Raw genomic sequence first — 144,179 nt, forward strand, 5'->3', positions numbered from 1 at the left:
AGTGCTTCTGAATTGGCTTTCTGACATTGAATTGTAATCCAGATTTTGTAACTCTGTGGGAGAGAGGACTGTTTCTGATTCTTTCTTTTGAGGTGAGGTTTTCCTTCTAGTCATTTTGCTCAGTGCAGAGTGGCCAAAAGCAAGTTGTATTGGGAAAAAGAGAAAAAGAGAGGAGAGAAAGAAGGAAAGAAAAGAGAAAGAGAAAAAAAAGGGAAGAAAAAAAAAAACGAAAAAAAAAAAAAAAAAGAAGAAAAAGAGAAAGAAAAAGAAAGGAGAAAAAAAGGGGGGTGGGGGAAGGAAACAAATCAAAAAGCAAAACAAAATAAAAACAAAAACAAAAACAAAAACAAACAAACAAAAAAAGAACCACCGGGGAGTATCTTCTGATTCTGTGTACTTTAAGTCCCTTGGCTTCTCCTGGAAGTTGTCCGTCTAGCTGGTGTTCTGGGGGAGGGGCCTGTTGTGCTGATTTTCAGGTGTTAGCAGTTGGGGGAGCTGCTGTGCCCCCTCCTGGTGCAGGGCTCAGTGGGGGTTGTTTACCCCGTGAGGCCGCAGGAGGAACAGCCCCAGTGGCGGGGCAGCTCTGGAGCCCTGGATTCAGCTCCGGCAGGAACTCCGTCTGCAGGGCCTGGAGGCTCCGGGGCGGGGCCGCTGATCTGCTCAGCTGGGGCAGGAGCGTCCTTGCTGTCCTGGGCCCTCCCGGCCTCTGCCTGTCCCGGGGGAGGCCGGATCCTGGGCTGTGTCCCGGCGCCCTGTGCTCCGGAGCCTGCGCTGTTGGATTCGCGCTCCCGGGCCGCGCAGCCCCCTCCGCGGAGCCGCCGCCCGAGCCCCTCCGAGCTGCTCCTGGAACCGCGCAGCCCCCTCCGCACGGAGCCTCTTCCTCTGCCCGAGCCCCTCCGAGCTGCTCCCGGGCCGCGCAGCCCCCTCCGCGGAGCCGCCGCCCGAGCCCCTTCAGCTGCTCCGGGTCCCGCCGGGTCCCCCGTGCGCGCTGCAGCCCTTAGGGAGCTCGGCGCACTCTCCTGGGCGCGCAGTTGCTGTTACTGTCCCGGGGAGCCCGAGGGCATCCCCTCCCTCCTGGGTCCTGCTCCACCTCCCCGCGAGCCCCTTTCCGCCCGGGAAGGTCGGTGCAGCTCCTGCTCCTCCGGGACGGGGCTCTCCTGTCCTGGGGACACTCGCCCCGGCCTCAGCCCGGCTCCTCGCGGGGCCCCTCCCCCTTGGAGGCCTTTGTTCCTTTATTTCTTTTTCCCCGTCTTCCTACCTTGATAGAAGCGCGAACTCTTCTCACTGTAGCATTCCAGCTGGTCTCTCTTTAAATCTCAGGCCGAATTCATAGATTTTCAGGATAATTTGAAGGTTTTCTAGGTAGTTTGGTGGAGACAGGTGATTTGGAGACCCTACTCTTCCGCCATCTTGCTCCTCCCCCCTAGTCCCTCTTTTGAAACAGAAAAAAGGTAAGTGAGAAGATAAGGTTTGGAATGAAGGTTCAGTGCACCCTCTACTCCTACATATCTTAGCTTACTAGAGTTCTTGTGCTTTACTTAGGAAAACTCTTTTTCCCCATTACCTCAGGAAATCTCTAGATAGCTAAGCAGTCATAAAATGATAATCAAATCATGCTTCCTCTCTCAGGAGTACTTTACCTATTACATACCAATTCTAGAGGCTTGGTCCTTCAAATACTTATAAAACAGTAGTGGAAAAGTAGCTTTTAGAACAGGACTGCATGGAGAATAGTTTTCTTGCAGACATTCTTCTGGCAGTGTCACTCCAATCAATATATAAGGTACTGTTCAGTCATTCTTTCATTCCTTCTGTGTAGAAGTTAGTGATAGTTAGATTCAACTTAAAAGTTAATGAATTAAAATGATGAAAGCCCTAAATGTGAGGCAGAAATCCATCAAAATCCTAGAGGAGAACATAGGCAGCAACCTTTGTGACCTCTGCCACAGAAATTTTTTACTAGACACATCTCCAAAGGTAAGGAAAACAAAGGCAAAAAGGTACTTCATCAAGATAAAAAGCTTTTGCACAGCAAAGGAAACAGTCGACAAAAAACAGGAATGGGAGAAGATACTTGCAAAGACATCAGATAAAGGGGTAGTATTCAAAATCTATAAAGAACTTATCAAACTAAATACCCAAAGAACAAATAATCTAGTCAAGAAGTGGACAGAAGACATGAACAGACATTTCCCCCAAGAAGACATACAAATGGCCAACAGACACATGGAGAAACGCTCCACATCACTCGGCATCAGGGAAATATAAATCAAAACCACCCCAGTTAGAGTGGCTGAACTTAACAAGTGAGGGGACAACAATGTTGGCAAAGATGTGGAGAGAGGGGAACCTTTATACACTGTTGGTGGGAATGCAAGCTGGTGTAGCCACTCTGGAAAACAGTATGGAGGTTCCTCAAAAAGTTGAAAACAGAGCGACCGTATGGCCCAGCAGTTGCACTACTGGGTATTCACCCCAAAGATACAAATGTAGTGATCCAAAGGGGCACCTGCACCCCAATGTTTATGGCAACAATGCCCACATAGCCAAACTACAGAAAGAGCCCAGATGTCCATCAACAGATGAACGGATAAAGAAGATGTGGTATATATTTACAATGGAATACTAGCCAGCGATCAAAAAAGGGATATCTTTCTGTTTGCAATGACGTGGATGGAACTAGAGGATATTAGGGTAAGTGGAATAAGTCAATCAGAGAAAGAAAGTTATCATATGATCTCACTCATATGTGGAATTTAAGAAGCAAAACAATGGGTCACAGGGGAAGAGAGGAAAAGATAAAATAGGGTAAAATCAGAGAGGGAGACAAATCATATGAGACTCTTAATTATAAGAAACAAACTGAGGGTTTGCTGGAGGGAGGGAGGCTAGGAGATGAGGTAACTAGATGATGGACATTAAGGAAGGCATGTGATGTAATGAGCACTGGATGTTACATAAGACTGATGAATCACTGACCTCAACCTCTGAAACCAATAGTACATTATATTTTAATTAATTGAATTTAAAGAATAGAAAAAAAGGAATATAACTACTACCATTGCTATTGACTCCCCTAAAGAAGCAAGAAATAAATTTTTAGTGCAGCTCTATTTCTTGTATTTTTTTTAAAGTAAGCTTTATGCTCAGTATTGGGCTTGAACTCAGGGACACTGAGATAAAGAGTCAATGATCTACCCACTGAGCCAGTGAGGTGCCCGTTTCTTATTATTCTTAATATAACCTACTTTGCCTATATTTTCTTTCCTTTTTTAAAGATTATTTATTTATCTATTCAAAGAAAGAGAGAGAGAGAGCGAGAGACAGAGAGAGAAGCAGGCTTCATGTAGGGAGCCCGATGCAGGACTGGATTCTGGGTCCAGGATCACACCCCAGGCTGAATCATACCCCAGGCTGCAGGCGGCACTAAACCACAGGGCCACCGGGGCTGCCCGACAATATTTTCTAAAATTCTCTTTATATCTAAATTTATGATGTGTGGTATTAGTTAGGAAAGTTTCATTCATAAGTTTTCATCATTCAGAGGATGTTTGATACTGAACTTTACTAGATCCATATTAATAAAATACATATGGTACCTTCCCAAAAGGAAAACAAAATCTTGGACCTATCCTGTATTATTACTTTTTTAATTCAAGTATTTTGTGTAGAGTCAGTCACATTTGTAATTTAAAAAATAATGAAATTCATCTGTTAGAAGATGGTGTTAGGTGCATCAGAACTAGAGTTTCTAATATTTATAAATAAAAAAATAATTAATTTAAAAACTACTGCCTTATATGCCAAAACAAACGCACAAAAGCAAAGATAAAAATTTCGTTCAGAGTTTAGAAATCTAAGATCCAAAACAATATAAAAGCGGGGATCCCTGGGTGGCTCAGAGGTTTAGTGCCTGCCTTCAGCCCGGGCGTGATCCTGGAGACCTGGGATCAAGTCCCACTTCAGACTCCCTGCATGGAGCCTGCTTCTCCCTCTGCCTGTGTCTCTACTTCTCTTTTTATATCTCTCATGAATAAATAAATAAAATCTTTTTTAAAAAATATAAAAGTAAAAAACAAAACAAAAACCTTCATTCCTTCAAAAATTGTGACTCGGTATGTTAACTTCAGTTATTTTCCAGAGTATATACATCCCTTAAAATTGGCCTTAGAATCTATTCCATTATGTTTTTGTTACATTGCCTCAAGTTTCTGTCTTCTTACAAGCCTAACTTCTTCCCAGAAATATTTCTTCTTTCTCCAAAATTCTTTAGAATCACATGTTCAAAGTCTCCACTGCTGTAACCATTCTTTTAAACTTATATTTTTGTTATTGCATGTTTGTTTTAAACGTAAAACATAGCTCCCAAGAATAATCAAACAGAGCATTTGGGGGCTTCAAATCTCTTTGTCAAGGTTCAGAAACTTAAGTTTTATTGAATCTATGGAGGCTGTCCATCATATTAGTCCTCAGCAATATCTATAGCAGGCTGATTTCCCCAAGCATATGTAGTTCAGCTTAGAGATTAAGGAGTGAAGGGGCTATTTCTATCCATCTGCTATATAAAATTTAAAAATAAATTAAACTTTATGACTCAAGTTATTTGAAAATAAGTAAAATCATAAATAATTCTTGCAATAAAATAAACCAAATTCCTATGACATAGAAAAACAACTGTAAAAACATCACCTCTCAAACATAGGACGTGAACCAAAAACTGTTATTCCAAGCAAATCAATAGATTTTAGTGTTTTAATTATTAATAAAATGCTATGGGTTTAAATATCACATGAAGTTAGAAAAAGAAAAGAAACCCATAGAAAATAATAAAATTCAGAGAAGGAATTTATAAATAATTAACAGAAATAAAGTTGAATTTATAACTATAATGAAGAGGTTTGAAAAAATCAGCAATAAAAGTTAAATTTAGTTGCTAATCAAATAGAAATTTAACAAATATAGGGAGAATTTAAAATAACATAATACAGAACTCTATTCTAATGTATTTTAACAAAATAGGTGTTTTAAAAAAAATCTTTGGCTCAGGAAGTGAGCAACCTACACAGAAATAAAAACCACAAAAGGACTTTAAAACAAAAAACAAAATGCCATCTCAATGAGTGCCTCTGAAGCCATGACTAGGCCTAGATTATTTAACATGAAGATGTTTTCTTTCTATGACAAACTGTTGATTCCCATATTATTATTTTTTTTATACTTGATTCCCATATTATAAAATAGATTTTGAGCTGAGAAAATCATGCATGGACAACAAATTTCTTTTTTAGAGCTTTCATCACACTAATCCAAGAAAGCATGCATACTAAACAGAAAAGCATAAAATATCTTCCTTTACTAGTAGAAGAAAAGTCCTAAATAATATCCTGGTATATTTAATATGCAGTATTTCAAAACTAAAATATATTGATATTAAGTATTCTTTATTCTAAAAAGAATTTTATTTTGCTATTTTAAAATATATTAATTTAACATAGCAATGAATTACACATAAAAATGGTATTCTCCTTTACACATGGGGAACGATATGGGATGCATTTATATGCATATACTTATTTAAATATGATAAACAAATCTATTCCAATTCAATAGTCTAAATACATATACAAGTAATTGCCATGAATCATTGCCACTAAAATAATGAAGACAATTAGAAATGTCTTCACTGACCTACATTACTAGCAATTTTATGAAAATTCTAGATGAGATTTATAAAAGCTTCTGAAAACAAATAGAAAAATAGAAAACAATTTCAACCCCCTGAAAAGTGGGGAAAAAAAAAACATTAACAGAATATCCACAGACTTTGTCAGTTAGTAGGACCTTAAAGTATCTCAGCATCACTAAAAATCTTTAAATGCAAACTAAAGTAATAATATCCCATATGAACTATTTTGTTAAAAATTTCAAATCCAACAGTAAACTTCTGATATGACAAGAGGTGCAATGGATACTGTAAAATTCTAATGGAAATGTAATGCACAAATATCATCCCTAGGGAGGTGCATTATGGTCATAATTCAACTTGGATGACACATACAACTCTTGGAAGACCTTAGAGAGTAACTGATTCAATGCTGTAGCATTTTAGAGGGAAGCATATTTTAACAAAATTTAACCTACTATCTTAAAGTTAATATTGACCCATATCCTAGAGTTATCACCTTTGTCTTGTGAAATAATCCAATGGAACAAAAACTGGAGATTTATTTATGAACTAAAATTATTTACATTCCATTTCTGTATTTTTCTTTTTTTTTCTGTATTTTTCAATATAATATCTACATATTCTGAATCACCAATATAAATTCACTCTCTACTTCTCTATTTCCATTTTGCTGTAATATCTAACAATGTAGTGCTTTCTATTTTAAACTTCCCTTAAGTAATACAGTAATGGGAAATATTAAAAATGCTGAATCATGAAATTGAAGTTGTATTAACTTAATTATATTAAATAAATTAATCTCATATTTGAATATAATTACACTATTAATTTTCCCGAGTTCTTTCATTTTAATATTACAGACTTCTGTTTCAGATATTATACAGTTTGAATATTGTTATTATATGTTTGTGTAATTAGTTATGTCATGTACTATAGGAACCATTGATTGTATTCTTTACATATTTCTATTTGTACTATTTTAATATAAATGCTCAAAATGGTTAATTTCTATCTTATATCAAGAAGTTATATGAAAATAACTCATACTCAATAGGTATTACAACTCCAACTAGATCATGGTTTATTTTTTACACTTAAGTAATTACTTCCTCTTAATATTATCTAAAAATATAAAATATACATTAACATTCATATCATTAAAATCTTTTTTTATACTAAATGTTTAATAAGGTTAAAAGAAATTTAACAATTGACCAATGCCTATATAAAACTGAGTATATCATGTAAGCATTTTATAGCATTGTTCATTAAATTAATGCCAAATGAACTTTAAACAATTATAATTCAATGAAATATATATATATATATATATATATATATATATATATATATATACACACACAAAGGTTCTTTTTTGAAAGATTTATTTATTTATTCATTCATGAGAGACACAGAGACATAGGCAGAAGGAGGAGCAGTCTCCTCGCAGGGAACCTAATGTGGTACTAAATCCCGGATCCTAGGATCACACCTTGAGCTGAAGGCAGACACTCAACCACTGAGCCACTCAGGCATCCCAAAAACAAAGGTTCTTTTTGTATGGCCTGATGATTGGATTTTTTTTTTTAAATTGGTTTGTGGTAAGACAAAATCGGAGAGGGAGACAAACCATAAGAGACTCTTAATCATAGGAAACAAAAGAGTTGCTAGAGGTGGGGGGAGATGGGGTAGCTGGATGGTGGACATTAAGGAGGGCACATGTTGCAATGAGCACTGGATATTATATAAGACAGATGAATCACTGAGTTCTTTCTCTGAAACTAATAATACACTGTGTGTTAATTGAATTGAAATTTTAAAAAATTTAAAAATAAAATTTAATTTAAAAAAACAGGTTTTTGGAAAAAAAATATTTTTATCCCTTAGATGACTCAATTTCAAAATATGTTAATACAGTACAACTAAGTAAATATATTTTAAATTTTAAATAAAAATTTAAATTTCTAGATTAATATATAAATAATTCATAGATTTTGAAGCAGAAGTGTATGTATATCAAGTCTAGCTTAAGATATGCTCAGTATTATGTTCAGGGTTATCTTCTCTTGTCTAGTAGACTGTTTAGGCTAACATAATTGGAGTTTAAGGGACACTTCTCATTATACAGAATAATGTACATTAATTAATTAGTTAACTAACTACTAATTAATAAAGCTCAGTATAATAATGTCTAAATTGTTGCTAGGGTGGGAAAAATCTAAAATATCTAGTAGTAAAGGCCAAGCAGAGCCCCCTATTTAGATTATTCTAAACTCATGCTTAAGGGCAATAATATAATGTTAAACATGTCCATGATCAAAAAAATGAAATCTTACCATTTGCAATGACATGGATGGCATTAGAGGGTATTATGCTAAGTGAAATAAGTCAATCAGAGAAAGACAATTTTATGATTTCATTTTTGTGGACTTTAAGAAACAAAAGAGAATCATAGGGGAAGGAGGGAAAAATAAAGTAAGGTGAAATCAGAGAGGGAGACAAACCATAAGAGATTCCGAGCAAAAAAAAAAAAAAGAGTCTCCAAGCAAACAAATTTAGAGTGCTTGGAAGGGAGTTGGGGGGCGGGGGGCATGGGGTAATGAGGTGATGGGCATTAAGAAAGGCATGTAATGTTGTAATGTAATGAGCTCTGGGTGTTATATGAAACTGATGAATCACTGAACTCTCTCTCTGAAACTAATAATACACTATACACTATATGATAATTAATTGAGTTATAAAATAAAATAATAAAATAAAACATGTCCATGAGACTAAAATGATTGCGAAGCATTGTGACACAAAAAGGCAATATATTTAAGTATTCATCTCTTAAGTGAAATATAGATAGGAATGGATAATATCAATTTTTCCTCAAAGGATCATACACACACACACACACACACACAAATGTGTGTATCTTTGTCTGCATATGTATGTATGTACAGGTGCATGCACACACAAACACACACATAATAAGAAAGTTTTGGCATAGGAGGGTGGAGGGATGGGATAAGTAGGTGACAGGTAATAAAGAGGGCACTTGATGGGATGAGCCCTGAGTGTTATACTAAATGTTGGCAAATTGAATCTAAATAAAACATTTTTTAAAGAGAGTTTTGACCTAAGTAACTCATAAACAGGGTGCTTACCAGAGTGTTGAGTCCACTCTAACTGGTATTAGTGAGATGCCAGATCCAGAGGTCCCAATCATGGTTGCCAGTATTGGCTTCTTATGGCAAATGTCTTCTGTGATTTATGGGCCAAAAAGGCCCTTAAAGGCAGATTTAAATGAAAGTAATCAGAGCGAAATATAAAGGAAACAAAACATGCCATATGGTAGTTGAGAATACTTGCTCATGGGAAAATATTTATGGATTCCTAAAAATAATTTTATGATTTTGGTATTCTTACAATAGAAAATAGAGAAATATAAAAAAAACATAGCTTTAACCATGAGTATATGAGTTGATGAAGTGATTGCTATTCGATTAGGGAGGGTGCATCAGTATTGATTACTTCCAATTAATGAAGTAATTGTAATCGGTTATATAATTGGTTTCATAATTACATGTGATTATGTAATGAGTATTATTTGTTTGCTTTGCTAATTAATTTGTCATATATTCTATACTTCAATATATGGAGACAGGAAATAATAAGAATTGTTTAAGTTGGAAATGTGTACTTTGCAATATCTAAATGCCTTTAAATGTCAGACACTTAGTTAAGTTTGGAGAAATAATTCTTCTCACCTACACATGTAGAAGAGGAAAGCTTTATATCTCTGTCTGAAATCTTAGTAGAAAAAATAAATCATCTGACAAATTGTAACTAAAAAACTATTTCTGATACAGATTTGGGTTTGAATTTACAATGCCCCTGTGACATAGATACTATAAAGAAAATAAATTAAAATTAAAAATTATCCTTAAGGAAATGATAACCCAGCGTATGTAAACCAGAAAAAAAAATCATTGTAGAGGAAAACTTATTCTAACCAAGTTTCAGATGATACCACAAAAAACACTGTTATTAATTAGATTCAGTTAAACATTTAAAAATACCGAGAAAACCTATATTAAGAGCAAGATTTGAAGATTAAACATATTTTACAGTTTTAGATAATAAAACAGTCTGATAACCTCTATGAATTAAATAAATATAAAAAGATATCTAAGTAATTGAGTCCATAGCAGAAACAAGACATTATAAAAAATAAATAGAAAAAAAAGGAAAAATTACCATTAACACCAATATGAAACCTCCTGAAGTACTCAAAAATAGAAGTATAGAAATAGAAAGTCATGCAATTCTTATATGGGATACTCAATAACTTAATGATATTAATTTCCCTAAAATTGTAAATATATTCCCAGCAAAAATATTTTTAAATATTTATTTATTTATTCATGAGAGACAGAGAGAAAGAGGCTGAGAGATAGGCAGAGGGAGAAGCAGGCTCCTCGCAGGGAGCCTGACGCGGGACTTGATTCCAAATCTCAGAATCATGCCATGAGCAGAAGGCAGATGCTCAATCGCTGAGCCACCCAGGCATCCCCCCAGGAAAATATTAAAGCTTGTTTATAGAAAGGTTGATTCTCATGTTCATATGAAAAAATAAGCAAAGAAAAATAATGAGGAAAAACTTTCTTAATAAGAAATATAAGTTCTTGAACTGCTGGTTTGAATGCAAACTGGTGCCACTATTCTGGAAAACAATATGGAGTTTATTTATAAAGTTAAAAATAGAATTACTTTAAGATCTAGCAATTGCACTACTAGGTATTTACCCAAAGAATACAAAAATACTAATTCAAAGGAATACATGCACCCCAATGTTTATAGCAGTGTTATCTATAATAGCCAAATTATGGAAACAGCCCAAGTGTCCATCAACTGATGAATAAATAAAATGTGATATATGCATATATATGTAATGTAATTATACTGTGTGTGAGTGTGTGTGTGTGTGTGTGTGTGTGTGTATAATGGAATATTACTCAGCCATAAAAAGAATGAAATCTTTCCATTTCTAACAACATGGGCATTCTAAGTGAAATAAATCCATTATAGAAAGACAAATACCATATGGTTTCACTTGTATGTGGAATTTAAGGAACAAAACAAATGTACTACTACTACTACTAATAATAATAATAATAAAGAAACAGAGAGGCAAACAAGAAACAGATGCTTGGGGCACCTAGATGGCTTGGTGATTGAAAGTCCACCTTTGGCTCAGGCAATGATCCTGGGTCCTTGATCTATTATCTATATCTATCTATCTATATATCTATATCTATATCTATATCTATATCTATCTATATATATATATAATATACCATAGATCCTGGGGTCACAGGGTCCTATAGTGTGTGTGTGTGTGTGTGTGTGTGTATATATATATATATATATATATATATATATATATATATATTATATACTATATATATTCCATTCCATTTTATATTACATATATATTCCATCATATATATAATATTCCATTATATACTATATCTTATTATATATTCCACTATAATATGAGATATTATATATATATATTTAGTGGAATATATATATCAGGTATTCTTTATCCATTCATGAGTCAAAGTGTATTCTCATTCTATTCTGCATTTTAAAAAAATTAACTTGCAAAAATCAAACTTTGCTCATTGGAAAAAATATTTTGAAAAATATAACATAAAGTAAAACATTTTAAAAAGAATTTAATGTATTATTGTCTTACTTGAAAATGTCTTAAAATGCCAACAGTTACTAAAAAATCAATGATTCGAGATCTTCATTTTGCCAAACATCAAGAAGGGAATACAGACAATGACCAATAAAACAGCCATGTGTGTAAAAACAAATAAACACTTTAACCTATTTGATTAACTCAAATTTCGCAAAGATTTAGAAATTTAAATAAATACTTTCTCAGAAAATAAAGGAAATATTGTTTTGTGTCATCTAATGAGTAAAATGTTACATTGGTACATCTAATTGACAAACACCTGAAGCTCTGAGCCTTCAGATTTGGAAACAAATTCTTTAAAAGCCATAAACTTTTGAGAAAAGATATCTTCCAATCTGTGTTATCACAGCTTTGGGCCCTTTATAGAAGAGATGACTTCCACTGAGGATAAGCAATAAGCCATTTAAAGCTTAGTTCTAGCTACCCAGTTTATTTAATTTTAATATATTTGTAATTTTGTACTTTTGATAGTCTTTTCTCACAAGTAATGTTAGAATATCTATACATGAAGTAATATCAAGTGTTTTAATGATAAAAACAGGAGAAAATAATAAAGTATTTTTGTCAGTGTGAAGATTATTTTTAAATCACCTTGAAGTTCAAACATGATTCAAAGTCCATTTTTGAGGTTAATCGTTTGAAGTTTCCTTTTGTATTAAAATGATATTAGAGGCTGAGAGGAGATAAATAAACTCTTTGAGACCCCTCTGCATATGGTTTGCTATACTGTCGGCACTGGAGTCAAGCTACACTTCAGGTTTGTGGTTTTGATCACTGAAATAATTAGATTTAATACAAATGTGTTTCCTATACTTCCCACCTTCTCCCACCCTTCAGGACCCTCATTCACTCATTGCCACTAGTCGCTTAGACTAACTAAAGCCAACATACATGAGGTCTTGTATCAGCTGTCAAAATTTTCATTTGTAGTTACAAGGCAGAGTCATCCAAGTCATCCAAACTATATTGATTACAAAACCTAGATAGTTGGGATTTTTGTCCTCCTAAAAAATATGGGGACTTTGAAAAAAGCAATCAGAAATGTGATTGTTATTTCAAACTGTAGAAAGGGTTACCTCTTAATGAAATCACATTCATCTGCATTAGCCTTCTGAATCCTCTTCAATCATAGGTAATACTGCTTCGATATATTCATATACTAAGACAGATCATTTTGTGTCAAATGGACTTTTTGAAATGTTCCCTAACCTTCCCTAATTTGCTTGATTTTTAATGTCTTTGAAGTTAGGTTCTCTTATGTTTCAATTTCTATAGGCTCTGTAAATTATTTCTAAAACTAACCAGTCTATGCTTTAAGAGGTATTCTTTCTGGTTTGGTCTTCTAGATATTTATTGAGAATGTGAAACATAAACATGTATTAATCATGTAGCAAATAGCACATGATTTCTCCCTTGCCTGAACATTTACTAAGTATTTCATGTGCAGTAGCTCCTACTCTAGGTTCTAATCATTTACCTTTGAGCACAACAAAACAATTGCCTATTTTCATGGATCTAGTAGTCTAGTGGAGGAAACAGACCTTAGACAAATAAATTTATAATAGACTACTATATAAAGTTTTATGAGAAAAGGAGAGTATAATAAATAGAGATAACAGATTTAGCCAATAAGGACACACACAGTTAAATTTGAATTCAGGGCAGCCCCAGTGACTCAGCGGTTTAGTACCGCCTTTCCCCCGGGGTGTGATCCTGGAGACCCGGGATCAAGTCCCACGTCGGGTTCCCTGCATGGAGCCTGCTTCTCCCTCTGCCTGTGTGTGTGTGTGTGTGTGTGTGTGTGATGAATAAATAAATAAAATCTTAAAAGATATAAAAATAAATTTGAATTTCAGATAAAGGCATTTTTCCATGTGTAAGTAGATCCCATGCCATATAAGTCCTTCATAAAATATTTTAGACTACTCATATTTTGAAAAGTTTGTTATTTATCTAAACTTCACGTTAAACTATATGTCCCCTTTTATCTGGCAATCTTAGTTCAATAATAGAACCAAAAGGTTCTATTTAAGAAGGGTCTCAGAAGACTCTGAAGAAATGACATCAGAACAGAAGTCTAAATTAAGTGAGAGATTGTGTACAAACATTTCTGGGAGAATAATCCAAGCAGAGGGAACTGTATGTGTAAAAGTCCCTGAAATGGAACATCATTGTTGTATTTTAGAATAAACAGGGAAGCCAGCATAGTTAAAATAGGGAACAAGGAGAAAGGTGGCATTAAATAGGGCCCGGGAAGTCTCTGATCTCTATTCTAGGTTTAAAAGCTATTGAGGTATTGAGAAACAAGGAAATAGTATTATCATTCTATTATCTGAAATATAGGCTGCAGAATGCTAGGAGTGGAGACATAGGAAGATTTAGAAGGTTATCGCATAGAGAAGTTAAATCACTAGGTTATACACCTTAAACTAATGTAACATTGTGTCAACTATATTCAAACAAACAAACAAAAATTAAAAAGGAGGCTACTGCCAGAATCCAGATTAGAGTTCTGTGTTAATGAAATACTAATGGAGGAAGTGAAATACTGTACCTAGAATATGTATTTTTGGTAGATCATATAGGAAGGGATGATTTGAGTACCGAAATAAGAACCAAAGATGACTTCACATGTTGGCATGTGTGAAGCAATATTAAGATGGTTCTGTTTACTAAGATGGGGAAGAATGGTAAGGGACACGTCTTCTTTTGAACGACCCATAGCCAATACAAATAGTGTCCTAAAGGAGGTAGTATTAGTTGACATGTTTCTTTGTATAAGAGTATTGAAAAATAGTTATGGAAGAGTGAATATTTAAATCTGCTATTTAAATATCTTATTCATGAGAGACACACAAAGAGAGGCAGAGACATAGGCAGAGGGAGTAGCAGGCTCCCCAGAGGAGCCCAGTGTGAGACTCGATCCCAGGCCTTGGGATCACACCCTGAGCCAAAGGCAGATGCTTAACTGCTAAGCCATCAGGAGTCCCTAAATATGCTATTTAAATGAAAAGCTAATTATTTCCAGGTTCTATCTGATCTTCCCAACTTTATTGGTAATCAAGCAGTTAGCAGTCGTTATTAAAATTATTTACATTTCTATGTCTACTCCAAATTGTGAATTTTAGAAGGAAAGGGTAATGAATTTCTGGCTTGATGCCCCCATTATTTAGCAGAGTGCCTAACACATTCCATTTGCTTGAACAAGAGGAAATTGCAATTTCTATTTGTCAAAAAAATGAAAGAACATCAGGCATTTTCCTAGATTAACCTAAAATGAACTGAATCCATGTTTGTCCAATAAGTTGTTGTGTGACTAGAAGAGTTTGAAAGCAGTGAAATGTTTACGGCGATCTTTAAATTCACATGGAGAGATTGCCTTGCAATTCATCATTGTTTTGTTTTGTTTTTCCAAATGTATTGTAAAATGTTACAATTAAATTGAGGCATATCATAAGAAACTGATTTATGGGGTAAGGGGAATATTTGTGTGGAGTAACAGCACTGGGAGCTATTTACTTTAGTTTATAAATGGAAAGAACAAGAACCTTTATATATAGCATTTGATAGTTCCTCTTTACTAGAATCTTTCTTCCACAGAAGGCCACTATCTGTGGACCTAGACTAATGCAAGTGAAACAAAGCTCCAGCAGAAACTTATTATGGCTTTATTCATGACATGAAACTAATCAACTATTCTAAAGGTAGAGGATTATACATAAGTTGGGAAGGCTATATTACATGTACTGAACAAATTAGAAAAATTATGTATTAGAATATAGAATTAAGATTTATGTTAACATATTTTGATTCTGTGACAAAACTTCAAATCTTTGGTTTGTCCTTGTCTTTGATGTAGTGACTTAACTTCCTTGGATCCTCAACTTACGAGTTTTTTGATACTCTGACCTGTAACAACTGAAATATAAATTCTAGCTCTTCTTCTAGATTCTGTTGTATGCTGCCAGCTTTGTTATGCCCAAGAAGAGAAAAACATAATGCATGCCATCTTTCTAACATAAATCTAGGTTATACTGCAAAACACCTAGATGAAGAATTTGTGACCTTAATATTAACCTAGACTTTTCTTCCATATAATTTTTCTTGAAGGTAATGTCTATGTGCATTTACTTTTTCTGTCCTGAGATTTCAATATTAAGGCCTCTGGGAATCCTTATAGAAGTTTAATTCTTGTTTTCTTGGGCTAATCACTAATTTTCTACCCTGTCTATATTTATAAACACTGAAACTAAAGAGAACCCATTTTGTATTGTACTGTTAAACATGGATAGTTATACTATATTCTTTATTTTTATTTAAAATTTGAATTTGAGACCATTCTAGATTTATATTAATTTATAAGAAATGATATAGAAAGATCCCATGTACCCTTCATTCAGTTTTCTCCAATGGCAACATCTTGTAAGATTATAGATCATTAGTACAACCAGGATATTGACATTGATACAAGCCTCCAATCTTATTACTGATTTCTGCTTGTAGACTTTGTATCGTACAACTATGCTGAATTCATTGATCAGTTCCAACAGTTTTAGTGGAGTCTTTATTATTTTCAGTATATAAGATCACATCTTCTGCAAACAAAATAATTTTCCTTCTTCTTTTTATAAGCTTGGATGTCTTTTATTCTTTCTCTTGCCTAATTGCTTGGTTAGGACTTCTAGTACTATGTTAAATAGGAGAGGTCAGAATGGGCAGCACCCTGACCTGTTTCTGATCTTACAGGAAAAACTTTCAACTTTCACCAATGAATATGATGTTAGCTGTTGCTTGTCACATATGGTCATTATATTGTTGAGGTATGTTCCTTCTATATCTATTGAGAGTGTATAATGAAAGGTGTTGTATTTTTTAAATGCCTTTTTCTGAATTGATTGAGATGATCATATAATTTTTATCTTTGATTCTACCATGTGGTGTGTTATATTGATTTATTTGTGAATGCTGAACTACCCTTGCATCATAAGGATAAATCCCACTCATGTGGTCTTTTTAATGTGCTGTTTAATTTGGCTTGCTAAAATTTTGTGGAAGATTTTTAAATCTATATTCAATAGGAATATTGGCCTCTAATATTCTTTTCTTGCAGTGTCCTTATATGGCTTGTTATCAGGATAATGATGGCTTCATAAAATTACGTTTGGAGTTTTCCCACCTCTTTTTAATTTTTTGGAAGAGTTTGAGGAGGACTGGCCATTAATTTTTTAAATGTGTGGTAGAATAGGAGAAACCATCTGGACCTGGGCTTTTTGTTGTTATGGGGTGCTTTTTGATTACTGATTCCATCTCATTACTCATTATTAGTCTGTTCAGATTTTCTATTTCTTTGATTTAGTCTTGGCAGGTTGTACATTTCAAGGAATTTATCCATTTTTTCCTTGGTTATAATTTTCCATTATACACCAATATATGTGTTTTTTTCTGAATTTTTATTTAAAATCCAGTTACTTAACATACAGTGTAATATTAGTTTCAAGTATAGAATTTAGTGATTCAACACTTCCATACAACACCCAATGCACATCACTAATTCACTCCTTAATCTCCATCACCTATAACACCCCTGGCCCAGCTCCCCTCTGGTAACCACTAGTTTGATCTTCATAGTTAAAAATCTGTTTCTTAGTTTTCTTTTTTTAAGATTTTATTTATTTATTTTTTTACATAAAGAGAGACAAAAAGAGAGTGAGCACAAGCAGGGAGTGTGAAAGGCAGAGGGAGAAGCAAGCTCCCCACGGAGCAGGGAGCCTGATGTGGAGCTCAGTCACAGGATCCTGGGGTCATGACCTGAGCAGAAGGCAGATGCTTAACTGACTGAGCCACCCAGGTGCCCCTGTTTCTTGGTTATCTTCTCCTTTTTTTCACCACATCCATTTGTTTTGTATCTTAAATTCCACATATGAGTGAAATCGCATGATATTTTTCTTTCTCTGACTGACTTATTTCACTTTGCATAATTCTAGCTCCATCCATATTGCTGCAATCCATACAAGTCTTTTATGGTCCCTTGTATTTTTGTGCTGTCAGTGGTAATATCTCTTTTTACATCTTTTTTTAAATAAAAGATTATTTCTTTATTTGAGAGGGGGAGGACGGGGAGCGGGAGAGGAAAGAGGATCTCAAACAGACTCTACACTGTGTGCAGAGCCCAATGCAGGGCTCAATCTCACAACCCTGAGATCATGAACTGAGCCAAAACCAAGAATTGGATACTCAACCAACTGAGCCATCCACATGCCCCTGTTCTTTCATTTCTACTTTTATTAATTGGAGTACTCTTTTTATTTTTTTTCTTGGTGAAACTAGTTAAATATTTGTCTATTTTGCTTATCTTTAAAAAATAATAGCTCTTATTTTCACTAATCTTTTCTATTGTTTTTTCAGTCTCTATTTCATTTATCTGCTATAGTCTTTGTTATTTCCTTCTGTCTACTGAGAGCTTATTTTGTTCTTCTTTTACTAGTTCCTTGAGGTATAATTTAGGTTGTTTATTTGAGATCTTTCTCATTTCTCAATAAAGGCGTTTATCACTATGAACTTCTCTCAGAACTGCTTTGCTGTATCCCATAACTTTTGGTATTTGTATTTTCACTTTATCTCAAGATTTTTTTTATTCCTTTTAATTTATTTTTGACCTATTGGTTGTTCAAGCATATGTTGTTTAATTTACACATATTTGTACTTTTTCCAGTTTTCTTCCTGTTATTTCTAGTTTTAAAACACTATAGTCAGAAAAAGTACTTGGTATTATTTCAGTGTTCTTACATTTGTTAAGGTTTGTTTTGTGACATATAATCTTTTCTGGATAATTTTCCATATGTACTTGGGAAGGATATATATCCTGCTGATACTGGATGGAATGTTCTGTATAAGTCTACTAGGTCTATTTGTTCTAAAGTACAATCAAGTTTAATGTTTCTATATTGATTTTCTGTCTGGATGGTTTATTCATTGTTGAAAGTGAGATATCAAGTCTCCTACTACTATTATTTTGTTTTCTATTTCTTCCTCTATATCTTTTAATGTTTGCTTAATATATTTAGGTGTCCCAATGTTGGAAGCTTTTATGATTGTTATATTTTCTTGATGATCTCTGTATCACTATATAATAACCTTCTTTGTACCTTTACAACCTTTGACTCAGTCTATGTTGTCTGATATAAGTATAGCTGCCTTTGGTTTCTTTTGGTTTCCACTTGCATAGAATGTGTTTTTCTATACCTTTCACTTCCAATTTTTGTGTGCCCTTATATTGGAAGTTCATTCCTTGTGGGCAGTATTTAGTTCTGTGTGTGCATGTGTGTTTTATATGGCTCCTGATTTGATAATTTAATCTGTTTACAATTACAGTAATTATTGGTAAGTGAGGACTTACCAATGCCATCTTATTTTTTTCTAGATGTCTTGCACTTTCCCTTTTCCTTTCTACCCCTCTTTTTGTCTTCCTTTATGTATCGATTTTTTTTGTAGTGGTATGCATTGATTCTCTTCCATTTATCTATTGTATATCTACTGTAGTTTTTGCTATATGGTTTCCTTGAGGCTTACATAAAATTTCCCATAGATACCTGTTTTACACTGATGACAATTTAACCTGTATTACATCCAGAAACTATTTTATTCATCCTCTTTTTATGTTTTTAATGTCACAATGTATCTTTTCATATTGTGTATTTATTAACAAGTTATTGTAGCTCTAGTTATTTTTAATGCTTTGTTCTCTAACCTTTATACTAGAATTAAGTGGCTAATCATCACTTTATTACAATTTTAGAGTATTCAGAATTTGACTATATATCTTCGCGAGTGTGTTTTAAACTTTCATATGCTTTCATGTTGCTAATTAGCATCCTTTCATTTTATCTTGTAGAACACCTTTCAGCATTTCTTGTAAGGCAGGTCTAGTTATGATGAAATCCCTCCATTTTTGCTTATCTGGGAAAGACTTTATCTCTCTCTTTGATTTCTGAAGAACAATTTTGCCATACAGAGTATTCTTGGTTGGCAGTTTTTGTTGGTTTCTTTGGTTCTTTGTATATATCATCATACTCTCTTCCTACCTGCAAGATTTCTGCTGAGAAATATGCTAATAAACTTCTCAGGGATTCCTTTGAAAGTTTTAAGCTTCTTTTCTCTTATTACTTTTAATATTCTTTTTCTTTTTAACAGCTTTCTTGTAATATATCTTGCAGATATCTTTAAATTCAATTTATTGGAGACTTGATAAGCTTCACGGACTTGGATACCTAAATCTCTCCACAGATATGGGAAGTATTCAGCCATTATTTCTTTAAACAATCTTTCTGATCTATTTCCATTTTTTTTCTCCTTTTAGGACTCCAATAATTTTTCTTTTTTTGTTTTGATCATGTAGGCCTTCTTCACTCTTTTTTATTCTTTCTTCTTTGTTCTATTCTGAATAAATAATTTCCAAGTCCCTGTCTTCTAATTCATAGGTTCTTTCAAATACTTGATCCATTCTGATATTGATGTTCTCTATAGCATTTATCACTTCATTCACTGAATTATTCAGCTCCAAAATTTCTGTTTTTTTTTTTTTATGATTTTTAGCTCTTTGTTAAAGTTCTCATTTTGTTTATTTCCTATTTTCCTGATTTTGTTGAATTGTCTTCCTGTATTTTCTTGTAGCTGAGTTTCTCAAAATAGCTATTTTGAACTCTTTATCAGGAAAAAGGTAGATCCCCATATATTTGAGGTTAGTTTCATGATTTTTGTGATTATTTGGTGGTGTCTTGTTTCTGTGATTTTTCATATTCCTTGATATCTTGCATTGTTGTCGCTGTGTATGAAGTAGCAGTCTCCTCCAGTCTTTCCTGACTTTGGAAATAGAATACCTTCTGTTAGCTCTGTTAGAGTTTCTGAGGCTTTCTCAGACCTGCTCCATAATTCTTGCTCCCACTTGGTTTTTTTTTTTTTTTTAAGATTTTATTTATTTATTCATGAGACACACAGAGCAATATAGAGGCTGAGACACAGGCAGAGGGAGAAGCAGACTCCATGCAGGGAGCCCAATGTGGGATTCAGTCCCAGGTCTCCAGGATCACAACCTAGGCAGAAGGCCTCGCTAAACTGCTGAGCCACCTGGGCTGCCCTCTTGCTCCCACTTGTGGCAGAATTCTTAAACTTGTGTGCCTTCTTTTGATCCTGCACTACACCAAGCTGAATGTCAACAGTCTCTCTTTTGCTTTACCACATATGGTGCTAAAGCCCAAGTTTGTAGTCTTTCCCTATACACAGATTCTGGCCAACTTTCTGCACGTGCTTTCTACCTATCTGCCAAGGCTCACTCTCAATCAGGAGGCAGAGAGTATGCCACATGATAGAGGTGAGTATATGTGAGTGAAGTACATGGAGTGCTGGGAGTACCTGTATGCCAGTTGGGGGGATTTGTAGGAAAGTTGTCCTCAGTGGCTTATGTGCAGGCTTCTTGCTGCATCCTTGACATGATCAGTAGAGTCTGAATTCCTTCCATGTCCTCTGAAAGCCCTATCCACTCTCTCTTAGCCTCCTCTGCATCCACTAGTTGCACATCTTATTACTTAGTACCGGGACAGGGTGAGAGAAAAATATGCCCCTTTGGCAGTATCCTGCACAGATAGGGAAGACAAGTGCTCACTCACACACTCTAACTTTCCCCCATGGGATAAATCACAGACTGATAAGGTCTCAGTTGGCATTGATACGTGGTATTTTAGGAGAGTAGTGACTTGCATAAAGTCAAAAAACAGTTGGGCATTTGTTGTGTGTGTATATATGGCTTTTTAATTTTTTTTCTGCTGTTCTATGTATATGTCCCATTGCCATTTCTATATTGTCTTAATTACTGTATTTTAAGCTTAATCTTTGGAAAAGTGATTCATTCTACTTTATCCTTCTTCTCTGAGACATTTTTAGCATTTTAGGTTTTTTAAAATTTTCTGTTATATTTTAGAATATACTTATCTAATTGTAAAAAAAATCCTGATAGAATTTTGTTAAGAATTGTATTAAATTCATTTGGGAAAAATTGGCATCAATTTGGGGAGAATTGGCATCTTTACTATGTTTATCTTCCAACCTATGAAAAAGATATGCTGCTTGATTGATTTAGCTCTTCTTTGATCTCTTTCAAGCATTTTATAATTTTCAGGACACAATCCTATACATATTTTGTTAGAATTATAACAAAGAATTTTATTTTCTTTGGAGCAACTATAAATGATGATTTCTTTTTAATTTGGTTTCCATGTGTTTTTTGTTAGTATATAAAAATCTAAATTTCGTTTGTTGATCTTGTATAATGTGACCTTGATGAACTTAACTATTAGCTCTGAGATTGATTTTCTAGTTTTCCTGAGATTTTCTATGTAGACAATAATGTTATCTGCAAATAGAGCTTTTATTTCTTCCATTCTAATCAATCAGTGTGTCTTTTTCTTTTTCTTTCTTTCTTTCTTTCTTTCTTTCTTTCTTTCTTTCTTTCTTTTCTTCTTTCTTCTTTTTCTTTCCTTTGGTTTATTGAAATGTTTAGAAATTTCAGGAGTACTTTGAATAAGAATGGCACATAAGCACAGATATCTTTATCTTATTTCTGATCTTTGGAGGAAAGGATTTAGTTTTTTCGCTATTAAGTATAAACTTAGCTGCAGGTTTTTATTACATGGTCTTCATCCAGGTAAATTAGTTTCCTCTATTCCTAAATTACTGCAAGTTTTCTTTGTCATGTATAGGTTTGGGTTTTATCAAACGCTTACCCTATGTCAATTGAAATGGCTATGGATTTTTCTTCATTGGCTTGTTAATATAGTCATTACATTGATTGATTTTCAAATGTTGACCAAGACTTAGACAAACTGAGTAAATTCTAGTTGTGCAAGGTGTATAATTGTTTTCATACATTACCAGATTTGGTTTGCTGGTTAATATATATATACGCCATTTTGTAGTCAAGTTTTGTTCTGGTTCAAGGCAATATATACCTGCATTCTGTTTTGAATATTTTCATTCAATAATAAAAAAAAATAGTATTCTGGGTTGCATAATTTAGTGTACTTTGCCAGCTTTAATGTACGTTTTAGACTAAATATTTGATCTTTGATTTGTATTGGTATGGTGTTTTTATTTTTGGAAATACAAAATGTTATATTTTACATTATGTTTGAAGTAAGTAATTAAAGACCTCCCCTCCCCCTACCACCACCTCCACTGGCTCTTGATTACCTCTCTTTCTATGTCTCTTACTTTTTTGGTTAAGTCCCTTCATTAACTCAAATTATTTATAAAACTCACTGTACATGTGATATCATCCCATGAGCAAATAGGAAGGAAACATAAATAAAACTATGACAGTTTAAAGAAAATCTAGAGATAAATCTGTTTGCCTTGAAAGATATTTTTTCTCTCATTTGCAAATGTTTGTATCCATTATGAGATTTCTGTCAGCAGGATGGCCTATAGAGAGTAAATGAATATACAAGAAAATATATGACAAGAGATAGAAAGGCATAAGGATATTAATTGGCCAAAAATAAAATATCTCTTTCTTTCAGTCTCATATGGGCCATATCCAGTCTGCTATAACTTAGGAATCAGACAGAAGGTAAAGAGATTTTCAATCATGCTCCTAAAGTGCCTCCATTTGCTCCAAGAAGTTCTGGTGTCATTTCTTCAGTGAAGACTAAATATGTGCCAAGTGTGAACTTTAAAAACAAAACTACTTTTCAACTCTTCAAGTGTATTAAAACTATCTGAACAATTTCTTAAAGTTCACCCTTAGATAACTCAAAATGACTTAATGGAATTTTACTAACCTTTCCAAATATTGTACCTTGAAGCTGAGTGTAAGAATAAGAAATTTTGGCTTAAAGGGTAATATTTCAAAAAAAAGTGTAAATGCTTGAAAGTAAGGGCTGTAAAATGTGTGTATGAATGTTTTCCTTTTCAAACATAGCTACAAAATTATATTGTTAAACATTTTTAAAATTTTACATAAGCAATTTATGTGTTGTTCATATTTTCAAGCCTTTATAATTGGTTTATTAAATAATATTGCTTAATAAAGCTTTGACAATGGTTCATGCAATAGTTTCTACTGCAATTATATATGAGTTATCTATAATAAAATATTTGTTTAGAACATTATTCAGTTGGGACATATAACTAACAAGTATGGTGAAACTTCTCATAAGATGCCACTATCTAAAAATGATATATAGTCATACAATTTTAGTTAATAACAAAAAAGCCATGATAAAAATTTTAATAATCATATTATGTTTATATTTATTTAGAAATATATATTATGTGAATGAATCTTTTCATTACAAGAATGATTATTTCCAACATGCTATTTGTTAAGAACTGGGGCTACAAAAATAGAAGATATTTAAATTAGCATAGATATATCCTTTTGTTCATTACAGTTGTCAAGAAATTTCTGCAAGTTTAAACTTTATATTTTAAGGCTTTTTTCCCCCAATGCATTTGAGAAAGATAGAAATAGATAGAACATGAAAGAAATGGTATGAAATGCTTCATAAAGTATATTGAGAACTGGCAGCAGAAATTAAGAAGACCTAAGAAATATAATAAACAACAACAATTAGGGAATTAAGATATGTCTTATTTTTGTTTCAACTGAAATGATTATTTTAAGATTATAGTCATATCTTCAAAGCCTTGTTTAACTGAAGAAAATTAAGTAAACACCAGTTGTACCTGATTTAAAATAAGTCTAACGTTGATTAAGCATTGCAATTCCATTAGTAAATCAAACTAGTCAAATATTTCATGTAATGAACAATACTACAAATTTAGTAACAGAATTACACATATTTGTGTAATTTATTCAAGTTTCTTTACATATTGTGCTGAACTTCTAAATTTTAATCCACATAGCTTTTGCAGAAATATTCGTATTTTCACTGCTTCTATCATGCAGACCTACCCTTTAAACTTCAATCGCCTCAACTGTCTTCTCTACTTTACTTTAAAATTCCTATTCATAAGCCATCTTATAAGCATCATTTTTTCATGGTATTCTTTTAATTAAGATTCAGCATTTATTGAAGGAAGCACCTATTATGTATATGTCACTTATTTAGTGATATGTATACTTAACTGGCTCACAAGAGCCAATTTGACTGCTTCTTCCCATTGCCACATGTGGTGACATAAAATTGAGAATTTAAAATTAATCATGCTGCAGAATTTTACACCACAGAAATTAGCAAATGATGTAAATCCATACTTTTGCTTTTTTTCCCACCTAGTGAACTAGTTGATAAACATTTACCAGCACATCATAGTTTATAGCTCTTCATCAACTGATCCTACCAATGGTGAAGACAATTTAGGATCTTGGTGTGTATTTTAATTCATTTATTCCATATGACTTGGCAAACCATATCTCTTGTGACCCTGCCACCTCTATTCCTTGTTTTTGTTGCACTACTTTGCTGATTTTCATCACGTAGCCACAGGTATTTCTATCCTTGTGTTAACACTTTACTCTTCCCAGACCAAAAGTTCAGTATTTAAATATACACAAATATATACATATTATTTTTGCATTATTCATATATAGCTGCCAAAATATATGTTAAATCTTTTGAAGTTAAAAATAATGACATATTTTTCTTCTATATTCTTAAATATATTATGTATTTTGCTGTATGTGTGAATATGCTAAACTAGTATATTTTAAGCAACTGTTGATGAACTTTAATATTTTGACCAAGTTTGAATAGAATGAGAATAAAAGAATAGAGAGAGAATCTATAAATATGTGTGTGTTCACACACACACAGCCTAGCATGTATGACAATATACTTGAAGAGCTGAGATTTAGTGATTAAAATGATTGGAGTTTAAATCATCAATCTACCACACACTAATATAAGTATTGAAGATAGTCACTTCTAGTTTGTTTTTTGTGATACCACACACTAATATAAGTGTTGAAGATAGTCAACTCTAGTTTGTCTTTTGTGAAAAAGCAATATTATTACACATATAATAAGATGGTTATAAAGAATAGGAGAATATATTCAAAGTTCCTAAGTGCCAAAATGCCAGATGGTTTCAAAATCATTGTTTTCTCCATTCCTCTAAAAATCAGCAATATAGTACAATAACCTTCCAACTAACATAAAATATGCAATTAAAAAAATATTAGTCTTTTTAAGATTTTCTTTTAAATTGACACAACCATTTTCTAATCTAGGGACATGTATCTTCTTCACTATCCAGCTTTTGGTTATGTATCTGCCAGTTTTCAATCTCTACTTATCTCTATCTTGCAAAAACATGAATGGTATTACTTCCAGTAAACCAGATCAAAAGAGGAAATAAGTGGAAACATCCTGTCATAATTAACATAGGAATCTGGAAGTGATAATTAACAAACATGGTGGTCCAGATATACACATATATTTGTAAAGACGTGCAAACAAGAAATCTTGTATAGAATACAACAAATTCAACCTCATGCTATGAGGGGTTCTTTAAAGCTTTATTTTAATTTAGATTAACATTGCTATCAATTCAATAATTCAGAGCATTTTCACATATAAAAATCTCAATTTTTTACAACCTCTTTGTGAAAAACATAGTCCTTTTTCTTGTAAGGAAAATAATTTTTCCCTTATCAGAGCTTCAGGAGTGGAACTAGATAAGAACTGAAGTACCTCCTCCCTTTTAGCTTTGATATTTATTTTAAGAATTCATGTTCTAAGTGTATAATTGATCTCTATTGCTTTCCACATAGCCAATTTTGATCTGTATAAAAAGCCCATTCAAATTCTACATAAACATACTGACATCAATTGCTAATGGATATTTTCTGTATACCCTTGGCACAATGACAATTTAATTTTCACAGAGGCAAGCAAATACCTAAGCTTGTCATACAAACATCCAGGCTTCTAATCAGCTGGTTCTGTGGGGTTGGGATGTATTAGAGAAACACCATTTTATCTTGCATCCCAGATGCTGTCTCCTATAGAAATATGACAGCATCATTTCTTAAACTCAAAAAACAGGTCAAGGTCCCAAAAATATCATCCTGGCTCTATATTACTTTTAGTAAATGTTTTCCTTTTAACTGTACAACCTTAAATGATTAATCAATCTCCAGGTGATTACATTGGAATGTTGACACCTAATATAAATGATAGGTCATAGCTAAATGCATTTAGAATATTTCTACTTAGAACATAAATATTTATATGAGATACACCCTCTAGCCCCAAGGAAGAGTTTGTCTCCATTCTTTCCTTATGCTTATTTTGATAACACACAATGACTTCAAATGACACACTTAATGATAGAGTCTTTGGGGGGTGGGGGAAGACAATTAGTTTAAATGTGATAATCACACATCTAAATAAGATTTAAAGCCTGAATACCCAAAAACCCTCAAGGCAAATCTAGATTTGCCTGAATGTTCAATGATTAGGCTGCCTCTAATTCAGGGAACAGGGTTCCTACTGTGAAAGTTCTGGTGACAGATATAATTGTTCAGGATGTCTTCATCTTGGAAAACTTTTTTGGAAGTGAGAAATAAAAATCAGAACTTCTTTTATATATTGATTTCCCTCTCCTTTATGCATTGAGATCATTAGAAAGAAAGATGACAGAACTTAACTGACTGAGTACTCATGTTGGTTATTCAATAAAACCCCACAAACATCTGGGGGTGTACAGCGTTACAAAATATAATGAAAATTTTGTTTTGGATGAAATGTTTGGTGAGAAAAATGTTTAGTGACTTTCTAAACAGAAAATTTTAAGTACCTCTTTATTTTCAAGATGTAAATTTAAAAAACATTTGGAATAAAAATTGTGTATCAAGAAAACTAAGAGATACAATGTACATATACATATTAGAAAATATAATAATGCAAATGTAAAATCATTTGACGTTTGTAAAAGCCACTATGGGGCAACCAAGTTGAACAATAGAAACCTGAGTAGGGTAGAAGGATCCACAGTGATCTGCCATCCCGTGGCTAAATACAAAAAGGCCCTTTAGGTGACCCACCTCAAAATATCCATAAACCCTAGCCGACCAATGAGTTACTTACACCAGAACACAGGTACCAAAAAACGAAAATTCCATATGTTCCCATATCTTTTCATCTTTCCCCCTCTATGACAACCCTCCCCACTGCCTTGTAATGAAGTAAAAATGAACTTTTCTTATAAAGTTCAAAACTGTAACTACTTTTTAAAGAGTAGTATCACATGTAATTTTTGACTTCAAAAAGATACTCTTGAAAATATTTGCTTTCCTCTCCACATTTCTTTCTTATCATTTCCTAAAGTCAGTGCGGACATGTGTGAAAATAGTACTTAGATGTTAAAACTTTTCAAAAATTTATTTTATTCAATTTCTTTATATAAAAACAGACTGACATCTTTTGAGGTGGAGGAAAAAGCATGACTGTGAAAGTAGTACTTCTATCTTAAGTTGAACCATGTGGTCCACCTATCTTTGACCTACAAACCTATAATTCCATACAATTTAACTAAAATGAACAAGAAGTGACATCAATATTAATCTCAAGTCTTTCTGTCTGGAATCCTATTTAGAATAAGAAAAGAGGGGCAGCCTGGGTGGCTCAGCGGTTTAGCACCACCCTCAGCCCAAGGAGTGATTCTAGAGTCCCAGGATCTAGTCCCACGTCAGGCTCCTTGCATGGAGCCTGCTTCTCTCTCTGCCTGTATCTCTGCCTCTCCCTCTCTCTCTCCCTCTCTCTCTCTCTCTGTGTGTGTCTCATGAATAAATAAATAAATAAAAATCTTAAAAAAAACAAGAAAAGACTATTAAATGCTTATACAGGGGTTTTAGGCATATCAGAACATTTTTCATATATATATATGTATATATATATATATACATATATATATATAAAAACACCTGCTATCATTTCCACAATAGTAATCTTACAGCCTTGACCACCAAGATTTCTTCCTTCTTTTTACCCAGTAATAGTTGAGATGATTCAAAGAAGATAGTATGAAACAATTACTCTAGTAAATTACTCTAGTAAATTACATCCATTTTACAAATAAAGTCTCAGGTTCTGAGGAGTAAACTGACCAGATTATATTTGTAAGACATATAGCTGACAGATTAATGAGTAAATTGCAAGCCTTATGATTTGTGCACAAAACAGATGAATATGGCATACATAAAATTTAAATTTCTTCAAAGAATTTTTCTCAAAAGCATTCAGAATATTTAGATTGTTTACATATTGATATATTAGGTTTCCAGAACACAAAAATATTCTGAAAGACTATGCATCTAGTTATTATTTGCATAGTTATATTCTCATGTTGCCATTTGTCAGAGTATTTAAGTCCATGTGTTTATTTTTTATTGTTTTTTAAAACCTGGCAGTGGGGACGCCTGGGTGGCTCAGCAGCTGAGTGTCTGCCTTTGGCTCAGGGCATGATCCTGGGGTCCAGGATGGAGTCCCACATCAGGTTTCCTGCAGGGAGACTGTCTCTCCCTCTGGCTATGTCTCTGCCTCTCTCTGTGTGTATCTTTCATGAATAAATAAATAAAATCTTTTCAAAAAGAAAAAAATAAAACCTGGAAGTGATCAGACAATTGATAGTTTTGGAAGATGTATTATGATTATACAGAATGTCATTTCATGGAGAAGTATAGTTAAACATTGCAGGGTGTGTCACCAAAGCATTTTTGGAAAGAATTGGTTTGTACCCCTAGGAATTACTGCCCAAAACAGTGGTATCTTGAGAACAGTTAGCTTAGAGTAAGGCATCAACACATTTTCCAATGCACTCCTTTAGGAATGAGCAGCTTAAAAGAGGGCATGGGTATCATCCAAACTCAATCTGTACATTGCATCAATTAACTTGGAAGGGATAATTGAAACATAGCTCTAAAGAAGTTAAAAGAAGAAACTGACTTGGCTTCTAATCAAATGAGCTATCCTCTGAACACCTAGAGATCCATAATTGATTATATTAATATTCTTCTCCAATTACATTAAAATGGCAAAATTTTTTAGGGCCTTTGTAGAGCTAACAAACCTGTAACCTGTAGGACATCCTCATTATTTTCTCTTCCTCGCTTCAAATTTCTCTCTTTCTTCAGATAGTTTGTAAGATCTACACTTTGGGTAAAGAAATAGAATACATGCCCAAGCCACATTCTTAAATCCATTTTTATTGCAGTAAATCTGATTCCTATATTGCTTGTATGTTGAGTTTAAAATGTTTTAGAGCTGTTGAAGTGAATGTGAATGGCCTCACTGTAGAATTCTCCAAATAAGTGATCTATCCTGTTTCTGATGCTTAACATCCATTTCTCCCTTTAGAATGTCACTTCACGAGGATAAACTATATGAAGTTCCCTAACACCATTTTCCCTGGATGAGTAGATTCTAAAATGTTTGGCTAATGAATGAGTATATACTGGCAAATGTGCTACATTTAAGTACCTAAGGCTGTTGCAGCTTTTTTTTTCCTGTACTATTTTTTTTTTTTTACTTAAAGCATATCAAAAAAATCACACACACAAAGAAGTTTTTGTGATAATCTAAAAAAAGTCAGTTATTGAGAGACTTTAAATTTAAGCAGTTTTGGTTTGAAATTCTAAACTATGTGTTGCATTGTCCCCTGAAGACAAGGATCCCCACTAGAGCTACTAGACCCCTCTGACCAGCCAATGCCAAACCTCCTGAACCAGTAGCTCCCACAGCCCTTGGTCCTGAAGCAAGGCCTGAAGTCCTCACACCCTGACAGGCCATCATCCTGTTTGTCAGGACACTTTTAAACTGCTCAACAGGGTTCAACCTCTGATATTTCTGCTTAGTCAAGGAGAAACACCAAGGCTACTCTTCTACTGCCTTTTTTCTTATTCTCCCCTTATGCTTCAGCTAGTCTCCAAATTTTCAGATGAAAATTGGGTACCAGCTGTTCCCCATACACAATGATGGTGTTTGTGAAATTCTTTTTTTTTTTATTTGTTTATTTATTTGAGAGAGAGTTTGCACAAGCTGGGTGGAGCAGTGGGGGGAATGGGCAGAGAGAGAGGAAGAAAGAAAGAAGCAGACTTGCTGAGTGCAGAGACTAATGTGGGGCTTTATCTCACCTACTTGAGATCATGACCTGAGCAGATATCAAGAGTCAGACCCTTAACCTACTGAAATACCCAGGTGCCCCATCGGAAATTCTATATGAAAGAATAAATCAGGTATTTTATTTATTTATTTTTCAATCATGACAGACCATGCTTATGTAAAATGCAATAAAAATTAAAGTACATTATTAGAAAAATGAAAAATATTAAGACAACAATATATTAGATTCCTCTAGAAATCTAATCCTGTATTATTATTAGATATGACTAAATATGCATCTAGTTATGATTTGCATAGTTATAGTCTCATATTGCCATTTGTCAGAGTATTTGAGTCCATGTGCTTATTTTTATTGTTTTTTAAAACCTGGCAGTGGGGACGCCTGGGTGGCTCAGCAGCTGAGTGTCTGCCTTTGGCTCAGGGCATGATCCTGGGGTCCAGGATGGAGTCCCACATTGGGCTTCTAGATATGTGTTCTCAAATTACCAACATTTATGATCAATTATCTGTTTATCCATACAGTAAGTAGTTCATGGACCATACTAGGGATAGACTGCTCTAGGGGACAAGTGTCAGAACCTACCATGAACTCTACGAAGGCATGCTATTTCAGTGTTACATGCTAGCAAAGGCTCACAGAACTCTGTAGAATAGAAATAAGCCTGGAAGTGAGATGACAGTACCCTTTTTTTGTTCTCATTCTCAATGGATGCTTCTCACCCGCTCTTCCCACTCCATGACAGCATATCCTACTGAGTTGAAAGCTTTATGACTTTTGGTGATTTTCAATTCCTTCCTTGAAATACTTGTCTTTTCTGAGTTGTAAATAGGTGACAGTGGCTAGTGGCTTTTTATTATTATCATTTTTTACTTCTTTGTATATTTTTTATTGGAGTTCAATTTGCCAACATATAGTATAACACCCAGTGCTCATCCTGTCAAGTGCCCCCCTAGTGCCCGTCACCCAGTCACCCCATCCCCCCGCCCACTTCCCCTTCCACTACCCCTTGTTTGGTTTTCCAGGGTTAGGAGTCTCTCATGTTCTGTCACCCTCTCTGATATTTCCCATTCATTTTCTCTCTTTTCCCTATAAGGTGAATGGATAAAGAAGATGTGGTATATATATACACAATGGAATATTACTCAGCCATTAGAAACTATGAATACCCATCATTTGCTTCAACCTGGATGGAACTGGAAGCTATTATGCTGAGTGAAGTAAGTCAGTTGGAGAAGGACAAACATTATATGGTTTCATTCATACAAGGAATATAAAAAAATATAGCTATCCTTTAGAGAGTTTGGCATACACTGTCTTAGCAACCTTTTGTAATGTGGTACTTCTTACCAGTTTTCTCTAATTTGAGCTTCAACAATAATCACAAAATTACAATCATGAATTCACTATCCTATTACACTAGCAAAAATTAAAACACTTTAAAAGCCTTCTTATCTCTCCCATCAGAATATCTTTGGTTAATCTATATTTGATAATTGAAAATTTAAAAAAGGAGATCACAAAAAAGACAAATATTTATCCTAAGCCTTTACTATAAATTTGAAACATGTATGTGTGCATTTATTCTCCACTCTTTTTATATATGGTCATAGTCTAATCTTGAATTATAGGGTCTACTGAGTGCCATTTCTGGTCTTTGTTTTTCCATAAATCACATCCTTATTGCATTAGACATTTTCAAAATATACCTTTTCTTTAGAGTAATAATCTAAAGCCCATGAAAACAATGTTTCCAAATATTCCCTAGTTTTATAAAATTTCTCATCACTTTTCATAATCTGCCTGTCTAGTCCAAATTTTGCAGCATTTTTAAGCAGTATTTCAATTCAATATTTTGAATATTTCCAAAGCATTCAACCTAACTTTCAATCAAAGAACTCTATTTCTTATTCACCTCTCACTGGTTTCTTAATATATTTATTTACAATATGAAGAGTACTATAATAATCATAAGATTGAGAAACTAAATTTATTCTCAGATTAATATTCTTCTAGTAATAGCAGAGGTATCTTGACATGTAATGAAATGAAATGTCCATTTGTCAAAAGACTTCAGTGTTCTATAGGTATTGTCAATTTAATATTGAGTACTGAGTGGATCTCTGGGTGGCTCAGCAATTTAGCACCTGCTTTCAGCCCAAGCATGATCTTGGAGTCCTGGGATTGAGTCCCACGTTGGGCTCCTGCATTGAGCCTGCTTCTCCCTCTGCCTGTGTCTCTGCCTCTCTCTCTCTATGTGTCTCTCATGAATGAATAAATAAAATCTTAAAAAAATATATTGAGTACTGAGAGTAAAAACCAGCTGTTAATCTGCCTAATCAATTAATTGGAGACCAGTTATGAGTCTATTCAAAATACATCATTGCCACTAGTGATATTTTTTAGAAATGTGAAGGTGGTTTGCTACAAAAAAAAAAAAAAAAAGAAAGAAAGAAAGAAAGAAAGAAAGAAAGAAAGAAAGAAGAAAGAAAGAAAGAAAGAAAGAAAGAAAGAAAGAAAGAAAGAAAGAAAGAAAGAAAAAAATATATTCTACTGGCTAAATGTTGACAAATGTATTTATATAGTCCACTATATATCTGTATCTATATATACACAAATACCTAAATTCTATTTGATAAAATATGTGTTACTAAGACAATTTTAATCTCATTAGACTCTGTAAGAGTTAACTGTATAATGTGTGTAAAAGTATACCTAACCAAATGTACAGTACATTTTCTGGAAAATAGACAATGAGAAGGATATCTGTGGGTAGGACAGTTATTATGAGCTCTGAGATGAATGAAAGATGGATAATTAAACTGAAGGGGACCTGAATTGGGAAGCAGTTGCAATATAGAGCTCAGCGGATACCCTGAGGAGCACTGGAGCTGAGGTAGTCATTCCATGTTGCCCCACTGAGGCACAGGAGCCAAGCTTGCATAATCCCACTTTGACCCACCACTGGATACAGTTTACTAACTCTAAGGAGGGGGCATGATCTTTTGTGAAGTCACCTTCGGCAAAGGAAAATTTTCTGTCACTCATATATGACCTCACAGTAACCAAAATTCATGGTAGTAGATGGACTCTTTCTTGCCTGCTGAATTCTAGTATCAATGGACTACAGAGGTCTGTGACAGCTATAGCTTGAAGTTTACTAGGATTCTTACTGTGTCCCTTAGCAGAAGTGTACTCTCTTCTGGGGAACTCTAAATGCAAGCCTGTAAATTAAGAAAGTAGAAAGTGTCACTAGGTGTAACAGATATCAGAGTAATTCTTATATTTCCCTCTTTTGTACCATCCTGTATGTTGTAGCTATTGGAGACCCAGAACAATAAAATAGTAATTAATTAATGGTATATGGTATAACCTGGGGGGATGGCACCCCACCCTGGTTGGGGATATTTTCAAAGCTGTCCCCATACCTGCAGTTTCAAAGACTATCTCATTGTTCTATCAGGCTAGTATCTTCTAAATAGTACTTTATATGGTAGAACCAGTGGATGCCACGGTATGAGCCCATTGCTATATCTCCTTTACTGGAAATAGTTCCTTATTCTGAAATATTATATCATATTAAATATCAGGAAATCAAATACTCTGTTTTCTAGAATAGTAGCATTGGATAAATCCCTGTAAGCAGAAAAGACAATCCCAAACTCAGAATATATATAATTTCCAATCAAGATGAATCACTACCTGTTCCAGGGTTTACTGAAATAAACTTTTACCAAGTGAATGGTTATCTCTTTAAGAAAGGTGCCTAATTAAAGACTCTGTTGATCTCTATTACTGGATACTTGGACATTCAACAGCTACAGTACTTAGGCTACCTATGGAGAATGGGTCATTGGTAATTTGTGCTTGCCTAGGCTCTATCCCCGCCACCATGACTCCTTTGATCATGTACCCATTATTTTAGAATGGGGATGGCTGTTAAAAAGGCTAATGTCAAAAAACCCCAAATTTTTAATATCTACTTGGTTAGTTAGCACTTCATCTAGGGTACATTATCTCTGGTGTACGTTTATATATAATGCAAGATCTTCACACCTCATGCACACTTCCATAGGTCTATCTAAAGTGTTTTCCCCAGAACAAATCTTCCTCCTTAAATACTTCTGATGAATCAGCCAGGCCATTTGCTACTACACAAGAATCTATGTATATTCTTAACTAAGTTGCTTTTCTTTGTACATGTAGAGTTTGATCATAAGCAACTCTTGAAGCTTGGCCCGAGAAGAGAAGGATTTCCTTATACTGCAAAGCTACCCTACAGTACAACTACGGTAAAATCAGGCAATTTTTAGCCTTTATGTGCTTACTTATCCTACTCACCTGAGAATTAAGCTTAACCTTTATTTCCTTTGCCATTTGGTCAAAATTACCCTTCTATGTGGTCATAGTGGAAACTAAAGGAGAGGCATTTCTGCAAAAGTGGTGGATAATGTGGTAGTTAGAGCCCTATTCATGCAACTTACATGTGCCCTCTGATCTTTCTTATGCCTCAGATATACTTTTCAACCTCAAATTAAGTTCTGAGGGCATATTCAATCTTCTAAATTGGTATATCTGCTTAATCCTAGCTCAGGATGAGCAGGAGTGCTTTATGATTATATGATAGATATCCCATGGTCAAATGTTCCATTGGACTAGATTCTGTAGCTGGCCCGGAACTCTTTTATGAAACTTGCGTAGTTCTCTAATGTAGAAATTTAGGACTTTTGCTGTGATTCTCTCATTAGGACTTGCCAGAAATACTACTTTGCATATTTACTATTCACCACCAATACCTTTAATACAGCAATTCTCAAACTTTTTAATTTAGGACTTATTTACATAATGCAACTATAGACATAGATAGATGCAGATATATTCACTGTGTTAGAAATTAAAATTGAGAATTAAAAAAAATTTCTTATGTAATTAAAACTGCTAATAAGCCCATTACGTGCTAACATAAATAACATGTTTATGAAAAATATAATTTCCAAACGTATTTAATGATATGACTGGTATTGTTTTATGGCTTTGAAAATATTTTATTTTTTTAAAGATTTTATTTATTTATTTGAGAGAGGGAGATCGAGAGAGAGAGAGAGAAACAGAGAGAGAGAGAGCATGAAGAGGGGGAGGAGTAGAGCAAGAAGCAAACTCCCCACTGAGCTAGAAGCCTGATGTGGGACTCAATCCCAGGATCATGACTTGAGCTGAATGCAGATACTTAACTGACTGAACCACCCGGGTGCCCCATGGTTTTGCAAATATTTTAAATGCCTGACTTAATACATGATAGTTGGATTCTTTTTTTTTTTTTAAAGATTTCATTTATTTATTCATGAGAGACACAGAGAGAGGCAGAGGAAGAAGCAGGCTCCCCCCAGGGAGCCTAATGTGGGACTAGATCCCAAGATCTCATTATCATGCTCTGAGCCAAAGGCAGATGCTCAACCACTAAGCCACCCCAGGAGTGCTGATAGTTGGATTCTTGTATCAGCTTCTGATTCAACCTGCTGCTATATTTTGCTTTGATTGAAATATATAAAATATCTGGTCTCACAAATAAGTGGTTGGAAAAAGGAAGGATATTTTCATGACATTTTTATATAATTTTGAATATTTTCCTTTAATACTATGCCAAAATTTAACAAGTGGTAGCTTCATAATATGGAATATGATACTTTATCAATGATTTGTCATAGTCTGCTACAATAAAATCCTTTTTAGAAGAAATCATTCTTGCAACTTTAAGTAGGTTCTTTATTCATGCATGCTTCTATAAGGCCATCTACTGATCTCCTAGGAAATCTGATTTGGTGAGTTAGTCAATGAAATCTTCCAAATATTGAGGCATCCTTTATCAATATCAAAAACTCACACTCATTAATACCACCACCCATCTTTGTTTTTAAAGATTTATTTATTTGTTTGTTTGTTTGTTTGACAGAGAGCGAAAGAGTGCACACAAGCAGGGAAGTGGCAAAGGGAGAGGGAGAAGCAGGCTCCCCACCAAGCAGGGTTCCTGATGCTAGGCTTGATCCAGAATCCCTGGATAATGACCTGGCCTGAAGGCAGATGCTTAACCACTGAGCCACCCAGGTGCCCAAATTCTACCATCCATCTTAACAGAAAGTTTTTGAAGTGCTGGACAACTGTCTGGCTTATCATTTCAGATAGTTTTCCAAAATTCTGATTTGAGTTTGAAATGTTGATTGTTTATCATTGGTAAATAATGTCAAGGTGTTCTTTCAAGTGTGAAAGTACCCCAAGATAAAAGAGGATAGTTCAAATGACTGAAAATTAAGTATAATACTCTGTACATAAAACTACTTATAAGGAATTGTTACAGTATAAGCAACTACCAAGCTTTTAATATTCTTGCTACATAATTTTAAGAATTCATCTAGAACTGTTCAGCAGTTGACAGAAAGTATATTTACATGTATAAAAATAAAAATGCTCAATAAACATGTATAATAGTCATGACCACTAATAAATTAAAAAATTGTAAATTCAAAAATACTATGAAATTATTTTAACTATTGAAATTAAGATAGATTTTTTTAAGGAAAATGAACATGTTGGTTAGAATTTTGTGAAAATTGGTCTTACACATTTTCATGGGATTAAAAATGGTAAAATTTGGGACACCGGGGTGGTTCAGCAGTTTAGTACCTGCCTTAGGCCCAGGGCATGATCTTGGAGTCCAAGGATTGAATCCCACATCAGGCTCCCAGCATGGAGCCTGTTTCTCCCTCTGCCTATGTCTCTGCCTCCCTCTCTGTGTGTCTCTCATGAATAAATAAATAAAATCTTTAAAAAAAAAAAAAAGGTAAAATTCTTCCAAAGATAAATTCAAAATTTGTGTCAAACTTTAAAACCATTCGATTTGACCTATTAATTATTTTATATAAAACTATATACTAAAAATATGACATTGTTAATAAGTTCAACATTAGCATGATAGAATAGTAGACGTTCGAAATCTTATTTTTCAACGAAGAAATTTTTTATTATATTTGTGTAAATGTATGGAAAATAAAGCACAGTATCAAATATTACTTCCCCAGAGAAACCTTCATATATAATACCTATATATACATATACATATGTATAATATACATATATAGGTATAATAAATATATTATAACCATAACCAACCTGCTCATCTATTTTAACTTACTTTTTAACAAAAAGTGCATGTTTCTCTGCTTACTTTAAATATTTTTTCTGTCAATGAAATTTGAATTCCATGAGGAAATGTGATTTTATTGTTCACTTCATTATCCTTAGCAGAAACTAGTACATGACAGACATTCATGTGATAATTGTCATATTAATGAAAAAAATAAAAATTAGCATGATATAAATTTGGGTGTGATAAACTTTTACTCTGTAGTTTTCTGAGATTTGTTTTCTTTGGCAAATTATTCTTTGGGACAATCTTTCATACTGGAATCATAAAACTATATGTTTGAAAAGGATAATCTTTTGAAAAGACATCTAATATCTAAGGTGTTTGTTTGTTTGTGAAATTATTTTCTTAATATAAGGGATGTCTAAATCCAAATGCAGCATTCCATAATCAGAGCAAGAACTTTGTCTCTCTTGTGCTTATTCAATTTCTACCATGTTTTTGTTTTTGCTTTTATTTTTTGTTTTACTTTTACAGGAGACAATTCTGTGTCATGAGGATAAGTTTTTCTATAGCTCTGGAATTGCCCTCCTGAGTATGCCTTCTGGAATGTCAATTTATTATTGATTTCTAAGATTGTGCTAGTGAATTTTGATGACCTAAAACACTGTGCCTTTTTACTGTTCTTTACTCTATGGTGTTTCTACTTTGTTTAGCTGTAAATCCCAGATGGAACAGAGGCACTAAACACTAAAATACTGTTATATAACAAATGAAATTTCATACAAATTAACAAGGAATTCTTGCTTTAATTATATGGTCAAAAGAAGAAAAACAAAACTGAAAAAACAATTAGCTTCACTTATTCATTGCCATTACAATTTTTTTTTTTGTATTTTGTAACTCTTATAGTAAGAGTCTACCTTTAATTATGTCTTTGATATCCAGAGTAAAAAAAAAAAAAGTATAGCTAGTTTATGTCATTGTGACATCTCTCATTTTGGCATTCAAATTTTCAGATTTTATGATGTTATCTTCTTTAGTACACTGTTTCATGCCCCTCCCTGCCTGCAACTCTAATTGTCTTGTATGTTAAGCTGAGTGTGGTGGAGTGGGGGAGATCTAAACACTGTAAATGTCTGCCCCTTTCCTTGTAGAATTTCCATGGTTACAAGTAGATTATCCTGACTATTTCACAAGGAAAAATAAATGCCCTTGAGCTACGGGCTGTGTGGACAAAGAAGCATGTTATAATTGTCAACAGTTCTAGGCAGTTGCTTTAGGGCAGGCTTTTTCAACTCCCATCATATTAACATATTTATCCAGATGATTTTTCTTTTGTGGGGGCCTATATTATGTAGTATTCCTAATTCCCATCCACTAGACACAGTAGCAACCCCACAGTCCCCTGAATGACAACTGAAAGTGACTCTAGATATTGTCAAATTTGCCATGGCAAAATATTAACCTACTCTAGCTGAGAACCAGAGCTATAGGTACTAAAACAAAACATACAAGACTACCAGCAATATCAACATTTCATAATCAACCAGAGTCTTCAAATGAAGGGAAGAATCAGTCAAAGGAGATGCCAGCATTGTTTCTTGGCCAAAATATCCCTCAGATGTAGGGCCAGTTAGAGAATCTAGAGTCCTGGTTTTTAAGCTTCAATGTGGGTACATATCATCTGGATGCTGTTTTAAAATGAAGACACCCATGGGGTATCTGGGTGGCTCAGTGAGTTAGGTGTCAGACTCTTGGTTTCAGCTCAGGCCGTGATCTCAGGCTTGCGAGATGGAGCCCCACGTAGGGCTCAGGAGTCTGCTTAAGACCCTCTCTACTTCTCCCTCTGCCTTGCCCCCACTAAAATAAGTAAATAAATCTTAAAAAAATAAGGATTATTGGACTCCCACTTCTAAGATATTCTAAATTGATAGCTTTTCAATTGAGTCTATCAGATACGGTATAGAATCTACAGAATCACAAGGGAAATGAATTAATGCATAGAAAGTCCAAGAAATTCATTGAGTTGATAAAAATCAAGATAAGAATTTGTGTAGTGAAAAAAAAAAAGAAAAAAAAAAAAAAGTAGGCCAGAATGAAGGTTCAGAGAAGAAACATCCTACTTTAGTGGGTAGGAAGATCTTTTTGTTTGTTGTTTTTTTCCCGTATATAAATAAGCCTCAACAAATAGGTTTTTCCTATTTTCCTTTGAATTAAATTCTTATCTAGGTCCTTCAGGTAATTATAAATATAAGTCATTCACAAATAATGAACAATATATTTGTGAGGACAATTGTGGTTATTACCTTGAGTGGTAAACTATTCTCCTGACCACATTTAAAGTAACAGATGGTGAATTGTCTTTTATACAAAACATTAGTTACAAACCATATCTAGTCACTGAAATAGATTCTGATGTTGAAAAGATGTAACTGATTGCAGCTTTTGCCAAGTTAGTTATTTGTCCATGAGACGTGAAAAGAAACCTATGGAGGCTTTATATTGATTTTGTCTGGCCAATCTCAGGAAAGAACTTATGGACTAGATCTGGAAGTATTCAGTGTTCCTTCTCAAACCTCTGCTGACACAATCTCATCAGTTCTTTGCAAACAGTGATTACCAGACACAATCATTTCTGTCAGCTGAATAAGGAGTTCTTTTAAAAGAAACATTACCCAAGCTGTTTCTTTCATGCTTCTTTCCCCAGCAAATAGTTACACTGAAATTTCAACAAAGACAACTAAAGTGACGCTGAAGTGATTTTTTTAAAAAAAGATATTGGACAAAAACTGTAACAAGTTTTATTCTTCAATTTGTTTTTCAAATTCAAAAGGTTCCTTAAAAGGTGAACGTCATGAACATAAGGGCTTTTTTTAATCTGTTGTGTTCACTGCTATGTCCCCAGCAGTTAGAAGAATATCTAAAGCCTAGAAAGTGCTGAATAAAATACTTGATTAATGAACAAATAAACAGAAACTCATTGTGTTGAATTTGAAAGGAGAGAGGTATTTCAGCTTTCTCTTAAGCTTCTGAGCAGACTTGACTTACAGATAAATACATTGTGCCTTTATCTAAGGCCAACCCTTCATTCTGTGCCTATCTTTTCATCTACTCAAAGCCTTTGATCCCTCCCCCCACTCCCCCATGCATCACTGTCGTTTTTCCTCTCTAGTGGACCATCCAGCAAATACACATGAGGCTGTATTACAAGCTTCTGGGGAATACATATATTATAAAAAGAAGAAAAAAACAACAACAACAAACAAACAAAAGCCAAAATAAGAAAGCAAGTCTGTCTTGAGCTTACTTCATTCTCCAACAATAATCCTATTTCTTTTCTCTTTACAAAAAGTGTTATCTGCTATTTCAGTTTTCATTCCTCCTACCTCTTGAACCCTCTCTAATCATGTGTTAGCTCCTGTGAATGCACTGAAAGTTCTGCTGTTAAGGTCAGCAAATATCCCTTTGTTGCTAAATCCAATATTCAGTTTCCATTCCTCATCCTCCTTAATCAAATTAATTACCCTCTCCCTACAGCACTTCACTTGGCCTCTAGTATGGAGAATTACTGCACCTCACCACGGACAATTTCTTCTCAATATCTTTTCTTGGTTCTCTTTATCTCCTCAACTTTTTAAATTTAGAATGCCTCAGGCCTCACTCTTTGGATGTCTTTTCTTCTTTATTTGCATTCTCTATTTTATTATTATTATTTTTAAAGATTTTACTAATTTATTTCCGAGAGACAGAGAGAGAGAGGCAGAGACACAGGCAGAGGGAGAAACAGGCTCCATGCAGGAAGTCTGACATGGGACTTGATCCCGGAACTCCAAGATCACACCCTGGACTGAAGGTGCTGCTAAACTGCTAAGCCACCCAGGCTTCCCTGCATTCTCTATTTTAAAATCTTATCTCTTTTCCTGGTTTTCAATATTGATGTGGGAGAGCTTTGTTCTTGTCTCATGGAGTCAAAGAAAGAATCTCATAGACAACAAAGAGAGAGCAAAGTGATAGAAGTTTATTAAGCAGAGATACAGAGAAAGCTCTCAGAAGTGAAAGGGGTCTTGACAGGGTTGCCACTGAGGGTTTTTATGGTCTGTCTTTTATAGCAAACTATTGGTAAAGGAAATTGGTAAAGTTCTTGTCAATAACTTTATTGATGGATATTTAGAACAAACATGGTGGCCTTATAACTATCATAATAACAAACAAGATGTTTTTGTAAATATCACAAGCCCAAACAAGGTATTCCCTTCTCTGGTTAATATCTCCTCCACAACATTTCTCTACATCTGGGATTCCTGTCAGCCTAGTCTGGCCTTGAGATTCTTGTGCTGACTTGATTTGAGCAGGGACTATTGATAACAGTCTAATGACATATTTCTTTGTGGTCTGGTGGTTCCTCTGATTATTTAGTAGCCATTAAAGGGGGATACTCCCTAACATTTTGGAGCTAGGGAGCCAGGTTTATTTTTTCTGTTACTGTCTTATCTTTGTTTTCTTGGGATGGGTAGGAGCCGGACTCTGGGGCCTTTCCCTTGTCTTTCCCTGCCTGGCCCTATCTGCTCTTAACTCGTTCCTACATCAATATCACCTACACACTGATGGGATCCACATTTTTATCTGTAACAAAGAACTTCTCTGTGAATTCCAGGCTGCCTCATTGCAGTGACCACAAGGGACTCTGCCTAATTTCAGCTAAACTTTCAAACTTACAAAACCATCTTAGTCCTCAGTTGGCATCAGTCTTCTCAGAAGGATACATGGCAGCTACCACAGCTTGCCATGGGAAGGGGTTTTTCTGGGAACTCCTGAAGTCTGAGGAGCATTCCTTGCAGCTGATCACACAGCTCATTGCAAAGAAACAATCCTTTTCAGGAGGATGCATGATCCATTTAGTGTTTAAAACCTCATGTATCATGGGAGCTATATTTTTGTAACAATTCAACAGACTCTTCCAGAGTCTCCATAAGGGGTGTGCCCAGTAACCACACTCACTGCATTTAAGGAAGGACAAAGCTATCTCTTCCTTTAAAATAGTAGTTTTCTTGAGGAGCTCCATGGTTTAGCACCTGCCTTTGGCCCAGGGTATGATCCTGGAGCCCCGGAATCGAGTTCCACATCAGGCTCCCTTCATGGAGCTTGCTTCTTCCTCTGCCTGTGTCTCAGCCTTTCTTTCTCTCTCTCTCTCTCCCCCTTCTTTCTCTCTCTGTGTGTGTGTCTCTCATGAATAAATAAAATAAATAAAAAATAAAATAAGTAAATAAAATAAATAATAAAATAAAAATAAATAATAAATAAAAATAAATAAAATCTTAAAAAATAAAGTAATAGTTCTCTCAATCCAGACACAGTTTACTAATCATGATTATTTTGCTATAAGCAACATTGTTTTGTTAAAGTTTATTTTCCAAAGCCCACTGACTGACGCACCTATAGTTGAAAAACAAATTACATTTATTGAGTTCATTGCAACAAAGGGCACACTTGAGGAGATGTCTCAAAAAGAGGGAGTTAAAGAGTGGTACTTCTAGGATTTTGAGCTCTGGAATTAGTCATAGAATGATGTTAGTGGGATTTGTCAGTCTTTGTAAACTAGATGGTTGTGGACTAGTCAGTAGTCTTGAGTTTACAATAAATGGTTCACAGAGAGGGATTGTTAACTCAATTTGTTCATAGTCTTATCTTGGAACACCAGGTTCTGAAGGAGCTAGTGTTAAAAGAATTTTAGAATAGAGTTTGTGATGATCATCATGTTTTTAGTTTGGTATATTTCTCTGTTTTGTGTACCATATTGCAGTCTGTTTTGAAATTATTTAGTTTTGGTTTCAATTTTCAGTTCCACCTACTGTCTGTCAGTATGTTAACACTTTATCATTAGTAACACCATTAGCATATTATTCACTTCAGATTTCCAGGAAAACAAAAGTAGAGAGTTGAACAAAACTTATATTCACATGCCCAGGGGAAAAGGTCTGTTAATCCTCTCCCACAATGTCAAACTGTCTACTTTACGTCTCTCAGTGGAGGTTGACCACATATAATAGCTTAAATTTAACATTTCCAAATTTAATATTCCATCCTTTGCCAGAGAGCAAACATACTAACAAACAGCCAAACCAAACAAAATATAAACAACCCAAACCCTGCTTCTTCTACAGTCTTTCTCATTTCATTCATGGAAAGTCCATGCTTTCAGTTTTATAAATTAAAAACTTGAAGCCTCTTTCTCTCTCACTTACATTCAGTTGAGTATCATATTCTATTAGCTTTACTTTGTAAAAGGATCCAGAATTCAGTAACTTCTCATAATCTCCATCTTACCTGGATGTTGGCAGTATCATTCTAACTGATCTCGTGATCCAATTCTTCCCTTTTAGTCTGTTGTGAATGACAGCAACAGTGATTCTCTTAAAGTATATTTGGAACACAGCTCTTCTCAGGAGTCTCCGGTTGCTTCCTGTGTCACTCACAGTAAAAGCAAAAGTCCTTAAAATGACTTTGAAGACCCAGGGAAAGTTACCTCCATAATTTCCTTATCTCTTACTTCTCTGCCCTCCTGCATTCCCCTTCAGCAACAGTGGCTTCCTGACTTGTCTGGAATATGCCAGGCACTCTCCAGTCCCAAGTTGTTGATACCTTCTGGACTTTCTACCTGGGGAATTCTTCCAGCTTTACATATGGCCTTCTACTGCATCTCCTTTAAGTCACTGCTCACTATGTTCCTCATCCTACTTCCCACAGCCTCTTCTCATTGCTTCTTTCTCCTACTTAGCACTTATATAATTTATTATTATTATTAAAAATATAAATGCAATATTTGTTGTTTATTCTGATTTCTGCACTTAACTACATCTCTATAAGGGCAAAAATTTTATTTCTGTTGTATTCATCTTATGCACACAGGACCTACAACACTGCCTGGAACCCATTAAACAATAAATATCTGCTGAATGGATTTGTTGAAACTAAAAGTGTATATGAAGATGTTGATAGGTATAAGGGAAATATGGTAATAGCCTAAGCAGATTTACAGCTTTAAATGTCAGGTATATTGAAGGGTTATTTATTTTATTTTTGCTGATGTATAATACAATATTTATCAGTGTCTTTATGTAAGCATGCACATGACATTAGTTATTATATTAATATAACATTAAAACCACAGTTGTCTATCACTGTCATATGTGACTTTCAGAGGAAAAGACAACGTCTTGATACAAAGGAAGACTATTTCTTATTAGCTCTCATTAAAGTTTCGATTTTCCTGGGTTGCCAACACAGACAATAGACCCATGTTATGATAAAGTATGTAGTGTTTGTGTAACTGTAGATGCACATGTGAGCACAAATATGTGACAAAATTGTTGATGTAAGTTTTCAAAAGGCAAAGGGAAAAGTGAAGAAAGAGATCAAAATAGGCAAGCAAGTTCTAATTCTGGAAACATGGAGACTATTAATAGATTGTCTACAGCTGTCTGAAATAGAAGAGCAACTAAGTACTCTGATCTGAGGTTTGATACCTTCATAATACATTTAAAGATTCATCTCTTCATCTGAACTTGGAATATTCTGAGCATATTGAGTATGCATTGTTCAGGGCAAAATTTGATCAAGAAGGGTCAGCAATGAAGCTTACATATCCACATGGTCTATGAAAGCAATTTTTTTAGGCAAGCAGAGTGCTATGCCTTCCCACCTAAAACTAGGTTTCCTTCTTTTAACAGATTAATAGTGGTGTATCTACGGGCTTCCATAGAAACCATGACATATTATAAGTATGGGCTCCATTATTCTCTGGATATAGATCTTAATGAGCTATTGCTGCCAGAGAACATGATGCATCTGACAATCCAGCTAAGACTTGGATATACTGTATATACTATATCATGGGCATTTTTCTTGTGATACATAAACCTGGCCTGAGGCCATGTCTGTACAATAGAATTGTATCTCACTGAACAATTCACTTGGTATGATTTGTTGTGACCTGTCTACACAATTCTTGAGCAGTGGATATCTTAATGAGCCACAGCAAATTGGATGGGCCAATTCATAGCTGCTGTCACATACTGTAGCCACAACCTCAATTAAAGTTATAGATTGCTTCTAAGCATTGTTCATTGGTACTGACTCAAACTATAGCATAGAATGCTCTCATTAATTTCTTGATCAAATTGAGAACATATATATCAGACATTGCTGCACTGAAGGTATTACTATACCTACTGGGATATTGCATAATTTGATTGACAGTAATTGCTGCCATATGCCTCCAATTATCTAATTAGTAATTGCTACCACATATGCTACCAATTATATAAAACTAGCACTGCTTTAGAGCCTCCATTCAAAATTGTCACTGAATCTTAGGATGCCATACTGCATTTGCTTTGAAAAATGCTTCTTGAATCTCTATGTATATGTGGCCTAGGATAAGTTTTATATTAGGCGATAAAAACATTTAAGTTAATATGCTTTTAGTTAACATAAAATGATTAAAAACAAAAACTGAAAAGTAAAAGAGATGAAATGAAACATTAAAAAAACCTCTCAACCAATCTCAGCATTAAATTAACAATCTATAACACTGAAGTTTCTGCCTCAGTTCTTTTAATTATGGAAGAGAATTAAGGAATTACTAGAATGCCATACTTTTTAAAAAAATTCATTCATTTATTGAACAAATACTAATTAAGGACCATTGCATGTAAAGTGTTAAAGATCATGGCAGATAGAAAGATAAAAAGCAATTTTGACTACAATATAGAAGACTCCAATATACACAATTATAATGCTACACGTCACAATGTAGAAATTTAAAAAGAAAGAAGTACTGTGCTCATTAAGTGGAGATCAGCTTTAGGTCTACGAAGAAAAATGCAATTAAACTGATGGTACAAAATTGAAATTCATGCTTGAAGAATAGTTAGGGTTTCATCTGGTAGAAATAGAGGCAGATGAAGGTTGCTCCACAAAGTGGTAATAGCAGAGGCAAAGGTAATTCATTTATATATAATAAAGTGACAATAAGCCATATGTCCAGTCTAACACCTCAACATGCCATTCAAACAATGATATGTCAACAGTCTGCAAACATAATGTTTATTGTTTGAAGACTTTCTCCATTTTGTTTCCATTGTGTCTTGGGGAAAATACCAAAAATACATAGTTGACCTTTCAAAGCAATATCCAGTACAATATGTAATACAAAACCTGAAGATTGCCAGAAATCTTTGGGAATAGTGACATAGATTCATTTTTTTCTAAGACTGTTTTTCTTTTTTATTAATATCCACTCATATAATTCCAGTATATCAGGCTGTCCACTACAGTTGTGTCATTTCCCCATTCCAATTCATATTTTATGTAACTTCTAGATTAATCTCTAAAAAATAATTTATGCAGTTTCATTTCTAGAAATGTTATGTACTGATCACCTACTGTGTAGCAACTGGGAGAATCATAACTCTTGTAGACCAGACATTTTACAACTTACTATGCCATTGTTCTACACAGAAGACTAAAAAGGCTTTTTCTTGTCTACTACAGTATTTTCCAATATTGATTCCATACTGAATCATAATATCCTGCAAATGTATATTTCTTTAAAGAATTTGTTCATATATTTGACAGAGAGAAAGAGAGCACAAAAGCAGGAGGAGGGAAAGACAGACTCCCCACTGAACAGAGAGCCTGATGCAGAGCTAAAAGTAGATGCTCAGTTGAATCAACTGAGTCACCCAGGTACCCTGCAAGTATGTATTTTTAATAAATGCATTGGGTATTTTATTATATGCATGCTGGTGAAAAATGTCTATTGGATCAAGTTCATTTACAGTTCTACCTAAGTCAGTATTACTCACCTGTAATGTACCTTTTTAAAATTATCTCCTCAAATCACTATCAAGGGGTGAAATATGTGTATGTAAACCTAATTCAGTCTAACTAGTGCAGACCTCATTCTTTCCTTCTCATATATCAAATTACTACCAAGGTGTCAAAAGGCATCTCAGTCATAATCTCTTGCTAGGACTCTTACCTCATCTGATTAATAAGGCCAACCTAAGCCAGTGCAACTTTTAGCCTCATACACCATTGGATATGCCATTATAGGGTCTATATTAAATAAACTAATTCAATGTTAGTTCTGATAGATATAAAATAAAATAAATTTTAAAAAATCAGTGCATAAACTCCAACTGAAGCTAAATCTAATAATGCTAAACGTCTTGTGTAGGTGGAATGACAATGTTGAATAATAATTATTTGGATGTGCAATAAGTGAACGTCTTGTGATTGGTAGTGAATATTAAATGGCAATCTATATTCCTATGCCTAGACCAACTGCTTCACCCACTGCAAGTCCAGGTGGGTGAAGCAGTATATTCAAAAAGAACCTGTAACATTAGCACAAGTATACTTTATACAAGACAGGAGAAAATAAACCCTTGTGCACTGGTGGGAATGCAAACTGGTGCAGCCATTGTGGAAGACAATATGAAGATTCCTCAAAAAATTAAAAATAGAGCTGCCATATGACCCAGTAATCACACTACTGGGTATTTACCCAAAGATTACAAAATCACTAATTCAAAGGGATACATGCACCCCTATGTATATAGCAGCATTATTTAAAGTACCCAAAATATGGAAACAGCCCAAGTATCCACTAATAAATGAGTGGATAAAGAAGATATGTCATACTTATATATATAATAGAATACTATTCAATCATAAAAAAATGAAATCTTGCCATTTGCAGCAACATGGATGGAGTTAGAAAGTAGAATGCTAAATGAAATGTCAGAGAAAGACAAATATCATATGTGAAATTTAAAAAACAAGACAGATCAGCAAAGGAAGAAAAAAGGGACAAACTAAAAAATAGTCTCTCACCATATAGAACAAACAGATAGTTACCAGAGGGGAGGTAAGAGGGGGGATGAGTAAAATCAATGAAGGGGATTAAGAGTATACTTATCTTGATAAGCACTGAGTAATATGTGGAAGGATTGAATTATTATATTGTACATCTCAAACTAACATAGCACTGTATGTTAACTACATTGGAATTAAAATGAAATAAAATAAAGACAAAAGTTAAAAGAAACATTATTTGAAGATGATGAAACACAATTTCAAGAACTCAGGAAGAACAACAAGAGCATGAATCTTGAGGATATGGCTATGGACTGAATTTGTGTCCCCTCAAAATTCATACGTTAAAGCCCTAACTCACAATATGATGGTGGTATTTGGAGGAAAGGTCTTTGGAGGCAATTCGATTTAGAAGAAGTCATGAGGATGGGACTCTTATAAAGGGATTAGCACCCTTATAAGAAGAGACACCAGACAGCTTGCTTTCCTCTCAATTTCTCTCTCTCTCTCTCTCTCTCTCCCTGCCATGAGAGAACACAGCAAGAAGGTGTACATCTGCAAACAAAGAAGAGAATCCTCAACAGAACCTGATCATGCTGGCACCTTGATCTCAGATATCCAGCCTTCAGAACTATAAGAAATAAACTTTTGTTGTTTTAGTCACCCAGTATATGATATATTGCTTTGGCAGCCTGAGCAGACTTATACAGCTGTATACCATCTTAGAAATGGTAAAGGTTCCATAGCAAATGTGCCATATGGTCTTTAAGAAAAAAATTATTGAACTGAAAACATATAAAAAATAATAACACAACTCAGAGAGACACACTTTTAAATAAAAGCAAATGAGCCACAGGAAATCATGTAAAGATACCTCTTTAACAACAAATGAAAAAACAAACAAAAAATTACTTTATACACTTGTAACAACAAGTAACATTGGCTGACTTAAGTTACCAATGCACTGCAGGAATTACTGGAATCACTTTCTTTGGATTTCAGTGTTTTAACACTTTCATTTCAAGGCGCCAATTACCCATTAACATATTTGATCAAATTGTAATGCATTTGAATTACAATTTATGTTTTGAAGAACTGAAGAAGTTTTTAAAAAAGGACACAAGATACTAATTCAAATACTTTTTTCAATATTAGTAGATCAGCATTAGCTTTTTAGTTCTACCTCTGAAGGAAAACAGAGGCTTCTTAAAGTGTACCTAAAACTGAAAGCCTTAACCATTGTAAGGGATTGTTGTTTTAGTTATTACAAAATGATTTTCAAAGGTTAAGTTGTCATGAGGGATATGTATTCTACATAATGACATCTAAGTTAGTCTAATTTTTTTAAACATAAAGAGTAGCCTGTGCTAAAAAGCCTGTGAAAACTACCTGAAGATGAAGCGCAAAATAACAAATTAGGCCCTAGAAATGCTGTATCCTGATTATAATTTCTTATATTTTGTCCAGGAACTGAAAGAATCTGAAACATGCACAACCTTGTAGTCAGTATTATTCTTTGCAGACGAAATAAGTCCTTTCCAGCTGGCAACATGGTACAAATAAACACAGTAGCTATAAATCGTGGATTCTGTAATGAGAACTGGTGCTGGGAAGATTAGAAATACACTCTCTATTTGGAGAGATACAAATTAAGTGCATAGGTTAAAAAAATTAATAATGTCTATTATATATAATGGGTTTCTTTTTCATGGAAAATTCAAAGAAAGCATAATTCCTTATGGTCTCTTTTTATGTAGCATCTTTCATTTGTTGTGATCATATGTATTATAGCTTTTGCCTTTTATGCATCATGTCCCATGTTATGAAAATATATTGACTGGGTAGTATCAAAATTTAAAAATCATTATATTTATGAATTAGATGAAATTGAATTAAGACAAATTATATTCACTGAAAAATTTCTCATTCCTAAATCAGTAAAGCAAAAGAAATATGAGGCTGCAAAAGAGATTAAAGGAGGCTGTATATTATAATCCAATAGATTCTTCATTTTTAAACATGCCAAAGTTCAATCCTGAGCTTGTTGAATCTGAAAATAAAGATGGAACAAATGGCATGATCAAAAATTCTTGAACCAGATTTTCCAAAAGAAATAAAGGAAGAAAATCATTTATACTATGTATCTGTAAATGTAGCTTTTATTTTATTTTTTTTTTAATTAAAAAAAAATTTTTTTTTCTCATTAAACTTTTGTTTTAATGGGTCTCAAAATTCTGTGACAGATTTTTGGTCAAGCTGTTTCCTTTAAAAAGTACTGATTTTAAAAACTAATAACTTAAAACTGCCACACACGCACACAAAAAAAATACAAATGGTCCACAAAACATTCTCCTTTCCTTCTGAAGGTTTTACGATGCATTGTTATCATTAACCAGTCTTTTACTATTAAACTTAAATGGCCAATTGACACAAACAGTTCTGAGACCGTTCTTCCACCACTGATTAAGACTGGGGTGGCAGGTATTGGGGATAATACTCATTTAGCCTTCTGAGCTTTCTGGGCAGACTTGGTGACTTTGCCAGCTCCAGCTGCCTTCTTGTCCACTGCTTTGATGACACCCACAGCAACCGTCTGTCTCATGTCACGAACAACAAAACAGCCCAGAGGAGGATAGTCAGAGAAGCTCTCAACACACATAGGTTTGCCAGGAACCATATCAACAATGGCAGCATCCCCAGATTTCAAGAACTTGGGACCATCTTCCAGCTTCTTTCTAGAATGACGGTCTATCTTTTCCTTCAGCTCAGCAAACTTGCAAGCAATGTGAGCTGTGTGACAATCCAGCACAGGTGCATATCCAGCACTGATTTGGCCTGGATGGTTCAGGATAATCGCCTGAGCTGTGAAGCCAGCTGCTTCCATTGGTGGGTCATTTTTGCTGTCACCAGCCACGTTGCCACGACGAACATCTTTGACAGATACGTTCTTGACATTGAAGCCCACATTGTCCCCAGGAAGAGCCTCACTCAAAGCTTCATGGTGCATTTCAACAGACTTTACTTCAGTTGTAACATTGACCGGAGCAAAGGTGACCCCCATACCAGGCTTAAGAACACCAGTCTCCACTCGACCCACTGGGCCAGTACCAATACCACCAATTTTGTAGACGTCTTGGAGAGGCAGACGCAAGGGCTTATCAGTTGGACGAGTTGGTGGCAGAATGCAATCCAGGGCTTCAAGCAGTGTGGCTCCGCTGGCTTTCCCATCTTTTTTCCATCCCTTGAACCAAGGCATGTTAGCACTTGGCTCCAGAATGTTGTCACCATTCCAGCCAGAAATTGGCACAAATGCTACTGTGTCGGAGTTGTAGCCAATTTTCTTTATGTAGGTGCTGACTTCCTTAACAATTTCCTCGTATCTCTTCTGGCTGTAGGGTGGTTCAGTGGAATCCATTTTGTTAACACCAACAATTAGTTGTTTTACACCCAGTGTGTAAGCCAGAAGGGCACGCTCACGGGTCTGCCCATTCTTGGAGACCCTGCTTCAAATTCACCAACGCCAGCAGCAACAATCAGGACAGCACAGTCAGCCTGAGATGTGCCTGTAATCATGTTTTTGATAAAGTCTCTGTGTCCTGGGGCATCAATGATGGTCACATAATACATGCTGGTCTCGAATTTCCACAGGGAGATCAATGGTGATACCATGTTCACGTTCAGCTTTCAGTTTATCCAAGACCCAGGCATACTTGAAGGAGCCTTTTCCCATCTCAGCAGCCTCCTTCTCAAATTTTTCAATAGTTCTTTTGTCGATCTCACCACATTTGTAGGTCAGATGGCCAGTCGTGGTAGACTTGCCCGAATCTACGTGTCCAATGATGACGATGTTGATGTGAGTCTTCTCCTTTCCCATTTTGGTTTAGGTTTAGTGGTGGTTTTCACGACACCTGTGTTCTGGCGGCAAACCCGTTGCAAAAAAGCTGTAGCTTTTATTTTATTATTGTTTGTGTTGTCTGTGCTATTTCCAGATTTCCTTTTCTTTGATGTATTCCTTCTTTTTAACAGAGGAAAGTTTTAACTAGTAACACATAAACATGAAAGGTCTATGATTGCTTTAGATCAAGGATACACAGGCTAATTACCAGCATTTTGTCCTCACTTTGAAAGTTTTTATTTTCTTTTGCTTTTACTGTGATTATTGATTTGAATAATTCAAAAACCATGTAAATAAAAATGTTTGAGAAACATTTTTACAATTTGTTAATACAGCTAGAATTTCTCAGAATTACTTATTTGATTAAATCTAATTCATGGCTACAAAATATTTTTTAAATAGGATAAATGAGGCTATATTAATGGTGTATCCTTTATCACAAATAATAAAACACCAATTATTTTTTAAACTAATGTATGTTTGCCAATATTATATGTACTTTTCTTCATCAATAGGTTCTATAAGTTTTTGAGTTCTATAAGCTCAAAAAATATTAGGTAAATATTTGAGTAAAAATTATTTAAAAACTCATAAAATATGGTCTAATTGTCCTCGATTTGACAGCAAGTGTTTTTGGTGTGTGTGCATGTACATATATGTGTGTTTGTGTGTGTGTATTTTAAAGTGGTAAGATAGAAAACAGAACGACTTATAGAATCACACACTACCGAATGAAATTTTGAAATGCATATTTTAACTCACTAAACACTGCACATAGGAAAAATACTCAAATAGATTTAGTGACTTACTTAACATCACAAAGGCAGTTTGCAAAAGGCTTGTACTCAATTTGCTGATACCTAATGGTTTGCAGAAATTACTGAAATTTGCCAGAGCAAATACTGGAAAAAGGCCTCACTGAAAGTACTGTCTTGAAGAAAAGAAGTCACTTTAGCTAATGTCCTTCTCTCTGATATAAGATGTTGGACTAGAGAGTCCATTTACTAAGCACACCAGGATGCCACAGAAGGGAAAGGAAAGGATGTGGCTGTGTTTTATTTTTGACATTAGCTTATCTTTGTAATAAAGAGCTCTTTCCATTTAGACTTTGAATTAATATACAATAGTTTTATTTCAAATAACTAAACCCACAAGGTACCCTGAGGAGTCACAATAAGATAAAAAGTGTCAGGGAATCACATGTTGCTGAGGAATAAGAGCAATCATCATGAAGTCGTTATGCCCAAGGCTTTTTCCTAGACCACCTAATTTCTTGCAGGGGGGGTTCTCTTGGGTTTAACTCAATCACAGTGAAATTTTCAATTTTGTCATGTTAAATGATTACAAACTGTTGAATGCCTTGGTCAATAAAGTGTCCTGGTAAATTAGGAAACTCCAGAATAAAAAAACATCATGTTATCACTAGCTAGTAATGTTTATGCATCTGTTTGAATCTAAAAGTAAATGGAGAGTTTGTCTTCTCCTATTCTGCTGCTTTATTTTTTGGTCATTTAACATTATTATTATTAATTTACATACACTAAAATTTGTTTACGTATAAAATTTTTATATGTTTTCAACTTAGGATGTACAGTTCTATAAGCTTGACAAATGCATGGTGATCCATCAAATGCATGCAATTATGATCCATCACCATAGGCATAATATAACAGTTCCATCACATTAAAAATTCTCCTGTGCATCACATTTTAATCAACCGCTGTCTTTATGTCCTTCATTGTCATCTACTGATCTGCTTTTAGTCCCATAATTTTGCCAATTCTAGAATGCCAAACAAATAAAATCACATAGTCTGTAGTCTTTTGGGTTTGGCTCCTTGCACTTAGGAACATGTATGTTGTTGCATGTATCAATAGTCCTTTCCTTTTTATTGCTAAGAACTATTCCAATGTATACAGGCATTATAGTTTATCCATTGAGTGGTTGAAGGACATCTGTGTTGTTTCCAGATTTTGCTGATTATATATAAAGCTGTTATAAACATTTAAGTACAGGTCTTCATGTGAACTTAAGTTTGTTTATTTTTTTAAGTAAATCTCTAGAATGAGGTAATTGGGTAATGTGGTAAGTGTATATTTAATATTGTAAGAAGCTACAAAAGATTTTTCAAAGTTGCCATACAATTTTGCATTCCCACAGCAAAGTAGCAGAGTTTTACTTGCTCTGTGTCCTTATAAATACTTGGTATGATCATTTTTATATTGGTTTTAGTCCTTTTATTAAGCATATATTAGTATCTCATTGTGGTTACTCAAATTATTTTCATTTCCTTAAAAAGATAGAATGTTTAGCATTGTGAAGGTGGGATTGACACTTTTTCCACTATGTTCTGAATATATGCCAGAAGTCTCTGGCTATTGCTTTTGACTTCTTTCTTATTGAAAAACATGGTAATAAATTCTAAGGTGAGTTCATGGTTTAAAATATCACCAGATCCTTATGTTGATAAACATTTAAAGAGGTAATATAATTAATAGACAACATGATGTATTTTGTCATTATTTCTTATACAAATACACTTTTGACACACTCAGTCTTAAATTGCAGTGCTTAAAAGAATTAATTTCCCAGCTATGGCAAAATACTTGTAGGAATTTGACTCTGACAAGGAAGTAGAAAGTTACAAGACAGAATATTGTTCTCATCTATATAATGAGAACCTACCAAATAAACTACGAAATCAGAGTTTTTCATGGTTGTTTTTTAAAAAAACCTTAAAAAAAAAAAAGATATCCAAATAAACTGTATTCCAGAAAATGACATCCCTTCCCAGGGGAGAAGAGAGCCATGGTGTAATGATCAGAAAGGAAGTAGTTAGATGTCTTTATCAGAGACAATATGATTGTGTACATGAAATATTATTTCAGATCTGCAAACAATTATTAAAGCTAATAAAGTAGGGATCCCTGGGTGGCACAGCGATTTGGCGCCTGCCTTTGGCCGGGGGCGCGATCCTGGAGACCCGGGATCGAATCCCACGTCGGGCTCCTGGTGCATGGAGCCTGCTTCTCTCTCTGCCTATGTCTCTGCCTCTCTCTCTCTCTCTCTCTGTGTGTGTGACTATCATAAAAAAAAAAAAAAAAAAAAAAAAAAAAGCTAATAAAGTATTGTGACCAGGTAGCAGGAAACAAAGTCAATACACAAAATCACCTGTACTACTACATTCTAGAAACAACCAGGAATGTGGAATACAAATTCCATTTAGATTAATTTTTAAAACATAACAAATTATTGTGAATAAGGTAACAAACTTCATTCAAGACCTTTGCGTTAATTTCAGAACAGGTATGGGACACCTGGGTGGCTCAGTGGTTGAGCATCTGCCTTCAGCAGGGCATGATCCTGGAATACCAGGATCAAGTCCCACCTCAGGCTCCCTGCATGGATCCTGCTTCTCCCTCTGCCTGTGTCTCTGCCTCTCTCTCTCTCTCTCTCTTTCTGTCTCTCATGAATAAATAAATATAATCTTTTAAAAAATATCGGAACATGGAGATTCCCAGGTGGCTCAGTGGTTTGGCGCCTGCTTTCCACCCAGGGTGTGATCCTGAGTCCTGGGATCAAGTCCCACATAGGGCTCCCTGCATGGAGCCTGCTTCTCCCTCTGCTTCTCTCTCTCTCTCTCTCTCTCATGAATAAATAAATAAAGTCTTAAAAATATATCAGAACATATGCTTGGAGATATTGGAGAATACATAAACAGTAATATTTGGTTTGAAAGACTCTAATGTTAAGGTATCTCCATTCTTCTCAGGTGTATTTATATTATATTTCAATGCAATCTCAGTAAATACAGTAGTAGATTTTTTGAAAAAAAAAGGTGATATAAAAATGTATATGGAAATGCAATGATTTAGCATATTTTAAATAATCTTTAAAAGAGAAAAGAAAGATGAAGAAGACATAAATAGAAAAAAAAATATCTCATGAGCCGCTACGTGGCAGAGTCAGCTAAGCGTCCTACTCTTGATTGCAGCTCAGTCATGATCTCAAGGTCATGAGATCAAGCCCCATCTCAGGCTTCAGCTCAGCAAGGACTCTGCTAAAGTTTCTTTCTCTCTCTCCCTCTACCTTTCCCTGCACTCATACTCTCTCTCTCCCTCTCTCAAATAGTTAAATTAAACTTAAAAAAAAAAAAGAAACCAAGAAAATATCTTGTGTTCATAGAATATTGTTAAATACCCATACTACCCAAAGTAATCTAGAGACTCAATATAAGCCTTATCAAAATTACAGCATGTTTTACAGAAGTAGAACAAAATAACCCTCAAATTTGTAAGGAACAGAAAAAAAAAAAAAAACCGCAAAAGCCAAAACAATCCTGAAAACGAAGAGCAAAGTTGGGGGCATCATAGTTTCTGTTTTAAAACTATTCACAAAGTGGTAATAACCAAAACAGTGTATACTGGCATAAATATAGACACACAGACAATAGAAAAGAATCAAAAGCTCAGAAACAAAACCCACATATATAGCCAATATTTGACAGGAGAGTCAAGAATTGCTCTGACCACATGCAAAAGAACAAAATTGGATCCTTACATTACATCAGTCACAAAAGTTAACTCAAAATGAATTGGTCTGGGGAATCCCTGAGTGGGTCAGCGGTTTAACGCCTGCCTTCAGCCCAGGGCCTGATCCTGGAGTCCCAGAATTGAGTCCCACATCAGGATCCCGGCATGGAGCCTGCTTCTCCCTCTCCCTGTGTCTCTGCCTCTCTCTCTCTCCCTCTCTCTCCCTCTCTCTCATGAATAAATAAAGAAAATCTTTTTTAAAAAATGAGTTGCTCTTAAACATAAGACCTGAAACTATAATTCCTAGAAGAAAACATAGGCAAAAACTCCTTAGCATTGGTCTTGGCAACAATATTTTTGCATGTGGCACTAAAAACACAAATACTTAAGGCAAAAATAAATAAGTGGTACTTCATCAAGCTAAAAAGCTCTGCACAGCAAATGAAACAATCAACAAAATGAAATAGAAATCTACACAATGCAGGAAAATATTTGCAAATCATCTATCTGATAAAGGGTTAATAACCCAAATATAGAAGAAACTCATATATCAATAGCAAAGAGAAAAATCCAATTAAATAATGGGCAGAGGAATTGAATAAACATTTTTCCAAAGAAGACATATAAATTGTCAACAGTAACATGAAAAGAGGAACAACATTATTTATCAGGGAAATGCAAACAAAATCACAATGAGATATCTGTTAGATAAGTGTTAGAGTGACTAACACAAAAAGACAAGACATAACAAGTATTTGTGAGGATACAGAGAGCAGGTAACCCTTGTGTACTATTGTTGGGTATGTAAATTGTTGTAGCCACTATGGAAAATGGTATGGAGGTTCTTGATAAAATTAAAAATAGAATTTCTGTAGTATTCCACAAACTCATTTCTGGATATATATTCAAAGGAAATGAAAACAAGATATCAAAGAGATGTATGCACTCCCTTGTTTATTGCATTATTCACAATAGTCAAAATAGGAAAACTGCCTATGTCCATCAAAGGATGAATGGATAAAGATGATACAATGGATATACACAATGGAATATTATTCAGCCACACAAAAAAAGAAGAAAATGCTGCCATTTGTGACAAATGGTTGGACTGTGAAGTCATGATGCTAAATGAGAGAAATCAGAGAAAAAAAAAATACTGCATGATATCAATTACATGTGGAATCTAAAAAAGCCAAACTCATAGAGACAGAGTAGAATGGTGGTTACCAGCTGGTGGTTACCAGGAGGATAGAGTACATATTGGTCAAAGAGTACAAATGCCCTCTTAAAAGGTATGCAATACATAACACTGTGATTATAGCTTGCACAATTGTATTATATACTTGAAAGTTGCTAAGAAAGTAAATCTTAAAGGTATTCACCACAAAAAAGAAACAGTAATTATGAGATGCAGAGGTTAGCTTAACATTAAGGAAGTAATCAAATTGCAAAATATAAGTAATCATACTAACATGCTGTATAACTTAAACTTACACAATATCATATATCAAATGATTAGATTTCACTAAAATAAAAATTGATTAGATTTCACTAAAATAAAATTTTTCTTCTTATTAAATGGCATCGTTAGGAATTTGAACGGGCAAACTACACATTGGAAGATTTGTTTTTTAACAAATGCACCTGAAAAAGATTTTTATCAATAATATATAAAAATTCTTATAACTCTGTAATAAGAAGACAAAAACAAACTCTCAATTAAAAATGGGAAGAAGAGTTGTACAGGCACCTCACCAAAGAAATGATAATGAGTGGCCACTAAGTACGTGAAAAAGTGTTTATTTAGTTTATCAAGAAAATACAAAATCAACAGATGCTTTTTTTAATCCATTAGAATGATTAAATCAAAAAATTGACATCTAATACTGTCCAGAATATGGGACTGTACATTCATAATTTGCTGGTGGGCATATGTAATTCTATATCTGTTTTGGACAACTGTTTGGCAGTTTCTCATAAAGATATATAAATTCTTTGGTATTTACCCATAGAAATGAAAAAGCTATGTGTATTAAACAACCTGGGAAATACCTATAGAAGTCTTCTTTCTAAAAGCATCAGACAAAAAAAAAAAAGCGTCGGACTGAAAACAACCTTAATTTTCATGAATGGGAAAATGGGTAAGCAAATTATTTTTAAGACATAAAATGGAATAGTACTCAGTTATTAAAAAACATGGACTAATGATACAACATGGATAATTTCAAATATGATATGTTGAACAAAAGAAGGCAGATACAGAAAAAACACTATATATCAAGGATGTGAATTCTAAGAACAGGCAAACGAATCTATAGCATTAGAAATAGGTGAGTGCTTGCCTCTTGCTAGGTAAGGGACTATCGGAGAGAAGCAAGATGTAACTCTGGGACTATGGAAGTGATCTATGTCTTGTTCTGAGTGGTGGTACATGGGGATATACAACTGTTAAAATTTACCAAACTGATGAGTAAATATGTGCATTTTTAATGTATTTTAAACTTCAATGAAATAAACAAATAAGCATAAAATAAATAAAACATGAAATAAAACATAAAGTAAAAAAAATAATAGAGGTCTTATTAATTTTCCCTTTTTTTTTAAATTCAATTTTGGAAATGTTTCCTTGTCATTATGATGGTTATCTTTACATTTCATTTGTAGAGTATTCTTGCATATGTAACATAGGTTATTATCTACAATCAATCATTTTTGTGAAATCTAATTTTAAGGATCTTTAAGAATGAGCCTGCAAGTACATTTTCAAATTGGCTTACCTGCAATTCTTTATACAATTCTTCGAAATATCAGCTCCCCCTGCCATCAAAAGAAAATGTCGAAAGCACAATTTTCTGTTGCAACCAATGGGGTCAAACTGTTTCCTGACCAATCTGATTTAAACACTCCAAACTTTCCTTTTTTATTCATGTCCTCACTCAACTCAGGTTTTCTCCTCCCTTTATGTTTTACCATATTTAATCCATACTGCAAATTCCTTTGAAAATTGTGCTTCCTTCATAATTCTAGTCTCTGATTACCCTTGTCAGTTTCTGATAAGGGTATTATATCAGTTTACAGTTTATTATATTTGCCAATTTATTTTTTTCCAGCTTTAATGAGCTATAAATAAATTCATTTAACAAATGAAATAAATGTATTAAAACCAAATAAATCTATTTGACAAATAAAAGTGTAAGACATTTAAAGTGTACAATGTGATGTTTTGATATACACTGTGAAAGGACTCTCTCCATCAAGTTAACACATCCATCATCTCACATGTTTACCTTCTTGTTTCTTTTCATCTCCTCAGCTACATTTTACTCTCACTGATGGTAGAAATTATATCAATTTCCATCTCCCTTATTACCTGATAAAAATAGATAAATGATACTGAGCCTATGAGCTAATGTCTTCCTGTTAAAGCATTCTAGGACTTAGAATAAAGTAATCCATGAATAGTATAATATTTCTCTATCTTTGGGGTTTAAACTTATCATTATTCCAATATTATCTTCTGTACAGATTTCTGAGAATGGCAGTTCATGAATTTCCATTTTTGATCCTTTAGGGTAGACTATCAGGTTACAATGGTGGGGTTGGAGGATTTGATGCTGTGACTTGTAACAACACTATTTTCCCTATATTGCTGCATATTTATTTATATAGGATTGGTGCGGGGCAGCAGTTTATGGAGATTTGAGGGGAGGGCCAGTTTTATCTCTTTCAAACTTTCTTACTGTGATTTCCTGGCAAGAGATCCAGCTGTCTGTAGTTTTGTAGTTTTGTTTTTACAACTTCTGATCGAGTGAAACAAACCACTTTGAAATTTTATATAGGTACGTCTCAGGAATACATTGTGATTGCTGCAGACCATAAGATTTGCCATTATCACAGGTCAAAGAGATGGCTACTATGATTGATATTCCCACTGAACTTCCATAGGTTTTTCAAGGGGTAGTTGATTCTCAAACACAAAAGAGACATGAAGTGAGTAGAAAAAATGTAGAAGGATTAACTGAGCAGATCAACAATGAATGTACATTATTCGTGATGCCTTCTTTCAGATATGAGGAAGAACCTACCATTTTTTTCCATGCCCTTTAATTTTGATTAAAATCCCTTTTTAATATACCCTGGCCCCTCTCCTGCATTGTTCTACTTGGCATTTGAGAACACCCTCTTCTCCAGGCTTTTGTGTCAGCTGGTTTCCAAATAGGTTCAGTCAAAGGAGGTACAGGCAGGGAATTGGAGAACAAGAGAAAAAATGTAGGCAGAGAAATACTCTCCTTCCCTCTTTGCTTCTCCCAAAGTTACTGCATTCTCTTTGGGACTCCAGTTCCAGTGAGTGAGGACCATCTCTCTTCCCACTTCTACTAGGTGACCTTGTACCCCCTGGCTTTAGAAACACTCCTGCCTTCTTTGTTCAGTGTATAGATGACACTACAGTGCCTTTTTGTTACTGCTAATTTCAAGTTTGTTTCACTCTCCTGTTTAGTTAATAGCTCTTTTATCAAAGATAATTATTTCAATCAATTTCCTGTTTTCTCATTAAATTGTGACTGGCAGGGCAGCCCGGGTGCCTCAGCTGTTTAGCGCCGCCTTCGGCCCAGGTCATGGTCCTGTAGACTCGAGATCAAGTCCCACGTCAGGCTCCCTCCATGGAGCCTGCTTCTCCTTCTGCCTGTGTCTCTGCCTCTCTCTCTCTGTATCTCTCATGAATAAATAAGTGAAATTTAAAAAAAAAATGTCATGCGACCTAGCCAGACTACTTAAAAAAAAATTGTGACTGGCATTATGTATATTTTATTCTATCAAAATCTTACCCATTCTTCAAAATTCAACTTAAAATACTTTTTTGTAAAAATAAAAAATGTCTGTATTTAATACTAGTTCATCTATTTATATTCAAAATAATTTCATATAGGTGTTAATTTCATACAAACATGTCTACTTTAAAACGCTCTTTTGGAGAAGTATATGTCATTTTTCTTTGTATCTTCAAATACGTAACAATGATGTCAAAGATATAATGTCTCTTCCACAGTGCATTCTCATATGTAATGTAGACAAATATTTATTTCAGCAAAGTAAAGTAAATATATAGTACGTGATTATGTCATAGACCAGAAAAACAGGAAACGGTGGTATTTGAGATTTCTTGAATACAGAGATAATCATAAATTAGATTATGGCAAATTGCTCATTGATATATTAATATAATTTCAACTATAATTTTACCTGTAACATTGCTGGTTTATGCCTGTTTTCTCTGCCTAATTATTACAAATGCCTCATTTCATTCTTGAAAGTATCCTATTTTGGGTAACAAAATGATACATTATCCTAGTTATAACTCAGAGGGCTAAATCCAAGAAAAATACAATTTATATACCATAAAATATGAGAGAGAATCATAACACAAGTTCAGGAATAGATAATAAGAAAGGAAGTGAAGAATAATGATTCCTATTTTTGATGATTTTTCTAAACCTTTGAGGTTGTAAGAAAAAAAAACTGATTAAACTAAACTGAGAGGGGCAAATTACCACTGTAAATCACTATTATAAAGAATATCTTCCATTCACAGTAAACTGAAATCGTGCACTTGACTGACCAGTGTGTGCTAGATGGCTTGGGCCAGGATACAATTTTGAAAAAAAAAATTAATAGAAAATAGATAGCTGGTGCATAAACAATGAATATGTTCACTTACCAGGTGAGGTAGTATTTATGAGTGTCCCCTGAGTGTTCAACCTGATATGAGGCAAAGAATGGAAAGTGTAGGTACCAACTGCTATAAATAGAATTATCATAATCATGTAAGTTTTCCTAATACTTGATATTCTAATAAACTTAACTGTGTCTTTTTTTTTCTTTTTTTCATTTTTTTATCCTGGAAAGTAAATGAAGACTCATACTTATTTCTTGAGCATTATTCTTTAATTACTATTGCTGGGAATAAGGCTTATTTCTATCATGAAACAAAGACTGAATGCCTACAAAAATGGTTAGTATAATGCCAGATACTTGGTATAGAGTGTTGAATAGAGCAGAAACAATATCTGTCTTCTCAGAGCTTTATATCTCATGGAGAAAATGGTTATAGAACCAGTAAACAAAGAAGAAGATGTGAATACAGGATATAAACTTGCACTTTGTATTTTATTTCAGTTTTTAATCTTCACAGAATATACCTTGAATTACCATTTGGACTTACGGATAAAAATAATTGAATGGGAATTATTTCTCATGCTGGTGCTACTTATGTATAGACCAAGTTTGTATATAGCTCTTTATTATGACCTTGAATTTACAAAAAGGAGAAAAATCTTTTAGAAATATTTTAGCTGTGTTAAAAATTCATGTAAGGAATTAAAATTAGTGAAATATATTGGTAAAAAGAATATAAAAAGATTTCCTAGGCTTTTACATTAAATAAGGATAAACATCAACAACAAACAGAGCCCCAAACATCTGCCATGACACTCCCAGATTGCATGATGTCACAAAATAGTAGCCAATAGGCTACAGATACAACTTGATAGAAATAAGATATCCTTTGCCCAGAGTCAAAAATAATGTATCTAGTTTTAAAACAATGACAAAGATGGTTGCTTAAGAAAGTGAAGCTGAGGAGAGAAGACAATGAATTTTGATGCTAGTTACTAAGAAAGTTAATTTCACCCCACCCTGCCTTCATTTCTCCCCTTATTCCATTCAAACATTGATCTTACAACATCTAACTTTACCAGCAAATTTCAGAATAGCTGCAGGGCAAAACCTCTGAATTTGATTTACTCAAGGCTATTCAAAGACAAACTCAGGGAGTTGGATCTCAAATCTCCTTTCCATTACATTCTGATGATGAGGTTTATTCAGAACTCCAAAAACAGAATAGCATGAAATTAGATCCTGTACTCTGGAAACTCTGAAATTTTTATTGCCAGGTTAAAATTGGAAAGAGTTAGGTCTTGAGAACCAGATAAAAAGTGAATCTCCATGGATCTTAACTCAATTTGTATAGTCAATTTCTCCACTCTGATTGTCCCATTCCTGTAAGCCCCTTTACCTCCATAAAGTTGACTCTAGCCTTCCCAACCCACAGGGGCTGTATGCTCTCCAGAAATCAAATAGTATTTACCATATATATGACATTTGGAATATACTCTTAATCTTGCCTCTATCATTCTGTACTCTTATTGTTTCATATACAACAAACTAATTTCAAGTGAAGTAGAATCCATCATTTACATTCTGGGGGCTTATTTTTACCAATTTAACAGGTAGATCAATTTTTAATCCAATTTTTGAAATATAAGTAAGAGTTTATTTTCTGTAACAAAGCTAACAATAGACTTCATTTCTTAAGTTTAACTTAAATCTCTTAAAAATTGTATGAATTTTCGGTTTTCTTTTTATCTGATTTATGAAGTAAAATACTTTAACTCAGACCTATTTTAATGTAATATAAGCATGGTAGATTGTTTTTCACATCCACTGGCCCATCAAACTTGTATTCATAAGTAATTAAAGACATATTTATGTTTTAATGATACCTGTTAAGTATTTACATACCTCATAACTTCTCCAACATATCTAAAATTATAATAATTTCTTCAGTTTTTTTATGCAAAAGGATGTCAAGTGAGAAATTGATTCAAAAGTATATATGGATAGCTGTATAAAAGAAGAAACATGAATATAGTCACAATTTCCTCACATAAAGCTGAAATTTATGAATTCTAAATAATTATTCTTTCTGAAGTAAAGCAAGAAGCAAAAAAAAAATTCTTTATCAATTACAGTAGTCTTAGTTAGCAACTAACCTGGTGAATACTATGTACCCCAGATGTCCATGCATGACTGATTAATTGTGGCAATGTAGCCAAAAGGATTAATAGTTCTTTTGGTTAAATCTACTTTCATAATAAGCTTCTTCTTTTAATTGTAGAGGAAAGGGAGTGTTTTATAATTTATTTTGTTTCACTTTATTTCTTCACAACGGTTACTACATCCGTAACAAGTTTTTCCCCATAGAGAAAGGAAAAACTTCTTGTTGCTGGGTTTGCAGTGTAAAACTTCAATGATTTATGAACATGTTTGTCATAATTGGGGAGCATATTTCATTTGATTATGACTATGTGTATGTAAAGTATATTTTATTCACTTTGGGGTAACTGTAACTTCCAAATAGATAATAAAAGTACAATGAGATTATTTTCTTCAGCACTTTTTTTCTGGAAAATATGACATGTTGAAATACAACAATCATACAAATCTGAGATTTTGCTCATGGACAGAGATCTCAAGTCGGCTGGTTGTGGTTTAGCATGATCTTTTCACATTATAAAATGTTCTTGGTGCTACTTAAGCAAATTTTCATCTTAAAACTTGTTCAAACTGACTTTTAATATCTCCCATCCAGCTGAGGATAACTTGAAGAGAAAACTCAACCAATGAAATAAGGCTCCAGCTCCTGTCTATGAATCTCCTAGGAAGGAACAGAAATTGTATTGCACTGAAGTGCTGCTGTATCTAGGCTACAGTTGCAAGCTACTAAAATTACAATCTATCCTAGAACACTTTTACACAAGAAATGCCTTATAAAAGTGTGGGTGAAATTGAAGCAATCTACCCAGATATCTTTACTAACATCCGAAGCTCATGAGAATGGCCTGAACGGATTCTTGTATTAAGATAGATCACATCACTTGGAAATGATGGGCTGTATTTCACAAAATAATAATTGTTGCTAAATTTATGTTTGGATGCACTCTATATTTATGGTAAACAATATTAGATACATCTTAGTAAATATATGAAAGGAGAAAAGTGTGGGTGACTTCAAAATGAAATATGACTACTTGATTTACTGATTCACTTTCCCCACTTATATCAACATTCCATGTCCTCACACTTTTAGAGTTGATGAAACCATAGAAACCAAACCATCACAAAATAAGTTTGCAATCAAAGTAGTTGCTTAAGGTTTCTTTCTGCTAAGAATATTGAGATATTGATTATTTCACACCTTTCTTATCCCATCCTGAAAAATCACAGCCCTGAAATATTCATTTCAAAAAATGCATTAGCAAAGCCAACATGGTAACACTAAATATTTATATGTAGGTGAAATAATTAAGGAAGAAAGTTACTGGAATTTATTTGCTGTTTGTTTATTCTGGATTATAAACCTTAATTACATGGTTCAGCTTTGATCCTGAATTCCAAAACTAAGATAGCTTCTTTAGCAAACAGGGCTACGTTTGTGCAGATATCAGCAGAGGATGGAAAAATTTATTTCTGAAAGCAATAATTTATCTCAATGAGTCATGTTTTTTTTGCAGTTAATGATATGTATATTAGTATGATATGTGAAAAGCCCATGGATTTTGTTGATTATCAGAGTTTAGCTCTACTTCTTGCTCTGCCACTTATAAAATGATTGCCCCTGTTCAAATTATCTTCCTCCTTGCTGAGTTTCCCTAAGTGAGTTTCCCTAAGGTGGAAGTGGAATAATGTTACCTTCCTTAAATATCTTTATATAATGTATTTAAAATACCAGGCCCAAATTAGACTCTTAGCAAGTAACAATGTCTTCTCCCTTCACTTTATGAATATATGTATATATCTAACAATAACATTATTAATTACTTCTTAGATGCTGATAAGGCTTACATTTTCCAATTAGTTTGTTTAAAAAGAAATCAGAGTTATTTGTATTAGATACAGTACAAAGTTCCCAAACCACCTGAAAGGAGTTGTTGGTATTTAATAGCTGCTGAGAAAATGGTATAAATACACAGTAAGAAAAAGAGAGATGCTTCCAACGGGGGAGTGGGCTACTGTGTACACAGGACAAGTATCTCCATTGTAATACAGGCATTGATTTCTCAAGTTAATGATAAGAAAACCAAGGGAATTAATACATTAAGAATTTTATGAAAAGATTTATTTTTGTATGATACTTCTGTCCCTGGATTAAGTCTTTCTGCTTCTGAAAAAGATAATTGGTGGGGTATCAGATTGCTATTATTTTCATATAGGCATCAATATTATTAACACAAAAAGTAAATGTATTTTGGCTATCTAATAATTTTCCATTAATGTATAAAGTAATCAATGATCACAGAAAAACTAAAATTGAGCCAGTTAGGGTTTTTTCAACATTCACTTTGGTTTCTTTTCTGCATGCTTTTCTTATCCTGAGTGCATAAATGGTCTAAGTGGGAGCATGCAAATGTCGTCCTTTGAGACCAGTAATTCACTGTAGTAGATGATTGCAGTGTCCATCTGGCACAGTCTCACAAAAGCACATGTAGCAGTTTAGTTTTAAAAATATTCAGGTGACAGGATGCCAGATGTTTTGCATGGTTGTCATCTTTGAATTTCCTCTTATTTTATCATTTAACAGACCTTAGTATAATGACCTTCATGTTCCTGCATTTCCTACATTTTCTCTTGACCTCCACAAAATCAGAAAAATAAGCACTATAAAGAAATAGGATATAAAATACATACCTCCAGATACGTATTCCCTACATAGTAGAGAAATAATATAGTTGATGTAGCACAGCCTTCTTTAACCTTACTTACTTCATGTATGTAGCCACCATCCTTAAGAAATATGATCTTCCTTAGACGGGAATGTACAGAGGCATTAAATGTAATAAATACTCTTATGTATCAGTCTGCCCTTGTGAATTCATGTGAGTCTGGATAATTCTAGCAGTAATGTGTAGTGCAAATCTTGAATATTAAGCCTACATCATTTCTTTAAAGCTACCTTCTTTTTCTTTTTCAATTTGATATCTATGATCAACATGGAGGAATTTTAGATATCTGTTGTCAACTCTAGAACTGGATCTAGGGGATCCCGGGGTGGCGCAGCGGTTTAGCGCCTGCCTTTGGCCCAGGGCGCGATCCTGGAGACCCGGGATCGAGTCCCACGTCAGGCTCCCGGTGCATGGAGCCTGCTTGTGTCTCTGCCTCTCTCTCTCTCTCTGTTGTGTGACTATCATAAATAAATAAAAATTAAAAAAAAAAATAGAACTGGATCTACCCAATGCTCCTTAGTCTTAATCATTATGTCTCCATTGCACAAAAGGGGTCACCTATAAAAACACCATCTGCACTGGCTTGGCAAGAACATAATAAACTGCTTCAAGAAAAAGAGAAGACTAACAAATAATAGTCACAATTTATGGTTCCATGTGTTTTGATCATCAGGGCATATCTAGGATAGGCCTACCGTAGAGGTTTCCGTGACTTATAGTGATGAAACATATTTGAATAAATTGTTATACTGAAACCTTTGCTTCCAAAGTTCATTCTTCATTTTTTACACAAAATTCCACATGAAGTAGTTTGGGTTACATAAAATTTCTGTAAGTTTTTAGGCCTTTTATTTTCTATATGGAAGATAGTGGCTTCAGAATTCACTGAAATGTTGAATTTAAAAATGGTCTGTCAGTCAAAGAAAATGTTGCTGATAAATTTACTCTGACTTCCTCAAGAGTCCAACTCCTTGATTATCAGACACTGATCCATAGAAGGAACAGCATCTCTATCAGATTAGGCAGACAAAAAAAAATCCATATTCAGCAGTCAAGGACTAGCTGTAAGCAGTGATTTTGCTTTTATGGAAGAAATATTATAAATAAAGAGTTAGGCCTTTCCTTTCTCTAATGTCCATTATTCAAATTCCTTAGATATAGAACCACTATCCTCCTGGTAAATGGCTATCCCTCTTACATTTCTAAGAAGTTAGCAAATAATAGAATCTTGAAGGACTTGTAGAAATCAATTCACCTTACTATTGTGCTACTCAATGTGACTGCTTATAATTGTCATAAAATTTTGAAGAAGAAAATTATCTCCTGGCATCAAATTTGAAGCTCTACTATGTTTTTTTCTCAACAATATTTTATCAAGATAAATACATTTATTGTACATAAATAATATGTCCAAACACTCATTAGTAGTTTCACAGAAATATTATATTAGTTCCTTTGCTGTAAAACTGTACATTATACTTCATTACAATGTAAGAATTAATAATTTAAACATTTTAGCATATTAAAAAAATACTCCAGCCCTCAAACTAGGGCAAATGAGCACACTTTTAGAGAAGTTTCAATCTGGGACAAGTGAGTATCCACTGTGGATTAAAGTCACTTATATACTGGGGACACCTGGGTGGCTCAGTCAGTTAAGTGTATGACTCTTAACTTCGGCTCAAGTTGTGAGCTCAGGGTCTTGAAATCAAGCCTTGCCTTGGGCTCCCCACTCAATAGGAAGTCTTGAGATTCTCCCTCTCCCTCTGCAACCCCTCCCCAATCTAAAATAAATAAATAAAAATCTTTAAAATAATTTATATATCTATAGAATATATTAGGCTAACATATATTTGATCACTAGAAACTGGAGATTAACAATTTTTATTCCAATCAATGAAAACTGACCTTGTAAGAGAGGTTGGCTAATCATAAATACATATGCAATCTAGTACTTTTAAATTCACCTTGAAAACAAAACTAATTTTTTCAATTAGAATGGACTAAAGCAGGCTCCAGACACTTGTGACATGGGCTAAAAATTAAAACCAAGAGAAGGAATGCCTTAAAGCTTGATATTGGGTTCTGGAAACAGTTTTTAAAAGTTAAAAATAGAAAATTGCTACACGACAATGGGATTGCCCATTAATAATCTTCCATTTGGACCTAAAGCACAGAGTTCAAAGACTAAAAATGTCATTTTAGAACACTGTAATTTTACAAAGTAAAATTGTTCCAATTCACACAGTTATTAGTAACAGAATTTACAGCCTAATCCAACCAATTCATATTCTAGTACACTCTCTACCACTCTACACACCATATCAAGGGCAGAAAAAGAAATAAAACTCAAAATGGATCCATCCCAAGCCTTTTACATGCAAGGGGTGTAAGTGGTAATTAGTTTGATTCAAGGCAGAGAAAGTTGAAATTAGGCATCATATAAAGGGAAATATAAACTTGATAGGATAGGTATTAAAGTAAATCTTCAAATACATCAAACTTTTTACTGGGGTCATCCTGTAATATATCACTTTTCATTTGTCAGAGAATAAAATATACTGGTTTATTATTTCACCTTCCTTTAATCATGAAAGCTACGAGGTCAAATGCATCCCCTTTGCTCCAGATAATTGCAATTAAAGATGCTGGTATAAACAGCATCAGCAGAAACACCAACAAATTAAACTCTCATTTTTTTACACATTTTTGGCACTTTATGGACTTATGTTTTTGGTCTGCCTAATGGTAAATTCATAACTGAAAATCCTTTTTTAAAACAACAGTTTTCCATCTCAAATCTCCTTAGGAAACATTTTCTCATGTCAATATAGGTGATACAGTGGTGTGTGTGTGTAGATGTCTTTTTTTTTTAAGATTTTATTTATTTATCTGAGAGAAGGAAAGACAGAGAGAGAGTGAGAGAGAGCATAACAGCTGGAAGGAGGGGCATAGTGAGAGGGAGAAGCAGACTCCCTGCTGAGTAGGGTGTCATGCATGCCTGGTACTCTATCCCAGGACCCTGAAATCATGAACCATGACTGGACCCAAAGGCAGATGCTTAACTGACTGAGCCACCCAGGCACCCCTCCCTCTGTTTTTTTGTTTTGTTTTGTTTTGTTTTGTTTTGTTTTAAGATTTGTTTATTTGTTTGAGAATGGAGAAGGGGAGAGAGAGGATGTGTTGATGTCTTTAAATTGTTTATCTGGCATACACTAGAATGTTATTCTTCTGGTTATCTTCCATATTCCATTTTTAGGGGGACCAGTACTATTAAATATTGATGTGGCAAAAATATAACAGTTTTTATCTTGTTACATGTTAAATATGGTGAAGAGTGTGATTGAGGAAGATAATTGCATGGAATGTTAACATTTTGGGGATTCTTGCTTCAATTCCAGGTGAAGAAAAAACTAAACAGAATAATTAAGTTTTATTAGAGAAATAATAAATCATACAGGAATAAAAATTTTTGACTCCAAACAAAACCACATTTTTATGTAGGAAAAAATTGAGGCATTTAAATCAGATCAAATGTTTAACTTGTTCAAAGATACCCTAAAACATAAATTCCAAAATAAAATTTTGCATATTTAAAGCCAAGAATAATCCTAAAAACACAATTAAAATCATACCATACCATAAAGAAAAAACTGCCATAATGAAATTGGAAGTAGTAATGGATGCCAGATTTGCCTGGAAAAACTCTCTTAATTCTTCATCATCAAAGTAGAGTTTGGGCACTAGGGAAATAGTATGTATTCTTTTAATCTGTCACCTAAACCATTGATCTAATGGCACAATATGGCAAATGAGGACACTGTAAATTTCTTTGTGAAGTTTCAGTTCCCAAAAGCTAAAAATAAAGTGCTAAGAGCTCATATAAAAGCATGTTAGACCTGACTTTAATTATGCAGTTTTAAACAAACTATTATCTCTAAGCTTTAGCAAAGCACAGCAATTAGTTTTATAGAACTAGCACCCTAATAGAAAAATTTTCGGAATGAAATTAATATTACTGAAGTCCAATATTTCTTGTAGAAATCTTTTTTTAATATTTTATTTATTTATTCATGAGAGACACAGAGAGAGAGAGAGAGGCAGAGACACAGGCAGAAGAAGCAGGCTCCTTCTTCTTCAACACCACACATACATACACACACATAACATACTTATATACCTTACACACTCATATACACAAACAGAGGCATTCTCTTGAACACTTTACCAAGTATTCCACTGGATATAACAACAGAAGGAACTGGTTTGGTACTCTTAATTTTAAACATGAGCTTCCTTTTCAAATGGGGTGGGGCAAAAATACATCCAACTTACGAAAACCATTATTTATCATGTTTCTACAAAGTTCTAGATATGGGCTAGATATGGGCTGGAAGATATATACAGTTGACCCTTGAACAATGCAGGGGTTAGAATCAGGGTTAGCTGATTCCTGCACATTTGAAAATCTGCGTAGAACTTTGGACTCCCCAAAACTTAACTAATACTCTACTATTGACTGGAAGCCTTACTTATAACATAAACAATCAATGCATATTGTTTATGTTATATGTATTATATACAATATTATTACAGTAAAGCTGAAGAAAAGGATATGTTATTTAAAAATCATAAAGAGAATACATTGATAACACTATATTTCATTTATGGAAAAAAATCTTTTTATAAGTAGACCCACATAGCTTAAACCTGTGTTGTTCAGGGGTCAACTGTATATTATTTCACTGGTTATGTTATTAAGGTGTTATTAAGGTGCTGATAATTCAGGGGAAGTTCATATATTTCACTTTACAAACTTGTTTGAATCTTTTGTATAGCTAAACCTACATCATTCCAATAACTTCTATCTTAATTTTTTTCAGAATTCAGAAATATTATATCACTTTTCCATAATTATGTCAATCTGGGCATTTCTTGCGTTATATTACATAAACTTTCCCCAATGTCTTCTCTTTATAACTGTTTTCCTAATAACTGCCTTATAAAAATTGTTGACTGAGTTTATGTAATTTAGGGAAACATCATTATATATATCTTTTTTGGAGACTCAAAATGAATATTTACATTTTAAAGAATCTGAGGAAAACTTTGTTTAAAAAATAATATATTTATTTAACATAAAGTTCACTCATATCCTTACTGTTCCTTTTTTTCAATAACATTTATAAAGTCTCTTCAAATTATCCCTACGTAAACTCTTCCATTTACCTTTGTCATATTTATTTTTAAGTAACCTGTTTCTAACATGTTGCATAATAGGTGCAGATATTTGAAAATTACCAATAATCCAAAGAAAAGTGGTGATGAGGTTGACTTCTTAAATTTTCATTTCACTAGAAAGTCCATGATACACATACATATCATATCAACCAAAAGCAGACTATATTCTTTTTTTTAAGACTTTATTTATTTGTTCATGAGAGACACAGAGAGAGGCAGAGACACAGGCAGAGGGAGAAGCAGGCTCCATGAAGGGGGCCTGATGTGGGACTCAATCCCGGGACTCCAGGATCATACCCTGGGCCAAAGACAGGTGCTAACCCCCTGAACCACCCAGGGATCCCTTAGTCTTTGGTGCCTGAAAACCTTATTTAGCTTTCCTTGAAAAGAATGTATCTTAAACCATCATTCATTCTTTCAAATCCTCACTCTTAAAATTGTGAAGTTAACCAATGCATTGGATACATACCTGATTTTTTTTTTTTTTTTTGGCTGCATCTTCTGAAAGAAATCTCTGGCATACAGTTTTTCTTTTTTTTTCTGGCATACAGTTATGATAAATGCATACTGCCTGTTAGTCACCACTATAATCACAATATGGAATAGTTCCATTGGCCCCTACATTCCCTTATATGGTAAATTTTCAGTCTTCCTCCCATCACCAAGCCCATGGCAACCCTTAATCTGCTTTTAATTCTTAGATTTGTGATTATTACACAGTATTCCTGAAAGGAATATACATATTATATTTTGGAAAATACATATACTTATGTATATATGCTTTTTCACTTAGAAAAATACATTTGCAATCTTTACAAGTGGGGTATGAATAACTTTCTACTTTTAATTGTTGAATGGTATTCCATTCTGTGGATGCATCACAGTTAGTTTAATTATTTGCTAGATTAAGGTTAAGATGAAAGACATTTGAGTTGTTTCATTTTTTTAATGATAATGAATAAAACCACTATAAATATTTGTATGAGCAGATACACTTGCTTTGTTTCCAATGCTAGAGAGAAAGCATTCTATCATTCATCATTAATTTGTATATTAGCTGTACATTTTTTTGTAGATGTTCTTTATAATGAAAGGGAGTTCTCTATTTTGATGGGAGATTTTATCATGAATAGTTGTTGAATATTCTCAGGTATTTCATATCTATCTGTTGAGATGCTCATACAGTTTTCTTTCATCTGCTGATGTGATGTTTGATAGAGTTTGAAATGTGGATTGGCTTTACATTCTCAAAATAATCCCCCTTTGTTCTTAATATATTATCATATATTGCAGAACTCTATTCGCAATTCTTGATAATTTTTGCATCGAAGTTCATGAGGAATATTAATCTGTAGTTTTATTTCCTTATAATGTGTCTGTTTTAATTTTATATCAGTATTAAGTGTGGCTTCACAAAACCAATTTGTGTAGGATTGATATAATCTTTTTTTTTAATTTTATTTATTTATTTATTTATTTATTTATTTATTATTTATTTATTTATTTATTTATTTATTTATTTTCATTTATTTATGATAGTCACACAGAGAGAGAGAGGCAGAGACACAGGCAGAGGGAGAAGCAGGCTCCATGCACCGGGAGCCCGACGTGGGACTCGATCCCGGGTCTCCAGGATCGCGCCCTGGGCCAAAGGCAGGCGCCAAACCGCTGTGCCACCCAGGGATCCCGATATAATCTTTTTTTTTTTTTTAAGATTTTATTTATTTATTCATGAGAGATACACAGCAAGAGAGGCAGAGACACAGGCAGAGGGAGGAGAAGCAGGCTTCATGCAGGGAGCCCAATGTGGGACTCCATCCCGGGACTCTGGAATCATGCCCTGAGCTGAAGGCAGACACTCAACCACTGAGCCACACATGCATCCCCAGTATAATCTTTTAAAAATATTTATAGAAATCACAGATGAAGCCATCTGGGCCCGGATTTTTCATTTCTAAAAGTTTACATCTATGAATTCAATTTCTTTAGTAAATATTATTCAAACTTCCCTTCTCTCTCTTTCTCTCTCTCTTTTTCTCTATTTTTGAGTGAACACTATGTCTGTCAAGGAATTGAACCATACTATCTAAATTATATAATTTAATGGCATAAAATAGTTCACGATGTTTTTTTATTATCCTTTTATTATCTCTGGTATTTGTTGTGATATCACATCTTTCATTTCTTTTTTTTTTAATGAATTATTTATTTATTTATTTATTTATTTATTTATTTATTTATTTATTTATTTATGATAGTCACAGAGAGAGAGAGAGAGGCAGAGACACAGGCAGAGGGAGAAGCAGGCTCCATGCACCGGGAGCCTGATGTGGGATTTGATCCCGGGTCTCCAGGATCGCACCCTGGGCCAAGGCAGGCGCCAAACCTCTGCACCACCCAGGGATCCCCACATCTTTCATTTCTTAAACCAGTATTTTGGGGAAAGTCGGGCTAGAGATTAACTATACTAGTCTTATTTTTGTTTTATTGATATTTTCTGTTATTTTCCTGCTCTTATATTTATTATTTCTTTCCTCTATGGATTTGGGTAAATTCCTGTTCTTTTTTCTGTTTTTTTTTTTAATGGAAATTTAGATAATTGACTTGAATTTATTCTTCTAATGTAAGTATTTAATACCATAAATTTTACTATAAACATTGTTTTAGCTACATCTCACACATTTTGATATCCAATTTCATTTTCATTCCATTTGAGATATTGTCTAATTTCCCTTGTAATTTCCTTAAATCCATTCATTATTTAATAGAATGTGTTTTAATATTAAATTATTTGATGACTTTTATAGATATCTTTCTGTTACTGATTTCTAGTGTAGTTATTTTGTGGTGAATTTATCTACTAATTTTAAACTCATAATAAACATTTTGTATTTAGGATACAGCCTTTGTTGATGAGTGTTCCAAGTGCACTTGAAAAGAAAACATATACTTCTGTTGTTGGATGGAATCTTCCATACATGTCAATTATATCATGTTGGTTAATAATGTTCTTAATTATTTAAATAGTCCTCAAAATGCTTACTACTTTTCTTTCTACTGCAGTGTACTAAAACAAGAATGTTGAAGCCTCTGACTGAAATTTTAGTTTCTAGTTTTCTCTCAGTTATGTGGTTGTTTTATATATTCAGAGGCTTTATTCCTATTACGTTTGCAAAAAACATTTATTGTTATAACTTTTTCTTTGTGAGTTGACACTTTTATAATTATGTAATATCCTTTTTTATTCATGGTGATATCACTTAATCTGAAATCAGCTTTTCTAATATTAATATAGGCACCCAACTTTTCTTCTATTAGTGTTTGGATTATAGTTTAAAAATTGTTTTACTTTTTTACTTGAATCTGTGTCAATAATTAAAATGGGTTTTATGTAGACAACATATAATTGGCTACTGTCAGTTTTCATTTTTTTTTTTTTTACTAATTGCTTTGAATATAATTGTGATTTTGTGGGATATATTTTCATGTTTTCTATTATTTTATTATTTGTGTCTATCTTCTGTTTTTTTTTTCTCCTTGTTTCACTTTCTTTTAAAAAATTATTTGAATATTTTAGTATTCTATTTTGTTTTATATACAGTACTTAGCTGGATCTCCTTACATTGAATTTTTAAAAATATTTTATTTATTTATTCATGAGAGACAGGGAGAGAGGCAGAGACATAAGCAGAGGGAGAAGTAGGCTTCCTGTAGGGAGCCTGATGCAGGACTCGATCTCAAGACCCCAGGATCATGACCTGAGCCAAAGGCAGACGCTCAACCACTGAGCCACCCAGGTGCCCCTACATTAAATTTTTTGAGTTCTTGTTCTTAGAATTCCAATATTCATAGCTCACATTCTCCATTTATTTATGGTTAATATTTTAACATCCCAAGTAAAATTTTGAAGACTTGCAACCATATGGATCCATTTACCTACCACCTTACTTCAACCAACTTTTTATAGCTGCTATACATAATTATATCTACATACATCAAAAACCATACCAGATTATTTTATTTATGCATGTATATACCAGTGAATAAATGTTTTTATTTTGTGTTCAATATTTACACATATAATATTAAGATGGAAAACATTTTATATTTTCCTAGAGATTTACCATTTCTATTGTTCTAGAACCAGATTTCCCTTTATTATAATTTTCCTTAAACTAGAAGAACTTAATTTAGCACATCTCTTAGTGCAAGTCTGCTGGAAACAAAGTCTCTCAGTTTTCCTACACCTAGTAATGCCTTTAATTTTGCTTTAATTGAGGAATATTTTTATTGAACATAAAATCCATATTTACAATATTTTTCTTGCAGCATTTTAAACATAATGTTCCAGTGACTTCTGGAGTCCATGGATTTTATGTAATATCCACAATAACACAAATTTTTGTTCTTAATGTATTTAATGTGCTACCTTTTTTTCTGGATACTTTGAAGATTTAAAAATTTAAACTTACTTTTCATTAGTTTATTATGTTTTTAATCATTGTTTTCATTGCATTTAATTATGCTTGAAGTTTACTGAGCTTCTTAAATGTGTACATGTTTGTCATTCACTACATTTGGGATATCTGACGATTACATTTTCAAATACTTTTTCTATACTAATTGCTTTCTTCCTTCCTACTGAAACTTCAATTACATGAATATAAGACCTCTTAAAATTGGTCTAAAAAATACCTGAAACTTTATTCTACCTTTTAAAAATAATTTTTTTTGTTTTTAACACCAGATAATTTTAATTCATATATTTCCATGTTACCTGACCCTTTTTTCTGTGACTTCTATTTTGCTATTGGAATAGACTAAACTTTTGTCAAATATTGTACTTTTAGTGTATTTTGTTTTCTTTTTTTTTTATATTTTGTTTTCTGATGAGAACTTATCTATTTTTTAAGTGAATTTTCCTTGACCACAAGAAGCCTAGTTCTAATATTTGCTTTGTTATTTTTGTATGATAAATGGTTCATATAAATGTTGGCATCTGTTGATTGTAATTTTCACTGTGGTTTATTTACATTTTCCATGTTTTTTGTTTGTTGAATAATTTTGAATGACAATTTTGAATAACACGGTGCATAGTCTCAACTTTTTATTTTATTTTATTATAAAGTATATATAGCTTTTATATAATTTATTATATTTATTTTTATTATAAATCTCTGGAAAAACTCATTTTTTTGTTGTTGTTGTTATGTTGGTAGTATTTTACAAGTGATCAACATGGTTAGTAGTAGACCATAATATATGCATCACCTTTTATGTGTTTTGGCTTGAATCTCAGTTCATTTTCAAAGACTTTACTATGATACTGTTAGTTTGCTGTGCATGTTCTTTCATGATTTTATCTGAGGTGTGGTTTATGTCTTAAATTAAGCTTCTATCTCAAAATATTTGGTATGCTGATCTGTGTCTTCCCTGCCACATGCACAGCTCAGGGGTGTGCCCTGATATAAGGATTCAGACACATGTATAAAATTCCTTTCCTTTCCTTAAGTTCCTTTCCTTTCTTCTCTACCATAATTTGCATGGTCTCTGTGTTGAGAGTTTGGTTTTTAAAGTTACTCTGGCTGACCATAAAGATGAGATTCTTTTCTAGAGACTTAGTCGTCTACATCCCTGCTATGCTGTTCAGCTCTTAGACTAAGGACTGTTCCCCATGCAAAGCAATAGACAAAATAGAAAAACACATACACAAATAATGAAACTCAGTCCTTTGTGGTATTGTCCTTAAGTTTTTACCTCCTTTTCCATTCTATTTGTTTATTTTTCAAAGTTCTTAAGCACTTCCTTTTATTTGCCCAAAGTTGTTAAATGGTTGCTTTCTGTGATTATGTGTAATCAATGGGAGAAATAGGCAGTAGTGAATTTAGTTCACCATAATGAAGCATACCACAATTATTAACTTTTATGTTGTCAAATATATATGCTATTTGATTCATGCCTTTTGGGCTTCCTGTTGCTTAAAAAGTCCTCAAAATACCTATAATCTAGTACACTTTTTTTTAAAGTATGCTAAATTAGTTACCATATTTGATGAATGTACATGACATTTCATCTAGTTCAAAAAAGTGCTTATGCATTATATATACACTGTTTTTCAGGTATGGTTATCCAGAAATGCATTTAATGGATAGTTGCATATAGAACCATTTAGAATGATTTTAATAATACGAAAAATGACCGTGTTCAAGAAATATACTTTAAGGTTTTTGTAATGATATAAAGTATGTGTGTATATAAAATGGATATTTCAAATCATTTTAAAATATAAATTACTTGCCCCAAAGTTTTCTTTATTTTCTCTCATATTTATAATTGCAGATTCCATAATAAGTCCCTGTTTCTTTTTTTTGTATGTATGTTACCTAACTCAAGAAAGAGTTAATAATCATCTTAAAAATACTTTTGACATCTTTAGGTGTCATAATTCTATAAGTCCACATGGTAATTACATAATTACAAGCTGTCAGTATATGATTGCTGATACTTGTAATATTTTGTAATTACATAATTTGGCATGATTACAATTATAAAAAGAGTACATGGTAATTGACTAAAATTACTTTTTAGTTTTTCAGAAACACAAAACTGTGTTCTAAATTTAGACAAGGAACAAATGTGTAATTCCATCTGCACAGGCATTAGAAGAAAATTCATATCAATAATGCATATTCCTCAAGATGTGGAAAAATTAGATTTTTGCCTTTGTGAAATATTTGTCAGTTAGCATTATGTTATATTTACTTAAGCCTAAGTGTAACGAAATGTATAGACTATGATTATTCAACCTTTTGTTTTATGGAAGCAAGACTGCTAACTGGTTTGATTTTTTTTTCACTAATTTGAAGTCATTTGGCATCTTAGAAATGCAAATGATTAAAAAAAGATAAAGGTGGGCAGCCCGGGTGGCTCCGTGGTCTAGCACCACCTTCAACCCAGGGTGTGATCCTGGAGACCCGGGATGGAGTCCCACATCGGGCTCCCTGCATGGAGCCTGCTTCTTCTTCTGCCTGTGTCTCTGCCTCTCTCTCTTTGTCTCTCATGAATAAATAAATGAAATCTTAAAAAAATAAACATAAAAATAAAAAAGATAAAGGTAATATTGCCATTCATATCTGCATTCTTTTTTATTCCTCCCAAGAAATGTAGAGTCTAATAATAAAAGAAATAAGCTTTTTCATATAAACCCTACTCAACCTTGGCTTTACATATTTGATAAAGGGGTTGGTATGCTTTTTAAATAATAATCAATCTTAAAAGGTATGTTGTATGCAAAGGTAATTACATAATTCTGGCATATAGATTTTTCCAGAACAGGTATAACAAAGATTACTGGTTTCTCTATCATATCATTCCCTTCCCTTCAAAGAAACAAAAAACTATAGCATGTAAATTTCATAGAATGTTATAATTTTTAAGTGAAATCACAATTTATCATGATTATTGTTTTTTTTATTTTAATATTTATTGCAAACAGTAGGACTAAAACTTACCCCAAACCTCTCTCCATCATCACCTCTGTGGATGCCTTAAAAGAAGACATAAAATTGACATTTGTTGAGAACTTGCTCTGTATCAGACACTGCACTGAGTACTCTGCATTTCTTATCTCAGTGATAGCAAACTCTCATCACCTCCTCGTGATGCTTCCATTCTCTGACACATCACCTAAAGTACTAGTCAAGATTCTAGATGTATTTTCGATTGAAAAAAATATAAAGACATTTTATACAGTATTAATAGATATCTAATAAATTCTTCTAATTAACATCACTATTTACTTATTTTTGTTAAGTCTAATTTTTTAAATGTTGTTCATTTTCAAAAATATATCCGCTATGGTCTGAATGTCTGTGTCCTCTCCAAAATTCATATTGAAATCCTAATGACAAAGATGATGGTAGGTGATTAGGTTTTGAGAGTAGAGTCCTTATGAATAGGATTAGTGCTCTCATAAAAAAAAACTGCACAGTCTCCCTTGCTCCTTTTTCTATGTGAATATACAGTGAAAAGTCTGCAACCTGAAAAGGGCCTTTACCCAATGATGCAGGTACATTGACCTTAAACCTCCAATCTCCAGAATGTGGGAAATTCCATTGTTAAAAACTGTACAGTCTATGGTTTTTCATTATAGCAGCCTGAATATACTAAGATGGTATCTTTATTTTATTTAACTTTAAAAAAATAGATTAATATATATAAGATGACTACAATGAATGAAACCAGAGTGTTTTTGTTTTAATAAACATTAGGTACAGCACTCAATTACCTGAATATAGCACTCTTTTTTTTTTCTATTTTAGAAAGTTTTTTTTTTATTGTGTCTGTGAAAGTCAATCACAAAAAGAGTTTTTTAGTTTTTTTGTTTTGTTTTGTTTTGTTTGTAAGTTATAATAAGTCTAGATGAGCCTAGATGCACTTCCTGATCTTAGCAATGGACTTAATTGCAAGGTCTATAAGCAGGTGATCATTTTACAGAGAGACTAGAAAATTGGTTAGAGAAAGTAGTCATTACCTGATAGTAATTTAAAATTGTTCACCTATTTTTTTTTAAATACTCAGTTTAGCCATGAAAAGCACCTACTGAATTCCCTACTCCTGATGCAAATTCTCAAATGTCATTGCTAGGAAAAAATATATTTAAATTATGAACCGAAGATCAAATTTTCAGCTCTTGAACATACAACAATAACAAAAAGGACATTATAATGGGACATCTTAGAGCTTTAAGTTGAAAGGTAGCCAAGAATAAGACCTAATATAAAATACACTTTAATTTTTTAAATTTCATATTTGCAGTGTTTAAAATGAATGGTATTTTGACCTTCAAATAGTTTTACATTATGGCTAGTACAGTTATTTCTAAAGTTTTCAGTGATGAATTTAAAGGTATAAATTAAGTGAAAGATGATTTATAATATTAAAAAATGACAGATGATGGAATCATGGAAATCATTTATGTTTCCCTGAGAGGATTATCATTCAATTGAAAAAAGCAAAAGAAATACTACTTTTAGTGAATTAATTTAAAAATAGTATTATAATTGAGTATGTCAAATTACTCTTCTTACCTGAACATATTATATTCTGGAATATTTTGGATATGACATTTCTAAAATGTTCCAGGAACCCTGAAGGAATTTTGGAGAAGAGAAATGGTGAAGAAAGACAAAAGATATACACTTGTGGCTTAGATCTTCGAAAACAGATTTTCCGATGTTTAAAAATGAAATTGAGACTTTGTTTAAGAAACACAGAACAGATGTACTTTTTCCTAATTCTTTGTTAAGTACAACTAAAACACCTGGACATTACATGTAAAACAAACATATGAAGAAAAAAATTTAAGTGAAAAAAAAAAACAGACCTCTTAAAAATATCAGGAACTGAGGAATAACAAGGTGATAAGTTCTCTGTGTGTGTGTGCTTCTTTTTCTTCATATATCCCAGACATGGAGCTAAAGAAGCTAGCATCCTAAAAATACCTACTAAACATAAAATAAGCACCAACAAAAGGATACTCTCTTTAGCAAAAGGACAAGGGAAGGGACAGCTTAGCAAGACCTTTAGAAAATAATTGCTTTAAATCAGGTAAACACCATAGCAAAATTGTGACCCCCCCTACTCAACCACATCAACAAAAGCCGAGTAGGAAGCCTAGATATCCACTCTTATAAAACTATCATGAAATGCTTGAGCTCCTCACTAGGGTAGTGTCACGTAAGATCAAGTAGGAAGCCAATATTTTCATCTCCATCAGTTGGCAACAAGACTTCATATGTGGTGTCTCCGGAGACCATGAAGATTCTTGATTCCCAGAGTTAAGAATTTCACCATTCCCCAGAAGTGATGAGGATAATTGCACTATCATGTCATTGTAGACTACACTGAGAATCAGAACTCCAATTTCTACCCAGCAGTAATCAGGAGGCCCACACTTAAGAATCATGTAGGCCAACGGGAACCAAAACTCCTATCTATCTCACAGTTATGATGTGGCATTCTCTTTCTCCTATTGCAGTGATATCAGTAAAAGTCAGCTAAAATATAAGATTTAATTAAGATCTAGAGTCCCATAACATAATACACAAATGTTTATGTTTCAATCAAAAATCACTGCTGTACCAAGAACCAAGGAGTTTCAAAATCAATTCAAACCACCAAACAATAGATGACAGAGATGTTAGAATTATCTTATATTTTAAAATGTTTATTATAAAAATGCATCAACAAGTAATTATGAACACATTAGAAACAAACATAAAAAATTTGGCAATGCATCAGAGAGGCTCAGAAAGGAAATAGAAGATACAAAGTAGAATCAAGTGGAAATTTTGGAACTGAAAAATATGAAAGAAATAAAAAGTTTGGTGAATAGATTCAATAGCAGGATATAAGCAATAAAGGAAGAATAAGTAAAGTGGCAGATAAAAAAAAAATTGACATTACCCAATCTGAATGACAAAGAGAAAACAGACTAGAAACAAAATGAATAAGAACAGATTATAACAAATGATATAATATTCACTTCACAGAAATCACAAGATGGGGGCGGGAGGTAGAACTGAAAAAGTACTCAAAGAAATAATGAATGAAATTTCCCATATTTATCAAGCTACAAACCTACTATTGCCCTCTGGAGTAATATGTGGGAGATAATTTGTAGTATTGTGAGGGTAATTCAAAAAGTGATTGAATCTCAAAACACATAAATGACTATCTGGAAATTAAAGACAAAGAAAGATGACATATACAAAGTAGAAAAATAATTTGAATAACAGCAATTTCTTGTAAGAAACCATGGAGACCAGAAGAAAGTGACATATTTTCCAAATGCATAATGAAAAGAAACATCAATTCAGAAACCTATAGCTAATAAAAATATCCTTCTGGAATGAAGAGGAAAACCAGATATTTTCAGAAAGAGAAAATAAAGAGAATTTGTCACCAATTGAATTCCCTCAAAAGAAAAGATATAATAAAGGAAGGAATTTTAGAACATCAGGAAGGAAGAAAGAACATGGAAGAAAACCATATTCAAGCAAACCTCTTCAGGTCTCTTTATTTTATTTTTTTAGGTTTCTTTATTTTTAAAGATTTTATTTATTTATTCATGAGAGACACAGAGAGAGGGGCAGAGACATAGACAGGCAGAAGCACACTCCCTGTGAGGAGCCTAGTGAGGGACTTGATCCCAGGTTCCTGGGATCATGACCTGAGCCGAAGGCACATGCTCAACCACTGAGCCACCCAGGTGCCCCCCTCTTCAGGTTTATAAATCATATTTATGGGTAAAACAAAATGATAGCATTGTCTAAAGTGGTTCTAAATATATGTAGGGAAAATATTTGACAACTTTTTGTCAAAGTTAAATATATGTGAAAAGCAATAACATTTTTATACTTAACTTGAATTGAAAAAACTAATTACAATATAATGTGATAAAAACACTATAGATAGATGAAAATAAAATTCTAAGAAATGTTCAAGTAACCTACAGGATAGTAAAAGAAAAAAAATAACAGAGTAACAATAAAAACAGAGAGAATAAAAAATAAATTAGAATATTTTATTCTTAATATATCAATGATTAAAATAGATAAAAATTGTATAAATATACTACTCAAAATGCAGAGATTAGCAGAGTATGTTAAAAATATGACTCAACTCTATGCTGTGTATAAAATCTCATCTCAAATATAGCAAAATAAAAATATATATATAACAAAATAGAAAGTTTGAAAGTAAAAGGATGGTAAAAAATATATCAAGTAGTGAAAACAGATCTCTAATAATACATATGAAGCATAATTCAGAGTAAAGAATATTACCAGGGAAGTATATTACATGTGAAAAAGTGATTTATCAGGGAAATCTGAATAGATATTTTTCTAAAGAAGATGAACAAATGTTCAACAGGTACATGAAAAGGTGCTTAAAATCACTAATCATTAGGGTTCTGTTGTGCCCAAGATCGCGAATCCCAGAAACCACCGAGGAGCAGACACCGATGCAAACACACGAGGGTTTATTTACAAGCTCAAGCCTGGGTCCAAGTGTACCCGATGCAGCAGAGCAGGGACATGGACCCTGAGACTAAGAGGCTTAGCAACTTTATAGGGGCCAGTGGCCAATGGGATACGCAGAAAGTTGCACAGTCATGCTGGTCCACTCGCAGGTGGCTGATTGAATTACATTTTACCTTAAAGTATCCATTTGAACTGGCCTATCACTGAGCCAGATTTCCGATTAGGGTGTGCCCTGGGCTTGACTAGGGTGGGGCAGTGCCCTAAGTAATAAGCAGGTCAGCACAAGGCGGGTGCAGCCCAAAATAGAGTGAGTCCTGCTCTGCTTGTCCAGGGGTAGGGGATTTTCTTAAATTTCCTGGGTCCCACATTCCCCCTTTTTTCAGAGGATCCTATGCAGGACCCAATCATGGGTCTAGGTTGCTCTCAGAGTGAGCCAGGGGAATGATTAAACCAGGATTCTCACCAAACTTGTTGTTGTTCTCACTCTCATTTACATTTAAGACAGCACATAACCAACCCCCCCCCCCCCCCGCCCACCCTTTGTTGTAAGAAGACTAATTCTAGTCTCCTTCTATTTTGAAGGACAACCCTGGACTAGGGAGTCTTAGAGGTGGGAAATAAGTGAGAACGGTGCAGTCTTAGCTTTAGGGGATTGTCCTTGTCTGGTTGGCTTTTCCATTCTGGAACAAAGTCCATGAGAATGGCGTGTGGATCAGCTGGCCAGACGTGGGTGTAGTGGACCCAGGGAGTAATCCTGTCGACGCTGAGAGTGGTGGGAGTGGTCAGGATCATGATGTAGGGTCCCTTCCAGCGAGGTTGAAGTGTCTGGTGTTGGTATACCCAGTCAGCTGGCTGATATCGATGGGGGTCCGGGGATGGCCCAGTCTCGTAGAGGGCCCTCAGCTTAGGCCACACCTGCTCATGGGTTCGTTGTAACATTTAGAGGGAGAAAAGAAATTGGTGATCATCAAATTCAGCAAGCACCTCAGGTTTTAAATTGGGGATAACAGGTGGAGGAAGACCGAACATGATTTTGTAGGGAGTCAGTCCCATCTTATATGGGGAGTTCCTTACCCTATATAGGGCAAACGGGAGGAGAGTCACCCAGTCCCCACCAGTCTCCAGGGCTAATTTAGTTAAGGTCTCCTTTAATCTTCTGTTCATCCTCTCTACCTGTCCTGAGCTCTGGGGCCTATATGCACATGTAATTTCCAATCCGCCCCAAGTACTAGTGCCACTCCCTGTGTTACCTTAGATACGAATCCTGGGCCGTTGTCTGACCCAATTCTAATGGGAAAACCATACCTCGGTAAGATGTCTTCCAGCAGTTTCTTGGTCACGATCTGTGCCATTTCATGTTTGGTGGGAAATGCCTCTGTCCATCCTGAAAAAGTATCTACAAACACTAGTAAATACCTATACCTGTATTTTCCAGGTTTTACCTCAGTGAAGTCCACTTCCCATTAGGCTCCTGGGCGGTCCCCTCAGAGCTGGGTGCCCGGGTTAGATCCATGGGCAGAGGCATTTGTTGATTGGCATGCACGGCAGCTCGCCACAATCTGTTTGATCTTTGTTCAAGAGTCTTTAATAGTGATCTTTGCATGTCGTATGAGGTCTTCCATCTTCCTTGTCCCCATGTGAGGACTCCGATGCATTTTGGATAGGACTCGCCATCCTAGTTCCTCTGGCAGGATGATGCTGGAGTCTGCGGCCCTCCACCAGACATGCAAGCACTGGGTCATAGGCAAGCGTTTGATCCAGTGTAAGTCAGCATCAGTATAGTTGGGGGTGTCCGGCGGGGTCAGTGCCCCCGGATCAGGTAGCGTGGTAGCTAAGACCTGGGTCACCAGAAGGGCCACCTCTTTTGCTTTTAAATCGGCTAGCCAGTTTCCCCTGGCTACTGGTGTGTCTGCCTTTTGGTGCACCTGGACAATGGATGATGGCTAGGGCCTTGGGCAGCCAGAGGGCCCTCAGGAGTTCAAGAATCTCCGTTTTGTTTTTAACAGTCTTTCCCTCTGCTGTCAGAAGCCCTCTCTCCCTGTAAAGGGCTCCGTGGATGTGAGCAGTGGCAAAGGCGTACCTGCTGTTGGTGTAGATGTTTATTAGTTTACCTTCCCCGATGGCCAGCGCCTTGGCCAGTGTGATCAGTTCTGTCCATTGAGCCAACGTTCCGGCTACCAGTGATTCTGCCCAGACAGTCTCCATCTCCGTGGTTACGGCTGCCCCCGCATATCTGAGTCCTTCTTGGACAAAACTGCTGCCATCCATGTACCAGGTGGCATCCGCATTCAGCAGTGGCTGGCCCTGGAGATCAGCTCTGATTCCGTGCACCTGTGCCAAAATTTCTTGATGGTCATGCAGAGGGGGGTCCCAGTCTGGGTTAGGGAGTAGCGTTGCCAGATTCAGGGTTGTTGGTGGCCTAAATAAAATTCTGGTGGGGTTTAGCAGTAGGCTCTGATAATGGGTCAGACAGGCATTGCTGATCCAGCGGTCTGGGGGCTGTTTGAGTACCCATTCAATAGCATGTGGGGTGGTAACATACATTTCTTGTAGCCAGTTTGTCTGCGTCCTTGACCATAGTGGCCACCGCAGCAATAATTTTTAAGCATGGGGGCCATCCAGCAGCCACCATGTCCAGCTTTTTGGAGAGATAGGCTATGGGTCTCTTCCAGGGACCTGAGTACTGGACAAGGACCCCTTTTGCCACCCCGTCTTTCTTGTCCACATACAGGTAGAAGGGTTTGGCTAGATTGGGCAACCCAAGGGCCGGGGCAGACAGCAAGGCCTTTTTAAGGTCATTAAAGGCTCTGTTCAAAATTTTGCTGGTGCCTGGTGGCCTCATAGAGGGGTCTGGCCATCTTGGCAATTGGCAAAACCCGTAATCCATAAGCGACAGAACCCTGCTGACCCCAGGAATTCACGTACCTGGCGGACGGTTTGCAGCTGTAGGATTCTTAAGACGGTTTCCTTCTGTGCATCCGTCAACCATCTTTGTCCATCTTTTAATTTGTACCCAAGGTAGCTCACCTCTGTTCTGCAGATCTGGGATTTTTTTAGCTGAGGCCCGGTATCCTAGGTCTGGAACAAGTCCCTGGTATCCTTGGTCTGGAGCAAGTTCCTGGTGCCTCGTAGGCATGTGTCCTAGTCCTTCGCCACCAAGAAGAAATCATCTACATATTGTAATAAAGTCAAATGAGGGTGCTTGGAATGGAACTCACCCAAGTCTTCGTGTAAGGCCTCATCGAAGATGGTCGGTGAATTTTTGAATCCTTGTGGTAGTCGAGTCCAAGTGAGCTGGCCATTGATGCCTTTCTCAGGGTCCGTCCATTCAAAGGCGAAGACGTTTTGGCTCTTGGGCGCTAAAGGCAGGCTGAAAAAGGCATCTTTTAAATCTAATACCGTATACCAAGTTTTGTCTGGAGGCAGGGTGGAGAGGAGGGTGTATGTGTTTGGGACCATAGGGTGCATATCCTTTACTCGCCGGTTGACTTCCCTTAAGTCCTGGACTGGCCTGTAATCGTTAGAGTGCGGTTTCTGAACCGGCAGCAAGGGAGTGTTCCATGCCAATTGGCAGGGCCTTAATATGTCCGAGTCCAGTAGTCACTATATGTGGGGTGTGATTCCCTTTTATGCTACTAAAGGCATGGGGTATTGGCGGACCCTGACAGGGTCTGCCCCCGGCTTTAGTTCTATGTATATGGCCGGTCGGATGCTGGGCCAGCCCGATTCCCCCAGTTTCAGCCCACGCTTGGGGAAATTCCCACAGCCAACGGTCACTGTCAGTCATTGGGGCTGAGGGCATTTGGTGGAGACTATATTCATATTCTAAACTCAGGACAAGCACCTAAATCGGGTGCCCCTTCTTGTTTAGGACTTTTGCCCCTTCGAGTGGAAGCAAATTTGTGCCCCCATCTTGGTGAGCAAATCCCGACCTAACAACGGGTAGGGACACTCAGGGATGACCATGAAGGACTGGGATACCCGGCCCGTGCCGAGATCCACAGTTCTTCGGGTAGTCCATGAGTATTGTTTGGTGCCCATGGCCCCTTGCACCCATGAAGTTTTGTTTGCCAATTTCCGTTGGGGTTGTAATAAAACTGAATGTTGTGCCCCAGTGTCCACTAGGAATTCAACAGGTTGCCCCTCCACTTTAAGAGTTACCCTGGGCTCAGGGAGGGGTGCCGAACCCTGACTCTCCTAATTGTCCAGGTCCTCCATTTCTAAGATCTTGGCAGGGGCCTTAGATCTTTTGTTAGGGCAGCTTTTCACCCAATGGCCCTCCTCTTTGCAATAAGTGCATTGGTTTTTGTTCAGCTTAGGGTGCTCCCAACGGGGACCAGGGCCATCCTCCTTACCTGTCCCTGAAGCCAGCTTCTTGAGGTGCCTCTGTCTTTCCTGTGGGTCATCCATGGTTGTGGCCAGCAGGATCTTGGCCAGGTTTCGGGTCTGCCAGTCACTTAGTTTGGTTTGTTGTTCTTCCAGACTTTCTCTATTATAGACTCATTCTGCCACTATCACTAAGTCCTGCAAGCTCTTCTCTCCCAGTCTCTCTACTCTTTGCAATTTCTTTTTAATGTCCGGAGCAGCCTGGTTAACAAAAGCCATGATAATTGCAGTCTTTGTTTCCGGGGCTTCTGGGTTCATAGGGGTGTACTGCATAAAAGCCTCTAAGACTCTCTCTAAGAAGGCTGCTGGACTCTCATCCTTACCCTGCCTCACATCATAGACCTTGGCCAGATTGGTAGGCTTGTGCGTGGCAGCCTTGAGACCTGCCATTAGAGTCTGGCAGTAGACCCGGAGTCTCTCCTTACCTTCAGCTGAGCTGTAGTCCCAGGTGGGGCGGAATAAAGGGAAGGCAGCATTTATGAGGTCTGGGTTTTGAGTCTGCTGTCTGTCCTCTCCCAGGAAAGACTTCCGGGCTTCCACCTGAATTTGTTCTCTTTCCTCGGTGGTGAAGAGAACCTGCAAAAGCTGTTGGCAGTCATCCCTAGTAAGCTGGTGGGTAAAGAGAACAGTATCTAAAAGCCTGATTAGATCTCTCGGATTATCAGAGAACTTTGCATTTTGGGTTTTCCAATTATATAAATCACTGGTGGAGAACGGCCAATATAACATTAGCTGTACACCAGTCTCACTGGGGGGCCCTATGGTGTGGAGAGGAAGGGTTGTGGAGTCGGCCGGCCCCGCATTCGGAGGTGAGGCCATCCGGTGGGGCCGACTGCGTGTCCCCGCTGCTGGCCCGCGCACAGGGACTCCCTCGTCAGGGAGGGGTGGCGCCCCTTCTGCAGCCCCCGATGCCTCCAATGGAGGGGTGGAAGCCGGGGGAGGGGGGGATGCCCAGTAGGGCGGCGGGAGAATCAGGTCCTCTGGGGAGGAATCCTGGAAGACTGGACGAAGGGGTGCTTCGGGCATAGAGTCGGTCTCCTTTTTGGCTTTCCGCAGGGCTAGAATCTCTGTGGGTCCTGCTTTGGGGGGTAAAAATGGTTTTAGCCAAGGAGGAGGATTCTCGATCATGTCCTGCCAGATCAGGATGTAGGGAACCTGGTCAGAGTGGCCGTCCGGTTCGTCCCTGAAGATCACGGTCTTAACGTGTAAGATAATAGGTAGGTGAAAAGTTCCTTCCTGGGGCCATCTCACGTCAAAGGTTGGCCATTCTGATACACAATAAATTTGGAATCTCTTTCTCCATATGTGTATACTCAGAATACGAGCTCTTTCCCTAACATCCGAGAAGTGAGAGAGCATAAGAGATAGGGGAGTGGTTTCTGTCTCCCCCATTATGTCCCCAATCCACACCAAGACACAGACAGTACAGATGATTAACAAGGACCCAACAACACAGACAAATGCACAAACAGTTAACAAGGACATAGTAACACAGACAAACATGCAAACAGTTAACAAGAACAAACGTTCCATGCGGCCGTGGAGACAAAACAGAAAGTAACCTGAAGGGCTGGCAGCCGGCCCTCCTTACAGATGAGGACCCCGTCCTCCAGGCAGAGGCAAGGGACGTCTCCTCAAGACCCCGGGTCGACGACCCGCCAGCACGTCCGCCTAAGCCAATGCCGACCCAATACAGATTGGAATTCCTACAGGTAAAGTGCAGTTCAGAGCTCTCAGAAAATATGCGCGCAAAAGGTGGAAAAAGTTGAGCGCACTTACCATGCGTGAAACCCTCCGGATACGGTCCTGGGGGTTTCTCGGATCCCAGACGAGCCCCCAAATGCTGTGCCCAAGATCACGAATCCAAGAAACCACCGAGGAGCCGACACCGATGCAAACACACGAGGGTTTAAGATTTATTTATTTACTTATTTATGATAGACATAGAGAAAGAGAGAGAGAGGCAGAGACACAGGAGGAAGGAGAAGCAGGCTCCATGCCAGGAGCCCAACGTGGGACTGGATCCCGGGACTCCAGGATCATGTCCTGGGCCAAAGGCAGGCGCTAAACCTCTGAGCCACACAGGGATCCCCCCGCAGGAGGGTTTATTTACAAGCTCAAGCCTGGGTCCAAGTGTACCCGACAAAGCAGAGCAGGGACATGGACCCTGAGACTAAGAGGCTTAGCAACTTTATAGGGGCCAGTGGCCAATGGGATACGCAGCAAGTTGCACAGTCATGCTGGTCCACTCGCAGGTGGCCCATTGAATTACATTTTACCTTAAAGTATCCATTTGAACTGGCCTATCACTGAGCTGGATTTCCGATTAGGGTGTGCCCTGGGCTTGACTAGGGTGGGGCAGTGCCCTAAGTAATAAGCAGGTCAGCACAAGGCGGGTGCAGCACAAAATAGAGTGAGTCCTGCTCTGCTTGTCCAGGGGTAGGGGATTTTCTTAAACTTCCTGGGTCCCACAGGTGCAAATACGAATCAAGGCCATGATGAGATATCATCTCACACTTTTTAGGATGGCTATTATCTAAAGGACAAGAGGAGGACATGAGTGGTGCACTAAATTAAGCATCTGACCCTTGGTTTTCGTTAAGGTCCTGATCTCAGGTTCATGTGATGTAGCCCCACTCTGCTCAATGTCAGCTCAGAGTCTGCTTAAGTTTCTCTCTCCCTTTCCTTCTGCTCTTGCTCCTGCTCTCTCTCTCTCTCAAATAAATAAACAAATCTTAAAAAAAAAAATTTAAAAAGGACAAGAGATAACAAGTGTTGGTGAGCAGGGGGAGGTAAGGGAAACATTGTACTCTGTTGATGGGAATGTGAATCAGTATATATGAAAAACAATATGTAGTTTCCTCAAGACGTTAAAAGTGGAACTACCATATGACCCAGCAATCTCACAACTGGGTATATATTCAAAGGAAATAAAATCAAATACCTGCACTACCATGTTCTTTGCAGCACTATTTATAATAGCTTAGGTATGGGGAGAAAAAAACAACAGCAACACATTTCCATTAACATTAAATGAATAAAGAAAATGTGGTGTGTGTGTTTGTGTGTGTGTGTGTGTATTATCAACCATTAAAAGGAAAATCCTGACATTTGTGAAATACAGATGAGTTTGAAGGATATCATGTCAAGTGAAATAAGTCTGACAAAGGAAGACAAATACTGTATGATCTCATTTGTATATGGAATAAAAAAAAGTTGAAATCATAGAGGTAGGCAGTAGAGTAGTGGTTACCAGGTGCTGGAGGGTGGGAAAATGAGGACCTGTTAGTCAAAGGATACAAACTTTCATTTCTAAAATGAATAAGTTCTGGGATCCCTGGGTGGCGCAGCGGTTTAGCGCCTGCCTTTGGCCCAGGGCGCGATCCTGGAGACCCGGGATCGAATCCCATATCGGGCTCTTGGTGCATGGAGCCTGCTTCTCCCTCTGCCTATGTCTCCGCCTCTCTCTCTCTTTCTCTGTGACTATCATAAATAAATAAAAATTAAAAAAAAAAAAAATAAAATAAAATGAATAAGTTCTGAGGATCTAATGTACTACAGGGTGACCATAGTTAATAATGTTGTATTGTATACTTGAAATTTATTTTTTTTTAAAGTTCTTAAGTTTTCTCAACAATTAAGGGAATGGAGGCAATAACTATGTGAGGTTATCAATGTATTAAATAGCTTGTTTGTGTGATTACTTCACAATGTGTACATATATCAATATCACATGTATACTTAAAAAGTGTGCAACTTAAAAAAAAAGTGTGCAACTTTTGTCAATTAAAATTCTATAAGGCTAGGGGAAAAAAGAAAACACAAACTTAATATGAAGTCACTAAAATATAGAACTTCAAATTACGCCAAAGAAAAAACTAATAAAGAAGAAAAAATGGACAAATTCACAACTATAGTTAAGAGAATTTGGCACTCTCCCAACCCCCTCCAAACAACTGATAGCACAACTTGACAGAAAGTGTAGTAATACCGAAGAGCTCAATATCTACCAAGTTGTAGATAAACTATGAGTTAAACAGAAAAGGTCTGTAAACTACATATATACATAAACACACATTCAAATGGAAATAAAGTATATCAAATTTGTGGACACAACTAAAGCAGAGAGGGTTGTTTATAGTACTAAATATGTATATTAGAAAACATGAAAAGTGTCAAATTAATAAGTCAAGCTTTCATCTCAGGAATCTAGAGAAGGAAGAATCAATTAAACCAAACCAAGCAGACAAAGGAAATAATAAAGATAAAAGCAGATATTAAAGAAATTGTAAATAGGAAAATATTAGAGAATATCAAGGAAACAAAGAATTGGTAAATGGTACATGAAAGGTAAATGAAATTTACAAGTTTCTAGTTAGACTGATAATGTAAAAAAGAGAAAATACACAAATTACCAATTATGAGGAATGACACAGGGCTTACCACTTCCTTAGACTCATTAAAAGGATAATTAGGGAATATGAAAAACAGTTTTGCATATACAAATTGATAACTTTGATGAAATAGACAAATTACTAGGAAAAAATCTACCACATCTCACCTAATATAAACTAGATCATTTGAATAGCTCCATACTATTAAGGAAATTCAGTTCATGAATTTAAATTACCCAAAAGAGAAATCCTCAGACCTAGATGATTTTACTGGAGAATTCCACCAAATGTTTAAAGAATTAACACCAATTTTATACAATCTCTTCCAGGAAAAAGGAGAGAAAATATAACTTCTCAGTTCATTTTTTTAAAGCTATCATTCCATCAAAACAAGATAAAATCAGTTTTAAAAAATGAAAGTAAACCACTGATCAATACCCCTAAAGAATATAAACAAAAATCCTTAACAAAATATTAGCAGATAGAATTCAATAATATATAAAAATAATTATACAGTATGAGAAAATGGGTTTTATTCCAGAAATGTAAGAAGAATGGCTCAATATTCAAAAATCAATCATTATAAGCCACATCTACTGTATTAACAGGGTAAAGAAGAAAAATCACATGATCTAATCAGTTTATGTAGAAAAAGAATTTGTCAACATTTATTTCTATTTATGATAAAATATCTCAGAAGAACAGTAATAGAGGAGACCTAAAAAATATACAACTAACCTAATATCTAATTATTAAACACTAAATTCTTCCTCCCTAAAATCAAGAACAAAGAAAAATTGTTCTCTCACTCCTTTTTTAAATGAATTAATTTATTTATTTTAAAGATTTATTGATTTATTTGAGAGAGACAGTGAGCTAGAGAGAGAGCACAAGCAGGGGTAAGGGGCAGAGGGAAGGGAAGAAGCAGCCTCTCCCATAGAGCAGGGAGCTCAACATTGGGGCTTAATTCTAGGACTCTTGGATCATAAGCTGAGCCAAAGGCAGATGCTTAACCAACTGAGCCACCCAGGCACCTCTTTCATCCTTTTTAATTTAATATCCTCCTGGAAGTTACAGCAATTTAATAAAGCAAAAAAGAGAAATTTAAAAGAAAAAAATATAGGTCTGAAAAAAAGCAATAAAACTCTCTGTTGCAGATAGCAGGATGCCCGTGTAGAAAACTCCAAAGAATATATGAAAACAAAAAAATAACAACAAAAAACTCTCTTAGAACCATAAGTGATTTTAACAATTACAAATGATGCAACAACATGGATGGATCTAGACATATAATGCCAAGTGGAGAAGAAATGGGTAAGAAATATCAGAAAAGGAGACAGAACATAAAAACTCCTAACTCTGGGAAACGAACTAGGGGTGGTGGAAGGGGAGGAGGGCAGGGGGTGGGGGTGAATGGGTGACAGGCACTGAGGGGGGCACTTGACGGGATGAGCACTGGGTGTTATTCTGTATGTTGGCAAATTGAACACCAATAAAAAATAAATTTATTATTAAAAAAATAATGCCAAGTGCAGTAAGCTGGTCAGAGAAAGACAAATACCACATGATTTCACTCGTATGTGGAATTGAAGAAACAAAAGAAACAAATAAAGGGAAATAAACCAAAAAGCTGACTCTTAACTATAAAGAATAAACAGATGCTTACTAGCACGGAAATGGGTAGGGGGATGGATGAGACAGATGAAGGAGATTAAGAGTACACCTATCTTGATGAGCACTGAGTAATGTATGGAATTGTTGAATCACATATTGTACACCTGAAACTGATATACTGTACGTTAACTAAACTGGAATTTAAAAAAAAGAATGATGCAAAATAAATATGCAAAGGACCATTGTATTCCCATATACCACTAATAAACATGTGGATACTAAAATTAAAAATTCAGTGCCATTCACAATTTATCTAAAAAATGAAACACTTCAATACAAATTTAATAAAGTATGTACAAGTCTCATATTTTGAAAACTATGTAACACTGATGAAAATTCGAATACATCTAAATAAATGGAGATACATACTGTGTTCATAAACTGGAAGACTATTTTGAAATTTTAAAGATACAGTTATTTACAAATTGATATACAGGATTTTTTTAAAGGTTTTATTTTATTTTATTATTTTTTTAAGATTTTATTTATTTATTTATAGACACAGAGAGAGAGAGAGAGGCAGAGACACAGGCAGAGGGACAAGCAGGCTCCATGCAGGGAGCCCGATGTGGGACTCCATCCCGGGTCTCCAGGATTACACCCCAGGGTGCAGGCGGCGCCAAACCGCTGTGCCACCAGGACTGCCCGATATACAGGATTAATGTAATATCTATCAAAATCTCAGCAAGACTATTTATAGGTACAGAAGATTATTCTAAAATTTATATGGAAAGCCAATGGAACTTGGATTGCTAAAACAATCTTTTAAAAACCCTATAATGTACAAGGAAAGTTTACCCAATTTCAAGGGTTATTAAAGATATAGTAATTAATACTATGTGCTGTCAGTGAAGGTACAGATGCACAGGTCAGTGGAACAGAATAAAGGAATCAGAAATAGACTCATGTAAATATGTCCTACTGATTTTTTGCAAAGATGCAAATTCAATTCAGTGGAGTAAAAGTGGCTTTTTCCACAAATGATGCTGAAACAATTAGCCATCCATGAGCAAACAAAACAATTTTTGATCTATGTTTCATATATTTAACCTAAATATCTCACATCTTGTCTATAGTTAGTCGATTAGACACTAAAAGCACGATCAACAAAGAAAAAATTGATAAATTGAGCTTCATCAAAATTAAAAACTTTTGTTTTGTGTAAGACTGTTAAGCAAATTAAAAGACAAGACAGTATACAGACTGGGTGAAAATATTTACAAACCATATATACAACAAATGACCTATTCATATAATATATAAAGAACTCTCAGAACTAAAGAATTAAAAAAAAATAAATTAGAAAATGGGAAATTACATAAACAGACATTTCAGTGAAAAGAGGATACGGATGACAAATAAGCAGATAAAAATATGTTAAATATTACTATCCAGGGGATCCCTGGGTGGCTCAGCGGTTTGGTGCCTGCCTTTGGCCTACGGTGCAATCCTGGAGTCCTGGGATTGAGTCCCGCCTCGGGCTCCTGGCATGGAGCCTGCTTATCTCTCTGCCTGTGTCTCTGCCTCTCTCTCTCTATGCCTGTCATAAATAAATAAATAAATCTTAAAAAAAATATATTACTATCCATCAGCAAAATGCAAATTCAAACCACAATAAAGATATCACTACACAGCTATAAGAATGCATGGCTAGAATTTTAAAAAAATAGTGAAAAACCAAATATTAATAAGAATGTGGATGAACAGGGTCACTTATACATTACTGATTGAAATTTAAAATGTTATAGCCATTCTGGAAAACTATCTGACAGGTCTTTTTAAAATAAAATTACATATGCATTTACCATACAAACTACAGTATGCTCCTGTGCACTTATCCCTATTGTTTTGTTGAATGGTCTGTCGGTGTGGCAGGACAAGGAAGGAATACGCGGTGGGGGGTCTCAAAGCCTCAAGCACTAAGAGCAAGCTCTTGCCCTTGCAGGCTGCATTTTATTCAGCTATCACACAAGGCAGACAAAGTGATTTGTTTTTTTACTCTCAATGTGTTTTAGAGATTTTATACGTATAAACTGAGGTCAGGCTGCTCTTTCTCATGGGACTAAAGGATGAATCCATACTGTTTACAGCTTGATCTTGCATAAGATAAAGTTTCCATCTGGACCATCAAGTACATGGCATCTCTGGCTGCAGAGTCTACTGTACGGACACTTCCTTCTGGAAACCCTTCCATGCAGTCATTCCCTAACATATCCCAGAAAAATGAAGACTCATGTTCACATAAGAACACAATTGTGAGGGCAGCCTGGGTGGCTCAGTGGTTTAGCGCTGCCTTCATCCCAGGGCGTGATCCTGGAGACCTCAGATCAAGTCCCACATCGGGCTCCCTGCATGGAGCCTGCTTCTCCCTCTGCCTGTGTCTCTGCCTCTGTGTCTCTCATGAATAAATAAATAAAATCTTAATAATAAAGAAAAAAGCACAATCGTGAATGTTTATATTAGCTTTATTCATAATAGCCATAAACTGGAAATCATCCAGATGTCCTTCAATGGGTGAATGGTTAAATGAATGGTTAAACAAACTGATATATCCATACTATGGAATAATAGCACTAAAATAGAAGGAATTATTTATATTCATAACTTGTACTGATCTCAAGGGTATTATATTGAGTGAAAAAAAAGTCATCCCAAAAGATTACATATTTTACAACTTCATGTATATAACAATATTGAAATGACAAAATTAGAGAAATGGAGATCAGATAAGTGTTTACTTAGAGGTAAGGAGCAGGAGAGAAGAGAATGTGATTATAAAAAGGCAGTATGAAGAATTCTTGTGGTGATGGAAATGTGTGTCATCACTGTTCATATCTTATTTGTGATATTGTACTAAAGTTTGTAGGATGTCACCATTTGGGGAAAGTGAGTAAAGGATGTAAGTCATCTATTATTTCACATAAGTGTGTGAATCTATATTTTATCACAAAATAAGAAGTGTAATTAAAAAGGGATGCCAGGTAATATGCTTCTAAACTTGATTTTTATCCTAGGCAAGATTCTAGTTTTACTTTTTAAAAAAGTTGGCTATGATAATTTAGAAGGAAAATATTACATATATGTATATATACACATACACATCTATATATATGTGCATATATATATAGAGAGAGAGAAAGAATGAGAGACAGAGACAGAGATGGAGACAGAGAGAATGAGTCTGTGAAACAGAATAGAAGAACTATAGATGAAAAATAGGTCACTAGTGTTTTTAAGTTAAAATTATATTGAACTAAATATTTCTGCAATATTTATGTGTACATTCCATTCTTGTGTGACTTTTTTATTCAATACTTTATTTTGAGACATATTTCTCATTCATGTTTGCTTAATATAATGTAATATATGTATGTATATATATATATATATGATACTCCATCAATGAATATTTCATTTTTTTTCCTTGTACATTGCATTCTTGTTATAAACATTCTTGTGCATATCTTCTGGTCTGTAAATTTTCTCTTTGGCATACTTTGTTATTGAAATATTTCTATATTTCAAGTCTACATCCCTACCAGCATTCTTGCCAATATGTTTAAATATTGAGAAGTCTCTGATTCATATTAAGTACTATTTTCCCAACAACATTGATGTGAATACACTTATGCAGATCAACAATTTATTTTTAATGGTATTCTGATTATCGTTGACCTCATTTTAGTTTCTTCTTTTCCCTTTCATGAGTCAGGGCCAAATCCTATTGTTGATGAGTTAGAGGGACTGACATTTGAATTTGTAAATGATTCAGGCTATTATATCTTTAATATTAATGCAATCTTATATTATTAAATACATATTTTAAATTGTATTATATAAATAATTCATGTGTATATGAAAATACATATTCAAATGATACTTGATTGTTTTTTTAAATTTTTATTTCAATTCTAGTTAGTTAACATACCATGTAATATTAGTTTCAGGTGTAAAATTAAGTGATTCAACACTTCATGCATCACCCAGTTGCTGATCACAAGTGCACTCCTTAATCCCCATCACCAATTTAACTCATCCTCTCCCCCCACTGACATCCTGAGTATTTGAAATATAAGGTAAAATTCACCTTCCCTGCTATATTTCTCAGCTCCACAAGGAACTGATGAAGAAGAAAAAAAAAAAGTGAAAAGACTGGCCTTACTCAATGCTAACATTTTTTTAAAAGCTGCAGTAGTTAAGAAGGTATGACACTTAGGTAAAGATAGTCAATCAACAGAATAAAATAGGAGGGACGATCTCAAACGTTTTGATCCCAAGATCTGTTTATAATTTTAGAAAATTATTGAAGAGGTTAAAGAGCTTTTCATTTATTTCTATATTTACTATATTCAAAATTAAAACAAAAAATTAAAAAATTATTCATCTAAAGATGACAGTATCAAATCTCTTTTATTATAGACAACATTTTTTTGTGAAAAACAACTGCTTTCCAAAACAAAAAATAATAATTTAAAAATTATAAAACCATTTAATTATATTTCATTTTATTTGTAAATCTAGTTTCATAGAAGGTGGCTTATTTCTCATATCTGCTTCTGCATTCAGTCAATTGCTATGTATTGTTGTTGGGCATATATGAAGAAAATCTGGACCCACAAAGATATGTAGTTGGACAAAGAAAGAGGATTTTAAGTTTTTTCAATTAATTATGAAAAATCTCCTCTGGTACCACAGCAAACTATGGCCATTGAGTTTCTCAATGATAAATGAAGCGTGGCATCTGAAACCCCTGTTACCATCTATCATAGTACTGGGTAAGTTCAGCTTATGATTGACTTCAGTTAACCCTGAAGTCAATTACATACAAGCACCACCACATAAAGTTTTCAGTTTCCTATCTACCCTAAAGATCAGCTTTTGCATCCTAATTTCCAGAACAAACATGAGGATAGTATCTATAAGGATGTTTTCCTGAGACTACAAAGTTCATCTATGGTATCCCATGGCCCTGCTCAGCAGAGGACTAAGGCTGAGTTATGTGGAAAGATACAGATGATGGAAAGAAAACTAATAAATGCAAAGTGATCAGAGTTTGACAGTAGAGAATGCAAAGTATGTATAATGCTCTTTTATAGATGATAAAATTGAAGCTTGAAAAGAGCACATAATTTGTACAAAATAACACAAATTATAATTGATGAAGATAGCATTCAAACTTATTACACGTCTAAAATTTCCCCATGATCAGTCTCATTTTCTGCCTCCCTGTAATCAACTTGTTTCTAAATATTGCTTCTTTGTTTAAATCAATAAAATAAAATATATTTTTTAAAACGTGATTTAAAAAAAACACTTCTCTAAAATTCACAAAACTAAGTCAAACCTGAATACATACATTTTTTATATGAAATATACTTACAAACAGGGGAGGACTTTTGACTCAGAAAAAAAAGGAAAATAAAAAGACTGGAAGTAGAAATTTATAATACTGCAGTAGTCTCTTCTGTCTCGCTTGCAATTATTTGTTAGCTATGAAACATAGCTAGACTTCTCTCACAACAACTGGAATGTAATTTTCTGCTGTTTATGTATCAGGTGTATTCTGTAAAATAGAATGATACATATTTAATAAGTTTCCTATTTCATTGCATAGAGAATACTAAATTTAGAAGGTTAGTTAAGGGAAAAGATGGACTGGACCACCTTATATGCCTCAAGTTAATTTTTCCCCATTACTTAATAGGATGTAATTATTTTAAATAAGCATGACAGGTCCTAGAGAATTGTTATCTTACCTCCCTCCATTGAGTGTAGTTTTATGTGCTTACTTCTTTTTTTTAAGATTTTATTTATGTATTTATTTATGTATTTATTTATTTGAGAGAGAGAGAGAGAGAGAGAGAGAGAAAGAGCAGAAGGAGAGGGACAAGCCAACTCTGCACTGAGCACGGAGCCTGATATGGGCTCTATCTCAGGACCTAAGTTCATGACCTGAGCAGAAATCAGGAGTTAGAGACTTAACTAACTGAGCCACCCTGGCACCCCTATATATGCCCACTTCTTTAACTATTTAGAAGGAAAATTCCACCAATATCTATAAACTCTTTATATGTTTCCATATGATACAGTTGTAAATTTAAAAATATTGATCTAATTCATCACAATATCTATATGTACACAAGTAATCATTGAAATCCTTTCCTTCTCTTGTGTTTATTTTATAGATTATGAGGTTGCAACTAGTTAAGATATATATAAAATTCTGCCCATTTGGGAGTAATAGCTCATTTATTTTTTCCCTAATAATTCAATGAACTTTTAACATAACTATTTTAGTCTTAAAGTATATTACTTTATTACAGGGACAACATACTGTTGATGCAAGAATATATAAGTAGTGGTATATCAAGCATAGTGATTATTTATTATTCCTGAGAGTTAATTAGCCATTCCAAAAATAGATATTTTACTCTATGCACATTGGTAGGACAGGGTTGAAGTGATGATGTAGAAAGAGAAAAAAAAAAAAACAAATTGAAATGTGAGCATATATACAACATATATAGATAACATCTTTGAGATGGAAAATAATTTAAAGTTACATACATTCATAGATAGTAACTAAGGAATAAAACAACAATATTTTGGTTAATATGTGGGTTATTCATGAGTCATATTTATAGGGAAGTAGTTTTTTTTTTCACTCTCTGCCCAGCCCAGAGGCTTTGATATGCCACTTTTCTCACTCTGCTATCACAAGTATAAAATATCTTTGTTACCATGCCTGCTGTGGAAACTACTAACATTGCATGAGAATTATTTTAGAGTTTAATGAAAAGAGTAGAGCAATGTGTGGTTTAATCAGTGACTGGACTTTGCACAATTGTTTGAGCTGGTTATGTGGTCTATGTGAGTTTGCTGCACCTATCTCTGGTCCAGCAAACTAAAATCTTCAAGACAAGATATCAGGAAGAGAAAATGGACAGAAAGCAAGGCAGGCAATGGTAATGTTGGGCCTGTTTAGATGAGCTGGAAACCAAGATAAGATGGAAACCTCATGGTTATCTCTATGACTCCAGGCCTTCAGTTTTGATAATGGGAGTGTCTTGCAAAAGCTTGTGATACTTATCGTGGAAATAAAGGTATATCTGGCCCAGGAGTGGAAGATGCTGAAGGAAGATTTGGTATGGTCTAAGGAAGCTGGGGGCCTGGATACAGTCCCATCCCTGTAAGAGGAACCAATACACCAGTGATAATGTGTATAGGCAGCAATAGCACGTCATCCTTGTGCTGACCCTCTGAGCTCTTCCTATATATTTATATAGTATATCTACCTATCGTTTATCTATACTTGTTACTTAATTTTCATTCTACCTTTCAGATCTGTGCAAAATGTCTATGTGCGTCAAAAGATGTCTGTGAATAAGATGAAGTTCATGTTAACATGATATTACTCAGAGAAAGATATCTTGGGAAAAGTAGTTCTTATGTAGCTAAATTGACAAAATACAAATGTCCACATAGTTTGTATTCTGTTTTGTTACCTGATACCATGGTAGCTTTTCATTGTAGGAGGGAAATAAGAAACAATGACATATCAGTTCTGTATAGTACATGTGATTTCTAAGCTTAGATTGGTCCCTATCACCTTCTTTATATAACTGGTTTCATTCTTCCCATATAGACCTACAAATGCTATTCTTTTTTTATAACTCATCAAATTCTACTTACATTTTTCCTCAACCCAATTATCTATACAACAAATGACCTTGTCTGTTACTTTCTAGAGGACACATGGCAATTGGAAATAAACTCAATTTCCTCCTGAGTACCTATAAAATTGTAAGTGTCTGTATATGTCACTGTATCACATTGTTTACAAGAATAATCATCGTCTCTGGTTCAAAGTTAATCCCTTACATTTTTTTCTCTACACAAATTTCATTCTTTTGCTTTTTGGAATCTGCAATAAGCAGTTATGTTAATTCTGAATTATATCAACAGGCAGTAGTTGCCTGAATACACCTTGCATTAAAGAAAGGAATTTAACTTTTTTTTTTCACTGCCTGTAAACTGTTTTTATGACAACACAATCCTTTCTTTATCAGGATTCAAGAATGCCACCTTCTGGCTAAAATACCTCTAAAGACTGTCTGGTAATGACCAAGTTTAGTATAAGTTACTTCATCTGGCATTTGGAGCTTTCTCCAATATTGCTGCAGCCTAGATTTCTGGATTTCTGTTCGAATGTATATTTCACAATTGCCAGTCAAAATCAACTTACTGTTCATCAGATATGAACCATGGGTTTTTTTTTTTTCTCATAACTCTGACTAGTTCTATTGCTCCAACATTTATTCTTACAGCCAGCAAACATTTATTGAATGCAAACAAAGTGGGACATATTGTTTGCTGTGCATGCGAAATGAACAAGACAGAATCTTGCCATGAAGGAGGTAGCTACCTATTCAATGACAAGATACTGCTGAATGCTATTATCATTTATAGCGATAATTGCCATCATACAAACACATGATAGAATGAAAACAGAAGAAAGAAAGACTCAATTCTCCTGAAGGGAGAGGAAGAGCTGAGGAAGGCTTTTTGGATTAGTTACCACTTGATTAAGTATTGAATGATAATTCTGGCTCAGCAAGCAAGCAAAGTGGTTACAGACCCTACATTATTCATCTACGGTAAATCTGTCTTATAATTTATATGTTGAGTGCTACCTACTTCAGTTGCTTTTCCTATGTCACCAATCTAATAAACATTCTCTCTATGTTGACTCCTTGTGTATGATTTTGTATAATCTTTTGACATGTGTTAGCACTTACCTATTCTCTTAGCTATGGGTTGGAAACGTAGCAAAGCTCTTTATCTACCAGTGGCTGAAAAGTAGTACTTAATAACTCAGTTCCTTTGTGAGTTTTCCTACATATTCTCTTCACTATCATATTCTTTTCTGTTTTTTTTTTTTTTAAAACATGCAGTGTTTGAAATATAATCTATATAATGTTACCCACTCCAAAAGTGATTTGAATTGATATTGCTCTTCCAGAAGTCAGTATTCAAGCCTGAGAAAGACAACTCCATATGAATAAGAAACTATGAAAAGTATTTTTGGGGACTGGAGCAAGGATTCCTCCTTTAGTCTTAGAACACATGATATGAGGAACAGCCTCGTGTGCTTTCATTATCCTTCAGATTCTTTAATGCAGTGTTTCTCCTGCATTGCTTCAGGGTAGATTTCAGTAGCAGAATCATTAGAAACTGCTACATGCGTTTTACTTATTTATTTAGGTAATTAGTTGGATTTACAAGAACTTACTGAAGGGAAGGTTCAGGACTTCTCATTTCAATGGGGCCTTTCCCAAGGTATGGGAAGGCTCTTGAGTGGATTCACTGGACTTTATGTTTTAAAACTCTAGTTGGGACACCAGGGTGGCTCAGTGGTTGAGCAGCTGCCTTCAGCTCAGGTCATGATCCTGGGATCCGGGATCGAGTGCGGCATCGGGCTCCTGCGAAGAGCCTGCTTCTCTGCCTATGTCTTTGCCTCTTTCTCTCTCTGTGTCTCTCATGAATAAATAAATAAATCTTAAAAAAAAAAAAAAAAAAAACAAAACCTCTAGTTGGTCAAGATTACCTTTTTACCCAATGTGCTCGCTAGCTAATTCCTTCACTAGAATTGAAATAAATCACGCTTTTTGTGATATGGCAAATGGGGAATTTATGTTTAGGGTACATTCAGTTCGGTTTTAGTGAGATAGTCTTATGCAGTTCATTCTCACCTTTGAGAGCAGATATTGCTAGATATCCAGGTAGAGTGATGGCTCTGAGGATACCCACACCATTCACAGAACCAAATCATTTAGCATCATAACACAAAAGTAGAAAACAAGAGATGGTACAGTGATATCAACATGTCCTAAAATTATTAGTAGTGGTAAATTGGAGAAGAAATAAGATCTGAAAGGTATGGAACCTGTTACTATCCAGTGGAAACGTTTTTAATCTTCAGACATATAAGATTGTAAGCAGAGCAGAAGATTAGGTTCTCAGCAAGACCTACTCAAATAGAAAGTTCTTTCTTGTCAGAAAAATATTCAGCGATATAAAAATCATAGACACATCACAGTTTTCTTCTTTATGTGAATTTCCTGAAATAAAATGGATAGCAGGGCACATAGATCAATACTATGTATAGCTGATATATTGATATATAAAGTTACATATTTTATCCAACCCAAGGTATCAGGGTTATTTTACAAAATACCTGACATACTTTTTCCCCTGTTAAGAATAGTGGTTAAAGAAGAAACAGTCATGAATACTGCCTCTGACATATGAAAATGATCCAAAGAAACAAGTGTCCCATTAATAAACCTTCTACACATATTCATCAAGAATTCAACATACTATGAGTATTTTAACTACCCTTAATGGCTTAATGCAACATGGTTTTAATTTTAAAATTCATTGCAATTATTTTGTGTAATTAATTTAGGATTAATTTTGCATTTTTTCAGTGTTCTTAGGATTCAGAATTATTTTCTGATTTAGTTGTGATGGAGAGGAAGAATCTTAGAGGAAGTAGAAAAATCTAAATGTAAAGAAAATATTTGTGATATTTGTCACTATTTAAATATTCTTATATTTTTTGTGAATTATTTTCACAGTGGAAAATAAGGATTTACATGTATACTAATTTCATATTTGTAAAGTTAAATCGGTTTACTCTAAAAGAGGTCCCACAAATTATTTAAATGTTAGTTCCACAAAACCTGGATTCAACTCTACCCATTATGTATGTTTCATGTTTGGTATTAATAATAATATTTTTAAAATTTGACACAATTTTTTTAGGATCGTGGATAAAAAAAAAAGAAATACCACTGACGAGAAATGGAGGGTTTATTGCATATTGAATGAGTGTTAATTTTATATAGCATTGTAATTTTCCTAAAATACTCATTAAAATATGAGAAAATCAATCATACAGCAAAATAAAACAAAAATAAAATTATTTTTTGTTTAATTTATCTGAATTGCTTATGGATCTTTAATTTAACCTTAACTTGGGAAAATGATGTCATAGTATTGGTTATTTTTTAAAGTTCTTCAGGAAAATTCTCAATTTAGAAGTTTAAAATATGGTGTGTAATTTAAGCAGGAAAGCCACAAATACATTAAAGTGATTGAATTTTGATATATTGAATAGTTGATTTAAATTTATCTTGATACACCATATTTTTATTTTATAATCAAGTATAAATTATCAGTGTCATACTGAAATAAAATGTTTTTTCTAGATCCTTCATTTAATGTCAAAAGTATTTTTTTCTGTAAAAATCTGGAAAAGGATCTCCATTTGATAGTAAAAATACTTTGAACTATAAATAATGCTGCCTGATATTTTTTAGAATTTAAAAGACTTAGAAGAGCCCACAATTCAAAACTAAATCTGCAACTTTTCAAAAATTGCTTATTTTCATTGCTCCATATGTTTTTCATTATGCTGACCTACTTATGACACCATCTTGAAGGAAGAACTGTAAAAATCACCTACCTAGCTAAAGAGAAGCATTACATCTAAAAGTATCATTAAGGTCAAGAAAGTTATATTGGAAGAATTGTAAGGAATAATTTGAAATATGAAAATAGGTCAAGGATAGCATATTAAAAAAGATAATTTTCTTTTCTTTCTTTCTCTTTCTTTCTTTCTTTCTTTCTTTCTTTCTTTCTTTCTTTCTTTCTTTTTTTCTTTCTTTCTTTCTTTCTTTCTGTGCTTTCACTGACAGGTTTTAAACCATGATTCACTGACCAGATCAACTTAAAGACTCTTCTAAGAATTGAATACATTGAACAAGCATTCTTTTAAGATATGCTAATACCTAAAAAATAAGTAATCCATACTGCTACCAATTTTATACTCAACAGTATTACACCTATGTGTTCTCATTTTCATCCCCTCATTTATTTAATTAAAATTCATTTCCCACTTCTTTGTGTTTATTATGGTCTTTATCCAGAATATTTATGTACCTCTAAATTGTATTGGCAAAAGTGTCTAAATTTTCAAGGTTTTCATTTTAAAGCACTTGATAAATTGTGTAATTATAGATGTTATTGTGTAAGATGATTATTTTTCAAAAATTCATTATTAAATATGGAGCTCAGAAATCTTGGGTCCCAGAACTTATACTGGCACTTGGCAGGGCATGAAAAGTGTCACCTAAGCACTCTAGTTTTTGGATTTTCTCAAATGCAAAAGGAAGGTGTTGATCCAGAGGTGAGGAAAAAACTCAGTTTTTTATAAGTCCTATCTAGAACAGTTTTAAGTAGTACTAAAACAGCAAGTAAATAAATTAAGTGCTACATAAGAACATTGGTTAATCATAAAATCTGGCAATCCAGTCCAGCATGGGTGTTCTTTCACTACAATCTAGTCACTGGATCAAGATCTCTCTAATTAGGGATGCCTGGGTAGCTCAGTGGTTGAGTGTCTGTGTTTGGTACATGATCCCAGGTTCAGGTTCAGGGACCAAGTTCCACAGCCAGGTTCCCGTGGGGAACCTACTTCTCCCTTTGCTTATGTCTCCACTTCTCTGTGTGTGTGTCTCTCATGAATAAACAAATAAAATCTTTAAAAAAAACTCTTCAATTTTTTCACACATAGCAGGCATTCTTAGTGCTCTGTTAAGATCATAACTGATCCAATCTATCATTTCCTCGGACCCATCCCCTGGCTTCTGTGCACTCTTGTTTTTAATACACTTGTACCTGTTACTCTCTTCAGAGAATTGTGCCTGGGCTTCTGCAGCCAATTAGCCAACAAGAGCAAGAGTGCTGGATTGTAATGTCCCCTCTCCTAGTAGAGCTGCAGGCAGCACTTAGCCACTCTTTGACCAGTCAATAGCTGGGTGGTGCTGAATGCAAGTCCTTTGCCAAATCTGGACAGGAACTAATTTGGGAGGCTGCATTTACGTTTTGGACTCTCCCACAGGGACAGCCTGTAGCTGGCATTCTGTCTGAAATGGAACTCTTGCTTTATTTCTTCCTCTCCTTATTTTGCTTTCCTCCCAATCCTTAAGAGTTTCTCCTAAAGAAATTTCTTTAATAGGTCTTTTGTGTAGATTACTTACCTCAGGGTTTGCTACTGGGGAATTCAAGCTAAATCACCTCACTATATTTACTATCTTTCTTTCATATCTTTCAGTTACTTATAACACATATTTTAGCCCTCATCATGCCTCTTTACTAGAAAATTTCAGAAGACCATGTCTGCTCATATTTTCTTATTTAATTTTTGGATTTGCTTAAATCAGTTTATGTAATGGTTATTGTCAATATAGTCTATTATTATTGTTATTATTGTTGTTATATTTTGTTTGCACTTGTAATTTTGGCTTTGCTTGTTTTTGAGTTTGAGGGGTCTTTTTAAGGGTTAGTTCTAAGTAAGAGTTGATGCAACTGTGGGTGTGTGAAAAGATCTATATTTCAGCTAACTCAAAGATGACACTGATAATCGTGTCAAAATTCAAAAGCCATGTGTTGGATATGTACCATGGAATGTTTATAGTGGTTAGAAACACAGATTAGAGGCACACACAGAAACAGGAGCATATCTTTAAAAACCTGGTTTTCAGTGAAAAAAAAAAAGATATATAGCACAATATTTATATAAATTGATCCACATAAAACAATACCAATTTTCTAAGAAAGCATACAAAAAGACATCCATTAAAACCTTAGAATCATTGCTTATGGGAGGTGAAGGTGGGGAGGGGATTAAAATGGAATCAATCAATCCATCACTCAATCAGGCAATAACAGAGGGAACTTGCACAGATCAGTGAAGAAAATATGCCAGTAACTGACTGGCCTAATTAATTTAACTTTCTTGAATAAAATTCACTTAAAGCTTTGCTAGAATTAAGGGGCAAGAAATAAAGGCGCAATTTAAAAATCATGAAAAGAACAAGGAACAAGTTGAAATACTTAGAAATATATTTTTTTCGATCTGATTGTTATGGACTGAAATGTGTTCACCAAATTTCTTTTTTTTTTTTTTTTAAGAGATTTATTTATTTATTTATTCAGAGGGAGAGGGAGGCAGAGACACAGGCAGAGGGAAAAGCAGGCTCCATGTGGGGATCCCGACGTGGGACTCAACCCCGAGACTCCAGGATCACGCCCTGGGCGGAAGGAAGGTGCTAAACCGCTGAACCACCCTAGCTGCCCTGTTCAAATTTCTTATGTTGAAACTCTAATTCCCAATGTGACTATATTTGAAAATAGGGCCTCTTAAGGAGATTATTAAGGTTAAAGTCATCAGAGTGGGTCCCTATCTACAAAGACGAGTGCCCTTATCAAAAGAAGAGACACCATGGGCACAAGCATAGAGGGACAACCACGTGAGGACATAGCAAGAAGAGAGAGGCCTCAGTGGAAACTAGCCCTGCCAGCACGTTATTCTTGGAATCTCAGACTTCCGATCTGTGAGAAAAGAAATTTCCTTTGTTTTGGAAAGGAAACAAAGTTTCTAATATGCCAATTAATTTCAAATGAATGCTACCTCTTTTCCTGAACTCTCAAACTTTCTGATTGATTAGGAATCAGAATGGTTGGCTTTTCTCTTTTGCATTCGTCCATATAACATACTCTTCCTTCTCAGTCAAAATATCTATCTCTCTTCAAGCTTGCTGAGGAGAAAATATTAGTGATTGATGTGAAATTGGGAGGGTCATTGGTTAGCTCTGATATCCCTGGAATGTTAACAGAAATAAAAAAGCCAATGTTCAGCTTTCGTTTGCTAAAAGAAAATATTAATATAGAAAGAAAAATTTCTGAAAAGTATTTTCTAAATTATTGTAGTTTCAATCCTGCTCATCCTAAGCTACGTTTGCCTTTATTAACACAGGTGAAACATTGGATATTACATAGAAGAAATAACCTCCCTCACCCAGTTCTGGGGGACAGTGCAAAGAAGTTGGAAATCAGAAGTGAGGTAATATCCTTCACTGATGTGTAGGGAACACATATCCCTACATACAGAAAGGACATCCCCAAGAAGAGAGAGAGAAACAGCAAAATTTTGCCTGGATTTTCATTTAATTATATGATAGTCAACCTTATTGAAGGCTGTCTTTTCCCTTCCTCAATTTGGACCAGCTGCATCCAAGTACAATATGTGGGGTGTGTGTGTGTGTGTGTGTGTGTGTGTGTGTGTGTGAGAGAGAGAGAGAGAGAGACAGAAAGAGAGAGACAAAGGGTGAGAGAGATTACTCAGGAGGACAAGAGGTGTGAAATAGCTTGAATTTTGTTTTCCTTCATTTACAAGATTGAATAAAAAATGTTCAAATTTCCTACTTGCTCAGAGGGACTATGTTGAGTTTTTAGTAGAATAAGTTGACTTGCTGGCAGCTAAGGGATTCTGAAGTCTCTGCCTTTTGAATTGACCACTCAACTCCCCAGACCAATAGAAGTTATAGTCCAAAATATGTCAGTGTCAGTAAGAGCTGAAGATGTCCAAGAGGATCCAAGATATTCAAGATGTCCAGGAGGATAATCAAAAGAAGAAAGACAATATCAAAATATTACATTTAAAGAATTCAGTCTCAGATATCAAAATCCATTTACAGAATTCAGTATCAAACACCAAAAGAAAGCCCATGGACGAATCCAAACAAATCATAGGTGAGTCACCAACCCAATATCCAGAACACCAGGGATTATGGATCCAGTGAATATTCCCCTCTATTGGGCCATAACCCTGAGTATTAAAAAAAAAAATACTGAGTTATTCAAGAGACTGCTTATATTACTCATAGGGAAGTTTGCAGACAAAGATTGTTTTTTTTTGTTTTTTGTTTTTTGTTTTGTTTTGTTTTGTTTTTCTCTACTATCTACATGGGAGAAAAGCTCTAAAAAAACATCTCATCAATTATTGGCAATAAAAAGCCATATTTACTTCATTAAACAGACTAAAGTATATGTAATTTTCTAACTTCAGTATAACAATTTGTTTTCTATTATTAAATGCGAAGCTATGAAAAAGCTTCCCAAAATAGGTAGGGAACTATGGGCTATGTTGAGAAAACATTTAATTGCCTAGACTTTATTCACTATTATGATTATCATTGCATTATTATAATTACTTGGTTCTGTGACTGAATGTGAATGTACAGATCTCTTAAAAAGTTTTAAGTATGTAAATCCTATACAAAAACACTCAACTCTAAAATGGCAAATTAAATTTTACAATAGAAAAATAATTGAATGGTTCATTAAAATATATATCAAAAGTATGTTATTACTGGTGAGAGATTTTTTAGATGACTGTAAATTGGACCCTAGTAATATAGATATAGCATGAGTTTTTCAGAGCTAAAAAAGTTTTAAAAGATCAATTTTATCTAAATAAAAACAAACAAAAAGATTTTTAGTTCCCTATTGGAACTAACCCTGAAATTTCAACTTTAAAAATAACTTCTGAATTATCTCCTAATTAACCATCAAATACGAGCAAATGGATGTTTACTTGCTCATTTATTATTATATGGCTATTTTTAAAGATTCTTAATTCAAAAGAGGAAGCACATAGTGTATTATAAAGAATGTCACTTAAGTTGAGTACTTCCTGGGGAAGGTAGAGTATGATTATTCTAACAAGCAATTAATCAGACTAGAACCAATTGCTATTTTAAATGCTACATATGTCAACTCATCATTTATTAGAAAATTGAAGGAGTTTTTAAGTTTGATATTTTATGTGTTTCTCAACATATTATATAAGTTCATATAATTTTCAATCTTAAAAAAGGATAGTTAGTCTAAATAACACACCTTTGAGAATTCCTTCTTCAGCCCTCCTGATGGTCATTTAGTTCTCTCTCTGAATGATTCCAGTTGAGTGGGCTACACTGTCTCATTCATTCATTTGCCTTTTTTCCATACTCCCTCCCCTCCCCTCTCTTCCTCTTTCTTCTCCTTCTTTTCCTTCTATCCTTCCTTCCTCTCTCCTTCCCTCCCTCCTTTCTTCCCTCCTCCCTTCCTTCCAGCAATTGATTACTGACTGCCTTCTCTTCCAATCTGGCTAAAGTATTGGATATGGAGATATAAAGAGACCTGGTTTATACTCCCTTGTATTCTAGGATAGAAGATAGGAAATAAAGCAAGCACATATCAACCACATTTAAGACAATGTCATGAGTGCTACAGGATGTCTGATTAGAAAAGTATTTCCTAGAGCATTATCTAACTTGATAGATACCTAAAGATAAGTATTATACAGCCAAAAGGGATAATCAGTCTCCTCTTTCTTTCCTTCCTTCTTTCTCCTTCCTGTTTTTTTTTTCTTTTTACCCTTTAAAGCAACATAAAAGAACAGCTATCCATTCTTTTTAAAAAAAACATCTAATTTATTTTAAAAAGTCAGGAGATAGGTTTGGTATAATTTATCTCTAGAAATTTTTGCCTCTCATCATTTTCTTTTGGGATAATTCAGAACAAATATGCATACACTTTAAGATGACACTATTTCAGATATTCAATAACCTTATCACACCTCCTCTCTAATAGTTTGCTAGTTTGCTAGGGCTGTCATAACAAAATACCACAGACTGGGTTGCTTAAACAACAGAAAGTTAATTTATCATAGGTTTTGAGGCTGGAAGTTCGAGATAATTGCCAGTACAATTGATTTCTTTTGTGGCCTCTCTCCTTGGTTTGCAGGTGGCCACCCTCTTATTACTTTGTCCTCACATGGTCTTTCCTCTGTGCCAACACTTCCCTTGTGCATTTATACAAATTTCCTCCTCTTATAGGGATACCAGTCATGGAGGATTAAGGCCTAGTTTAAGAGCCTTATTTTAACTAAATAACCTCTTTAAAGACTTTAAAGAAGTTTTTTTAAAGAGTTTTTTATAGAGGTATAACTATACACAGAAATCTAAACAACACTGATGATTGATGAAAGAATGGGAAGACTGTGGCTCTTGTATAAAAGTGTTTTATCGAGGTAAGCATACAGAGATGATTGTAGCCAAACTTGATTATGAATCCTTTTTCAGTAATGAAAGATGAAAGATCAGCAAGTAATTTGACTTTCTCTGGAAAACAGAAAGTATGCCAACATCATGTGGAGTGTGAAATGATTTCAGAATATCTGGTTTATGCTTGGCACATCCAAATCTTTAGTAACATACAACCTATCATACAATGTATCAAGACTGAATCAAGAAATAGAAAACCTGAACAGATCAGTAACAAGTAGAGATTGGATCATTAATCACAATCTCCCATCAATTAAAAGTCCAAGACCAGATGACTTCATAGGTGAATTTTACAAGCATTTAAAGAATACTAATCCTTTTGGGGTGCCTGGGTGGCTCAGTGTGTTGAGTGTCTGCTTTTGGCTCATGTCATGATCCAGAGTCCTGGGTTCCAGGCCAGCATGAGCTGCTTCTCATTCCGCCCCTCTTAATGGTTATGCACACACACACACACTCTCTCTCTCTCTCCCTCTCTCTCTATTCTTCTTGCTCTCTTTCTCAAATATATAAACTCTTTAAAAAAATAAAAAGAACACCAATCCTTCTTAAACTCTCCCCAAAAAAAGACAGAAAACACTTCCAAACTCATTCTATGAGGCTATCATAACCATAAAAACAAAGTCATATAGACAACACTACCATTCAATAGTTTCGACAAAAAAAAAAAAAAAAAAACTACCATTCAATACCTCTGATAACATGAATGAAAAATTCCATAATAAAATAGTAGCAACCGAATACAACAGAACATTAAAAGAATTATACAGCATGACTGATTCAGATTTATATATGGGATAAAAGAATGGGTCAACGTACATAACTCAATCATGTGATAGCACCACATCAGCAGACAGAAGGATGAAAATTACATGATCATTTCAATAGATATAGAGGAGGCATTTGACAAAATTCAACGTGTCATGATAAAAATTCTCAACAAGTTAAGTATAGAAGGAACTTAGCTCAACATAAAAAGGGCTGTATATGAAAACCCACAGCCAGCATTATACTCCATGGTAAAAAATTGAAAGCTTTTATTCTAGGATCTGTAGCAAGATAGTGATGCCCTCTCTCACCTCTCCTTTTTTTAAAATTTAGACTCCAGTTATTTAACATACAGTATAATATTAGTTTCAGTTTTACAATATAGTGATTCAACACTTCCATACGACATCCAGTGCTCATCACAGGTGAACTTCTCAATCCCCATCACCTATTTCATTCATCGCCACACTCAACTCCCCTCTGGTAATGAACAGCTTGTTCTCAATAGTAAAGAGTGTGTTTCTTGGTTTGCTTCTCTCTCACTCTTTTTTTCCATTCTCTCATTTGTTTTATTTCTTCAATTACACATATGAGTGAAATCATATGGTATTTGCCTTTCTCTAACCTATTTCACTTAGCATAATACTCTCTAGCTCTATCTATGTTGCTGAAAATGGCAAGATTTCATTCTTTTTGATGGCTGAGTAATATTCCATTAAATATATACCACCTCTTCTTTATACATTCTTTTTTTTAAGATTTTATTTATTTATTAATAAGAGAGAGAGAGAGAGAGAGAGGCAGAGACACAGGCAGAGGGAGAGGCAGGCTCCATACAGGGAGCCCAACATGGGATTCGATCCCGGGTCTCCAGGATCAGGCCCCAGGCGGAAGGTGGCACTAAACTGCTGAGCCACCTGGGATGCCCTTTTTATACATTCTTTAGTCATTGGACACTTGGCCTGTTTCCATAATTTGGCCACTGTAGATAATGCTGCTATAAGCATTGGGATGCATATATCCCTTTGAATCAGTTTTCTTTGAATTAGTATTTTTGTATACTTTTAGTAAATACCCAGTAGTGTAAATGCTGAATCATAGAGTAATTCTATTTTTAAATTTTTGTGGAAATTCCATACCGTTTTCCAGAGTGGCTGTACCAGTTTGCATTCCCATCCACAGTGCAAGAGGGCTTCCCTTTCTCCATATCCTTACCAACACCTGTTGTTTCTGTTGTTAATTTTAGCCATTCTGACATCTGTAATGTGATAGCTCATTGTAGTTTTGATTTGCATTTCCTTGATGATCAGTGATGTTGAGCATATTTTCATGTGTCTGTTGGCCATCTGGATGTATTCTTTGGAAAAATTTCTGTTCACATATTCTGTCCTGTTTTTTAATTGTTTTAGGAGTGTTGAGTTTGATAAGTTCTTTATATATTTTGGTTACTAACCCTTTATTAGATGTGTTATTAGCAAATCACTTCTTCCATTCCATAGGTAGCCTTTTGGTTTTGTTGGTGTTTCTTTGGCTGTGCAGAAGCTTTTCATTTTGATGAAGTCCCAATAGTTCATTTTTGCTTTTATTTCCCTTGCCTCAAAAGACATATGTAGAAAAACGTTGTTATAGCTGATGTCAGAGGGCTTACTGCTTGTGTTCTCTTCTAGGATTTTGATGGTTTCATGTCTCACATTTAGGTCTTTAGTACATTTTGAAGGTTATTTTTGCATATGCTTTAAGAAAGTGGTCCAGTTTCATTCTTTTGCATGTGGCTATCCAGTTTTCCCAACATCATTTGTTGAAGAGACTATCTTTTCCCCACTGGATACTCTTTTCTTGCTTCATCACAGATTAATTGACCATATAGTTGTGGGTTTGTTTCTGGGCTTTCTATTCTCTTCTACTGATCATGTATCTATTTTTATGCCAGCATCATACTGTTTTAATCACTATCACTTTGTAGCATAAGTTAAAGTCTGGAATTGTGATGCCTTCAGCTTAGCTTTTCTTTTTTCTTTTAATTAATGTGTTTCTTTCTCAAGGTGACTTTGACTATTCAGGGTATTTTGTGGTTCCATACAAGTTTTAGGATAGTTTGTTCTAGCTCTGTGAAAAATGCTGTTGGTATTTTAAAGGGATTGAATTAAATGTGTAGATTGCTTTGGGTAGTATAGGCATTTTATTTTATTTTATTTTATTTTATTTATTTTATTTTATTTTATTTATTTTATTTTATTTTATTATTTTTAAAGATTTTATTTATTCATTCATGAAAGACACAGAGAGAAAGAGAGAGGCAGAGACACAGGCAGAGGGAGAAGCAGGTTCCATGCAGGGAGCCTGATGTGGGACTTGATCCTGGGTGTCTAGGATCACACCCCAGGCCGAAGGTGGCGCTAAACCGCTGGGCCACCAGGGCTGCTCAGTATAGGCATTTTAATGATATTTATTCTTCTAATCCATGAGCATGGAGTGTCTTTCAATTTCTTTGTGGTCTTTTCAGTTTATTTCATCAGTGTTTTAATAATTTTTAGTATACAATTCTTTCACCTCTTTGGTTAGGTTTATTTCTAGGTGTCTTAATGTTTTTGGTGCAATTGTAAATGGGATTGATTTTTCAATTTCTCTCCGGCTACTTCATTATTGATGTATAGAAATACAACAGATTTCTGTACGTTGATTTTGTATCCTGTGACTTTACTGAATTCTTGTATCAGTGCTAGCAGTTTTTTGGTTGAGTATTTCAGGTTTTCTATATAGAGTATCATGTCATCTGCAAATAGTGAAAGTTTGACTTCTTTCTTTATGACTTGGATACATTTATTTCTTTTTTGTTGTCTGACTGGTGCAGCTGGGACTTTTAGTACCATGTTAAATAACAGTGGTGAGAGTGGACATTGCCATCTTATTCCTGACCATAGAGGAAAATATCTCAGTTTTTTCCCCATTGAGGACGATTTTAGCTGTGGGTTTTTCGTATATGGCCCATATTATTTTGAGGTATGCTCCCTCTAAACCTATTTTGTTGAGGGTTTTGTTTTATCATGAATGGATGGTGTACTTTGTCAAATGCTTTTTCTGTATCTGTTGAGATGATCATGAGGTTCTTATCCTTTCTTTTATTAATGTGGTGTATCACATTGATTTGTGAATATTGAACCACCCTAGCAGTTAAAAAATAATCACACTTGATCGTGGTAAGTGACCTTTTCTAATGTTTTGTTGGATTCAGTTTGCTAGTATTTTATTGAACATTTTTGCATTCATGTTCATCAAGGCTATTGGGCTGTAGTTCTCTTTTTCAGTGGGGTCTTTATCTGGTTTTGGTATCATGATACTGCTGGCCTTGTAGAATGAGTTTGGAAATTTTCTTCCTCTTCTATTTTTTGGGATAGTTTGAGAAAAATAAGTATTAACTCATCATTAAATATTTGGTAGAATTTGCCTGTGAAGCCATCCAGCCCTGGAGTTTTGTTTCTTGGGAGTTTTCTGATTATTGATTAAATTTCTTTGCTGGTTATCAGTCTGCTCAAGTGTTTTATTTCTCCCTGTTTCAGTTCTGGTTGTTTATGTGTTTCTAAGAACTTGTTCATTTCTTCCAGGTTGTCTAATTTGTTGGCATATAGTTTTTCATAATATTCTCTTATACTCATTTGTATTTCTGTGGTATTGGTTGTCATTACTCCACTGTCATTCGTGATTTTATTAATTTGGGTCCTCTCTCTTTTTGGTAAGTCTGGCTAGAGGTTTATCAATTTTATTAATTTTTTTTTTTCAAAGAACCAGCTCCTGGTTTCATTAATCTGTTCTATTGTTTTCATTTAATTTCTGTATTATTTATTTCTGCTCTAATCTTCATTATTTTCTTCCTTCTACTGGCTTTAGGTTTTGTTGTTTTCTAGCTTCTTTAGGTGTATAAGTTAGGTTGTTTATTTGAGATTTTTCTTGCTTCTTAAGGTAATCCTGTATTGCTATATATTTCCCACTTAGGACCACTTTTGCTGAATCTCATAGGCTTTGGAGTGTTGTGTGTTTTCTTTTGTTTCACTGTTTTTGTGTGTGTGTGTGGTTTTTTTACCCCCTTTTCTTTGATTTCCTTGTTGACTCACTTAATATTTAGTACCATGTTGTTTAACCTATGGTCTTTCCAATTTTTTTCTTGTGGTTTACTTCTAGTTTTTAGTGTTTTGGTCAGAAAAGATGCAGGGTATGATTTAAATCTTTTTGTATTTGTTAAGGTCTGTTTTGTGACATAATATGTGATCTATTCTGGAGAATGCTCCACCAGCACTTAAAAGAATGTATATTTTGCTGTTTGAGGATATAACTGTTATATATAATCTTCTGAATATAACTGTTAAGTTCATCTGATCCGGTGTGTCATTTGAAGCCATTTTTTCCTTGTTGATTTTCTGTTTAGATAATCTGTCCATTGATGTAAGTGGGGTATTAAAGTCCCCTACTATTATTGTATTATTATCCATGAATTCCTTTATGTTTGTTATTAACATACATACAGATTCAGGTGCTTCCATTTTGGGTGCATAAGTATTTACAATTGTTATGTCCTCTTGTTAGATTATCCTTTTTATTTTGACATGTGCCCTTTTTTGTCTTTTCTTACACTCTTTGTTTTAAAGTCTAGTTTGTCATGTAAGTGCTACTCCAGCTTTATGTTAACATCTATTTGCATGATAAATATTTCTCCAACCCCCCACTTTATATCTGCAGTTGTCTTTAGGTCTAAAATGAGTCTTTTGTAAGCAGCATAAAGATGGGCCTTGTTTTTTTATCCATTTTGATACTATATGTCTTTTGATTAGAGCATTTACTTCATTTACATTCAAAGTAGCTGTTGCCATTTTATTACTTGTTTTGTCATTATTTCTGGAGGTTTTCTCTAATCTTTTCTTGTCTTTGCCACTTTTAGTTTCTCCTTTGCACTCAAACAGTCCCTTTTAAAATGTCTTACAGAGCTGGTTTAGTGGTCGTGAACTCCTATAGCTTTTATTTTTCTGAGAAACTCTTTTTCTTTCCTTTTATTCTGAATGATAGCTTTTCTGGATAGAGTGTTTTTGGCTGCAGAGTTTTCCCATTTAACACATTGAATATATCATATCACTCCCTTCTGGCTTGCCACATTTTTGTTGAGCTATCTCCAGCTAGCCTTATGGGTCTTCCTTGTAAGATAAGGATTTCTTTTGTCTGGCTGCTTTTAAGATATCTTTCTTTATTACTATATTTTTCAAATTTAATTATAATATGTCTCGATGGTGTCCTGTTTTTATTGATTTTGATGGGAATTCTCTGTGCCTCCTGGACACGCATGTCCCTCTCCTTCCCCAGATTAGGGAAGTTTTCTGCTATTACTTCTTCAAATAATTTTTCTGCCCCCTGTTCTCTTTTTTCTTATTCTGAGACTCCTAAAATACAAATGTTATCACATTTGATAGAATCACTGTTTCCCTAAGTCTATTCCTATGTTACATAATTCTTCTTTCTCTTTTGTGTTCATTTTCATTAAGTTTCATAACTTTGTCTTCTAAGTCACTAATTAATTCCTTTGCTTCTTCCAGCCTGTTCTTCACTGTATCAAGCCTGTTTCCAAACTCATTTATTAACCTCTTCATCTCTGAATCTTTTTTAACTCTTCTACCTCTGTGGTAAGGATCTTACTAATGTCTTCTTTTCTCAAGTCTAGTGAGTATCATTATGATTGTGGCTTTAAATTCTCCTCGGGGATGTTTGGGTGGCTCAGTAGGTTAACCAACTCTTGCTTTTGGCTCAGGTCATGATCTCAGGGTCATGGGATCAAACCTTGTGTCAGGCTGGAGATCAGTTGGTGCTCCATGTTCAATGTGGAGTCTACTTGAGATTCTCTTTCCCTCCCTCCACCCCTCTCTCTACTCCCTCCCCCCTCCCCAAAAAAATCTTAAAAGAAGGAAATTCTCCATCAGGCATGTTACTTATATCTGTCTCACTTAGATATCTGCCATGATCTTATCTCATTTTTTCATTCCTGCTCTTGGCCTTTTTTTTTTTTTAAGATTTTATTTATTTATTTATTTATTTATTTATTTATTTATTTATTTATTTATGAGAGACACAGATTGAGAGGCAGAGACATAGACAGAGGGAGAAGCAGTCTCCCTGTAGGGAGCCTGATATGGAACTCAATCCCAGGACCCCAGGATCACAACTTGAGCCAAAGGCAGATACTCAACCACTGAGCCACCCAGGCATCCCATCCTCTTGGCATTTTATCTAGGTCTCTGTCTTCTTCCCTTTGTTAGAAAAGCCAGTTATATTTCCTGCTCCTGAAATAATGGCCTTTTGACAAAGAGATCATGTAGTGCCCAGGGTTTGGCGCTCTGGAGAGTATCTCTGGTGTGTACTGTGTGTGCTCTGCTCTTGTGTTTTGGCTGCTCTATCTTTCAGGTCAGTTGTCTACAGAGGCTCTCTGATGTGGGCAGTGTTTAGTTCCTGGCCTGTATGTGTTATATTTTAACTATAGTGTGCTCTGTTCTGTTTGTGAAATGAGATTGTTACTACCTCCACTGGAACTGAAGCCCTGAAGAACTATCTGGCCAGGAGATGTGTTGTGGGCAGGTGTTTGTGCTGGTCTTCTGCAGGTGTGGATCACCATGCTGGGACTGAGGCAAGTGTGACTAAGAAAGGCAGTCCCACCAGAGTGAGAGGGTGAAGCTTGATATGAGGAAGTTAGGTAGGCTTCTCGAAGGTGCCACTGTGTTTATGATGTGGGGTAGGGGAGGAAAATGGCACTGGCCAGCTCCTTTGTTCCTGGAGAAGTGTCTCTGGGAATACCTCTCAGGAATGAGTGAATAATCTCTCCACTTTGTGCCCCAGGTGTTCTTCAGATTGTTATTTCCATGGTGTCTTCCCCTGGGTTGTTTGCCTGCCTTCTCTCCAGGACCAGGGCAGTGGCCTCTGGGCTTTAAGCCAACGAAGACTACTGACCTTTAAAATTTCAGGCTTTAAAGCAAGATTTAAAGCAGGTTGCAAGAACTCAAGAAATTCAGTGCCACTTGTTTTCCAAGTGAACACCATTGGAGAAACATTCTTATGCATTCCCCTTCATGCTCCTCTCTCTCACCCTACTCTGTGACCTTGGCTTCCTCCCCTCCACAGCAGCCTTGACCATTTATCTCCTAAACCACATACTGTCTGTACTTACTGTTTTCTTCAGTGTGGCCTTTTCTCTCTCTTTATTCATGAAGCTTATTCTGTCAGTCTTCAGGTTGATTAGAGTATTTAAGATGATTTGATATTATTGGTGTGACAAGGGGAGACTAGTATTTTCCTACAACACTGTCATTTTCCAAAAACCCCTTTTCCACCTCTTCTGTTCAATAAAGTACTGGAAGACATTAGGCAGAGATATTAGGCAAGAAAAAGAAATAAAATGTATCCTAATGGGAAAGCAAGTAGTAAAATCATGCATTTGGAGATGACATTATCCCATATATTGAAAACCCTAAAGATTCATTCAAAGAACAGTGAGAACTAATCAACAAAATCAGTAAAGTTGCAGGATACAAATCAATATTCAAAAACTCAGTTGCTTTTCCATATACCAACAGTGGACAATCACAAAATGAAATTAAGAAAATGATCCACATAGCATCATAATGAATAAAATAGAAATAAATTTATCCAAGAAATGAAATACTTATATGTCATAAAACATTTTGAAATAAACTAAAGCAGACACAAATAAGTAGAAATACATCACATATTCATAGATTAGAAGAGCTAATATAGGTTAAAATGGTCACACTACCTAAAGTAATCCACAGATTCAATCTACCCCTATTAAAACCTCAATGGCATTTTTTATAGAAAAAGAAAACACAACACCCCTATGTTTCATATGAAAATCACAAGAGACCCAGAATTCACAAAGCAGTTATGAGCAAGAAGAACAAAGCTGGGGGCATCATATTTCTTGATTTCAAACTACAACGTAATAGTAATCAAAACAATTTTGTACTAGCGTAAAATAGACATACAGAAGAATAGAATAGAATAGAATAGAATAGAATACCTTGAAATAAAGTCATGTAAACAGTCAATTGATCTTCAACCAGAGTGCGAAGAATACAGAGTGGGGAAAGGATAGTTTTTTCAATAAGTGGTACTGGGAAAATGAAATATCCACATGAAAAAGAATGAAATTGGATCCTTATCTTAAGCTATAAATACAATGAACTCAAAATGGATCAAAGACTTAAACATATGACCTGAAACCATAAAATCTCTAGAAGATACAAAGAAAAAAATCTTCTTCACATTGTTCTTGGCAATGATATCTTAGATGTGACACTAAAAGCACAGGCAAAAGCAAAAACAGACAAGTGGACCATATCAAACTACAAATCTTTCCCAAAACCAAGAAAATAATCAATGATATAAAATGGAAACCTATGTTAGAAAACATTTGCCAAATGCATATATAATAAAGAGTTAATATCTAAAGTATTTAAGTAATTCTTGCAACTCAAGAGTAAGCAACCAAATAACCCAATTAAAAAATGAGGAAAATAATTGGGTAGATACTTCTCTAAAGGAGACATAAATGGCCAATAAGAACGTGAAAAGATGCTCAACATCACTAATTCTCAGTGAAATACATAACTACAATGAGACATCTCATATGTGTTATGATGGTTATTATTATAAACAAAATAAAACAAAAAACATAACAAATACTGACAAATATATGGAGAAACTGGGACCTTGTACACTGCTAGTGAGGATATATTGTGTACAGTTACTATGGAAAACAGTATGGAGGTTCCTCAAAAATTTAAATAGAACTACCATATGATCCAGCATCCCACTTCTGGGCATGTATTCTGGAATTAAAATTAGGATCTTGAGGAGGTATCTCCCATAAGCATTGCAGCATTATTTACGACAGGCAAGATATTGAAATAGCCTAAGTTCCTGTGAACAAATAAAAGAAGAAAATGTGGTATATTAAAAAGTAGGAAATTCTGCCTTTTGTTACAATTTAGGACTTGGAGAACATTAATCTAAGTAAAATAAGCCAAACATATAAGGACAACTACAGCATGATTATACTTATATGAGGAATCTAAAATAGTCACACTCATAAAAACAGAAAGAAAAATGGAGGCTGACAGGGGCTAAGAAAGAGAAGGAAATGGGGCATTATTAGTCAAAGGGTAACAAGTTTGTTTCAATCATGTAAGATGAATAACTCCTAGGGATCTACTATAGAGCATTCTAGTTAAACAATATTGTAGGCTTTAAAATTTTATTTTTAAAAAAGATTTTATTTATTTATTCATGAGAGACACAGAGAAAGAGGCAGAGACATAGGCAGAGGGAGAAGCAGTCTCCCCATGGGGAGCTAGATGAGCCACTCAGTCCCAGAACCCCAATATCATGCCCTGAGCCAAAGGCAGATGCTCAACCACTGAGCCACTCAGGTGCCTGCTTAAAAAATTGTCTAACACAGTATATCTTATGTTGTATTGTCATCAATAACAATAATAATAACAACAACAAGCATAATAATTATTAAAGGGGATGAAGGAAACTTTTGAAGGTGATGGATATGTTTATGGCATAGACTGTAGTGATGATTTTACAGATATACCCTTAACCTCAAACTAATTAAGTTGCATACACTAAATATGTACAGATTTTTGTATGCTAATCATACCTAAATAAAATTGTTTTAAGAAAACTTAAAATGTGAGAAACTGTCACAGATAAAAAGTACTCAGGAAATATGGCATCTAAATGTAACATGGCACTTTGTATGAGATTCTGGAACACGAAAAGGACATTAGATAAAAACTAAATAAATCTAAAGTCGCAACTTTAGTAATAAAAATATATCAAAATTGCTTCATTAATTGTAACAAATGTATTATACCAATGTAAGATTTTAATAATGTTAGAAACTATGAGAGCACTAATATCTTTGCAAATTTTCTGTCAATCTAAAATATACAGCTTTTATACTGTTATATATTCTCTCTTTCTCTCCTTTTCTCTTTCTCTCTCTCTCTCTCTATATATATATATAGAGAGAGAGAGAGAGAAAGAGACAAAAATGTGCAGGGTTTATGGTAAAACTTTTTGTTAACATCTTCAAGGGTACACAGGAAATTTTTTCAGGCAATTATAAGAGCCAGAGATATTCTAATCCAAGAAATAAACCTAAATCTAAAGGCAAAATTAATATAAATGTGAACTCTGGAGCATTTTTTAATCTACTTCTTTATCACAGAGTCAGAAATAAGCCCAATTACATTTGAAAATCTAACATAAGAAAGTGTTGAATGTGTCTACTATATAACCCCCACCCCAGTAAAATAAATAAATGCATGTACCTATCATTTACAAAAGCTCATATACCCATGGGCCTGAGCAAGAAGGAATGGGTATGATTTAAATATAGCCTACATGGCTCACTCTGGCTCCATCCCTGGAGAATGTGCTTCCTCAGATTGGAAATTACTGATTTACCAAGAGATAAGTGCATATTACATAAAAGCAATTTAGTACTGGGGGGTCTGGGTGGCTCAGTCAGTTAAGCTCTTGATTTTATCTCAGGTCATGATCTTGGGGTCATGAAATTGAGCCCCACATCAGTCTCTGAGCTAGGTGTAGAGCTTCTAAGATTCTCTCTCCATCTCTGCCCTATCCCTGCTTGCCTGCGTGCTCTTGCCCTCTCTCAAATAAATAAATAAATCTTTAAAACAAACAAACAACAACAACAATAAAAAAGCAATTTAGTACAATGTTTCTGAGTTTGGGAAATTTATTCAAACCGTGTATATTTGGGAAATTTACTTAAACTCTGTGCCTCAGTTCACTGATATGTTAACAGGGACAAGCAGTATCACCAAGGTCTTGTAGTGTTTTGAAGACTAAATGATTTAAACATGAAGTGCTTGGTATAATGCCTAGCACAGAGTAAGAAGTACCCATGTGTTTACCATTATCTTACTGCCTCAGTATTATTCTTCCCTTCTGCTGCTTCGTCTTCCTTTTACTATTTATTACTTGCTTAATGCTTATTTGTTAAATGCTTGTAATATGCGATGTCCTGCACTATGCGAAGCACTTTACATATATTAGATCCTTTATCTCTACCAGAACTTGAGGAGATGTTAAGAAACTTAGACAAAGAAAAACTTGTCAATTTGTCAACCTGTCATGTTCTCCTTATATATGAATTTAATGGGGACAAGAATAAAAGAAATATTCTTTGTGTCTTTAAAGAACCTACAGTGTTTCAAAGTGGATTTAGGATGGAATAAATATATCCAGGGTGTGGTATCTGGAATCAGATGTCCTGGTTTAGAAATGGGCTCTCTTAATAATTAAACTGATGATCTGGGAAAGTCAATTTACCTCAGCATGCCTCAAATTTCTTACTTGAGAATTAAGCAAGGTAAGCCTATGGACATATAGATCATAGATCAATATCTGCAAAATAGCATCCAGCACAGAGTAAAGTGGTTATCAGCCTTATAATTTTTCATCACTGTTTTTTAAATATATGCTTAATAATCAATGTACTTATTAGAAAACTGTCAAAAGAAAAATACTTTCTACATCCTGTCCCGTCTTAAGCATATTTTATGGTTTTCCACTTGTCTGTATTGCTGGCCTAGACTACTCACTAATTTTCTCTCTGCCTTTCCACTACTTTTGTAAGTACGAACTCTCTCCTTGTGCTGTTTTGTCCCATTGTCCCAAATCTGTTAAGCTTCTACACCGCAGATGGTCTAAATCATTTCTCATATGATGATTTTCAACTGTTATTTGCATTTTATATTGGTGTTGAAACTTTTTCATACTTGTCTTTTCCCCCTTAACTTTAAAGTAAGCCCCTGAAGTCAGAATTCTAATCCTTCACCTACATAATTTCAGTATTTCATATATGAAAACGGACTGAGTACAATTTGAGGATTAAAGTCTTAATATCAAATGCCTTAGATTTTTAGATGTAGTCTAATTTATAACATTTATTACTGATATGCCTCTGAAATAATACTGCACTGAATCTAGACTTTTTCTTTGTCTAATGACAGTAACAAATAGAAACTGTTGCAGAATAATTTTTCTCGATGGCTCCTCTAGAAAGCTTTTAGAAATTTGTTTATTCTCTTCATCCAGATGTCAGAAAATAAAGGCTCTCCAGTGTCCTACCATGTTCTCATTCTTATCCATCAATGTCAAACTTGGTACCTCGTATATTGTAGACATTTAGACTAATAAATTATTTAATTGATAATGATTGATAATTTATAGGCCTATGTATATTTATGCATACATTAATTTATATGTGTAAGTATACATATATATCTAACTTCAGAATGTATATAAAACATGTTCAAAATACTGAAAGAAAAATATATAGCAGTGTAGTAGAATAAAAGTAGGATTTTGTAGATTAAAAATTATGCCTTTACATGGCTATAAGTCTACATTAATCAATCAATAAATCTTTGGACTTTTAATTTTTTTAGATTTTATTTATTTATTCACGAGGGACACAAAGAGAGAGAGAGAGGCAGAGACACAGGCAGAGGGGGAAGCAGGCTCCATGCAGGGAGCCCGACGGGGGACTCAATCTCAGGTCTCCAGGATCACGCTCTGGGCTGAAGGCAGCGCTAAACCACTGAGCCACCCTGGCTGCCCAATCTTTGGACTTTTTAAATTCACTGAATTGTTTCCACATGGAAACATGTTTCCCTGTCTATACAATGTCTACTGAAAAATGGTCATGCTTTGTTAAGAAAATTCTAATGTATCTTATCAGATCATCATCTTTAATTTTAGAAAGTTATTTCTTGAATTTGGTGATAACTTTGTCTCTATCATTGATGAAATAAAACTTAATGCTGTGGTTAAGAAATTTTAACAATCTATAGCTGTGTCTTATAAAAAAACAATACATTCAGTTGAAATTTCCATTTCAATTAAATAATATCTTATTAGGAAGGGAAAATTATTTGTGATTGAAATAAAGTCACCTATCATCACTAAGGATTTTCTTTTCATCATGACCACATATCCATCATCCCAGCCTGGTACTCTGTCCAGTATCAAGTCCTATTAAATAAAGCCATTCAAAAAAACTCCGCATTCATTTTTTAAATCAATCTAAAAGCTAGCAAACAAATATATACTCAGCAATTGTTACTCATATGAATAATAATTGATGATGGATTGTTGGTGTGACAAAGTCAAATCATACATAACTTGTTTGAATATATCATAATAACCTATTATAAAACCTGAAGTATAATTCATGATCGTTCTGCCCTCAAACTATTTAGAGGTAAGCTACCCAAACCGGAGCATACTCCTCCAGCCACTATGTGAAGGTTCTTAGATCTCTGACCTCCACATGAAAACATACAGAACCCCTGCCAAATAATACCAATCTAATTTCTATATTGGTATATTTAAAAACAACAATCATTATCTGAAGTACATACTTCAAAATGTGTAAAGGGGATGTTTTTTCTTGCCTGTTAGTACTAAATGTAAATGCATCAGATGTGAAGCACACCATGATACATCTTTTGAGAATATGAAGCCTCAGATAGAATTATTTTATGTTGCACTTTCACACAGCTGACATTAAACAAAGTGGGATTATCTTTAGTGTGCAAATCTTAAGCCTACTCAGGGAATCTTCATCAATCTTATCCTTAAAATGTCAGGTAGCCCCTAAGGAATATGACTTAAAAAAAAAAAAAAAAGCCAGCAGCCAAGAGGGGGCAGCTCAGTCATGGTAGCGAGGAAATGAACTAAGACAGCATATTTTCATGCCATGTGGTACCTGATGAAATGTAAAAAGAATAATAAAGGCACTTAATGTTCAGACATTTTCTACCTTCACTGCATCTCTTATATCAATGCTCCATAATTTAACTATCATTTTCAGCCCAATCACTATTTAAAAATTCAGTGTTGCTAAATTTTAGTTTGGAGTTCATTGGATTTCAGTAATGTAAAATGAGTATAATTTGTAATCATAGCAGCTGTCACAGCAAGAGCGGAATTAAAACATACTTCTTCTGATAATACCTATTATTTTATATCTCTAAACTAGGGTCTATATGCTGGTGTCTTTATTAAGAGTAGATATTTGCGGTGTTATGAGGTCAAGATAAATTTCAATGTTTATCAAATGCACAATTTAACAGAACAGTTGGCAAAGTATCAAAATTTCTTTCAGTGCAGGTTGATCATCTTAAGTAGACAAAATTTTTCAAGCACATCCTAGAAAATCTATAGTCCACAACATATTTGGGAGGAGTTTAGCTTTTAATTTTTAAGTTGTGAAAAATTAAAATATGTGGCATAATTTATATATCCAGATCATTCGTTCCATCTCTTTTGTCATCCTTGTTCCTAAGCATAAGTAGGAAAACAGCTCAGATTAGTAACACAGGATGCTTTCTTTCGTGGAATGCTTGTGAACACCACCCTGGATTCAGGAATAGTATCGGCTCACTGTCCTGGTGGCTCTTGCTCCTGTTGAGGAGGCTATTAACTTCTGGGCTTAAGCAGTAGCCTCATAGCTGTCCCTAGACACTACCTAAGGATTTGCAGATTCCACTGGGGCACTGGACTTGCCAGCTTTCACATCTTCCTGGCAAAATCTCTTTATAACCGCTAGGCTTTAAACCAGATGCTGTACCACCCTATGGATCTAATTAGGCAACCTTTTATAAAATTACATATTCAATTCAACTCTAATTCTAGCTGGTTGGCTTTTGCTATCTAAAAGATGCATGAAGCAAGGCTTTCCCAAAAGGGATACATCATTTCACTTGGTTCTCAAACTTTGAAATTTCTCCTTCACAAAACTCCTAGTTTTATGCTTTTGATGTTAGCAAAGGGGTAAAAAGTTACATCTCTGGGGTCTTACTTAGAGTAGGCCCTTATAAGCACTTGGATGAATAATACATATAACCTGTAATAAAACAGCTATCCCATGTTTCCCGGATTTGGTGGCTCAAGTGATGTTGAAGTGCATTAATTTCTCAATGATAGGTTGTTAGTATAACAAAGTCAGATTACATAAGAGGCAATATTTGAATTAACCCTGACATAAGTCAACCAAGGAGATGTCAACAATAGTAAACAGGTAATGCTTTCTATTTCTTCAGGACAAAGAGGAATCATAAATGAAGATACGATATATCCAGATACCAATGTATTATATTCCAAGTTAAAGGAGAACCTACTGAAGAGCATAAGTCATGCATTAAACTATTATATAAATAACGATTGAGGACTTCGACAGAAATACAAGCTCTGCTTATAAATCTGTTAATCATTCTGAATATCAGGCTGCTACTTAACTTAAGCCCTACCATCTAAATTTGGTTTCCAATAAAATCAAATGGTAGATTTCATTTAGGGAATACACAGAGGGTGTTGACATAATACCAGTTGCAGTTATCTGCTGGTGTTTAACGTACCATTCTAAAATAGAGTGGCTTAAGGACAACAATAATCCTCTGATTCACAAATCTGCCTTTTGGACAGGGATCATTGGGGATGGTTTGTCTCTGATCCAGATGGTGTTAATAGTAGCAGCTTGTTTGGAACTGAAGGGTCCACTTCCAAGAAGACTTGTATATAAGCCTGGCAAAGTGGTGCTGGCTTTCATCTGGGAGCTCCATACAGCTGCTGCTCTGGAGATCTCACTTCTTCACCTCATAGCATGCTGCTTGAGTACTAAGTAGTAATGTTCTAAGAGATAGAGGGTGGAAGCTTCCAGTTTATTAAGGTCCAGGTCAAAATGAGCAGAGCCTCACTTCTACCATATTTAATCAATCCAAACAGTTCCACAACTTGCTGAAATACAAAGCAAAATAACTTAGTCCTATCTGAAGGGGGACAAATGTCAATCTTTTATCTACTTCATCATTAGTCTACCTCAGATAGTAAGTTGATGCTGGATAGATAGATATGTAAACTGAAGGTCAGAGATTTTATAAGTGGTCCTATGGAATTTTCACAGTGGTTGGACATGGAAGAAATACAAATAAATCATATTTATTTAGGATTTACCACTGAACAGATATCTTGAGGTTATTTTGCATGTATTATCTCAGTTAATCCTCACAGCAACTCAATGAGATATATTTATATATATTTAATAAAAAACTGAGGCACAGAGAGGTTAAATAACTTTTCTAAGATCAAAGAGCTCATAAATGGAAAAGCCAGAACTTAAACCCAGACTTTCATGCTATCAGCTAGGACATTGTGCTGTGTCTGGTGCTTTGAATGCCTGATTCTAATTCCATCACTGACATTCCAGTCTAGTCTACTGTCATACCCAGGAAATTTTAATAAGTTGACGTAACTTTAACAGAAGATTTCAGCTAATTCAATATAGTTTCACCTTCTTCGTGATAGACTACCTTCCCTGAGATATGTTTTTAATTGTGCTTATAATTTTCCAATTTTTAAAAAATTTTTTTTATTTATTTATGATAGTCACAGAGAGAGAGAGAGAGAGAGGCAGAGACACAGGCAGAGGGAGAAGCAGGTTCCATGCCCTGGGAGCCCGACGTGGGATTCGATCCCGGGTCTCCAGGATCGCGCCCTGGGCCAAAGGCAGGTGCCAAACCACTGCACCACCCAGGGATCCCCAATTTTCCAATTTTTATATGACTACTCTCATCATGCTGATTACATTTTTCTTCAACTAAAATGATCCTCCATAGGGCTGCAATTGTAACTTTTACAAACATTCAGGGTTACATAGCATTCATTTATAAATTATAGTTTCATAGTAGACATAATGCTAGGCACTTGTAATATTATTGTGACACAAATTTCAGCTGCATTTTATTAGTTAGAAACTGAGATAAAACTGGGAGGGACCTGAGGGCTTCTAACTCCAACTGCAGTGGTGTTTCCATCACTCTGTCTTGTTTCAAGGTGTCGACTTCAAAAGTATATACCAAAATGAATGCAAACTTTGCTTTAATATTGAGAATATTATTTTAAATTGTATTGACATAATAATTTGTTAATACTCATGCTTTATAGAATACAGTATATAACATATAATTATACAATTATATGTTATTATATGTACATATACATATATTTTTTATATAAGATAATTTGGGATGGTGCCTGGGTGCCTCAGTCAGTTAAGCATCTGATTCTTGATTTCTGCTCAGTCATGATATTAGGGTTGTGAGATAAGATGGAGCCCCATGATCTCTACACTGAGAAGGAGTCTGCTTGAGATTCTCTCTCTCCCTTTTCTGGGCCCCTCCCCTACTTGCACTTGCTTTCTCTATCTCTCAAATAAATAAATCTTTAAAAAAAAAAAAAAACTTTTATGAGTGATACCAAGGGTATAATCCATCCTAAAGCAAAATTTCTATCTCTGGACCTGTAACATCATGAAAAAAAATCATCTGCTTCAAAATTACAACAGAGGGACAGTCATAGAATAAACATTCTTATTCCAAAATGAACAGGTGGGAGGCAAAAAATGATAATGGGTCCCAGGTAATTCCCAAACAGGAAAAAATCATTAGATTTTAAGACCTGAGAACAATCCTCTGTGGCTGGCTGGGTGGTTTACTTTGAGCCGAGACAATGACCCCACCCTCTTGGCCCAAGGAGTACCATCAGCTCAGTTTTCTGTATCTGTTGCCTTGCCCCCTGAGGCAATCTTCCTTTATTTCATCCTATCTCTGTCCCTTTCAGTCCAAGCTGAACACAAAAGTATTTCAAACTCTCAAAACTCACTTTCATGCAATTCATGGGAATTACGCTATCAGATAAGAGGGTCCTCCACAGATCTTTTCTGGAAAAGTGCCTCTATATTCCTGGCTTCTGCTGAGATGTCTGATCCTAATCAGGAAGCACTCTCCTGATATCCTTAACAAAAGATTTTCCACCATGCCCTTGACTCTGTTTCCAGAGAATGGGTCTCAGGATAGGTTGATAATTTTCCGGATCATCATGTACTAGTTTCTTTTTACTTAGCAATTGATTCATTAATTTACCATTCCTCCTGCATTTTACTCTAAACAATAAAATCAGGTTGTACCTCCACATTCTGCTTGAAAATTTTCTCAGCCCAAATTCTGTTTATAATGATACATGCAGTCTCTAAGACAATAAGAATACTCTCTATTGCTCTTCCCTATTCTTTCCCAGTGCTCACCAGAATTGCTGTTAACAACCATACAGCTACTGAGAGTCTCTTAAAGGGATGTTTTATTGTTTTAACATTTGTTAAGTTCTGATAATAGTTGACATAACACAATGACTTATGGATAGACAAAAGGAAGAATACCTTGTTGCTTCCAGCTCTAGTCAAGAGAAGGCTACAGGACTACATAGAGAGTTGCACCAGGGAAAGTGTAACAATAAGCTGAAACTGTAGGCTGCTTATATATGGCAAAGCAGTGTGGTTAGCCTGGGTTTTACGGGCTTCCTTTGGATTGGGCATTTTAAATGATTTCATGGGTTCAGGGAAGAAGAGGCCGTCTCTAGATATTTGGCATTAGAGCATCTGGAAGTTGAGCTATGTGTTGCAACCCAGGAGTGTTAAAGCCTAATAAGATAAATAGTTGAGGTATGGATTTAGCAAACTGCCTTCAAACGGAATCAAGGATTTTTTTTTAAAGATTTTTTAATTTATTTATTCATGAGAGACACACACACACACACACAGAGAGAGAGAGAGAGAGAGAGGCAGAGACACAGGCAGAGGGAGAAGCAGGCTCCATGCAGGGAGCCTGATGGGACTCCATCCCTGGACTCCAGGATCATGCTCTGGGCCGAAGGCAGATGCTCAACCGCTGAGCCCCCCAGACATCCCAAGGATTGATTGACTGATTTCTTTCTTTCTTTCTTTCTTTCTTTCTTTCTTTCTTTCTTTCTTTCTTTCTTTCTTTCTTTCTTCTTTCTTTCTCTTTTTTTTTATCATAATCTCAAAACAGTGTCGAGATAGCAATTGTGAAATATAAGGTGATCTAGACATTTTCTATCAAGGGCCTCAAAATTGTTCAATTCTCTATGCAATTCCAAAGCTACTTTCACATTTTTAGGCATTTGTTACAACAGCACTCTATTTCCCAGTACCAAAATCTTCATTAGTTTTTGAGGGCTGCCATAACAAATGGACCACAAACTGGGTAGCTTAAATTATGGACAATCATTCTCTGGTAGTTCTGATGGCTAGAAGTCCAAATCAAGTTGTCTGTAGGACCATGTTCTCTCTGAAGAAAGAGAATCCATTTCATTACACTCTCTTAGCCACTGGTATTTCCCAGCAAGCCCTGGCTTGCAAATGTATTATTCCAATCTCTGTCTACATCTTCACATGGCATTCTTCAAGTGTCTGTCTCTGTGTCTATTGTCTTACATCAACAACAGTTATTTAATTAGAACACATTGTAATGACCTCATCTTAACTTGATTATCCATACAAGCACTCTACCTTCTTCCAAGTAAGATTACATTCTAAAGCTTGGGGAAGGGTGTGGATTTTGAGGGAGATATCAACCAATCTCGTGTATCTGTGAATAGATATTTCTCAATGAAAATATTTTGTCATGGAGATATTGTCAAGAATGTAATTTGACTAAAAAGTCTTAATAGATCTCTTTATATATAGAATAGCTAAAGTCTAGAAACATGCATTCTAGCATTCTTTAGCATAGCTAAAGTCTAGCAACATGCATGCATTCATTTAATAAAACAGAAACCCACTATTATTGATTTAATAAAAATGTTCTTTTGTGTAATTAATAATCTATTTTATCATAGATATAAATTAAGTATGTAATTTTAAAGAAAATAATACAGCTTATAGGTTAAAAATTCAAACTGGAAACTCCAAGACCTGGTTTTAAGTCCTATGTCTCATTTACTTGTGATGTGATCTTAGATAGGTTAACGGTGTCATAGTTCCAACTTAGTCTCATTCATTGTAGAAAGGAAAAATTATATGTTTCTGGTAAATATGTATTTAATGATATGTATTTAATGCATAACAGAGTATTCACTTAAAACACTTTATCTCCTATTTGTCACTCATGGAATACCTTTAAGTGGCATTTGGGAAGAAGAATTTATGATTATTCTTACTTCCAGTTGACATTTTATTATTTCTTACACATGCACCAATCTTATTAGATAATATTTGTGTGCTTCTTTATCACAGTGGATTCATCAGGGATTACAACTTTAATATCATTAAAAATTCTAAGGAAATGTTTATTGGCTCCTATCATGCACAAAGACATATACCCAAGATTGAAAATATATGAAAATATTAAAAATAACTACTGAAGGGCTTGTTTCTGAATAAGTTGAGGCACATAATGACCTGCCAACACTCCCACTACAATAACTAGAAAAATAGGTAAATTATAATAATCATATTTCAGAAAACATCACACTAGTACAGAAGGAGTAAGAACTATATGAGCTAAAATTGAATAGAGAGATAAACTTTTCCTAGGTGAGCTAATGATCTCTAGCCATTTCTTCCCTGTGATTATATTCCCTTCTGGATGCAGATTGAGTACTGGGCTTGGAATACCCAAAATTATTCTACTGGTGGAAAAGACATATCAGCAAAGCTTTTGATGTCTGTTCAGGCAGGTGTGGGTTATTAACGTCCAGAAGAGTACAGGCCCACAACCAGTTATCCCCTTGGGGCACTTACAAAACTTATGGCTTGGGGGGCTGGAGACCTGGAATAAAATCTCTAAAGGTCAGAGTAAAATCTTTTGTAGTGTCCTGTTACTTGGGAGACAAAATTCTACTAAAGAATGGAGCTTGGAGCAAACAGCATGGGTCACAAGAGCCAAGGATTTCAGGTAAGAGATTATAGCACCCGGGGAAAGCACTGAAATAAGAAAAGACACATTGAAGAAAGCAGGACAAAAAGATCAATACCCCTTTTTTACCTCCCCCCAAAATCCTGGGCAGCTAGCAGACACTGTCCTGTGGGAGGAGAAAAAAGTGAGTGCCCTACTTCACTGCAGACCTGAGGCTGTTCAGAACCAGATTCTTGCTGAATCTCATAGCCTTAGGTGTCTCCTGAAAACTAAGTCTCTGGTTGGTCCCAGGCAGCATCTAAGCTCCAGGTAGTTTCCTTGGCTCCAGGCTCCCAGCAGGCTCTTCTCAGTCAAGCTCTCATCACCATCTAGCCACCCTGGGACTTAGAAGACTGCCCTAGCAGCAAGTTCCCAGTCAGTGTTTCTATACACTAACAACGAACTATCCAAAAGAAAACTAAAGGAAACAATCGAATCTACAACTGCAATAAAAATAATTCAATTCTTACAAATAAATTAAACTAAGGAGCTGAAAAATCTGTACATTGAAAATTAGAAGACATTGATGAAAACAATTGAAAATGACACAAATAAATGGAAAAATATCCTGTGTTTATGGATCAGAGGGTTCTGTATAGTTAAAATGTCCATAATACTCAAAGTAAAGTACAGTTTCAGTGCAATCCCTATCAAAATTATAATGACATTTTTCACAGAAACAAACAAATGATCCTACAATTCTGGAACCATAAAAGACCCCAAATAGCCAAAGCAATCCTTAGAAAGCTGGAAGCATCACACTTCCTAATTTCAAACTGTATCATAAAGCCTTAGTAATCAAACAGTATGGTTCTGGCATACAATCAGACAAATGGACCAACGGAACAACATTGAGATCACAGAATTAAACTCACGCACATATAGTCAACCATTACTTAACAAGGGAGCCCAGATACTCAATGGGCAAAGGACAGTCTTTTCAACAAATGGTATTGAATAAACAGGATATCATATGCATAACAATGGAATTGGGCTATCTCTACTACTCACAAAAACAATGCAAATGAATTAAAAATTTAAATGTAAGACCCCAAACTGTAAACCTACTAGAACAAAACAGCATGAAAATATTCCTTGACATTGATTTTGGCAATAATTTTTTTTGGATATGGCACCAAAAGATCAAGCAATAATAATAAAAATAAACAAATGAGACTATGTCAAACTGAAACTTATGCACAGCAAAGAATCATTGAAATGAAAAGGCAACCTATGGAATGGGACAAATTATCTGCAAACTATTTATCTGATAAAGGGTATTTATTACCTATGCTGGTTAATATCCAAAATATATAAGGAATTCATACAACTTAATAGCACAAAAGCAATTTGATTTGAAAATGGGCAAAGAACTTGACTAGACATTTTTTCAAAGAATATATACAAATGACCAGCAACTACATGAAAAGACGCTCAACATTAATAATCATCAAGGAAATGAAAATTAGAACCACAGGGGATATCACCTCACCCTTGTTAGAATGGCTATTTTCAAAAAGACACGAGACAACAAGTGTTGGCAAAAATGTGGAAAAACTAGAACCCTGGTGCACTGTTGGTGGAAATGTAAATTGCTACAGCCACTATGGAAAACAGTATAGAGTTTCCTCAAAAAATTAAAAGTAGAACTACCATATGATCCAATATCCTGTCTTGAAGGAAATGAATATATATTCATAGCATATATTCAATGGAAATGAAATCACTATCAGGAAGTTATATCTGTACCAGGTTTATGTTTATTGCAGCATTGTTCACAGTAGCCAAACATGAATACACCCTAGGTGTCCATTGATGGACAGAAGGGTAAAGAACTGTGGGCGAAAATATAGATATATTTGGAATTCCACAAAACGAATGATTATTCAGCCACAAAAAAGCAAGAAATACAGCTTTTTGTGACATGCTAAGTGAAATAAGTCAGACAAAGACAAATACTATATGGTCTCGCTTATATGTAAAAACAAACAAACAAAAAAGCTGATCATGCACAGCATAGGGAATATACTCAATGATATTATAATATAATGATGGGGCTACACTTGTGGTGAGCCTAGTATAATATATAGAGAACTTGAGTCACTATGTTGTACATCTGAAATTTGTGTGTCAATTATACTCAAATTAAAAAATAAAAAAAAATAAAAAAATAAAAAATAACATTAAATTTAGCTCTATAACAACAATAGCAAAAACTCAAACTCATAGAAATAGAGTACAACGGTAGTTGCCAGGGCCTTTTATTTACTATTGTATTTTTATGGACAATTTTTAATAAATTTTCCTATTTATAAATTTTTAAAGAACTTGCTGAGAGCAAATACTGTTTGATAAAAAGCAAAGCAAATGAGGTTTATCATATATTAATAGATGCAATGGTACATAACACAAAGACTATATAATTTAAATTTCCGATAAAACAAGTAACCTTAAATTGTGAATTTGTTGCAGTTAAATGCAAATACTTGTAATTGAATAGTTATCAGGATTACCTATGCTATAAACCTATCAATCCAGGCCACCCCTAATGTGTCAAGCATTATTAATAATCCAGAAGTCCGTTTCCCAGATTTAGGAGTCTCTCATGTTCTGTCTCCCTTTCTGATATTTCCCACTCATTTTTTCTCCTTTTCCCTTTATTCCCTTTCACTAACCAACCAAAAGGCATAGGTTGTTAGATTCTAGCTATCCAAGTAGTGTGAACTGGTATCTCATTATGGATTTAATATGCATTTTTCTTTCTTTTTATTTTTATAAATTTATTTTTTATTGGTGTTCAACTTGCCAACATATAGAATAACACCCAGTGCTCATCCCATCAAGTGCACCCCTCAGTGCCTGTCACCCAGTCACCCCCCACTCCCCGCCCACCTCCCCTTCCACTACCCCTAGTTCATTTCTCAGAGTTAGGAGTCTCTCATGTTCTGTCTCCCTCCCTGATATTTCCCACTTATTTTTTCTCCTTTCCCCTTTATTCCCTTCCACTATTCTTTATATTCCTCAAATGAATGAGACCATATAATGTTTGTCCTTCCCCGATTGACTTATTTCACTCAACATAATATCCTCCAGTTCCATCCACTTTGAAGCAAATGGTGGGTATTTGTCCTTTCTACTGGCTGAGTAATATTCCATTGTATACATAAACCACATCTTCTTTATCCATTCATCTTTCGATGGACACTGAGGCTCCTTCCACAGTTTGGCTATCGTGGCCATTGCTGCTATAAACATCAGGGTGCAGGTGTCCTGGCATTTCATTGCATCTGAATCTTTGGGGTAAATCCCCAACAGTGCAATTGCTGGGTCGTAGGGCAGGTCTATTTTTAACTCTTTGAGGAACCTCCACACAGTTTTCCAGAGTGGTTGCACCAGTTCACATTCCCACCAACAGTGCAATAGGGTTCCCCTTTCTCCACATCCTCTCCAACATTTGCTGTTTCCTGCCTTGTTAATTTTCCCCATTCTCACTGGTGTGAGGTGGGATCTCATTGTGGTTTCGATTTGTATTTCCCTGATGGCAAGTGATGTGGAGCGTTTTCTCATGTGCTTGTTGGCCATGTCTATGTCTTCCCTTGAATAATCCAGAAGTCCAACTCATGACCTTATTTTGTTTCTGAAGAAAAAGATATTAGAAAGTAAGTGGTTTCATTTTTGCTATGATTCTTATTAGGTATTTCAAATGACATTAAGAGTACACTGGGGATCCCTGGGTGGCACAGCGGTTTAGCGCCTGCCTTTGGCCCAGGGCGGGATCCTGGAGACCCGGGATGGAATCCCACATCGGGCTCCCGGTGCATGGAGGCTACTTCTCCCTCTGCCTGTGTCTCTGCCTCTCCCTCTCTCTCTGTGTGTGACTATCATAAATAAATAAAAATTAAAAAAAAAAGAGTACACTGATAATAAATTTTAAAAATAAAGATCTATTTTGTTCCAAATAATGTCAATTTGGGGTGCAGCAAATAGGCACTGATCTGAGTAACATTTTATCCAACAGTAAACCATTACCTTACCATATATTGCATTATAAAGGATGTGTAAGTATAATTTAGAATCAGCATTTTCTTATTTTTCTTCTTTTGGTGCCAATATATATACTGAATAATTCAGAATTTGCTAGTCTGATCAACAACAGTTTAAAAAAAAACTGTTGGCTCAAGCTGCATGTTCTATGAGGGCATACAAATATTTTGCTTGAATGACTATTTGATAAACAAGTTGACTCTCTAGACTTACTCATTAAACTGCCTTTTCAATATGCTATCCTGTTTATTATAATAGGGAATGATTTTTAAAAACATAAGCACACAATGAAATAGTATTTTCCCTCTAAACTAAAATTTTTGTTTTGCATGGATATTTCTTACAAATAAACATCATATTCTATCACATTAATCCTCCTGAAAATTATTTGGAGGCTAGAATAAAGGTTATATTGTTGTAAAGAGTAAAAAACAATACAAAACAAAACAAAACATTAGAAGCCCCAAAATAGATACTGACACTTCAGGATGGAGAATATAATAGCAGATCCACTGAGTCTGTCTTTTAAGCCCACCTTCCCTTTTCCTATTTTCTCTTGGTAAAGGGTTATGTAGCCTAATAGGACTAGATGTTCTTGTAGAAAGTCCAACAGAGTGTACACAAGACTGACATTTGGTGGAAGGTTATGTTTTCAGTTTCAGGCTCTGCTTACCAAAGTGAAAGACATTGAATATTTTGAATATTGAATATTCAAGTTGAATATTTTACTTGTCACCCCTGTGCTTAATTTTTGTCAAGCTCTGTTACCAGAAAAGAGAAAGACTCAGAATAATACTTGGTCCAGGAATAAACACCTCTCTGCTGGTTATATTTCTTCCCACATAAAAGAGGCACCTGGGTGGCTCAGTGGTTGAGTGTCTGCCTTTGGCTCAGGTCATGATCTTGGGGTCATGGGATCAAGTCCTCCATCAGGCTCCCTATGGGGAGCCTGCTTCTCCCTTTGCCTATATCTCTTGCCTCTCTGTCTGTGTCTCTCATGAATGAATAAATAAAATCTTAAAAAAAAAAAGTTCTCCATGATTCACAGAAGTCCAAAAAATTCTAGTGGGAAGAATCTGTCTTTATATGAAAATATTTTCAAATAGATATTGAGAGAAAAAATTAATGAGATAGATTTTCATAACTAGATTATATTACATGACTATAGTTTACATTAGAAGTTTTCTACCTAATGTTTGCTCTTCTTACTTTAATACTGTTCATGGCTATTACACTGTAATCATGATAAATAAAAAACCATTGCATGGTAGTGGAAAAAACAGAAAATATCTCTGAAAATATCCGATAGTGATTTTTATAGTGTTCACCAGTGCAATAGTCTCAGGATTCCAGGGAGAATTTTATTTTGTGTGTGTGCAAATTCCTCCCCTAAAACCTCAGAGCTATGAGATGTATAGTATGTAGGTGTGTGCATGTGTGAATGTATGTACAAAGGACAGTAGTCCAGGCCTAACCCAAAGATAGTTAACAGTTATTATCTCATCAATGTGATCATACACAGAAAGATAAGCTTGGACCAAAGATAATAAGCATAGCCTGAGAAAATCACAGCATTTGGTGTTTTCAGTGCTCTGGATTTTGACCGTTGGAATAGATGTGTAGTGGTATCTCATTGTTTTAATTTACATTTCCCTATGACAAATGATACACAGCATCTTATCATATGCTTATTTGCTGTCTGCATATCTTCTTTGCTGAGGGGTATGTTGAGATCTATAGTTCATTTAAAAAAATCACATTGTTTTCTTATTATTGAGCTTTAAGTGTTCTTTGTATATTTAGATGTGTTTTTTGCAAATATTTTCTCCTAGTCAATGGCTTGCCTTCTCATTTTCTTAACATTGCCTTTTGCAGACCAGAAGTTTTTAATTTTAATGAAGTCTAGCTTATCAATTACTTCTCTAATGGGTTGTGACTTTTTCTACTTTTTGCCCTTTTTCTTTTTTTGTCTTCCATTCTTTTTCTGCCTTTTATAGTATTAATTGTGCATTTAATATGAATCTATTTTCTTCCCTTTCTTAGGAAGAAGTTATACCTCTTTTCCTATTTTCTTTAGTGGTTGCCTAGAGTTTGCAAAAACATTTACAACTAATTCAAGTCTACTTTCAAACAACAATATACTGCTTCATGGGTAGTGAAAATACCTTATAATAACAAAAAAATCCTAATTCCTACCTCTTGTCCCTTATATTGTTGCTGTCATTTCATCTAACTTATACATAAGCATACATAAGTATATATATGATATATACATAAGCACACATAATCAAATACATTGCTATTATTTTGAACTGTTGTTATATCAATTAAGAAAAATGAAGGTTTTTATTTTCTCTTATTTCTTCTTGATGCTCTTTACTTTATGTAGACCCAAGTTTCTGACCTATATTATTTTCTCTCTAAAAAACTGTATCTTAATATTTTTCTGTATATTTGGTCTATATAAATTCCTTTATTTTTTTTTTCTGAGAAAGTATATTACTCCTTACTTTTGAAAGATAATTTCACAGGTTAGTTCAAGTTAGTAGATATTTCTCTCTCAACTTTAAATATTTCACTCCACTCTTGCTTGCATGATGTCTGATTTAATTCTTCACTTTGTTCCTCTACAAATGAATTATATATATATTTTTTTTACTTCTGCCTCATTTCATGATTTTTTCTTTATCACTGATCTTCCTAAGCTTGAAAATGAAATGACTAGGTGTAGTTTGTTTATTTTATCATGGTTGGTGTTATCTGAGAATCGAGGATCAGTGGTTTAATGTCTCATGTTAATTTGGAAAAATTCTTGGTCATTATTTTTTCAAACATTTTTTTTGTTTCCTTTTCTCTTTCTTCTTCTTCTTCTTCTAGCATTCCCGTTATGTGTATGTTACACCTTTTGTAGTTGTCCCACCATAATTGAATATTCTGTATTTTGTTTCTTGTTTTTGTTTTTGTTTTTTTCAGTTTGTCCTCTTGGTCTTTTGGTTTTTGAAGATTCTGTTGAGAGGTCCTGTAGTTCAGAGATAATTTCCTTACACATATCTAGTCTACTGATGAGCCCAACAAAGGCATTCTTCATTTCTGTTAACAGTGACTTTTTTCTCTCTAGTACTTCTTTTGGTTCTTTCTTAGAATTTCCATCTCTGCTTATATTGCACATTTGTTTTTACATGCTGTCTACTTTATCCATGAAAGCCCTTAGCATATGAGTCATATTTGTTTTCATTTCCAACTTAAGTTCAATTTCCTCCATATTTGGTTCTGATGCTTACTCTAAGTGTGGGGTTTTTTTTGCCTTTTAGTGTACCTTAAAGTTTTGTTTTGATTTGTTTCCTTGATAGCCTGACACAATGTACCATGTAAAAGGAACTGTTTTAAATAGGCCTTTAGTTATATTTTGATGAAGTATGTTGGAAGGGGAAGTATTCTAGAGTAATATGGTATAGATTTCAATCTTTTAGTGTTTTATGCCTCTGGACTGTGGACTTCATAAGTGTTTCCCAATCTCCAAGTCAGCTTAGGATTTGATACCACAGCAGTTTAGGTTCTAGTTAACTGGTTTCCCGAGGATAGGCCTTATTAAGAACAGAATGCTCTGGCATATTTCAAAATGGATTATCTTCCCTTCTTCTTACATAAGTGAATTTTTCTTTGATATTTACTGTGGGAATCTGGTTGAGCTACTTGCAGTAAATATCACAATACTATGGAGGCCCCTAATAACTAAGTCACTCTGGACTTCTTAATTCTTATACTTGTCCACATCTAGCCTCCAACAATCTATCAATTACAATTCAAATTTTCTTACCCTAGCATTGGAGTCTTAGGATATTTTTATTCTAGTTGTGTCTTTCCCTACATTTGCCTTTGTGTCTAATTTTTGTGGCAGTTGTTTGACCTGTGACATCACTTGTCTTATGCATCTAAGAAGAATTATGGATTTTTTTGTTTGTATACATTTTCGCATGTTAGGGTAGAGTGATAAATTCCAAGCTCCTTACAAGTGGAAATGGAAATCCCCTTTGAATCTTTTTTATCAAGATTTATCAGCATGCTTGCAAATACAGGGGAAAATTACTGTTATAATTTTAATATTCATTGTCTTTACTTAATTATCTGACAAAAATAATCCACCAGACAACTGTAGAAAAGCATATACTCCTCAATAAAAATTTTGACTATAAAAGTGAATAAACGGGATAATGTATTAGATTTTTGTTGTTTCCATAACAAATCATCACAGGTTTAGCAGCTAAATTACCTCTTTACTATCTCAGAATCCTATACATTGACACCTCAGAATGGCTCAAGTTGTTCTCTGCTTTGCTTTTCATAAAAAATGTCTCAAGTTGTTCTCTGCTTCTGCTTTTCTGTACTTCTATTGCAGTGGTAGGACTGGAATTCCCCTTTGCTTAGTGACTACTGGCTCAGGTCATTTTCAGCTTCTGGGGTACATCTGCATTTTTGACTCATGGCCCCTTTACACTAGTTTCAATGATAGTAATCACTAGTCAGCTCCCTCCTATGCTTTGATTATTTTTGATCTCCTTTTCTATGTTGCATCTCTTTCACCTACTTTCCTCTTCACAGTTCTCTCATGGCTCTGCATTTCTCTTCTGCTTTTAAGTGATTATGTCAAGTACACATGGATAATCTAGTAACATCTCTCTTTTTCAAGGTCTGCTAACCAGTAAATAAATACATATGCAAAGGCCCTTCACAGCAGAACCTAGATTAGAGATTGATTTAATAACCAGAGAATAAAAATTTTGTAAGAGGAGGATTCATCTTAATAATTCTGCCTATCACAAAGGCCTCAATCTCAGGACTCTGATGCCACGACCTGAGACAAAATCAAGGGTTGGATGCTTAACCAACTGAGTCACCCAGGTGCCCCAGAACTGAAAATTTTTGAAGGTTACTTTGTACGATTGATTTTGGGGGAGAGGGTATGAACAGATAAAGGACAGTGATATTTAGATTTACTTTCCTTAAAGACACAACTAAAAATAAGCAACCACAGGCCAATATCTCTGATAAACATAGATGCAAAAATCAACAGAATATTTCAAAAAAACCTGAATCCAACAATACATTTAAAAAATCATTCACC

The 144,179-nt window shown here is 34.8% G+C and overlaps 2 long non-coding RNA genes and 1 pseudogene across 2 annotated transcripts; 1 reads left to right on the plus strand and 2 right to left on the minus strand.

Annotated features, from left to right (window-relative positions):
- The first annotated feature begins 33,657 nt into the window (after positions 1–33,657).
- On the plus strand, positions 33,658–47,480 carry LOC140636291 (uncharacterized). Its single transcript, XR_012033578.1, has 3 exons — positions 33,658–33,713; positions 34,788–34,873; positions 47,359–47,480. It is a non-coding gene; the product is annotated as an uncharacterized lncRNA (long non-coding RNA).
- A 14,787-nt stretch (positions 47,481–62,267) lies between these two features.
- Positions 62,268–84,248, minus strand: LOC140636292 (uncharacterized). Its single transcript, XR_012033579.1, has 5 exons — positions 81,920–84,248; positions 80,342–80,376; positions 64,609–64,710; positions 62,747–62,787; positions 62,268–62,346 (listed from the first exon to the last, which is right to left on the minus strand). It is a non-coding gene; the product is annotated as an uncharacterized lncRNA (long non-coding RNA).
- Positions 84,249–85,421: 1,173 nt separating this feature from the next.
- LOC140636407 (uncharacterized) lies at positions 85,422–90,289 on the minus strand (annotated as a pseudogene).
- Positions 90,290–144,179: the final 53,890 nt, after the last annotated feature.

Source organism: Canis lupus, chromosome 7 (genome assembly GCF_048164855.1).
Source record: "Canis lupus baileyi chromosome 7, mCanLup2.hap1, whole genome shotgun sequence".
Lineage (NCBI taxonomy): Eukaryota > Metazoa > Chordata > Mammalia > Carnivora > Canidae > Canis > Canis lupus.